At 42.9% G+C, this 127,897-nt stretch overlaps 3 protein-coding genes across 4 annotated transcripts; 2 read left to right on the forward strand and 1 right to left on the reverse strand.

Annotated features, from left to right (window-relative positions):
* Nucleotides 1–6,858: 6,858 nt before the first annotated feature.
* myripa (myosin VIIA and Rab interacting protein a) lies at nt 6,859–63,094 on the reverse strand. Its single transcript, XM_084187982.1, has 16 exons — nt 63,046–63,094; nt 59,916–60,096; nt 46,087–46,308; nt 35,696–35,832; nt 22,760–22,837; nt 15,722–15,819; nt 15,554–15,634; nt 15,315–15,476; nt 14,769–14,916; nt 13,811–14,406; nt 13,356–13,717; nt 11,477–12,599; nt 10,805–10,990; nt 10,498–10,659; nt 10,005–10,100; nt 6,859–9,454 (listed from the first exon to the last, which is right to left on the reverse strand). Exons 2-16 carry the CDS (start codon nt 60,023–60,025, stop codon nt 9,431–9,433), a joined length of 3,585 nt encoding a protein of 1,194 aa, XP_084044108.1. The 5' UTR covers nt 60,026–60,096; nt 63,046–63,094; the 3' UTR covers nt 6,859–9,430.
* An 11,823-nt stretch (nt 63,095–74,917) lies between these two features.
* LOC311150648 (uncharacterized protein) lies at nt 74,918–89,603 on the forward strand. 2 transcript variants are annotated; one of them, XM_084188144.1, is made up of 5 exons: nt 74,918–75,083; nt 75,704–75,742; nt 75,885–76,022; nt 76,492–76,587; nt 89,539–89,603. In XM_084188144.1, the coding sequence occupies exons 1-5, from the start codon at nt 74,967–74,969 to the stop codon at nt 89,557–89,559; spliced, it is 411 nt and encodes a 136-aa protein (XP_084044270.1). In that variant the 5' UTR covers nt 74,918–74,966; the 3' UTR covers nt 89,560–89,603. The 2 variants fall into 2 exon arrangements, with proteins under 2 accessions (XP_084044270.1, XP_084044269.1); XM_084188143.1 differs by lacking the exon at nt 89,539–89,603 and adding an exon at nt 76,721–77,250.
* Nucleotides 89,604–104,224: 14,621 nt separating this feature from the next.
* ackr4a (atypical chemokine receptor 4a) lies at nt 104,225–109,664 on the forward strand. Its single transcript, XM_084188100.1, has 2 exons — nt 104,225–104,399; nt 108,483–109,664. The coding sequence occupies exons 1-2, from the start codon at nt 104,311–104,313 to the stop codon at nt 109,606–109,608; spliced, it is 1,215 nt and encodes a 404-aa protein (XP_084044226.1). The 5' UTR covers nt 104,225–104,310; the 3' UTR covers nt 109,609–109,664.
* The last annotated feature ends 18,233 nt before the right edge of the window (nt 109,665–127,897 follow it).

The raw sequence follows: 127,897 nt of genomic DNA on the forward strand, positions 1-127,897 counted from the left end.
TAAACACCATGGGACCACGCAGCCGTCATACCGCTCAGGAAGGAGATGCGTTCTGTCTCCTAGAGATGAGCATACTTTGGTGCGAAAAGTGCAAATCAATCCCAGAACAACAGCAAAGGACCTTGTGAAGATCCTGGAGGAAACCGGTACATACAGTGGGGAGAACAAGTATTTGATACACTGCCGATTTTGCAGGTTTTCCTACTTACAAAGCATGTAGAGGTCTGTAATTTTTATCATAGGTACACTTCAACTGTGAGAGATGGAATCTAAAACAAAAATCCAGAAAATCACATTTTATGATTTTTAAGTAATTAATTTGCATTGTATTGCATGACATAAGTATTTGATCACCTAGCAACCAGTAAGAATTCCGGCTCTCACAGACCTGTTAGTTTTTCTTTAAGAAGCCCTCCTGTTCTCCACTCATTACCTGTATTAACTGCACCTGTTTGAACTCGTTACCTGTATAAAAGACACCTGTCCACACACTCAATCAAACAGACTCCAACCTCTCCACAATGGCCAAGACCAGAGAGCTGTGTAAGGACATCAGGGATAAAATTGTGGACCTGCACAAGGCTGGGATGGGCTACAGGACAATAGGCAAGCAGCTTGGTGAGAAGGCAACAACTGTTGGCGCAATTATTAGAAAATGGAAGAAGTTCAAGATGACGGTCAATTACCCTCGGTCTGGGGCTCCATGCAAGATCTCACCTCGTGGGGCATCAATGATCATGAGGAAGGTGAGGGATCAGCCCAGAACTACACGGCAGGACCTGGTCAATGACCTGAAGAGAGCTGGGACCACAGTCTCAAAGAAATCATTAGTAACACACTACACCGTCATGGATTAAAATCCTGCAGCGCACGCAAGGTCCCCCTGCTCAAGCCAGCGCATGTCCAGGCCCATCTGAAGTTTGCCAATGACCATCTGGATGATCCAGAGGAGGAATGGGAGAAGGTCATGTGGTCTGATGAGACAAAAATAGAGCTTTTTGGTCTAAACTCCACTCGCCGTGTTTGGAGGAAGAAGAAGGATGAGTACAACCCCAAGAACACCATCCCAACCGTGAAGCATGGAGGTGGAAACATCATTCTTTGGGGATGCTTTTCTGCAAAGGGGACAGGACGACTGCACCGTATTGAGGGGAGGATGGATGGGGCCATGTATCGCTTGATCTTGGCCAACAACCTCCTTCCCTCAGTAAGAGCATTGAAGATGGATCGTGGCTGGGTCTTCCAGCATGACAATGACCCCAAACACACAGCCAGGGCAACTAAGGAGTGGCTCCGTAAGAAGCATCTCAAGGTCCTGGAGTGGCCTAGCCAGTCTCCAGACCTGAACCCAATAGAAAATCTTTGGAGGGAGCTGAAAGTCCATATTGCCCAGCGACAGCCCCGAAACCAGAAGGATCTGGAGAAGGTCTGTATGGAGGAGTGGGCCAAAAACCCTGCTGCCGTGTGTGCAAACCTGGTCAAGACCTACAGGAAACGTATGATCTCTGTAATTGCAAACAAAGGTTTCTGTACCAAATATTAAGTTCTGCTTTTCTGATGTATCAAATACTTATGTCATGCAATAAAATGCAAATTAATTACTTAAAAATCATACAATGTGATTTTCTGGATTTTTGTTTTAGATTCCGTCTCTCACAGTTGAAGTGTACCTATGATAAAAATTACAGACCTCTACCTGCTTTGTAAGTAGGAAAACCTGCAAAATCGGCAGTGTATCAAATACTTGTTCTCCCCACTAAGTATCTACAGTGGGGAAAAAAAGTATTTAGTCAGCCACCAATTGTGCAAGTTCTCCCACTTAAAAATATGAGAGAGGCCTGTAATTTTCATCATATACACGTCAACTATGACAGACAAATAGAGATTTTTTTCTATCCAGAAAATCACATTATAGGATTTTTTATGAATTTATTTTCAAATTATGGTGGAAAATAAGTATTTGGTCACCTACAAACAAGCAAGATTTCTGGCTCTCACAGACCTGTAACTTCTTCTTTAAGAGGCTCCTCTGTCCTCCACTCGTTACCTGTATTAATGGCACCTGTTTGAACTTGTTATCAGTATAAAAGACACCTGTCCACAACCTCAAACAGTCACACTCCAAACTCCACTATGGCCAAGACCAAAGAGCTGTCAAAGGACACCAGAAACAAAATTGTAGACCTGCACCAGGCTGGGAAGACTGAATCTGCAATAGGTAAGTTGCTTGGTTTGAAGAAATCAACTGTGGGAGCAATTATTAGGAAATGGAAGACATACAAGACCACTGATAATCTCCCTCCATCTGGGGCTCCGCGCAAGATCTCACCCCGTGTGGTCAAAATGATCACAAGAACGGTGAGCAAAAATCCCAGAACCACACAGGGGGACCTAGTGAATGACCTGCAGAGAGCTGGGACCAAAGTAACAAAGCCTACCATCAGTAACACACTACGCCGCCAGGGACTCAAATGCTGCAGTGCCAGACGTGTCCCCCTGCTTAAGCCAGTACATGTCCAGGCCCGTCTGAAGTTTGCTAGAGTGCATTTGGATGATCCAGAAGAGGATTGGGAGAATGTCATATGGTCAGATGAAACCAAAATATAACTTTTTGGTAAAAACTCAACTCGTCGTGTTTGGAGGACAAAGAATGCTGAGTTGCATCCAAAGAACACCATACCTACTGTGAAGCATGGGGGTGGAAACATCATGCTTTGGGGCTGTTTTTCTGCAAAGGGACCAGGACGACTGATCCGTGTAAAGGAAAGAATGAATGGGGCCATGTATTGTGAGATTTTGAGTGAAAACCTCCTTCCATCAGCAAGGGCATTGAAGATGAAACGTGGCTGGGTCTTTCAGCATGACAATGATCCCAAACACACCGCCCGGGCAACGAAGGAGTGGCTTCGTAAGAAGCATTTCAAGGTCCTGGAGTGTCCTAGCCAGTCTCCAGATCTCAACCCCATAGAAAATCTTTGGAGGGAGTTGAAAGTCTGTGTTACCCAGCGACAGCCCCAAAACATCACTGCTCTAGAGGAGATCTGCATGGAGGAATGGGCCAAAATACCAGCAACAGTGTGTGAAAACCTTGTGAAGCCTTATAGAAAACGTTTGACCTGTGTCATTGCCAACAAAGGGTATATAACAAAGTATTGAGAAACTTTTGTTATTGACCAAATACTTATTTTCCACCATAATTTGCAAATTAATTCATTAAAAATCCTATAATGTGATTTTCTGGATTTTTTTTCCTCATTTTGTCTGTCATAGTTGACGTGTACCTATGATGAAAATTACAGGCCTCTCTCATCTTTTTAAGTGGGAGAACTTGCACAATTGGTGGCTGACTAAATACTTTTTTTCCCCACTGTATATCCACAGTAAAACGAATCCTATAGCGACATAACCTGAAGGGCCGCTCAGCAAGGAAGAAGCCACTGCTCCAAAACCGCCATAAAAAAAGCCAGACTACGGTTTGCAACTGCACATGGGGAGAAAGATCGTACTTTTTGGAGAAATGTCCTCTGGTCTGATGAAACAAACATAAAACGGTTTGGCCATAATGACCATAGTTATGTTTGGAGGAAAAAGGGGGCTGCTTGCAAGCCGAAGAACACCATCCCAACCGTGAAGCACGGGGGTGGCAGCATCATGCTGTGGGGGTGCTTTGCTGCAGGAGGGACTGGTGCACTTCACAAAATAGATGTCATCATGAGGAAGGAAAATTATGTGGATATATTGAAGCAACATCTCAAGACATCAGTCAGGAAGTTAAAGCTTGGTCACAAATGGGTCTTTCAAATGGACAATGGACAATGACCCCAATATTCCAAAGTTGTGGCAAAATGGCTTAAGGACAACAGTCAAGGTATTGGAGTGGCCATCAATAAGCCCTGACCTCAATCCTATAGAAAATGTGTGGGCAGAACTGAAAAAGCGTGTGCGAGCAAGGAGGCCTACAAACCTGCCTCAGTTACACCAGCTCTGTCAGGAGGAATGGGCCAAAGTCACCCAAGTTATTGTGGGAAGCTTGTGGAAGGCTACCGAAAACGTTTGACCCAAGTTTAACAATTTAAAGGCAATGCTGTATGTAAACTTCTGACCCACTGGGAATGTGATGAAATAAATAAAAGCCGAAATAAATCATTCTCTCTACTATTATTCTGACATTTCACATTCTTAAAATAAAGTGGTGATCCTAACTGATCTATGACAGGGAATTTTTACTAGGATTAAATGTCAGGAATTGTGAAAAACTGAGCTAAATGTATTTGGCTAAGGTGTATGTAAACTTACGACTTCAACTGTATGTACCGTATTTAGCTGCTATTTACAAACTTTGTATAAAAATTACACAGCAAATAATGGGCACCCCTTTTAATGGATCCTTGAATAACCTTTTGAATAACCTTTTGGGGTTAATTTTTTAACTACTTCCCCTATTATTATTATTATTATTATTATTTGTAGTAGTAGTAGTAGTAGTAATACGCTTAACAATAACAACAATAACACAAGATTTTAGTTGTCAGTGTTTATTAGGATTTTAGTGGCAAAGCATAATAAAAATAAAAATATGAGGTAAACTCCCAGCAGAGCCCCAAGTCCAATGGGTATATCCTCTGGCATGTTGATGTTAATGTGTTGATGTTCTCCGTATCCATAGCCAGAATGATTTTGCAGTGCATGGTGATCGAACAGGTTTCCTATTATATTCATCAGAGGTGTAGGGAGGGTGAAGTCTGTGAATCCCAAAAATAGTAATTATACAGATGATTAACAAAACATGCACATGACAGTATTCATACCTTGGTTTTTGATAATGGTTTTCATACACATACCTTGTCCATAATGTAGAGGCCTATGGGATCTTCATTGAAGAGGTAAGGGAGGAGGATGGTACATGTGATCTACATAAAATACCAATACCAAATGACATACCTTTGTATGCCTCCTCATCTGTAAACCTACAGACACAAAAGTGAGCAGTTCAGTCATCTGCACCCAATACAGCTAGTCTTCAAAAAAATGTTTATACCATACATCTTTTTTTGTCATTTAGCAGACGCTCTTATCCAGAGCGACTTACAGTTAGTGAGTGCATACATAATTTTTTATTTTTTAAATGTTTTCATACTGGCACCCCGTGTAAAACGAACCCACAACCCTGGCGTTAAAAAACGCCATGCTCTACCAACTGAGCTACATCCCTACCCTGGACGACGCTGGGCCAATTGTGCGCCGCCCCATGGGTCTCCCGGTCGCGGCCGGCTACGACAGAGCTGTTGATTGATATCCATTGAATTGTATCCATTTTCTGTTTTAGAAAGATTTGCACAAATATGAAAAGATAGATGGTATCATCATGAAACAATATCAATTTAGATCATACAAGGGACAAAACTTACCTTAAATTGAGGAGATCTTGACATTTGTCCGTTAAGTGCCTGCACCTGCTGTCCTTTCAAATTAAAATCCAAATGTTTCAGTTGGGCAGTTAGGTTCCTGCAAGAACCCCCACCAACTGATGAGGTTCCTTGATGAACCCCACCTCCTATGGGGTTCTTGGAATAACCTTTTTGGGGGCCATTTTCAGTGCCAAGAACCCTAAGGTTCTTCGAAGAACTTTGAGGATCTTAGAAGAACCCTTGTTGTAGGTCCAGGTTGCAGGCCCGACTGTTTTCTATACCGAGTATTGCCAACCCAGACTTTCCTGAGACATTGTGCATTATAGTCCTATGTCCATTGTGCTGCACACAATTTAAACTTAGTCTTGAATGATGCATGCCAAGATATACCAGAGATAAAGGACTGCTGATATTTGCAACCACACAACTCAAACGCCGGTTCACCAGTATGAACGAAATCGCAAACCGCTTTTTTTTTGTTGAAGCCCTCAAGAACTGTTGTCCACTAAATATGATAATCTATTTGCGTCTGCCAATTTATTGGCTGTCCAGTATCCAGGCGACCTGTACAGTTCATCTCTTTCCGTAATGTGTAGAGGCCGGCAATTAAGGAGAATGAGAGGCTCAATTAAAGATGTTGCAGAACTGCTGTATTTGAAACACAACTCCGTTCTGCCCAGTTTCCCTGATGTTTCTAAGGTAATCAAGCTGTTTTTACCATCCAGTAACTGTCGCTTCTGCGGAGAGATATCGTTTTCTAAACTAAAACTAACAAAGAACTACCTAAGAAGCATTAGGCTCTCATTCTGATATGCCTTTTGAACACCTGTATAAGCTCCACTCATTGCACTGGCGCTGTCGTAGCCTTGACCACGGCATTTGTTCACCGATATCCCCAATCAGTATTTTGTTTTATTTTTCAAGGCTTGAGGCACTTTTTCAGTCATATTCCTTAAGCCCAAGACACAAACACTTAGCTTCCTAATACATACAGTACCAGTCAAAAGTTAGGACACACCTACTCGTTCAAGGGTTTTTCTTTATTTGTATTATTTTCTATATTGTAAAATGATACTGAAGACATCAAAACTATGAAATAACACATATGGAATCTTGTAGTAACCAAAAATGTGTTAAACAAATCAATTTTATATTTGAGATTCTTCAAATAGCCACCCTTTGCCTTGATGTACAACCATCCGACCTCCAGCGCCAGCTTGTTCTTCAGAGGTGGGTACTGCCCCCTGCTGGCCCGGCTGGCACTCACAAAGATTTATATGTTCATTTACACCTTAATTTGGTTAAGGGAAGTCACTGAGAACACCATTTTATTTTATGTATGCTAAACTCATTGTGGCATTTAGGACAGAACATCAGACATTGTTTATGCCTACATGGAGTAGTTACACATTTTAGGGATGCTCCTCTTACACAGTTGTTTGAGCACAAACCTCCTTTCAGTTCTGTGCTTCCCCGGAGGCGGCCGGTGGGCTGGCCTGCTATGAAGCTGAAGTTCCGTCGCAGCTTGAGGAAGATTGCAGGGCTGGAGAAGGACGCTGTGGTGGTCATTGACCCCAAACAAACGTTCATCATCTCCGGCCGAGACCGCAGGGAGAGCTTCATGGACGGCAAGGACAGTTTCAGTGCTGACAGGAACTAACTGGATCTGACCAGAACTAACCAGACCTGACCATTCAGGGGGCTTTGGGAAGGAACTAGTATTTTATACTGTGGAAGGAGAATGTATGCTTTCGCTACCTCGCAGTCCAACCAAGGTGTAAAAAACTGGTACTTTCTGGTACTTTCCACCGTGGAAAGGAGATTGTGTGCATGAATAGAGGAACAGACTGAATTTGTGAGAGACCATGCATATTCAGACACTTGGAGCACAAATTGAAGTTTGAGAAGAAAAAAAACAAGTTTCGGCCTTCTTCAGTTCTTCCGTGGAAGAACTGTGTCAAGAGGAATTCCTTCAATGACCTTTTATTCAGCATATGGCAACCTCCAGGTTCAGAGCTGCTGAGGAAGAAAACTAGTTGATTTAAAAAGCAATGAATAATATAAGCTAAGAATGTCATCAGCATGATGACCAGGTTTTGTTTTCCTGGTGGACTACATTGCTACAGCTTACTGGAGATGGAAATGGCGGTGCTTCAGGAGAGTCTCATACCTATGCAGAGGGACTGAACTCAACGACAGTGACAGAAAAAGCTGGAACAATGTACTGATGATTCTCTACTGTAAATATGCTTTGCCCATTTCTAATTTGTGTGAGAATGGTGTGATTGCAGAGGACTGTACAAAAATACATTAAAGTGGACACATAATACATTAAAGTGGACAGATGAATTAATCTATTCCTCTCTGGTCATTAAGTGATGTTTATCTCTTATTCGATGAAGGTAGGATGCTGTTGAATGTCTATGGAAAACAAAGGCAGGATCACTGCTTGAGTGAAACAAGTGGATGTTAAAGGGTTTTCTTGGAAGCAGTCATTGGAACATAAACTGTTGAATGTCTGTTTCCATAAGGATGGCTTTTATTTCTCCAGAACCCCTGTGTGCAGATCCCATGGCGCCATCAACACAGGAGGAATGTCAGACACTGGTGCCACTTCCTCCACTCAAAAACCCAAACAAACATATTTTCCCCGTCTCTTTACCCTACAAGGTTAGGCAAACTCTGTGTGTGGATGAATCTCAAGATTGATTGCTTCAAGGCTTTAGTTCATGACTTTGTTCCCACACTTGTAATAGTGGAAGACAAGTAGCTAGCCTTCACGTTGAAATGTCTGTCTGTAGGAGCACAATCATAAGCCATAAGTAATTAAATTATTATTTTATTGTGCGCCATAATTTACAATGTAAAATCAAACATAAAATGTACAAGGTTAGAAAGAACTAACGACCATAGACCTTTATTGTGGGACTTTCTGTCTACATGAAAATACGAAATGATGTATTACCCATATTCAACAGATACTTAATACAGTATTAGACAAATCATTGATGATTAAGGATGTCATTTAGCACTTATTGCAATAAGTGTCTCTAATATGTAATTGTTCCCATAACAATGATAGACTATTAAACATGTTAAAGGCCCAGTGCAGTCAAAAAGTGTTTTTCCTGTGTTTTATATATGTATATCCACACTGAGGTTGGAATAATACTGTGAAATTGTGAAAATAATGATAATGCCCTTTTAGTGTAAGAGCTGTTTGAAAAGACCACCTGAAATGTCAGCCTGTTTTGGTGGGATGGAGTTTTGGCCTGCCTGGTGACATCACCAGGTGGTAAATTAGTTAATAGACCAATAAGAAAGAGTTCCAAACCTCTCTGCCAATAACAGCTAGTTTTCAATGTTCCCCTCCCCACTCAGACCTCTGCCGGACAGTCCTAGCAAAATTCTTGCTTGAAAAATGGTCTTTGCTAAGAAGCAATTTTTGTACATTTTTGTACATTTTAATTTAAAACAATCACAGTAAGGTACTTAATTGTTACCCAGAAAGGATTTTATGTTGAGATAAAAATGGCTGCATTGGACCTTTAACTGTTAAAACATGTTAAAACAATCAGTAGTATTAATCACAGCTTTCAGCCAGGAGCCACACAGCTTGTTAGAGTCCATCATTGTAGCAATGTTCTCTTCATTACCTTATATGGCTATATGGTTACTGATTGGTTAAAATGTCCAATAATAAAGAAATTATTGACATGTCACATGATATTTACGATAAATATTCTAAATGAAACCAGCTTTGTTTTTAACTTCATCCAATTTTATTTTTTACATAAAGTATGTACTATTTTCATCTCATTATTAACAAATCTATAACTCTCGTCTTTGTCCACAGTGCCAAAGGTAGTGGTAATACTGTCAGTCTGTACTCTGCATTGTCCTGATGGTTGGTTAAAGGCAGGTGGCTGACTGGACACGGATGGCACCGTCCTGAATGGACAAGGGGCTCAAGGCACTGGTGTGGGGGGAAGCTAGGGGTCATGACGGGTCAACATGCCTGATCAGTCCGGCTTAGGTTTCTTTATCTGAGAAGAGATAAGGCATGTGGGTCAAAATACAGAACAACATACAGTATAAGACCACACACTACTGAATACAGGAAATAATGTGATTGTAGTACATGTGACTATCTTGGCATACAGTGTGTATATATATATATTTATTTGTATATATAATGACATCAGAGGAGGCTGGTGGGAGGAGCTATAGGAGGACGGGCTTATTGTAATGACTGGCATGGAATTTATGGAACAGAGTCATAGCATGTGGTTTCCAGCCATTACAATGAGCCCGTCCTCCTATAGCTCCTCCCACCAGCCTCCACTGAATGAGATATATGTATATATATCTCTAAACCTTCAAGGTTGGAGCAGGTAGCTGCCGCCTCTTTTGCCTTGACAAGTCCAACATTTGTGGCTGCAGAGACTTGATTAGTTGTTGTTAGAAAATCACAAGATATGTTTAAAATAAATTGTTAGTGAGTGACACGTAGGGCCAGGAGTTTTTCCTGACCACATGACCTGAGCAGGTAAAACTCCTGGTCCTAGTGCTAAGTGACCTGGTCTGGTCCAGTACCTTAGGCTGTTTCTTGGGCTTAGTGAAACGGTTCTGTGGGACCACGTTGAGACCTGCGTTCTTCAGAGCTGTGATCCTGGCTGCAATGTCCGACACCTACAACAAAGTACATAACATGAATATTCTCTCACTCAGATCAACTTAAAAGGACTTAAAAACACAATTGAATTGCATGTTTTAAAGCAAATATCCACATTATGGACATCTGTCTAGTTCTTTCATTCAAACATTTTATTTGCTATTTTCATTATGTGACAATCACCAACATTCAAACATACAATAACATACAATTTTCTAATTCTAATGTCATCATACCCGAGGTAAAACCCGAGGTAAAATCCCCCGCTTTCTCCTTTTTTCCAAAGCAAAAGTCTGCGTCTGAAATGCCACAAAGGGCTCGGGTCAAAGGTCGTGCACTACATAGAGAATATAGGGTGCCATTTTGGACACTAACTAGCTATGAGACACAGAGGGCATCCAGACTTGAACACACCTGGAGGTCAGACTGATGGATCTGGGCAGCAGCCGATGCCACCTGCTCTTCCAGGTAGGACAGCTCCAGGTCAGAGGTGGCATCGCCGATGGCCCGGGCACACTCCTCCAGGTCATCCAGCTCCGCCTCCAGGCCGTACGCTGTGCCCGCCGCCACATACACCTGAAAGGCACAGTTCAGTTGGCACAGACAGACTGACTGACTGTTGGCATTGCAGTTTTATAACATTAGCATCAGTGTTCTTGAACCCACAGGGACAGTGAAATATGTTAAAGGATAGACAGACACAAAGACAGACAGGTCTTACGTTCTCCTCCAGTCTGCTGAGCTGTTCGTCCAGCCTCTTGGTGTCAGTGTTGAGGGGCAGTGAGGGGGTGTAGGGAGGAGAACAAGCGTAGTCACCCTCCTCCACCCCCTGGAGTATGTCCTCTGTCGCATTCAACACCTTCAGCACCTCAGTGGTGATACTGCGCAGTGACATCGCCGAGTACCTCTACACACACACAGACACACACACGATTGGATTTACACAAGTTTTATGCAATCCCTAAAAGCCTTAGGTCTCTGTGTGTAACACATCCATTAATTTGGGAATAACCGTTTTAGACAAGCAGAGAAGAGCCAGATTCAAGAGAAACAAAGTGTTTGATTGGTTGATTGATTGCATATAGCGCTACCCCCCGGTGTCCAAAGCACGGTCAAGTTATCAGTTAGTTTGTGATCTCACCTGCTGTAGCGAAGCAGAAAGGAACTGGAGTGTGTTTTCTAGGTCCTCATCATTAACACAGAGCAATGGAACGAGGGAGGACAGAGGGGGAAAAAGATAGGGAAAGTAGAAGGGTATAGAGTAGCAAGCACAGAGTTAGTGTTACAGCTGTTAGTTGCTTTGAGGTTAGAAATGTCGAAAGGGTAGAGCCACAGAATTACATAGCAATTTTGGTATCTCTATGGGTGAAGCTAGGTCCTTTTCGTTTCTTACGTTCTGGATCTCCTCTGAAGACAGTATCTCCTCCTGAACACAGGGGGAGCTCTCTTCTGGGTCCTTAGTTCGGTTGCCCTCAGTTTCTTTCTCTTTCTCGTCTGTATTCTTCCCAAAATTCTCCCCTTCTCTTTCCCCAAAATCATCCATCTCCTTCTCACTTGTTTGCTCCTCCACCTCCCCACCTTCATCTCCCCCTCTTTCTACTCTCTTGCTTTCTTCTTCCAGGTCTCGGGATGTCTCTTTCTTTGTCTGGTCTGATACTTGTTCCTTTCTCTCATCTAAATTCTGTGGTAGGAGACTTTTATGGGTCTCTGTTTCAGTCTGCTCATCTTTCTCTCCAACCTTCTTTCCACCTCGCTCCACGACACTCTCTACTGTCTTATCCCAAGAGTCTCTTAGTCTTTTCTTCCCTCCAACCTTCTCTTGAGGTTTGACTCCAGTCTTATCTAAAGTGCCAAACCTGTCTGAAAGCTGTTCTAACATTAGCATCTCATTAATTAGATATTCATCTACCTCTTCTTCTTCCTTAAACTCAGTTTCTCTAACTTTTGTTTTGTTCTCATCCTCTTCTCTCTCTTCTCTTTCTGGGTCCGCCACCATCTCTCCATCCATCTCTACCTCCATCCCACCCAGTGTGTTCACTAGGCTGCTGATTATGTTGTCAAACATCACCTCTTCCTCCACAGTGTCCCCACTTTCTGTTCTTTCTCGCTCTCTTCCTCCCACTTCTGCCTCTCCCATTCCTCCTTCCACCTTTCTTTCTGCTTCCCCTGCCCTCTTTCCTTCCCTTACTCCTTCAAACATCCTCTCCATCATCCTCTGTACCTTCATGACTCCCTCTTCCTCTACCTTTGTGTCCGTCTCTTCGCTTTGCAGCTCTCCCTCTTTCTCACTTTCATCCTCAAAGTCAAAGAGTCTGACGTCTAGTTCACCGACGCTATCTCTCCTCTCCTCGTTCCTCATCCTCCCTTCCACCTCCATCATCACCCCCAGGTACCAGGGCTTCTCGCTCACCCTCTCCACCTGTCCCCTCCTCCTCTCTCCCTCCATCTCTCCCCATCTCTCTCCATGCCACTTTCCCTCCATCGATCCTCGTCTCTCTCCGACCCAGTCTGCCACTCTATTGGACGACTTCAGTCTGTCTACTTTGCTCCCCTCTGCTCTCTCCTCCTCCTCCTCCTCCTCCTCCTCTTCCCTCTCTCCCTCGTTCTTTCCCACTCTATCTAGTTCGTCTTCCGTAGAGGAGAACTGGGAGGCGCTAACGAGACTGGCCAGATCTCTCAACTTGGAGGTCAGTTCCTCTTTATCTCCCTCCATCTCCCACAGTGCCTCCGCGTCTATCTCCTCCCTCTCTCCTTCTCTCTCCACTCTCCCTTTCTCCATCTCTTCATCATAGAGACCCACTTTATCCAGCTCGTCCTCGGTTGATGATAACTGCGCGGCATTGACCTGTCTAGCCAGTCTGCACAGTTTGTATGCCAGCTCTTCCTTCTCTCCCTCCCTCTCTCCTTCTCTCTTCTCCTCCATCTCTCCATCACTGACGCCCACTCGGTCAAGCTCTTCCTCTGTTGATGAGAAATGTGTGACTTGGCTAGCCAGCATACGCAACTTGACGGTGAGCTCCTCTCTTCCTTCTCTCTCCCTCTTTTTTGCGCTCTTCTCCTCCCGCTCTCTCTCCCATTCTTCCTCAACCCTACCCACTCTGTCCAACTCATCTTCAGTGGATGAGAATTCTGTGCCTCTGACCTGACTAGCTAGCTTGATTAGTGTCGACTTCAGCTCTCCTCCTCCATCTCCCTCCCTTTCTTTTGTCCTCTTCTCCTCCTCACCCTCTCCCGCTCTCCCTCCTTCCATCTCGACTTCTATATGCCATAACCTCTCCTCCGCCTGGTTTCCTTCTCTCCTTCCCTCCCTTCCTCCCTCGTCCTCTCCCGGTCTGTCCAGTTCGTCCTCAGTTGATGAGAGGTGTGCGAGGCTGATTTGGCTGGCCAGCTCCCTCAGTCTGATGGTCAGTTCCTGCTCAAGATTGATGGTCACTCCCGTGGTCCTTCCTCCCTGGCCCTCAGGGGCTCCACAGCCGGGGGCCTCCCCCTCAGGACCCCATGGTTCAGGGGTCAGCGCCCTGGAGGTCAAGCCACCGTCCAAAGTCAGAGTGTCTGGGGTGACTGCGCCAGACTGGCTGGTCTTTTTCACGCTTAGTTTCTTGGCCAGGTCATCCAGCAGCATGTTGCTATACTCCTGTTAACAGCAGATAGAAGACATAGAAGATATCAGAGAAATAAAATGGAAGTCCAACATGATAAGTGAAAGTGACAGACAGTCTCGCTTTACCTCTCCTCTTCCCTCCCCTTGATCCTTCTTAGTCCTCTTCCTCCTTCGCGTCCTCCTGACTTTGCCCCCCTCCTCCAGCTCATCAGCCCCGCTGCTCTCAGCCTCTATCCCCTCAGGGTTAAAGTTCACGTCGAAGATGCCCGGCCGGGATGACCGACGTGACGAGGGGGTGCACCGGTGCTCCACAGGCACCTTTCTCTTCAGGACGGCGAGCAGAGGCTTCTGGGGCTTCGGCCCTTGACCTTGAATCTGATCTTCTCCTACCTCAGACTCAGAGTTGAGGGTGTCCGTGCTGGCGTGGTAGCCCAGCAAGGGTGAGGGGAGGCTGTGCTGCTGGTCAGAAGAGGCCTGGGCGTCTGGTGCCTCTGACCCCTGGTTGTTGTTGGTCATTTTTCTGCGTATCTCCAGCAGGGCGGCGCCCCAGGCCCCCTCTCCCCCCTCGGCGTCATCTGAGCCCATCTCATCGTAGGCGGAGATCACACCGGACTCCCTCTCCAGTACACTGAATACCAGCGACTTCCTCTTGGTCAGCAGGCTGGGCCGAGACAGCTGGGTGCTCTGCAGGGCCATCCAGTTCCCATCTGGGCTCTTCAGCACTGAGGACGCACCTCCGGACACACACACACACATCAGGGTAGACAGATGCCACACACACACACGCAGTAGACAGAGGCAGACACACAAACACAGGGGAGGATGCCTTTAGCCACCAGTCTTTTACCACAGTACATCAATAATAGGTCATTTTGTTTGTTTGTTTTCCCCCTATTGAACAGTACATATTTGTATGTATCTTGAAACGGTAATTGTCTAGGACATGCAAGTAAAGCAAATAAATAATTGAAAAAAAACAACAACAAAAAAAGTAATTTTGAAAATGACTAAACTAAGTGTGTGGAAAGACCATTGTAATGGCGCGTGTGAATAATGACTAGCAGAGTGGCCAGCAGGGTCTTACTGGAGTTGTCCAGGCGGTCAACACTCTTCCAGTTGGCCAACCCTGCCGCTCCTCCCTCCTTCTTCAGCCCCTGCTGAGAGTCCTGGGAAACTCCAGAGCACTGCATCACAACGTTGTCATCCAGCAGGGAGAAGGCAGAGTGAGACCGCTAAGACAAATACAAGTAATTAAATAGTTGAATATCTAACGAGAGGTAAAGATAATCAATATAGGCCACACTGTATATATATGTTCTGTACTGGTAATATGTGACAGACTGGGTTTTGAACCTGGATCAACTGCATGCCGCAGTTAGCCCTCTGAGCTAAAGCCTGGGCATCAACTAACACAAGACTTTACGTTAGGCAACCCATAGTCTTGAGTTACCATGCTTCCAAGTCTCATTTATCACTCAGCTTTCTGAACAAACATGAAGAAGCCTGGATATCGAGGTTCGGCAACCTGGGTCGTCTGCACAAGACTGTGTTAGCCCTCTGAGCTAAAGCCTAGGCAAGGCTACTGATCATGTAAGGTAGTTCCCTGAACAACCTTACACTCCATACTAACCCATATAGAGGCCTTGGCGCGGGCTGAAGTGGTGCAGGAGATCTGGGGTTGGGAGCTGGGGGAGCTTGAAACCAAGGGCTGATCACCACTCTGGTTGTCGGGGGGCCAGTCCAGGTCATAGTCTGGCTTCATCTCAGCCAGGTTCTTCCTCCGCCGGATGATCTAGTATGAAATTAAATTGAGTTGAATTTAATTTAATAGAAATGAATATAAATTCAATTAAATTAATTTGGACGTACTTTCTGCACAATGGTTGTGGTCAGTTCCTCAATCAGCTCTTCCCTGTGGTCTCGCAGATACCTCGCCTCGCTTTGCTTGTCCTGGTCAGAACAACAACGAAGTCAGATAGACAGTCAATAAGATGATTACTCTTTTTAGACATAACTACCTCCCGCAGAATATGTTACCGGACTGTCGGTGTGTCCCTCTGCCTTGGCGATGGCCTCGTCGATGGCCTCCTCTGCCACCCTCAGTGCCACCGTGAGGGTCTCTGCCATGCTGTGCTCTGAAAAGGGATGGGGACATAATCGAGAGGTTTCTTTAGATTAAAGTAAGTCTTGCTGTACACACACCAGCCAGCAGAGGGCGGTAGTACTTAGTGTTTTGTTCGTCTATTTTTGTTATTTTTTTTTGTGACCAACTTTTTATTTATTTTAGAAATTTATGTTTTTCAGAGCGGGGTTACAGGTACAACAAAAAAAAATCAATAAACGCATATAAAGGTAACCCTGATCCATTATAGAGATCAGTCCTTTCAGGAGCCCAGATAATGTATTTATAAATCCCATCATTAGATGATTAGGTAGCTGACCTAAGTTGTAAATATAGAAAAAATGAATTACCTGGTAATGTGAATGTATCTTTCAAATCTTGGAATGTTCTCAAACCATTACTGTCCATGATATCGGTAAGCGTACGGATTCCACATTTGCACCACTGGGGGAATGCAAAAGGATGCCCTCCAGAACTCAAGGCATTATTGTGAAATATTGGAGTATTGGCATGCCATTTTGATTCCCAGTTACAGTTTATTTTTTCAATTTTGCACCAAATAGAAAGTGTGAGCAAAAGTAGGACCAAATCGTAATTTACATTGTTTAAGGGATATACCAGTGAAGACCGCCTCTTCCAGGGCAATAGGAGACATCATATTTATCTCTATACTCAACCAATTTAGGATGGAGACAAATGCTAGAGCCTGGAAATACTCAACCAATTGTCTGAACCAATTTAGGATGGGGACAAATGCTAGAGCCTGGAAATACTCAACCAATTGTCTGAACCAATTTAGGATGGGGACAAATGCTAGAGCCTGGAAATACAATTGAAAGTTTGGTCAAAGATAGTCCTCCTACGTCTTTCCCTCTTTGTAAATGTATACATTTTATCCGGGATCGTTTACCTTGCCATATACATTTTAAAACCGCACTATGAATTTTATCCCAATTACCAGAAGGGGGAGCCATGGGACGCATTTATTCTGATTCTGAACGGAGCAGAGCAGAGCAGATAATGCCTGTTATAACTGTGGCTGAGGGATTGGAATATAGTGAAGCGCCAAGGGGCTGGGACCAGCCTGTGCGCCAACGATAGGCTGAGTAAGTCTAAACCACGCTCAGTCTCTACTCTGATTGGCCAGCAGGGAGCGGGAACTATCTCTGTCAGAGTATTTGGAGAAGAACTTAGAACAATGGATCAGTTCTCTGAGTGCCCTGCGTAGTATTTCAGTGGACCCGTATATACGAACATCATATTTACCATTGAAGTGTTTTGCATTAATTAAAATACTAGTCTATTTTAGAAGACGTGTATTGACCTCTTTTGTTCCTAATACCAGATTTGAATTGACGCAACTTAACAACGGCTACATTTTCAGATATTATACATTTCAAATTTGGTCAGAAAGTCGTTTTCATTTTTTATTTTTTTTATTTCACCTTTATTTAACCAGGTAAACCAGTTGAGAACAAGTTCTCATTTACAACTGCGACCTGGCCAAGATAAAGCAAAGCAGTGCGATAAAAACAACAACACAGAGTTACATATGGAGTAAAACAAAACAAAGTCAAAAATACAACAGAAATACATATATATACAGTGTGTGCAAATGTAGCAAGTTATGGAGGTAAGGCAATAAATAGGCTATAGTGCAAAATAATTACAATTAGTATTAACACTGGAATGATAGATGTGCAAGAGATGATGTGCAAATAGAGATACTGGGGCACAAATGAGCAAAATAAATAACAATATAGGGATGAGGTAGTTGGGCGGGCTAATTTCAGATGGGCTGTGTACAGGTGCAGTGATCGGTAAGGTGCTCTGACAACTGATGCTTAAAGTTAGTGAGGGAGATAAGTGTCTCCAGCTTCAGAGATTTTTGCAATTTGTTCCAGTCATTGGCAGCAGAGAACTGGAAGGAATTGCGGCCAAAGGAGGTGTTGGTTTTGGGGATGACCAGTGAGATATACCTGCTGGAGCGCAGACTACGGGTGGGTGTTGCTATGGTGACCAATGAGCTAAGATAAGGCAGGGATTTGCCTAGCAGTGATTTATAGATGGCCTGGAGCCAGTGGGTTTGGCGACGAATATGTAGTGAGGACCAGCCAACAAGAGCGTACAGGTCACAGTGGTGGGTATTATATGAGGCTTTGGAGACAAAACGGATGGCACTGTGATAGACTACATCCAATTTGCTGAGTAGAGTGTTGGAGGCTATTTTGTAAATGACATCGCCGAAGTCAAGGATCGGTAGGATAGTCAGTTTTACGAGGGCATGTTTGGCAGCATGAGTGAAGGAGGCTTTGTTGCGAAATAGGAAACAGATTCTAGATTTAACTTTGGATTGGAGATTCTTAATGTGAGTCTGGAAGGAGAGTTTACAGTCTAACATTGCAAGTTCATTGCAAGTTAAAGCGTACTGTTAGCTAGCTAGCAAGCGTTAGCTGGCTGGCTTGCTAGCTAACATTACGTTTATGATCTTTGTAGTAATATTATCACAGAAAACCATTTGCATTGCTAGTTATAGCCTAATGTAGCCTAGCTAACATTTAACCTAGTTGGTTAGCTTTAGCTTCCTGCAGATTAATGCATGGTGGCTAGCTATGACAATCAGTATGGGTTGGGATTATTGCCACGTTCAAAACAACTGGGAACTCTGAAATCTCCAACTTCCGACTTCAGTGCTTTCAAGACAACTGGGAACTCGGAAAGAAACGAGCTCCGACTGGGGAAAATAGTTTTGAACAGTCATCCAACTCGGAATTCCAACTCGGGAACTCAGGCCTCTTTCTAGAGCCCCGACTTTCCGACCTGATGGATGATTTGACCTCGTAATTGTCTTAAAAGCACCATTAGGTTCATTGTTTAGCTAGATAGCCAGCTACATGTCTAAACAAAAAACTTCACTTCACCAGATGATTACATGACCCTTCAAGTTAGCCAGTTGTCTGGGGTTGATTACGTCATCTATTGTATTTCATGTCTAGACACCTAGCTAGATGTGGATGGGGGGTGGTTATAGCATTTTGTAGTGTATTAAGATTATGACTATTCTAGTGGAACCTGAGGGGATGTTTATTTTAGTTCTAAAAGAGCCGTTTTTAGGGTGACGCCCCAGGGGAGACAGGTGATTGGACAGCAGAGGGAGCAACCCATATTTTTGCATACCTTATAAGTATAGGCTAGACAAAGGAGAGGTTAGAACAGACATATTATCTTTGGACACTGTTCTCCAGCCCGGCAGGGTCTGTAAACTTATGCTGACATCTTGTGATATAAATAAAACTTATAATCAAAGTACAGCCTAAGCAGACTCTTTGTTTGACAGCAATAATTACCAGCATTGACGCGATACTACAATTTCTTTCACATGACCCATCAATTTAGACAAGTGTGTCTGAGTAAGAATCATCCAATAATTATAAAATATTTATACAATATTTATCTGGACACTTTCTATTTTTGATATTGCTACTATGATTTATATGCAAGTAACCATTTCACTGTACCGTTTACACTTTCCGTATCCTGTGTATGTGACAAATATACTTAGATTTTATTTTAAATAGTGTGTGTTTACCAGAGACGGTAATGAGAAGAACAGCACGACCTGCACCAAAGTCAGATTAGGATATAGGCCTAGGACTAGATAAAGTGTATTTTTCTACTACTTTCACAATTTTTAGTCTTGAAATCTTTGGTTGTTTACTACACTACCTTACTCACTCTGTTTAGCACATGGCCTCACATGTGACTCCTTAAAGAGATGGGTGGGGCTAAGACTTAAGAGGGTGTGAACAATGCTGAATGGGTGTAGACAAAGAGCTCTCCAGTAGGTGTACCAAAACATTGTAGGTCCATTTTCTCAAAAGTGGGGTTACAAGTTTATCAACTTTCAAAGCAGAATTACTTTCCCATTGGTCCTCAACTGCAGTGTATGATATACACTTTTCTAGCTCTGAGTCTCTACTTTTATCCAATGTAAGAAACACAATTTCAAATTTTGCTACATAGGACTGAGCCGGTCGGTCACAAATGTTTCCTGCAATGTACTGTAGCCCCAAAAGGAAGCAACCCCAGTCTGTATGGCATCTCAATATATTGTCCATTGTTCATTAATTGGCGTGGAGTCATCATTGTCTAAATGTCCTGGAACATAGGCAATATAATAATAATGAAGTTCAGCAATAATAATAATAGTGTTCCTTTTACCCAATTGAGAGGGTTTCCTCATCATTGTCCTATGGCAGCATCAAAGCTGCACATTGAATTTACGGGAATGATTTTCGAGTGATTCTGTTTAGGAAATTGATTTCCCCTTCTAGCTTAGTTCGCGCTGTTTCCAGGTCATGGAGTCGCCCCTCTGTCACATTGGCTGCTGTCTCGAAACCTTCCACTTTAGTTGAGTAGGTATCCACTTTAGAAGTGAGCAGGGCAAGAGATTCATTTATCCGTTTTAATTGCAAGTCGAGGGCACAGGTCATTTTCGCACGAACAATCTCTCGGATAGTAGTGGCCAACTCTTTCTGTTGTCGGGTGTTGAGAGCCACCATGTTCCCACAGGTGAATTGTGAATGTACAGAATATGCCAACTACTGGAGTGAAATAGACCTGCTTTTGTTCCTTGTAATACAGTAAAAGTCCCACACTTTTTTTTTTTTTATTATTATTATGTTTTTTTAATTTTATTTTTAGGGGGTAGATCAGCTTTAAGATTGCAGATAGATTATAACTACCATCAATGTAATTGTCTGCATCACTTCCAATCCCCCATATGTTTTTTTTTTTCTCGCAAATATATATATATATATATATAAATATATATATATATATATACACAGTGGGGAGAACAAGTATTTGATACACTGCCGATTTTGCAGGTTTTCCTACTTACAAAGCATGTAGAGGTCTGTCATTTTTATCATAGGTACACTTCAACTGTGAGAGACGGAATCTAAAAAATCAAAAATCCAGAAAATCACATTGTATGATTTTTCAGTAATTAATTTGCATTTTATTGCATGACATAAGTATTTGATACATCAGAAAAGCAGAACTTAATATTTGGTACAGAAACCTTTGTTTGCAATTACAGAGATCATACGTTTCATGTAGTTCTTGACCAGGTTTGCACACACTACAGCAGGGATTTTGGCCCACTCCTCCATACAGACCTTCTCCAGATCCTTCAGGTTTCGGGGCTGTCGCTGGGCAATACGGACTTTCAGCTCCCTCCAAATATTTTCTATTGGGTTCAGGTCTGGAGACTGGCTAGGCCATTCCGGACCTTGAGATGCTTCTTACGGAGCCACTCCTTAGTTGCCCTGGCTGTGTGTTTCGGGTCGTTGTCTTGCTGCAAGACCCAGCCATGACCCATCTTCAATGCTCTTACTGAGGGAAGGAGGTTGTTGGCGAAGATCTTGCGATACATGTCCCCATCCATCCTCCCCTCAATACGGTGCAGTCATCCTGTCCCCTTTGCAGAAAAGCATCCCCAAAGAATGGTGTTTCCACCTCCTTGCTTCACGGTTGGGATGGTGTTCTTGGGGTTGTACTCATCCTTCTTCTTCCTCCAAACACGGCGAGTGGTTTAGACCAAAAAGCTCTATTTTTGTCTCATCAGACCACATGACCTTCTCCCATTCCTCCTCTGGATCATCCAGATGGTCATTGGCAAACTTCAGACGGGCCTGGACATGCGCTGGCTTGAGCAGGGGGACCTTGCGTGCGCTGCAGGATTTTAATCCATGACGGCGTAGTGTGTTACTAATGGTTTTCTTTGAGACTGTGGTCCCAGCTCTCTTCAGGTCATTGACCAGTTCCTGCCGTGTAGTTCTGGGCTGATCCCTCACCTTCCTCATGATCATTGATGCCCCACGAGGTGAGATCTTGCATGGAGCCCCAGACTGAGGATGATTGACCGTCATCTTGAACTTCTTCAATTTTCTAATAATTGCGCCAACAGTTGTTGCCTTCTCACCAAGCTGCTTGCCTATTGTCCTGTAGCCCATCCCAGCCTTGTGCAGGTCTACAATTTAATCCCTGATGTCCTTACACAGCTCTCTGGTCTTGGCCATTGTGGAGAGGTTGGAGTCTGTTTGATTGAGTGTGTGGACAGGTGTCTTTTATACAGGTAACGAGTTCAAACAGGTGCAGTTAATACAGGTAATGAGTGGAGAACAGGAGGACTTCTTAAAGAAAAACTAACAGGTCTGTGAGAGCCGGAATTCTTACCGGTTGGTAGGTGATCAAATACTTATGTCATGCAATTAAATGCAAATTAATTACTTAAAAATCATACAATGTGATTTTCTGGATTTTTGTTTTAGATTCCGTCTCTCACAATTGAAGTGTACCTATGATAACAATTACAAACCTCTACATGCTTTGTAAGTAGGAAAACCTGCAAAATCAGCAGTGTATCAAATACTTGTTCTCCCCACTGTACATATACTTACATACACATACATATACACATACATACATACATACATACATATAAATACATATACACACCTTAATGTGATGTTATATGTTGACAATCATTTGAAAATAAGTTCATTTATAGTTATTTTGCAAAAGAAAAGCCACAAGATAGCCACCAGTTTCAATGCATGCCACCGGAACCAGAATTTATTTTATGAAAAAATAAATAATAATGGTTGTCAACAAATAAACATAAGTGTGTAGTGGAAATGTTTTTTTTTTGCATATCCCCCTGAGAGTGGGTTCACAGCCAGGGATCAGCCATTATTGACAGCAACCAGGGTTAAGTGCCTTGCTCAAGGGCAGATCGAAAGATTTTTCACTTAGTCGACTCAGCGATTCAAATTAGCATTTTGGTTGCTAAGCCAACACTCTAACCACTAGGCTACCTACCGCCCCCTATCTGCTCTTTCAATAAATGCGTGAAATACTTTAGAATGGGAAAGCCAGAAGCCTACCTTCACTCTGTCTGTAGAAGGCGTTTTCACTACAGATGCTGCCCTCATTGCCGATGCTCTCCTCATACGTGCTACCCTCTGCAAAGAGATACAACACACAGGGCATGGGTCATGTTCAGTAGGTCACAATGTAGCAAAATGGTGTAAACAGGAAAATAAAATGGGTATTGGAAAACTTAAGGCATTGGACAACTTTGTCTGTTTCAAATAATGTTTTCCTGTTTTGTGCTTACTGACTTACTATGCTTACTATGCCACAGCATTCACACATAGAGCATTCAAATAAACAGCTATAGTACACAGGCTATAGCGAGAAATATTGCAGAACAATTTAATTGCAGTCGAATAGGGCGTTTGCCTGTGCAGTGTTAACTATGCCTGAGGTATTTCCTGTACCAAAAGGCTAGTCATAAATAGGGCTGTGGCACTCATGACATTTTGTCAGCCGGTGATTGTCAAGCAAATAACTGCCGTTCTCACGGTAATTGACTGTTAATTAACATAAACACATTTAGCATCTCCTGGCTTCCTCACATTGCCTACAAGCCACTGATACAGACCTTTGGAACATCTACATTTTAAAAAGTCTAATAAATCCATGTAATTTTTATTTATTTTATTTCACCTTTATTTAACCAGGTAAGCCAGTTGAGAACAAGTTCTCATGTACAACTGCGACCTGGCCAAGATAAAGCAAAGCAGTGCGATAAAAACAACAACACAGAGTTACATATGGGGTAAAACAAAACATAAAGTCAAAAATACAACAGAAAATATATACACAGTGTGTGCAAATGTAGCAAGTTATGGAGGTAAGGCAATAAATAGGCTATAGTGCAAAATAATTACAATTAGTATTAACACTGGAATGATAGATGTGCAAGAGATGATGTGCAAATAGAGATATTGGGGTGCAAATGAGCAAAATAAATAACAATATGGGGATGAGGTAGTTGGGTGGGCTAATTTCAGATGGGCTGTGTACAGTTGCAGTGATCGGTAAGGTGCTCTGACAACTGATGCTTAAAGTTAGTGAGGGAGATAAGAGTCTCCAGCTTCAGAGATTTTTGCAATTCGTTCCAGTCATTGGCAGCAGAGAACTGGAAGGAATGGCGGCCAAAGGAGGTGATGGCTTTGGGGATGACCAGTGAGATATACCTGCTGGAGCGCAATACATTCTAAGGCTGCATGATGTGACTCTAATGATGATTTGAAAAAAGACGCATGAAAGGCATGAGCTCTGCTTTGTTTTTGTGCAGGCTGTACACACTTCATCAGTCTCTCATTCACAATTTGACAAGCACTTGATAATGCTAATGTGCCCTTGGGCTGAATATAATAATTATAAGCACCTCTCACTCACATAGCTCTCCATCATGTGATCGGGTCTTTCTCACATGCTACGCAACTGCGTGCGTCCTTATCTAATTCCGAGGCGCATATTGAAGATATTGGAAGAACTGTCCACATTTACTTTTCGTCAGCCAACAAGATGAGTAGGCCTAACAAACAGCAAAGCACTAGCCTATGTCAATCTACTATCCCCCATAGTACAAAAGTTGACCCATTCTATTCTGTGCGAGAAATAAATATTCCAAAAATAGTTTGGGACAGTTGTGGGATGCAATAGATCCCAAATTAATACAACCACTAGCATCAAAAAACCTGTTTTAAGCAATGAGCCTGACGCAACAGATGAGAACGTTTAGCTTAAAATGTTGATAAATGATTAGGCTATTTCTTCACAGTATATGCGCAGCAATGCGCACACGGCAGTAGGCTATAAGCGGAAATGTTCCATTAGCAGGAAAACACAATTCTCAAAAGTGACCACAAATGCAATTATGCATGTAATGCTTTTATTGTAAAAGTGCATTTTTATGGTGAAAATTATCTTCCCCAAACTTGAAACTCACACGCTGCTTTTTGCCACTTTAGTTCTGATACAAACCTTATCAAAACATATATGCCTAAGGGATAGGCTACAGGAGGTGTGTGACTATGATTTGAAAAAGTCGCAAAAAAAGCATGTGCTGTTTCTTGCCTTAAGCTGGGCATCATTCACAAGTGACAAATATAATTGTGATAGGCTAATATTGTCACCCATCACACTATTCTTGATTTAATCTTGTCTTTACATATACTAAATAATATATATGTGAAATTTGATTTGATTTAGAATGGACCATTATCATGCAAAAATTACGTAATCTATGCACTTAAATAGCGAATGGAGGACGCTTTTCCCATGGTTCATTTTCATGCCAGCCAGGTAGGCTATACTCCTATTGTAAAGAGAAGCAATGTGCTTAATATTAGGAAAGTTGAGAAATAAATATAGTAGGCCTAGCCTATAGAAAGCTGACGGGATCCTCCTCTTTTTAATAGAGGCCATCACTCTGTTTTCTCACGCAATTGCATAGCCTATAGAAATGTTGCGCAACATGAGCTCATGGGCTCTCATTAAGTATTTTATTAGATTTTCGATTAGATTTTCATTGATGTCAGAGTGATTAGAGGGACAATAGAGTGCTGAGTACCAGGCAGTTAGCAAGTTTGGTAGGCTACTAATGACCATCAGCAGCATCAGAGCTTGGAGAAGCCTAATTACCATGACTAAACGTCAAGTGGAATTTGACTGCCGTCATGACTGGTATTACAGTCACCATAACAGCCTTAGTCATAAATTCTCATTCTGCTTTGAGCTCTATTCACGCCCTCTAAATATGCACATAAAGCTGAGGTTATTTGTTGTTATATAACTGCATTACTGGGTCTTGTGTGAGGCATTATCAGCCTTATCCCTGGACTGTGTGCGCCCAGTGTTCATGTAGTTCAGAAGTGGATTGGGGAACACTATGGTCATTTCCAGTCCTTTTAAGGAGGAAGGTGGCAGTGAACTTGAGTGACATGAACTAGATTTGTGAACAAATAAGCCTCATTCTGTTTTCTTTGTGACTCTATTGCTAACTGACTGTGTACTGGGGGTCCACACACACACACGTACACGCACACGCACACACACACTCTACATCAGTCAGAGTGCCAGTGACCCCTCGTCCAGTCTGTGAAGTGTGTGTATGTATCAGACACGTCACTATGAGTCTGCCCTCACAATGAGGCCTTAGAAGACAGCAGCTAAAGGTCACATGGTATTTGATGTCACCACAAGCCCCTCAGGGAGGTGGTGGACCCATACTGGGCAACCACACGCACACACACACACAGGAAACAGGAAACACACTCACACTCGCTCACTCTCTCCTTCCCCACTTTCCCATCTCCCAGCGGTAAACAGCTCCATATAAATTATATCCAAAAAAGTGAGGATCCATTGACGGATAGAGAGTGCGTGTGGAAGCTAAGATGTCACCTTTCTTATAACTATAAAATACTTAGTGACAGTACAATATTGGCACACTTTCATATACTGACAACAGATAATTTCCTCCTAAACGTCCACTGAGCGGCGCAGAGACACCATTCAAATGTGTGCACAAACAGTGGCGTGTATTCATGGGTGCCAGGCTTTCACAAAAAATTGAGCAAGAACAAAAAAGAAACATTTTTAACATGTTTCATAATTTTCCTTCGATTCACAAGAGGCTGAATGTATCTCACCGGAGAAAGCATCAGAGCGAGCGAAGCAGCGTCCCTCTGTCTCTGTATGTGTCGGCCATCTTTCTGATGCTGTCTGGGCAAAAAGAGTATGACATTGTTGCCGCCCGTAGCATTGAATGCAAGGGAAGCCAGCAAGCATTTGGCCTCCCTTGATAAAAAAAAGTCTAAAATAATAGCCAATCAGCGTAGAGCTAAACTGAGGGAGCTCATCTGTAAATGGTCCTAGCACACCAAAAAAAAAAAGTGTCAAGGGAAGCCAGTTTGGATTTGGCTTCACACCAATCACATCACATCGAGAGCAATACGCCATTGACAGAAACAACTTGAATTGTTGCATCTCGTTGTGTTGTTGTCCTCCAGTAGCTAGATAGCTAGCTAGCTAAAATTGGCCCTTTCCTAAATTAGCCATGGATGGAGATAGAGATTTTGACTTTTTTTAGCTAACTAGCTAGCCACTGATTTTACTTAATTCTCCATACTGGCCAATGATTATAATGGCGTTTCTGCCCCTGGCCTGAGAGGATGGAAGTTCAATATGTAGCTAGATGTAGAAGGCTATTGTTAACTAGCTAATGTTGGTCATGAAAGGAGGTTAGGCTAGCGAGCAAGCATTTTAGCCAGGTAGCCTAAGACAACAAAAAATAAATGCGTGTACTGTATGACAGAGTCATAGACCGTTTCGTCAACATGAAAGAGAGAAGGATTGCTTTGGCGTTTCTCTAAAAGTAGAGTGAGTCAAAATGTTTTTTTCTACTGGCACGAACGCACACACACACAGAAATCAGAACCATGGATAGCCACATCATATTTAGCTTAAGTTGATTGGACTAAATTGGTTTTTGGTATTTTTTAGTTGTCACTGTATTAGACTAAGCATAGGTGATTTGATGATGTTGAAATGTTGAAGTTGAAATGATGCTGGAATAGTGGAGGCAGCTCCTGTTTTCTTTGCGACTTATGGTAACTTTCCATGGTATTAAATCAATAGTTGTTTAGTAGTCAGAAAATGTCGGAAACATTCATAAATCCTCTTAGATGTAAGGTCCCCTTCTTGTTCCAGTTCCGACCAACATTTTCACTTATAAATTGATCTGTGGACACCGTAGATCGAAATGGCTTGCATTGAGAGATAGTCCTGGTTCCAACTGACACAGTAGTATTTTTCTGAGCCTGTGTGATGTAGGATGTGAAATCTGAAACCACTTGAAGCTGGGATGTCCTTCCTACCATTTCATTCACTCTTCTGACTGTCCATCAACTCCTGGCTGAACCCTACATCACAGCCACGGACAAAGCACATGCCTGCAATCCTTCCGAGCGCAGCAGGAGAGAGTGGTTTGATCACAGTAGCACATTCAGAGATAGATTTATAGCTATTAATCTAAAATAATTCATAGATATTTAACAAAAAAACACTTTCTGTTTGTCATAGACGGACAAGATTAATATGAGATGAAAGTCGAGTTCCTAACGAGTTCAGGAAGCCAAGCTAAAGTTCTGTGAGAAATTCACAGCGATGGCGGCAGATGTTTTGATCAAGAGAGACCTTCAGAAAATATGCACATTTTCTCTAACACTAAACATACAAATATGTATTTTACAGATATAAGGAAGGTGAAATCTTATAGTTAGTCATTTTATAATTTGATTATGCTACAGTGCTATGAAAAAGTATTTGCCCCCTTTCTAATTTTCTCTACTTTTGCATATTTGTGATACTGAATGTTATCAGATCTTCAACCAAAACCTAATATTAGATAAAGGGAACATAAGTGAACAAATAACACAACAATTACATATTAATTTCATTTCTTTCATAAACAAAGTTATGCAACACCCAATTCCCCTGTGTGAAAAAGTAATTGCCCCCTTACACTCAATGGGACCCATCTCGTCCAAAAAGTTGACTCAAGTTTGCCAAAAAGCACCTGGATGATCATCAAGACTCTTGGAAGAACGTTCTATGGACAGGTGATTCAAAAGTATAACTTTTTGGACGACATGGTTCCAGTAATGCCTGGTGAAAACCAAACTCTGCATTCCACAGTAAGAACATCATACCAAAGGTCAAGCATGGTGGTGTTGGTGTGATGGTTTGGGGATGCTTTGCTGCCTCAGGACCTGGACGACTTGCCTTAATAGAAGGAACCATGAATTCTGCTCTGTATCAGAGAATTCTATAGGAGAATGTCAGACCATCCGTCTGTGAGCTGAAGCTGAAGCGCAGCTGGGTCATGCAGCAAGACAATGATCCAAAACACACAATCAAGTCTACATGAAAATAGCTAAAAAGCAACAAATTGGAAGTTTTGGAATGGCCTAGTCAAAGTCCAGACCTAATCCCAATTGAGATGTTGTGGCAGGACTTGAAACGAGCAGTTCATGCTTGAAAACCCACACGTCACTGAGTTAAAGCAGCTCTGCATGGAAGAGTGGGCCAAAATTCCTCCACAGCGACGTGAGAGACTAATCAACAACTATAGGAAGCATTTGGTTGGAGTCATTGCAGCTAAAGGTGGCACAACCAGTTATTGAGTGTAAGGGGGCAATTACTTTTTCACACAGGGGAATTGGGTGTTGCATAACTTTGTTTATGAAATAAATATGTAATTGTTGTGTTATTTGTCCACTTATATTCCCTTTATCTAATATTAGGTTTTGGTTGAAGATCTGATAACATTCAGTATCACAAATATGCAAAAGTAGAGAAAATTAGAAAGGGGGCAAATACTTTTTCATAGCACTGTATATTTAGAAAGCATACAGTACAAGTCATTTCAGAGGGTAGTGCGTACGGCCCAGTACATCACTGGGGCAAAGCTTCCTGCCATCCAGGACCTCTATACCAGGCGGTGTCAGAGGAAGGCCCTCAAAATTGTCAAAGACTCCAGCCACCCTAGTCATAGACTGTTCTCTCTGCTACCGCACGGCAAGCGGTACCGGAGTGCCAAGTCTAGGTCCAAAAGACTTCTCAACAGCTTCTACCCCCAAGCCATAAGACTCCTGAACAGCTAATCATGGCTACCCGGACTATTTGCACTGCCCCCCCACCCCATCCTTTTTACGCTGCTGCTACTCTGTTAAGTATTTATGCATAGTCACTTTAACTCTACCCACATGTACATATTACCTCAACTACCTCAACTAGCCGGTGCCCCCGCACATTGACTCTGCAACGGTACCCCCCTGTATATATAGCCTCCCTACTGTCACTTTATTTTACTTCTGCTCTTTTTTTTCTCAACACTTTTTTTGTTGTTGTTTTATTTTTACTTTTTTTGTTTAAAATAAATGCACTGTTGGTTAAGGGCTGTAAGTAAGCATTTCACTGTAATGTCTGCACCTGTTGTATTCGGCGCATGTGACCAATAAAATTTGATTTGATTTGACTTGATTTGATTTCAAGCCTTATTCATACAGTTTTGTTGAATAGGAAATACATCAAATAAAATATTTCATATTTTCATATTTTAATTATATTTGTAATGTGTACTTGAGCTTTTGTCCTCAAAAGTGACTACACCTCAGCAATTAATAAAAACATTTACCAGAAAGATGAAATGTTAACCTTTCTTTGAGTATGCAGCATTACTAGTTATTGTTTATGGCCCTCTCATGATAAATAATTACTTTTGGGGATTACGTAGATGACATTTTCGATGACATTTAATTAAATGTAACTGGTTTTAACTTGCCTGACCATGCTGTAGGTCATGTAACTGTTTGTTACATGCAATATGCTTTGTGGACTCAATTTTGTGATGAAACAAAGGCGTGGTTGAATTTATTCTGCCACTGTGTCTTCTTATTGTCTCGGCTTTGGGCCTATATATCACGATCGCAAGGTATATGAACTAACAGATTATACAGCAAACAACGCAATTATCACAACACATCAATTTAAATATGCCTTTTTTTTCTGGCTTGGCTTCCTCAGTGATTTTATCCGCTACTGTGCACAAGGTGATTTAGTCCGTGTGACCATGAGAAAGTAGTCTTGTTTCAATTCAAATGATTTAATATTTTCTGTCTGAGAATATCACAGCGAGATGAAACCACAATGGTTGGATTCGATAGACTGTCACCTTTCATATGCGCTATGCCAGGTTGGGCTCCGTCATTCAGAGGAAGAGCAAATTGATTATTTGTCTGGATTGGCTAGAAAAAATGTGACACGTCACTCCCTATGCAAATGTGGGGTCTGAAACATGACACTTCAATTCAGCGCCGCTGAGAGTGTGGAAGCGGAAAGCAGACAGATGGGGCTTTCTGGCACCATAAGGCAGGGACCCTACGGCGCACACACAGCGCTTTCTACACCAAAATGTCAGTCGGAACCGAACCACTCAAAGTCCCGTATATATTGGGGACTTACATCTAAGAGGTTTTCTGCCTGGCTTGACTCGATCAGCAGCCTCCAGTCTGCTTCCCCAGGCTCTCTGTGTGCTCTGCAGAGGTAGTTTGACAAATTCCAGCACACTCGCGTGATGAGTAACCTTCCTTGAGGCAACCTTCCTTCCTAAAGCACAGAGAGCGTGAGTAACCTTGTTAATGTCTAGGCTTTAGCTCAGCCGACTAACAGTTTTGTCTTGTCACACTGATGGATGACCCGGGTTCAAACCCAGTCACTCACGCACTCTGTGCTTTACTAGCAAACCTCAATTCAATCAAATCCGGTCGCCTAACCAGGCTGCCAGCACAAGACTCTTTGTACTGCGAGAAAGCACCTTTTCGATGAATTAACTTTGAACTTTGAAATTACATTCATTGTTGCTCACTGTTACAAATGGGCTATGGAGAGCTATGCTTCTATTCTCCTTCTTGCGGTATTTGGAGAAGTCCCAGAGCATGTTGAGTCACTAGCCGATGGCTCTGTGTTTAACAGGTGAATAATGTTGTGCAGGAGAGCTTACACCAGCAGTGACGCCTAAACCCACTGGGCACACACTGGTTGAATCAACGTTGTTCCATCATAATTTGCCAACATATTGTGAGGAGGAATCAATTTGAGATGAAAACAATTTTGAACGTTTCATGCTGCTCCAGCATGTCTAACACAGAAGATCTACATTCTAAAGCATCCTCCTCTCAGCTTTAACGTGACCTTTCCTTCACAAACATGAAGAATGATCTGAAATCCCTCAACTGGTGAGAGAGAGAGAGAGAGAGAGAGAGAGAGAGAGAGAGAGAGAGAGAGAGAGAGAGAGAGAGAGAGAGAGAGAGAGAGAGAGAGAGAGAGAGAGAGAGAGAGAGAGAGAGAGAGAGAGAGAGAGAGAGAGAGAGAGAGAGAGAGAGAGAGAGAGAGAAGAAAGGAAGAAAGGAAGGAAGGAAGGAGAGGGAGGGAGGGAGAGAGGTGACCCCTACTACTGCAAATATATATGTTGCCAAAGCTGTCCTGCCCTCCCCCTGAAGGTTCTGGAGCATCGTAGGCTTTATGAATATGGCAGAGGGCATTAAGTAGAATGTAATCCACACACTAATAATAGTCACACCTTTGAGGCATTCACATTGCATTCTACTATTACATTAACATAATATACGCACACACAGATTTTTGCTTCCTTTCCTAAAATCAGTGTGGCCTACACATTGCCCGTGAACTTTTTATATAAAATTAAAGCCTGCAGGCGCTTAATCCTGTTTCTTTCTCCCTCAACAGTCCTGCTGCACAACACATACACATACACACACACTCACTCACTCCTCACTCACTCACATGCTCGCACACACACACAAACACACACAGCTTGACCTGAAGGCATCTAGTGTATACCATACAAGGCTGCTAAGGGAGTGAACGTTATTTATAATAAGGGTTACGTGGAGAAAATCGGACCTCTCTGAAATGAAAATGGATGGCCCTGTCTTCAGCAATATATACAGTATTTTACCTAAACCCTCCCTGAACGCTTAAAAAAATTATATGCTAAATTGTTCTTCGTCCTGTAAGCATTACATGACATTGGAGGAATTTTGATAGTGCACATGGTTTTAGGCCAGAAAGTTGTGGGTTCGCAGACCACCGTGGAAAATAGTAGGGGTGTAAAGAGCTCCTTTATAGTAAAATCATTGCATGAATCTATCATCGTATTTGCCTGTCCGAGAAAAAATAGCCTTTTATAAAAATGTCATGCAATTCTACTTCATTTTACATATTAGCAGAATATTTTTTTATACCACACAGATTACCGAAATTACAGGCTAATGGACAGACAGATAGGCGTATGTGCTCATTTTATCATATTTCTCTAATGCCAAATCAGTGTGTTTTCTTTGCAAGGAAACTGTCCCTGTCTGCAAATAATTAAATAGGAGACATCATTAGGAATCTGAGCATGGTACTTTCAAAAGTTAGGCCTACCTTTCGACCCTAGAAAGAGTAGGCCTACCAACGCAGAAAAATGTAAGCTTTAACTGCTGGCTACTCTTCTTCCGTGGCTTAACCCAATGAGAGGTTCCATTTTATTTTCACAAGGGGTAGGCCTGTGCTTTTTGACCATTTTCTTTAATAAAAGGTAGGCTTATGGCGTACCTTTTCATACCCCCTCAATTCTTGGTTTTAATTTAACAGCACATCAATGACAGGGAGGTAGGCTATTTAAAGAGTGCATGGGGGTGGAGGAATTGACTGACAAATCTATGGATATAGCAGCCTATAGCCTAATGTAATCTGTAAAACAGGCAGCCTTCTTGTTATTAGTAAAGTCTAATTAAAATGAAGACGGTTGCCTACTCGAATTTGCCTACTTTCAGCAACATTAGCTGTCCATTTCTGATTGATTGTGCTGCGGCTGCTGCTTCAAGTTTCAGCACCACAAAGTTACTTGAATCTGGCTTATTGAGAGCCCACTGACAAATAAATGATCAGTCTATAATGTTAATGGTAGGTTTATTTCAACAGTGAGAGACAGAATAACAACAAAAAAATCCAGAAAAACGCATGTCAAAAATGTTATAAATTGATTTGCATTTTAATTAGGGAAATAAGTATTTGACCCCCTCTCAATCAGAAAGATGTCTGGCTCCCAGGTGTCTTTTATACAGGTAACGAGCTGAGATTAGGAGCACACTCTTAAAGGGAGTGCTCCTAATCTCAGTTTGTTACCTGTATAAAAGACACCTGTCCACAGAAGCAATCAATCAATCACATTCCAAACTCTCCACCATGGCCAAGACCAAAGAGCTCTCCAAGGATGTCAGGGACAAGATTGTAGACCTACACAAGGCTGGAATGGGCTACAAGACCATCGCCAAGCAGCTTGGTGAGAAGGTGACAACAGTTGGTGCGATTATTCGCAAATGGAAGAAACACAAAATAACTGTCAATCTCCCTCGGCCTGGGGCTCCATGCAATATCTCACCTCGTGGAGTTGCAATGATCATGAGAACGGTGAGGAATCAGCCCAGAACTACACGGGAGGATCTTGTCAATGATATCAAGGCAGCTGGGACCATAGTCACCAAGAAAACAATTGGCAACACACTACACCGTGAAGGACTGAAATCCTGCAGCGCCCGCAAGGTCCCCCTGCTCAAGAAAGCACATATACACACCCGTCTGAAGTTTGCCAATGAACATCTGAATGATTCAGAGGAGAACTGGGTGAAAGTGTTGTGGTCAGATGAGACCAAAATGGAGCTCTTTGGCATCAACTCAACTCGCCGTGTTTGGAGGAGGAGGAATGCTGCCTATGACCCCAAGAACACCATCCCCACTGTCAAACATGGAGGTGGAAACATTATGCTTTGGGGGTGTTTTTCTGCTAAGGGGACAGGACAACTTCACCGCATCAAAGGGACGATGGACGGGGCCATGTACCATCAAATATTGGGTGAGAACCTCCTTCCCTCAGCCAGGGCATTGAAAATGGGTCGTGGATGGGTATTCCAGCATGACAATGACCCAAAACACATGGCCAAGGCAACAAAGGAGTGGCTCAAGAAGAAGCACATTAAGGTCATGGAGTGGCCTAGCCAGTCTCCAGACCTTAATCCCATAGAAAATCTGTGGAGGGAGCTGAAGGTTCGAGTTGCCAAACGTCAGCCTCGAAACCTTAATGACTTGGAGAAGATCTGCAAAGAGGAGTGGGACAAAATCCCTCCTGAGATGTGTGCAAACCTGGTGGCCAACTACAAGAAACGTCTGACCTCTGTGATTGTCAACAAGGGTTTTGCCACCAAGTACTAAGTCATGTTTTGCAGAGGGGTCAAATACTTAATTCCCTCATTAAAATGAAAATCAATTTATAACATTTTTGACGTGTTTTTCTGGATTTTTTTGTTGTTATTCTGTCTCTCACTGTTCAAATAAACCTACCATTAAAATTATAGACTGATCATGCCTTTGTCAGTGGGCAAACGTACAAAATCAGCAGGGGATCAAATACTTTTTTCCTTCACTGTACATAATGGGTAAGAAAAATATTGTTTTTAATCAAATCTATTATAGTAATAGCAAGCTATCAAAGTTGACCTTCTCATCTTTGCGCTCTCCTTCTCAAACTGAACAGAACATAGGGTATAGGTTAGTCCACATTGAATATTTTTTATACTAGGCCTAATTTTAAAAAAACATTCGGAGGAAGCCTTTCACTCCTCCTGAACTGCCACTGTAGGCCTACACAGCACAGCCATTTGATGGACGTTTTTCGTTTTTGATCAGCAAGAGCAGAGCAGGCCGGGTTCAGGGTTGGAATATCCATTGCAGTATGTAATGCAGCATAGTTTTATTTATACCATCCCAGCAGCTATAGAAATATAACTTTGCTCTGTGTTTCTCCCAGCATGCACTTCGTAGCCTATAGCCTATAGGCTGTTGATCATTTGATTGAGACCTCACTAAATAGCCTATAGGTGCACTTGATATTACACCCAGCGAAGAATCAGAGGTGAGGGGCGGCATCAGGCACACATCCATTTATAGCAACTAATTCTAAAACACTGAGAAATATTGAAATTTCATCAATTACAAATTACATGACCCTCCCCTGGACTAGATTATAAAAATACTAAACCCGCCCCTTGACTGAAATTGAAAAAGCATGACCCTCCCCCAATTCAAAATCAAATCAAACCAAATTGTATTTGTCACATGCGCCGAATACAACAGGTGCAGTGCAAATAGTCTGGGTAGCCATTTGATTAGATGTTCAGGAGTCTTATGGCATGTAACCATTCTGTACATTTTTATCCATCTCTAAGATGCTGGAATATTTGACACTAGACACATGCAGAGAGCTTCTGCACTCTTACGGTCGATGCTAATGTCGAGATTAAAGTAGTAGCAGCAGTAAAGAAAACAGTCCAGTCCAGTACCTGTGAGTTCTCCCAGCGTCCCATGCTCTGCCAGGTGTTTCCTGTATAGTGTCTTCAGCACCTTGGCGCTACCAAACCTCTTGAAGCGACACTTCACATTGTTGTAGTACCACTCCAGGGACTGGGTCTTCAGAAGCCTGGCACAATGAGAACAGAGAGAAGAGAGAGAAAGGAGGACTGATGAGATGTGGTATACAGTGCCTTCAGAAAGTATTCACACCCCTTTACTTTTTCCAAATGTTGAATTTTAAATGGATTAAATTGAGATTTATTGTCACTGTGAAATACACCGTAATATCAAAGTGGAATTATGTTTTTTGAAGATTTTACTAATTAATTAAAAATGAAAAGCTGAAATGTCTTGAGTCAATAAGTATTCAACCCCTTTGTTGTGGCAAGCCTCAATTAGTTCAGGAGTATAAATGTGCTTAACAAGTCACGTAATAAGTTATATGAACTCACTCTGTGTGCAATAATAATGTTTAACATGGTTTTTGAATGAAAAACTTATCTCTGTACCCCACACATACAATTATCTGTAAGGTCCCTCAGTCGAGCAGTGAATTTCAATCACAGATTCAACCACAAAGACCAGGGAGGTTTTCTAATGCCTCGCAAAGAAGGGCACCGATTGGTAGATGGGTAAAAATAAAAATCCAGGTGTGCAACGCTCTAGAGACTTACCCAGAAAGACTCAGAGCTGTAATTGCTGCCAAATGTGATTCTAACATGTATTGAATCAGGGGGTTGAATACTTATCTAATCAAGATATATTAGTGTTGTATTTTCCTTTATTTTTTACAAATGCTATAATTTTTCTTCCACTTTGAGTATTTTGTGTAGATCGTTGAAAAAAAAAAGACAATTAAATCAATTTTAATCCCACTGTAATGCAACAAAATGTGGAAAAGGATGTATGTTGTATATAGCAGACCTGTGTTGATAGTATCTGTTTTCTTTCAATTACTTTATATGTTTTGATGGGCTGGATTGGCACTTTTGGGATTATTCCATTGGAGTTGTAACTTTTAGGGCTATTCCATTAGCTCCATTCTGCTGGGTAAGGGTTAAGGCATTCTGTGCACTCTACTATAATCACTTTGTAGGGTTGGGCTTTGCGTGTGTGACCACATATACCTCTGAGTCAAGGGGACCATGGCCCACACACATGCACACACACACACACACACACACACACACACACACACACACACACACACACACACACACACAAATCCCTCGTCCTCATCTCACCTTGTTGAACATCTGCCAACTTATTCTAGGTAGGAGACCTCCCTCCTCTGATTGTATAAATATTTATTTCCCTTGAATCGATTAAGTCTATTTCCTCCCTAAAGGACACTAACCCTAACCCTATTTTCCCTAACCCCAAACCTTAACCCTAAACCTAACCCCATAAGCTTAAAAAGCCTTTGTTTTAGTATCCCTTTGGGGATTTCAGGTCCCCATGAGGATAGAAGACCAAGATCACACACACACACACACACACACACACACACACACACACACACACCTTATCTTCCAGGGAAAGCATCTTGATTCTAGCAGCGTATGTAAGTACAAAGTCCACAGGTCTAAATCCTACAGTGGAACAGCTGGGCAGATCAAGGCTGTCATTAGAAACAGCTGGTCCAGAGTTTACAGGCCTTCTGTCTCCTCCTGTACATTCTCAGTCAATTACCAGCCAATGCCTGCTGATTCCTGTACACTGTCAGCCAATCTGTCAGCCAATGACAGTCTCTTTGTACCCACTCTTATCTCTCCATCCCTCCAGACCTGCCAATGACCTGCTGCTTCCTGAACACTGTCAGCCAATCTGTCAGCCCATGACAGTCTCTTTGTACCCTCTCAGCCAAAGACCTGCCAATGACCTGCTGCTTCCTGAACACTATCAGTCAATCTGTCAGCCAATGACAGTCTCTTTGTACCCTCTCAGCCAATGACCTACTGCTTCCTGAACACTGTCAGCCAATGACACACTGACTGATCTACAAATAATAATTAGTAGTTATTTATGATGCAAGGTTCTTTGTGGATCAGTCAGTCGGCAGTCGCCTGCAGTGTCAACTGCAATGTCGAACAAGCCTATTGTCTCTTGAACACTCTCAGCCAAAGGCCTGCTTTTCCCTGTATACTCTCAGCTAGAGGTCTTCACGGATCCACTTGTACCCGAATACCCGAGAGGGTCCGGATTCAGAATTCTAAATAATGTCACAGGTCTGGATCGGTTCTGATATGATTGTCACAGGTCTCGTTATGTGTAATTTTAACTGACTGCTGCAGTAGAGAGAAAGAGACATTAGATAATTTGTGTTGCTGCTTTTCACCAGAGTGGAGCGTGGCGCGTGTAGCTTGTTGTTGTTGTTGGCCAATCATAAGTCATCAAAGCAGCAATAGGCTACAGTCATAGAGCCTCCGTGTGTGGCAAAAGTTAGGAGATATCTAATCAATGGAAGATGGAATTAAAATGACGGAATTAAAAGTTAAAGGAGAAGGATAGGCTACAATGACCAAGAGCCAACAGGTAGGCTGCTACTTAATATTCTGAATAGAGCTGTTGTTATTTGTCACTATGAGAAAGTGCATGCACTGCAGCCTCAATTAGCCTAGCTAGCTAATGTTAGCTAGCTATAGCTTCTCCCCCCGTTTGATGCAGTCAAGACAGATACTACATAATATATTGGATGATAAATAACCTAGCTATGGCAGCTATTAGTCTACTATAGCACGAGTCGGCTTGGTTGGTTGCTGTCTCTTATCTCTCCCTCCCTCCTCCCCGTTTCACTTGCTCACAGTATGGCTCCTCCCCCGCCTCCTAGAGCAGCACCACCTCTCTCTCCCTTTATCAGCTCTGGTTAATAAAGTACCTTAAAAAATTATTTTCTGCTGCTTCCCTCATTCGGATCGGACTGTGTCTGAATCTGAACAGGTCTACACGGAATGAGTCTAGTGTTCCTCGGGTACTTTTGCAATGGGTCTCTATATTTAAATAAATAATTTATGCATATAGGCTCAAACTTTCGGAACGGGTCAAAAATTTTTGACATGTGAAGACCTCTACTCTCAGCTAATTAGGCTACCCTTCACCTGTTGCTTCCTGAACCCAGTCAGCCAATGACACACTGTCTCTTGAACATGCTCAGCCAATAGGTTGCTTTCCGCTGTACACTCTCAGACAATCAGCCTTCACCTGCTGCCTCCTATAGACTCTTAGTAAATGAACTGCGTTCCCCTGTACACTCTCAGCCAATGTCCTGCTTTCCCCTGTACACTCTCAGACAATCAGCCTTCACATATTGCTCCCAGCCAACCGTTGCCTAAGTTGACTCACTTACAGAAGTCCCGTTTATACCTGATTCTAACATGCAACCTTTGGTCTGATTGTGCCCACATTTTTAAACAGTTGTAGACAATCAAAAGACAGGTTGTGATCAGATTGAGATCAGATCTTCCTGCCCACCTCCGGAAGTAGTCAGATACACATTTCTTCTGGATATCTTACAAGTGTATATGGATCTGGACAGTGAATTCCATAAATCATCTTTAGACTGCCGTTAAGGCGGCGCTAGTGTCAAACGCACGCTCGTTGGTAATTTAGACTTGTAAAAGCCAGCACTCCGCTATTTACCAACCTTTGCACCAGAGTTGGTAATTTATCTGTCTAACATCAGCTCCATTGCGCTGAGGTAGGAGGGGTGGAAGTATTTGAGGTGTAACATGTGCCAATATGCCCAATTCAATCAGCACAACTAGACCGACGAAAAGCTGGTTATAGCGGTAACGCAATTGGTTATGGCATTGATTTAGCCAGCGTAGGTGCACACAGTGGCCTTATCAGTAGCCTTATCAGTAGCCTTATCAGTACATCACCAATGTTTTATTACAATATCACGAGTAGCAAAACAGTCAACAAACATTCACCTTTTTTAATTTAGATTTACACTTGACTTTTTCCACATTTTGTTACATTACAGCCTTATTCTAAAATGGATTATTTTTTTATAATCTCAGCAATCTACACCCAATACCCCATAATGACAAAGCATAAACAGGTTTTTAGAGATTTTAGCAAATGTATTAAAAATGAAAAACAGAAGTACCTTATTTACATAAGTATTCAGACCCTTTGCTATGAGACTCAAAATTTAGCTCAGGTGCATCCTGTTTCCATTGATCATCCTTGAGATGTTTCTATAACTTGATTGGAGTCCACCTGTGGTAAATTCAATTGATTGGACATGATTTGGAAAGGCACACACCTGTCTATATAAGGTCCCACAGTTGACAGCCCATGTCAGAGCAAAGACCAAGCCATGAGGTCGAAGGAATTGTCCATAGAGCTCCGAGACAGGATTGTGTCGAGGCACAGATCTGGGGAAGGGTACCCAAACATTTCTGCAGCATTGAAGGTCCCAAAGAACACAGTGGCCTCCATCATTCTTAAATGGAAGAAGTTTGGAACCACCAAGTCTCTTCCTAGAGCTGGCCGCCCCGCCAAACTGAGCAATCAGGGGAGAAGGGCCTTGGTCAGGGAGGTGTTCATAATAATAAACGCCTATGTACGCATACCACGCTGCACCTTGGTCCGATCCTTTATACAACTAACGTGACAGAAGATCCCACCACTAACGGACCAAGCAGCGTGGCCAGGAGGAGCAGACACCCTGGGCACTGGTGGGGAGGACATTTTGGACATGAGAGGAGATATTAGCCGGTAAAGGACCCTGGGTGAAGGAAGAAGCCCAGGCAAGAGAGGATCAACGGCGACGCCGAAGGTGCCGACCGTGAAGGAAGCCCGAGAGGCAGTCTCAATAAAAAAAAATTGGGGGGGGGCACACGGAGCAGAAGGAGGCCCTGAAAGGGCTGACTGTGGAGGAAGAGGAGGCCGCTATTATAGAGGCCCTCCAAGATATGCAGCTCAGCACTCTGAGAGAGGAGATAACTACCTTATGGGGGCTGTTAGCTAAGAGAGAGCAGGAGAGCTCCCTTCAGAGGGAGGCGCTGCAGGAGGCCCACAGGGAGAAGGAGTCAGTGGATGCACGGAGAGAGGAGCTGGCCAGACAACAGGAGGAGCTGAGAGTGGAGTTAACCCTCCAGCAGCAGAGAACACAGTCCTTAGAGCAGAGGCTGGTGGAGCCAGGTTTCAGAAGAGAGCCAACTCCCCGCACTCGCTTTGAGGAGCGTGTGACCGTGCAGGCACCAGGCTATGCGCCGGCTTTATGCACTGTGCCGCCAGTGTGCCTTCACAGACCGGTACGGCCCGTGCCTGCTCCTCGCACCAAACCAGTGGTGCGTGTCTCCAGTCCTGTACGGCCCGTACCTGCTCCTCGCACCAAACCAGTGGTGCGTATTGCCAGCCCGATACGCCCCGTACCTGCTCCTCGCACCAAACCAGTGGTGCGTGTCGCCAGCCCGGTGCGCCCCATACCTGCTCATTCCCTGACCTTGAGAGCCCTGTTATTTCTCTAGTTAGTTTGGTCAGGGTGTGAATGCTAGTTGATCTAGTGTATCTCATTCTATGTTGGCCGGGTGTGGTTCCCAATCAGAGGCAGCTGTCGATTGTTGTCTCTGATTGGGGATCATACTTAGGCAGCCATTTTGCCTACCTATGTTGTGGGATCTTGTTTCTGTTTGGCTTGTTGGATGTTTAGCCTCTTGAACACGTTCTGTTGGATTTTGTTATTTGGTCGGTGTTTATAATAATAAACGACTATGTACGCATACCACACTGCACCTTGGTCCGATCCTTTATACAACAAATGTTACACAGACAATGAATAACCAAGATTCTCTGGTCTGATGAAACCAAGATTGAACTCTTTGGCCTGAATGCCAAGCGTCACGTCTGGAGGAAACCTGGCACCATCCCTACGGTGAAGCACGGTGGTGGTAGCATCATGCTATGGGGATGTTTTTCAGCGGGAGGGACTGGGAGAGTAGTCAGGATCGAGGATGAACGGAGCAAAGAACAGAGAGATCCTTGATGAAAACCTGTTCAAATGCATTAAGAAGGAATGAAATTCCACAAAATTAACTTTTAAGAAGGCACACCTGTTAATTGAAATGCATTTCAGGTGACTATCTCATGAAGCTGGTTGAGAGAGTGTGCAAAGCTGTCATCAAGGCAAAGGGTGGCTATTTGAAGAATCTCAAATATAAAATATATTTTGATTTGTTTAACACTTTTTTCTTTACTACATGATTCCATATGTTTTATTTCATAGTTTTGATTTCTTCACTATTATTCTACAATGTAAAAAAAAAACTTGAATGAGTAGGTGTGTCTAAACTTTTGACTGGTAGTGTATGTAGAGGCATTGAGTTCTGGAGGAGCACCAACCCACTTCAGACACAGTTGACGCAAATATACAGTTGGTCCACAGAGGATCAGAAATGTTCGACATCTTCAGAGTACAGTAGCCAGTTGTGAGGATGAGATCCTCAACTCTAAAAGACAGAGACATTTTCCCCATATTTACAGTACATTCTGAAGGTATTTACACCCCTTGACTTTTTCCACATTTTGTTATGTTACAGCCTGAATTTAAAATTGATTAAATTGAGATTGTTTGTCACAGGCCTACAATGCCCTGAAAAAGTATTCATCCCCCTTGGCGTTTTTCCTATTTTGTTGCATTACAACCTGTAATTTAAATGGATTTTTATTTGGATTTCATGTAATGGACATACACAAAATAGTCCAAATTGGTGAAGTGAAATGCAAAAAATAACTTGTTTCAAAAAATTCAAAAAAATTAATAACGGAAAAGTGGTGCGTGCATATGTATTCACCCCCTTTGCTATGAAGCCCCTAAATAAGATCTGGTGCAAACAATTACCTTCAGAAGTCACATTATTAGTTAAATAAAGTCCACCTGTGTGCAATCTAAGTGTCACATGATCTGTCACATGATCTCAGTATATATACACCTGTTCTGAAAGGCCCCAGAGTCTGCAACACCACTAAGCAAGGGGCACCACCAAGCAAGTGGCACCATGAAGACCAAGGAGCTCTCCAAACAGGTCAGGGACAAAGTTGTGGAGAAGTACAGATCAGGGTTGGGTTATAAAACAATATCAGAAACTTTGAACATCCCACGGATCACCATTAAATCCATTATTTAAAAATGGAGCCGCAAAGCTCCACAGTGGAGATTGGAGTATCTGTCCATAGCACCACATTAAAGCCGTACACTCCACAGAGCTGGGCTTTACGGAAGAGTGGCCAGAAAAAAAACTATTTTTGGTGTTCGCCAAAGGCATGTGGGAGACTCCCCAAACATATGGAAGAAGGTACTCTGGTCAGATGAGACTTAAATTGAGCTTTTTGGCCATCAAGGAAAACGCTATGTCTGGCGCAAACCCAACACCTCTCATCACCCCCGAGAACACCATCCCCACAGTGAAGCGTGGTGGCAGCATCATGCTGTGGGGATGTTTTTCATCGGCAGGGACTGCGAAACTGGTCAGAATTGAAGGAATGATGGATGGCGCTAAATACAGGGAAATTCTTGAGGGAAACCTGTTTCAGTTTTCCAGAGATTTGAGACTGGGACGGAGGTTCACCTTCCAGCAGGACAATGACCCTAAGCATACTGCTAAAGCAACACTCGAGTGGTTTAAGGGGAAACATTTAAATGTCTTGGAATGGGCTAGTCAAAGCCCAGACCTCAATCCAATTGAGAATCTGTGGTATGACTTAAAGATTGCTGTACACCAGCGTAACCCATCCAACTTGAAGGAGTTGGAGCCTTGAAGAATGGGCAAAAATCCCAGTGGCTAGATGTGCCAAGCTTATAGAGATATACCCCAAGAGACTTGCAGCTGTACTTGCTGCAAAAGGGGGGGGGGGGGTCTTATTTCTTGTTTGTTTCTTATTTCTTGTTTGTTTGGGTTTGTTTCACCCCAAAAAAATATTTTGCATCTTCAAAGTGGTAGGCATGTTGTGTAAATCAAATGATACAAACCCCCAAAAAATCCATTTTAATTCCAGGTTGTAAGGCAACAAAATAGGAAAAATGCCAAGGGGGGTGAATACATTCGCAAGCCACTGTACACACAATACCCCATAATGTTAAAGTGGAATTATATATTTTTTTATTTTGAAAAAGTTATGAAAAATGAAAAGCTTAAATGCCTCGAGTGAATAAGTATTCAACCCCTTTGTTATTGCAAGCCTAAATAAGTTCAGGACTAAAAATGTGCTTAACAAGTCACATAATATGTTGAGGATGGATCAACAACATATTAGTTACTCCACAATACTAACCTAATTGACAGAGTGAAAGAAGGAAGCCTGTACAGAATAAAAATATTCCAAAACATGCGTCCTGTTTGCAACAAGGCGCTAAAGTAATACTGCAGAATATGTGGCAAAGCAATTCACTTTTTGTCTTCAATACAAAGTGTTATGTTTGGGGCAAATCCAATACAACACATTACTGAGTACCACTCTCCATATTTTCAAGCGTGGTCGTGGCTGCATCCCGTTATATGTATGTTTGTAATCATTAAGAACTGGGGAGTTTTTCAGGATAAAAAAGAAACGGAATGGAGCAAAGCACAGGCAAAATTCTAGAGGAAAACCTGGTTCAGTCTGCTTCCACCAGATGCTGGGAGATGAATTCACCTTTTAGCAGGACAATAACCTAAAACACAAGACCAAATCTACACTTGAGTTGCTTATCAAGAAGACAGTGAATGTTCCTGAGTGGCCGAGTTACAGTTTTTACTTGAACATCTATGGCATGACCTGAAAATGGTTGTCTAGCAATGATCAACAACCAATTTTACAAAGCTTGAAGAATTTTGATAAGAGTAATGGACAAATGTTCAAATGTTGCACAATCCAGGTGTGGAAGCTCTTAGAGACTTACCCAGAAAGACTCACTGCCAAAGGTGCTTCTACAAAGTATTGACTCAGAGATGTAAATACTTATGTACTTATGTATTTCATTTTCAATCAATTTGCTAAAATTACTAAAAACATGTTTTCTCTTTGTCATTATGGGATATTGTATGTAGATGGGTGAGAAAAATAATTAATTAATCCATTTTGAATTCAGGCTGTAAAACAACAAAATGTGGATTAAGTTAAGGGGTATGAATACTTTCTGAAGGTATCTATGAGTGTCTGATACACTGTGTGAATACGGGCCTATATCATAAGCTATAACATTACAAAAGCGACCAACATTTGGCTTAGTATTTACAATATCTAGGTGAGCTTGTCTTAGGATATTTACTGTATGCAAAGCAGCATGGATCATGAATAATAAATTAGGTTAATGAGTGCTTCAACACAACACAGAGGTTGTGGTCCCTGTGGACTGATATGATTTAACCTAACCATTACTAGACACCGCAACCCAGGGTAAGCTGCATTAACTGGTCAACATTAGTATGCTCATGGTAGCTTACACATGAACAGTACTGCATGACCACAACATGTCTTGGACAGAACGAAAGATCAAATCAATGGGGAGAAGTGTGGCTTTAGTTAAAACCTTTACCAAAGAGCAGTGTTACCTAAAGCAAACAAACTGCAACAAACACTGGTAGTCAGAGATTCTTATAGGGTCATAACTATATGACCCTATTTTGTGTTTGCTCATAATGTGTGTCTCTAGTTGTGAGATGTCCATAGGCCTACACTGGTGGTAAACTTAGTAAATGTGTGAGTGGCAGTTGCTGTGTTGAGGTGTGACAGTGTGTGTGTGTGTTTGTGTTTGTGTGTATGTGTGTGTGTGTGTGCGTGTGTGTGTGTGTGCATATACAGTACGTGCCATAGTGAATATAAACTAAACTGACACAGTCAGTGTACAGGTGTCACAGACAGGGACATCTGAGAGAGGAGACTGTGGAGATTACGTGTGTTTATGACAGTGTGGCTACCTGACATCGCCATTACTAAATGCATGTTAGTCACTGAGGTCAAAGGCTCAACACAAGCTCACACAGCTGATGAAGACTGTCACTGTCATTCACCATTGGCAAATAGGCTAGCTACAGTATACGGTGTCCAAAATGCACACACAGATAGACACACCCACACACATAGACACACCCACACACATAGACACGCCCACACACATAAACACACCCACACATAGATACACCCACACACATAGACACACCCACACACATAGACACACCCACACATAGACACACCCACACACATAGACACACCCACATAAACACACCCACACACATTGACACACCCACACACATTGACACACCCACACACATAGACAATTCTCTGGCAGTCTTCTCTTCCATCTCCAATCCAACATCCTACTACACCTCATTCCACCCCTCCATCCCCACTTATACCTGTACACAGAAACACACACTCCTCCATCCCCACTGACCTGCCCTTCTGACACGCCGAGCAGACCCAGGCTTTGTCCTTCTTGCTGTACGAGCGGCAGGTCTTGCAGACGTTGTACTGGCAGTCCAGACATGGGCGCTTGGGGTTGACCAGGAAGGTGAAGGGAGAGCAGCAGCGGATGCAGCAACGCTCGTTGAAGCGATGCTGTCGGGAGAGCAGGGAGCAGCGACTGTCCTCCTCATCCAGCTCCTGCTTCAGCTCACTGAGGGAGGATGATGGAGAGGGGGGGTTAGGGGGAAGAGAGGTTGAGGGGGAGAGAGGATGAGTGAGAGGGGGAGGGTGAGAGAGAGAGAGTAAGCGAGGGTGAGAGAGAGAGAGAGAGAGAGAGAGAGAGAGAGAGAGAGAGAGAGACAGAGGGTGAGGGAGAGAGAGAGAGGGGGAATGAACATTTGATGAATGACAGTGAAACTTCTAAATAATCTCCTTAAAAAGCACATTAATTGGGTGAATAGGATGACCGACAACACACCATGATGTCATGTACAGTACACAACCAGCCACAGCCTCTGTTGATGATCCCCTGCTATAACACCATGGGAATCTGGCTTCTCACACTAACAATACATCTACCTACAGTACATGTCTCTACCAATGTAATAAATGAACCACCGTTTTAGGAGGAAAAAGCTTGTGCTCAAGGGTTCTCATTACATAATGGTGTATGCTGAAAATCTAAACATATGAACATCGGAACACTATCAAACACATCACAGAAGCTGAAGTAAAATTGCTTTCACTCATTCCAAAGTTCCATTCACATTTGACATCATCTGAATATTTTCAATAGATTTGGATCCACTCCAAAAAATGATGACCTGTCGTTCATAAATAAATGAATGACTATAATGAATAACTGAACAGACAGGAGATAAGGATAGGGGAGGGAGGGGTGGAGAGTATGTGGAGCTACTGTATATGTAACAGAGTGCATTCTGTTCTGCCTCAAGCCGGCCTTGAACTCACAACCTTCTGCACAACAACAGTCACCCAAAGCGTACGTCTTAGCCAATAGAGCAAGAGACTAGCCTGTCACTCCATGAGTAACAGTTATATCTCAAGGAAGGTGATACAGTACCCAGGCTACTATAGCAATATTGGCAGTTAGAATACTGGACACACAAAGACAGCAGTCCAGTTTCACACACAGGAGGGCTTTCTAGCTCAACGCAGAGAACAAGACTCCTAGTGACCTGAGCTGTGTCAAACAAAAATCCTTAATCTACTGAAAACAACTTCACTTCCACACTCTGCCCATCAGTAGTGTGTGTGTGTGTCTCTGTGTGTGTACATCTTTGTGTGTGTAAGTGTATACGTGGGTGTGCATAGAGGAGAGAGTTGGCACAGACAGTGGCACTACCAACCGGAGGTATTATGTGCCAAGCAGTGTATGTCCACTGGTGCCACTCTAGAGAAGCAGATGCCAGCCATGTCAGCCCTGTTCAGGTAAGGGCATTATTATGCCCAGCTTCACACCAACAATAAAAATACCCTCTTGAATTATGTATAGGGCTAGAGTTTTTTCCCAAGTACATGACCTGACCAGGAAAAATGTTAGGTTACAGCCTACAGCTAGACACCCAGCTAACAAAAAAAGTTCCCACAACATTAGAGAACGTTCCCTTAAGAATCTCATTAGGTCATTACCTAACGTTTTCATAGGAATGTTCCAGTAATGTGCAAGGACTGTTTCCAAGAACCATTCCCTTAATGTCAAACAATATTAGGAAGGTGTTCCTAATATTTGGTATACGGAATTTCAGCCTGTTCAGGTGGGATGGATCTTTTGTCCCGCATCATGACGTCTCTAGCCTCGTTTATACCTGGCGCTAACGTGGGTCCTGTAAACTGATTTTGTCCATATTCTGATTGTACCCACATTTTCAGACATGCATCTACACATGGTACTAAAATGTTTATCTTATCTGTCCACTGTGTCCACATTGAGACCAGATGTCCTAGTCCTACCCTGGGCTCTATTTTAACAAACCTAGTAATAGTAAATGTTAGTGCTGGTGGTATCGCTATAGCTCTGGGGGTGTGTCTGGAATATTTTTGCTCTTTCGCAATGGGTATTATGGGTGCAGTTGCTGGCGGTGTCGCGAAAGGGCTAGGTTTTGATTAATAAATAAATAGTAGGTGTGTCAAGGCTTGATTCTTCACTGGCCAATCAGAACATGCTCAATATACTGTAAGTCTATCTCATATTTGCTAAATATTTTGAAAATGTTTGCAGTCCACATTGTTCTAGGTAATTGCATTGCTTCAATATGGAAATATATTGTTAAACATAGCATTCACACTGATATATGCCTTCTGTAAAATGCATCATGAGCCATGGGTCAAACTTTGCCAATAAGCAAATGATAAGACCTAAAAATACAGTGAATAATTATAATACAATTCTAATAAAATTAAAAAGCAACTTGTAGGCGAAATAAAATAATTAAATAAGCTACACTACATGACCAAAAGTATGTGGACACCTCCTCGTCGAACATTTCATTCCAAAATCATGGCCATTAATATGGAGTTGGTCCCCCCTTTGCTACTATAACAACCTCCACTCCTCTGGGAAGTCTTTCAAGTAGATGTTGGAACATTGCTGCAGGGACTTGCTTCCATTCAGCCACAAGAGCATTAGTGAGGTCAGGCACTGATGTTGGGTGATTAGGCCTGGGTTTGAGGTCAGGGATCTGTGCAGGCCAATCAAGTTATTCCACACCGATATCGACAAACCATTTCTGTATGGATCTCACTTTGTGCACGGGGGCATTGTCATGCTGAAACAAGAAAGGGCCTTCCCCAAACTGTTGCCACAAAATTGGAAACACAGAATCATCTAGAATGTCATTGTATGCTGTAGCATTAAGATTTCCCTTTACTGGAACTAAGGGGCCTAGCCTGAACCATGAAAAACAGCCCCAGACCATTATTCCTCCTCCACCAAACTTTACAGTTGACACTATGCATTGGGGCAGGTAGCGTTCTCCTGGCATCCGCGAAACCAAGATTCGTCGGACTGCCAGATGGTGAGAACGCATTTCCACTGCTCCAGAGTCCAATGGCGGTGAGCTTTACACCACTCCAGCAGACACTTGGCATTGCGCATGGTAATCTTAGGCTTGTGTGCGGCTGCTCGGCCATGGAAACCCATTTCATGAAGCTCCCGACGAACAGTTCTTGTGCTGACGTTGCTTCCAGAGGCAGTTTGGAACTCTGTAGTGAGTGTTGTAACCGAGGATAGACAATTTTTAAGCGCTACGCGCTTCAGCACTCGGCTGTCCCGTTCTGTGAGCTTGTGTGGCCTACCACTTCGCGGCTAAGCCGTTGTTGCTCCTAGACGTGTCCACTTTACAATAATAGCACTTACAGTTGACCTGGCAGCTCTAGCAGGGCAGAAATTTGACGAACTGACATGTTGGAAAGGTGGCATCCTATGACGGTGCCACGTTGAAAGTCACTGAGCTCTTCAGTAAGGCCATTCTATTGACATTCCTCCTATTCCACTCCAGTCATTACCACAAGCCCATTCTCCCCAATTAAGGTGCCACCAACCTCCTGTGGTACAGTTAGGTAACAGGCATCATAATTGCTCCCCGTGGGCATATAACATTAAGACAACGTAGACTATGGAGGGTTTTACGCACATCCAAACACTTCACAGGTCTGAAAAAGAGCCAATATAAAGAGAAAGGGGAATGATCAATTATAATATATTATAAAAAATAAAGCGAATTGGATGGGAAATTGTGAAAAATACACCAAACTCTTTTTTGAATCTTCAACATAGAAATGCTACCAAAAAGAATTGACAGAAACTTGTTACAAATTATGGAGTCCTCCATTATTCACCTAATTAGATTTTGAAAGAGGAAGCAAAGTATTTTAAGCATATGTTCTCTTTTCAGTCTCTCCCATTTCCACTAACTGATGTTAACTGTTAGGATTTCTTTCCTAATAATAGGGTAAAATTAGCTTATAATTTTTTTTTAAAGCAGCTGTACAGAAACACTTGTGTGAAGGCCAAATTATAGCCTTTAGGCCAGGTGAAACTCCAGGGCTGGATGGCATACCAGTTGAGGTAGATGAAACCTTTTATAATCTACTCAAAGATCCATTATTAGCATGTTTTAACCACTCTTATAAAAATGGTAAACTATCAGGTACTCAGCAAAGTCTGATTTTCTATTACTGAAACAGGTGGTAAGTATAAAGATCCAGTCTAAAAAATAACTGGAGGCCCCTTACAGTTCAGTGCTGTGATGCAAAAATCCAAGCAAAATGCATAGCGCATATAATTAAAAAGGTGTTGTCGGATATTATTCATCCTGATTAGACAGGGTTTTTAAATGGACGATACATTGGAGATAATATAAGACAATTACTTGAAACAATAGAACACTATGAAAAATCTAGGAAAGCAGGTCTGGTATTCATAGCAGATTTTGAAAAGGCTTTTGATAAAGTACGACTAGAATTTATATATAAATGCCTGGACTATTTTAATTTTGGAGAATCTCTTTTGCAATGGGTTAAAGTTATGTATAGTAACCCCAGGTGTAAAATAGTAAATAATGGCTACTTCTCAGAAAGTATTAAACTGTCAAAAGGAGTAAAACAAGGTTGTCCACTGTCTGCATATCTATTTATTATGGCCATCAAAATGTTAGCTATTAAAATCAGCTACATAATAATATAGAGGGGCTAGAAATCCAGGGCTTAAAAACAAAGGTGTAACCTTCTACCATGTATGTAAAATGTGTGTAGAAATACATGTAACAACAAAATAAAAAGTTGTAAAAACAAAGTTTATTTTGGTCCTCCAAAGATGGATGGGCCCCCCAAAAAATTTATAATACAAAAAAAAGAGAAAGGGGGATTGTCCACTCACCATTATAGTGCACACAAATGTATATCGATAGCCTACCATCACCATTGATATGTTCAGTAGTGACTTTGCCACGTGAAAGGTAAACAAACAAACAGTGAAATCGCCTACAAGCGGATTCAGAATCATGGACAGCGATCGGAATTCCCTCGATTTGACAGTTAGATCCAACAGAGGAAAGTGGAAGATGCATTTTTTGACAAAATTATAAACGAAGAACAATAAGTATTTTAAATAACTTAATGTTCCTAAACTGGCTTCCTACAGTCACTGACACCCTTCATGCAATGGGCATCACACAAATGAGTCCAAACTTTTCACAGAAGCTGGACAAAAATTCGGATGACTGTTTTGCTGGCTATAATATTTTCATTAAACATTGGTGATGTACTGATAAGGCTACTGTGTGCGCCTCCGCTGGTTAAATCAATGCCATAACCAAATGTGTTACCGCTAAGACCAGCTTTTGGTCTGTCTTAAATACACCCAGTTGTGCTTAATGAAATTGGAATATTGGCACACATTTTTTAGGACACACCAAAAATATTTCCACCCCTCCCACTTCAGCGCAAGCGAGCAGATGTTAGACAGGTAAATTACCAACCCTGGCGCAAAGGTTGGAAAACAGCAGAACGCTGGCTTTTACAAGTCGAAATTGCCAAAGAGCGTGTGTTTGACACTAGTGCCACCTTAACAGCAGTCTAAAATAATGCCCCCTGTATGCAAATTTTTGACAGATAATCTTTAGAAATAATATTTATTTATTTTCATTTACATTTTGATGCCATAAGTCAATGGTGCCACCTGTCAATAATTTAGAGGGCGGGATAATGCTGATTTTAAAAGGTTTCACTGTCCAGATCTGTCTACACTTGTAAGATATCCAGACACAATGTGGATCTGACTACCTCCGGGGGGGGGGCAGGAAGATCTGATCACAATCAGATCACAATGTGTCTTTTGATTGTCTACACCTGTCAAAAAATGTGAGCACAACCAGAATGTGGACAAAATCAGGACAAAGGATGCCTGTTAGAACCAGGTATAAACAGGGCTACAATGTGATCTGATTATAATAGACCATTGACTGTTCATCCTGTTAATGGGGTGGGCTCTAGACCATCCTATCAGCCAATTAGAGCTGTGTATGTAAATATCTTCACATTTGTTTCCTAATGCCAACATTATCAGACTGAGCATTTCAAGGGCCAAAGGATGATTCAAAATATATGTTGGAGATATTTTCATTAAATAAACACACACAGTGATTTATTAGGCAAATAGTGATGATTTAAAGACTGCATGCGGGCTTTAAACATCCTGTGTTGTGTTCTTATTATTTTATGAGGTACTGCCAATGTCTACCAATGGCATGCCCATCTTTTTGTGAGAAATTACGCTGGTCACTAAAAACATTTATACAGTATTTTTAAAGTATAAATAGTGCTCACTTTAGATTAGGGACTCCAAAAAGACTTAACTAATGATTAATAAATGGTGAACACAGAATTTATAAATTCCTTAAAAATGCCTTATAAATGGTTTATTACGGACCCTTATAATGAAGTGTTACCTACAGTTTTTTTGTAATCAGATTACATGTAAAATAGTTTTTCTTGAGTGTACTTTTAACAGTGCTGAGATTTACTTTGAAGTGCATTTCAAGAAGACGATGGAGAGATGCTGAGCTATATAGAACTGATAAATACACTTACATTTGACATTTTAGTCATTTAGCAGACGCTCTTATCCAGAGCGACTTACAGTTAGTGAGTGCATACATTTTTACATACTGGTCCCCCGTGGGAATCGAACCCACAACCCTGCCGTTGCAAGTGCCATGCTCTACCAACTGAGCTACATGGGACTAAAACTGATCATCTATGAGAGGTTGTGGACATGTGGTCATAATTTATGCTCAAGGGTTAATCTTACAGATTCCCATCTTTCAATGAGAAACTGATTTTAATTAGATCAGTTAGGGGTGTTGTAAATGTTGCCAAATAATGACATGAACATATATCGCTAAGAATGTGAGACTCCCTGAGTGGGTCTCAAGCCCAGGTCAATAGCACCAATGACAAACGCCCTAAAACTGTCCCAATAAGGGATATTCCTAGGGCATGTGCTTATTGGGCCAGGATAGTTAGGCCCGGTCCAGAATAATCCATAAACCCTTCTCCCTAGGCACTTGTGTAGATCTGAAACAACTGGATAGGTGTAAGAAATAGGGTGAACGCACTTCGAAGTAAATCTCAGCTCTGTTAAAAGCACACTCAACTATTTTATTGATCATAGTGATTCACGAGTAACATTTAAACAGGGTTATATGCCCCACCAACATTAGACAACTATCCAAAAAGCCCTAAAATTGCTGAAATAAGTAAATCAAATAAATGACTACGTTTATATGCACACTAATAATTTGATATTAAACTGATTATGGCAGTAGGCAGATTACGCAATAGTCATGCAAACACCTTCCTCTGCTTATCTTAATCATCGTAAGGTCAAAATTGAAGTAAGCATATGCCGATTAAAACATCTGGTTTTCTGAGCAATGTTTCAAATTATTAGGACATGTAAACACCTTAATCTGTGTTCCAGCAGTGTATTTGGTCTATGCATGTGCTAGCACCAGCCGAGCGAGCCTCCCTTATTAGTGCGAGTGAAGTGTGTTCCGAACAACTGAATGTACGCGTCTTAGAAGTAGTTTTCACATACAAACTTTAGATGTTTGAACTCAGACTCAAATATGTTTCGCAAAAATAACATGTTCTCTGTGGTAGAATGTTTATTTTGATTGGCGATTTCCTGCATTTATCAGAGTGCCATCAGGTAGCCTGATTTCAGATGTGTCCATGTAAACAGGATTATTAGGGAATCGCTCTTCTTGCAAAGCAGGTAAACATTTTAACCGAACTATTATATTAATCAGACTATCCACAATAATCACATTATTGTGTGCATGTAACCATACTCATTGATGAGGGAATAGTCTGATTACTGATAACTGACACAGACATGGTGGCGTAGCAGGAAGATTGAAATGCTGTGAAGTAAGAGGTCAATTCAAATCCCAGGGAGGACATGTGGAATAATAACGACTTTATAAATTAACATGCACAATGTAATCATGTGTGTCAAATATGTAAGCTGAGAACACTGTAGGTTAAATGCATTGTTTGTGTGTGTATGAGTGTCCCTAACCTTGCCAAAAAACAAAGAGCTGTGAATGGATCAGTGGTTCACCAATCAGAGCCTTGATGGGCTCAGCCACAGTAACAAGGGGTGATGTGTAATGATGAAACAATTTTTTTTTTGTAGAACGTTTCTTTGGGACCATCAGGCGACATCCCGATACACAGGAATGTTCTTGCAACGTTCTCATGAAACGTGTCTAGAACATTCATATCTTATATTTTGAGAATATGACAGCCATGTGTCTTCCAGTGCCTCGGTCTCTCACTCATCCCTATTTGATATTCTGTGATGCTCCTGCGTGTCAGAGGAGAAATTGAAAAGCAGGATGCATGGAGCCAACAGCAATCACTTGGGGACAGATGGGTGGAGAGACAGAGAAAGCCTTAGCCCAGGTACACTAGCTGCATCAAATGACAGTTTAGCCTTTTAATGAGATAACAACTGAAAAGGGTGGGTGTGAGTGGTGTGTACATGCGTGTGTGTGTGTGTGTGTGTGTGTGTGTGTGTGTGTGTGTGTGTGTGTGTGTGTGTGTGTGCGTGTACAGTAAATGAATTAGAGCTCAATGTCCTTAAGCCATTGTGTCATTAATGGACAGTAACTTTATCACCAGCATTTGATAAAGACTCCACCAGGTCTAATCAAAACCTAATGAAATCACAGGATCTGACGCTAACTTAACTATCCAGTGTCTTATCTCTGAAACTACCTCTAAATCAAGTGAGGAAATTATGAGTAGAATCAGTATGATGATGAATACAGCTGAAATTCAATCAAACCACACTTCAGACAACCAGCACTGCTTTATACTGTGTTGAAACTGCACCATCAAGCTCGCCCAATCTCCCCAGCCTGGCTGTACAAATCCAGACATAAACGGAAAACAACAAGATTAGTTGTTGGTAAGCGCCTGGCCTGTTTACTAGAATCAAACAGAGTAGCAGCAGCGACTCATTTCCTAATCACTGGGGAAGTGAAGGGTAAAACGTCTGGTTGGAAGAGAGAGCTATGAAGACTGCCAATAAGAGTCTGCTGGATATGCTAAGGTTGCACAGCTGTGATATAAACTAAGTGAAGTTTGGGTCTTTACAAACTGGTCATCCTCTTGTCAGTTGCCACTATCTTGAGATCAAATCAAATCAAATCGATTCAAATCAAATTGTATTTGTCACATACACGTGTTTAGCAGATGTTATAGCGGGTGTAACAAAATGCTTGTGCTTCTAGCTCCGACAGTGCAGTAATATCTAACAAGTCTAACAAGTAATATCTAGCAATTTCACAACATATACCCAATACACACAAAACTAGTAAGGAATGGGATTTAAGAATATATACATATATGGAAAAGCAATGACAGAGCGGCATGGACTATGATACAGTAGAATATTATAGAATAGAATGCAGTATATACATATACATATGAGATGAGTAGTGCAAGATATGTAAACATTATTAAAGTGACTAGTGTTCCATTTCTTAAAGTGGTCAGTGATGTCAATAGGCAGCAGCAGCCTCTAATGTGCTAGTGATGGCTATTTAACAGTCTGATGGCCTTGAGATAGAAGCTGTTTTTCATTCTCTCGGTCCCAGCTTTGATGCACCTGTACTGACCTCGCCTTCTGGATGATAGCGGGGTGAACAGGCAGTGGCTCGGGTGGTTGATGTCCTTGATGATCTTTTTGGCCTTCCTGTGACATCGGGTGCTGTATGTGTCTTGGAGGGCAGGTAGTTTTCCCCCGGCAATGCGTTCGGCAGACCGCACCACCCTCTGGAGAGCCCTGCGGTTGCGAAAGGTGCAGTTGCCGTACCAGGCGGTGATACAGCCCGACAGGATGCTCTCAATTGTGCATCTGTAAAATGTTGTGAGGGTTTTAGGTGCTAAGCCAAATTTCTTCAGCCTCCTGAGGTTGAAGAGGCTCTGTTGTGCCTTCTTCACCACACTGTCTGCGTGGGTGGACCATTTCAGTTTGTTGGTGATGTGTACGCCAAGGAACTTGAAGCTCAAGGAGGACTGAAAAAAGGTTCAGGATGGCAACTTAAGCTAAGCCTAGTTAGAGTCTCCAAGGACTGAGCACACACCCCTTATGTGGTGTATAAATTCCAGGTTGTAGCGCCAGCACATCTCTACTACTTTCAATCAAGTGGATCAAGCCCCCATTGTAACTACATCTCCATAACGTTGATACATACCTTATTACACTGAATTTTGCAATAGATCTCAAGTGAATGCTGGCCAGACACCAAAGACTCAGGCCAAGACTTTGATCAGTCCAAAACAGTCTGATAATCTTGGCAAAATCCACATATTTCAGTCACCACTGAATCAACACTAGCCTTGTAAACCAGCCTGGTTGCGTGATAGCTCACCATTCTGTTCCTTACAGAATCAACACAACTATCAGACTGGTTATATGAGGTTAGATCAACTCTGAGCCGATTAGGGCAGAATAACTTTCTGTGGTTTTCAGAGGTGTCTGGGTAGCCATTTGATTAGATGTTCAGGACTCTTATGGCTTGGGGGTAGAAGCTGTTTAGAAGCCTCTTGGACCTAGACTTGGCGCTCCGGTACCACTTGCCGTGCGGTAGCAGAGAGAAATGCAATCTCACCCTGTACATAAGCATGCATTAGAGTGAGAAAGAGAGAGAGCGAGAGAGAGAGAGAGAGAGAGAGAGAGCGAGAACGAGAGAGCGAGAGAGAGGGAGAGAGAGAGAGAGAGAGAGAGAGAGAGAGAGAGAGAGAGAGAGAGAGAGAGAGAGAGAGAGAGAGAGAGAGAGAGAGAGAGAGAGAGAGAGAGAGAGAGAGAGAGTTGCCCTCCCCCTGAAGGTTCTGGAGCATAGTAGAGAGAAAGGACTACTGTTGTTTTTACCCTCTGAAGGCTCACTCAGCAGGCTTTATGGTTTCCTACTATTGTGTTCTTGGAGAGGTGAGAATGCTTCTCATTGCTCACTACCTCACCACACATAACTCAGACCATGAATGCATTAACAGATGTGGGTATTCAGAACCATCCAAGGACACCTCTTAGTTTTAATCAGTTAGTATCCAATTATCACATACAGCACAACACACTGCGGTCTTGACGCTTGTATCTAAGGACTTCAATTGCTGTCATTTTAATTCATACACCCAAACCCAAATCTACCACCAACCCATACACCATACATTCTAGCCCCTACCTACTTGTACAGATCTGAAAGGACTGTAAATGACTGTATGGGTGTAAGAAATATGGGACTGTACAGTAATGACTCTACTTTCCCCCCTAATAGGCCATATTGATTACCCCTATCCAATCTGAGAGGATAGGGGTATATACCAGTATCCATGGTGATTTAGGCAGGAAGTGAGTCATAGTCAAACAGGAAAGGGCAGGCTCTTCCTGTCTCTTGTTTTGGAGACACAGTGGGCCAGAGGCAGGATGGGAAATCTCCTGTGATCTCCAATGCCTGGACTCCAGCCACCCAAGTCATAGACTGTTCTCTCTGCTACCGCACGGCAAGTGGTACCGATGAAACAAGTCTGGAACCAACAGGAGCCTAAACAGCTTCTACCCCCAAGCCATAAGACTGCTAAATAGTTAGTTAAATAGTTAACCAATAGCTACCCGGACTATCTGCATTGACCCTTTTTGCACTAACTCTTTTGACTCATCACATATACGCTGCTGTTTCTGTTTATTATCTATCCTGTTTCCTAGTCACTTTATCCCTACCTACAGTGAGGGAAAAAAGTATTTGATCCCCTGCTGAATTTGTACGTTTGCCCACTGACAAAGACATGATCAGTCTATATTTTTTTGTTAGGTTTATTTGAACAGTGAGAGACAGAATAACAAAAACAACATCCAGAAAAACTCATGTCAAAAATGTTATAAATTGATTTGCATTTTAATGAGGGAAATAAGTATTTGACCCCTCTGCAAAACATGACTTAGTACTTGGTGGCAAAACCCTTGTTGGCAATCACAGAGGTCAGACGTTTCTTGTAGTTGGCCACCAGGTTTGCACACATCTCAGGAGGGATTTTGTCCCACTCCTCTTTGCAGATCTTTTCCAAGTCATTAAGGTTTCGAGGCTGACGTTTGGCAACTCTAACCTTCACCTCCCTCCACAGATTTTCTATGGGATTAAGGTCTGGAGACTGGCTAGGCTACTCCAGGACCTTAATGTGCTTCTTCTTGAGCCACTCCTTTGTTGCCTTGGTCGTGTGTTTTGGGTAATTGTCATGCTGGAATACCCATCCACGACCAATTTTCAATGCCCTGGCTGAGGGAAGGAGGTTCTCACCCAAGATTTAACGGTACATGGCCCCGTCCATCGTCCCTTTGATGCGGTTAAGTTGTCCTGTCCCCTTAGCAGAAAAACACCCCCAAAGTATAATGTTTCCACCTCCATGTTTGATGGTGGGGATGGTGTTCTTGGGGTCATAGGCAGCATTCTTCCTCCTCCAAACATGGCGAGTTGAGTTGATGCCAAAGAGCTCGATTCTGGTCTCATCTGACCACAACACGTTCAGCCAGTTCTCCTCTGAATCATTCAGATGTTCATTGGAAAATATCAAACGGGCTGTATATGTGCTTTCTTGAGCAGGGGGACCTTGCGGGCGCTGCAGGATTTCAGTCCTTCACGGCGTAGTGTGTTACCAATTGTTTTCTTGGTGACTATGGTCCCAGCTGCCTTGAGATCATTGACAAGATCCTCCCGTGTAGTTCTGGGCTGATTCCTCACCGTTCTCATGATCATTGCAACTCCACGAGGTGAGATCTTGCATGGAGCCCCAGGCCGAGGGAGATTGACAGTTATTTTGTGTTTCTTCCATTTGCGAATAATCGCACCAACTGTTGTCACCTTCTCACCAAGCTGCTTGGCGATGGTCTTGTAGCCCATTCCAGCCTTGTGTAGGTCTACAATCTTGTCCCTGACATCCTTGGAGAGCTCTTTGGTCTTGGCCATGGTGGAGAGTTTGGAATCTGATTGATTGATTGCTTCTGTGGACAGGTGTCTTTTATACAGGTAACAAACTGAGATTATGAGCACTCTCTTTAAGAGTGTGCTCCTAATCTCAGTTTGTTACCTGTATAAAAGACACCTGGGAGCCAGAAATCTTTCTGATTGTGAGGGGGTCAAATACTTATTTCCCTCATTAAAATGCAAATCAATTTATAACATTTTTGACATGCGTTTTTCTGGATTTTTTTGTTGTTATTCTGTCTCTCAATGTTCAAATAAACCTACCATTAAAATTATAGACTGATCATTTCTTTGTCAGTGGGCAAACGTACAAAATCAGCAGGGGATCAAATACTTTTTTCCCCTCACTGTGTATGTACATACCTACCTCAATTACCTGGTACCGCTGCACATCGACTCGGTACTGGTACCCCGTGTATATAGCTAAGTTATCATTGTGTTTTTATTCCTCGTGTTATTATATTTATATTTTTCTATTTTCTTTCTCTCTGCATTGTTGGGAAGGACCCGTAAGTAAGCATTTCACTGTTAGTCTACACCTGTTATTTACGAAGCATGTGACAAATACATTTTGATTTGATTTGATTGGACCTGGATAGAAATCTGTGATCCTCCTTAACCCATAGCAAGTCCCACTGAGTTGACTACTTTATCATAGTGAAAGCCTTCAATGGCACTACCCATGCTGAAACAGGCTTTGTGGCAAGTGTGCCCTCCATCCTATGGTCCAAAGGTCCAAACTCACCTGAGGCGCTCGTCCTCTTTCTTCCGGAGCCTCATGTCCCTCTGCACCACTTGTAGAACGTGCTCTGCCTCATCGTCCGTCAGTCCCGACATGTCCAGCTTCCGCCTCATGGCTGACTCAGGTACCACTGTCAATCCAACACCCTGGCCCAATCCACTGTCTCCACTGAGCTCAGGACAACCTGTAAAAGGGATGACAGACATTGGGAAAAGGTCAAAGGATGAAGTTGCTCCTAGATTATGATGTAAGGACAGTTTGGGTTGTTTCTTCTGATGGTTAAGGTTTAAGAGGGTTGAGAGGGTTAAGTTGGTCTTAAGTGTCTGCCTAACTTAGATCCACACAACACAACAGAGAACAATGCTCATGTCGTCTCTTCCTTCTGCAAAAGTCATTTTCAGTGAGCACACTCTTAGAAAAAAGGGTTCTAAAAGTGTTATTTGCAGAGGAATAGGGTTCTACCAAGAACTGTTTTCATCTGAAGAACCCTTTTTGATAAACAAGGGTTATTTGTAAGGCAAAGGGTTCTACCTAAAACCTTTAACATTCTGATAACCTTTTTTGGTAGAAGGGTTTTTTATGATTCTTGGGAAGGCAAGATGGGTTCTACATAGAACCCTTCTGAATCTGAATAAGCTTTTTTATTGTAATATGTTTCTTTCTTTTAAATAGTGCCCGAGCATTGGTGTTTACCTAAGTATTTAAACATTAAAATCAGGGAGTTTGAGTAATCTGATACATTTAAAAAGATATGTGTGAGAATGTTTTAAAATGTATATGGAAATATTGTGAATGTATCTGGTATTCCCTAAATAACATTACATTTACAGTACTGATATAATTTATATTTTTTCCATGATTTCTGTCTTTCAAATGAGTATTTTCTGTGATTTTATTGAGCAGAGAGTAGGCGAATAGAAGGGAGTATGAGTGAACCAGCTGTGTCCCTATGGGGACAAACCGAATAATCCTATATGGTTCTACTTTACACCTTTTTTTCGAAGAGTGCATCACACACCTTACTGCTGAATCACAGTAACAACTAGCTACATCAATATTCAACTAAAACAGATATACAAATTAAGCCTTTTTTTACTTCACAGGTCTAATGAAATTCTGCGTCTGTGTTGATTTCACAATATAGAGCAGGCACCAGGAAGGAATACATGGTGGCTCTGCAGTCTTTTGTCAGGGTGGGAGCTTTCTGGCATGCAGGTCAGGCAGAAAGACCTTCCTATCCAATCCTTATGTAGCATAATTTGTCTCTCTGTGTACAGACAATGAGAGCCAGAACCATTCCGAAAAGCATCTTCTTTACAAAATGTTTAAAAAATTATCTCCTTTTACAGAAGACTGAATTGTAATTAGTCCCTTTTCACTTAACAATGAGATGCCTTTACTTGAGTGAATGAATATAACCTAATCATCCACAAATTACATATGACTGTAGGCTCTGACTCTCTCTTAAATCAAGATACCATTGTCTAGATTTGTTTCAAGTCCTTCATTTCCTCCAAGACAAAAGGAAAACAATTATGGTTGGTATTTTGTGTGTGCAGGAAACACAAAACTAAATATTTAAGATGAACAATGGTGAATGAAAAGCTCAACTAACGCTCTGTGCTGAAAAACAAGACTGAACACAAGATTACAAGTGTGACTGATTGAAAGAAAACAAGGGTGGGCTACACTATGCGGATACTTGTACTCTCAGATTGAACAACACATTGAGCTGTCTGACTTTTCAGGAGCAGCCAAACACCCACCAGACCTGGGTTCAGATACTATTCGAAATCCTTCAAATACTTTTAGCATTTGCTTCAGCCTGCCTGAAGTGCCAGATTGGTGGGGTTTGCACTTTTGCAACTGTTCTATTGGTTCCATTGTACCTGGCAAGGTCAATCAAGCCTAGATATAGTATTTTAAATGATTTCATATAGTATTTGAACCCAGGTCTGACACCCATCTCTGGCTTGTTAATAACTCGTGATTAAGGTACTAACTACAGCAGGTGATTAGGACTGCTCTCAGCACAGCAGCACCCTAAACCCCATGGTGAGAGAACACACATTTCAATCTGATAAGCCACAACAATCAAGCCGTTTTGTAAGGAGCATTTAGTACTCATGGCCTGAACCCAGATGGAGCCAAGTTGCCATTCTGGTAAACGAATAGGTTTTTATATGTTGGCTAGGCCTTCTATAAATCAATCAATTCACCTTATTAGCGTAAAATAAATATGCTATAGGCTATGCAGAGCCGTGATCGGGTCCATGCGGGTCTATTAGCTGTAGTTACATTGACTCGAGACCCGATAACAATCAAACAGACCCGCCCAGGACCTGAGGGAAAAGTTAGAATTTTTGGACCCGGACTCGCTCAGGTCCTGGGACGGGTCTTGGGTATCCAGGTTTGGGTGGACCCGTGAAGACCTGTATGTACACAGTCAAAAGTCCCAGAAGAGATTCAACAGTGTGTGTGTGCGTGTGTGTGTGTGTGCGTACGTATATGCGTATGTGCGTGTGCATACGTGCATGTGTGGAGTCAGTCCAAAAGCTCATGTCTCACTCCAACACTGACATAATAGCGTATGATAACTGATCTACAATCTGTTGAGCTGATGTGAGAAACACAGGAGTCCCTTTTCCTAGAGTTAACAGCAAACATTGCCTGCATCTGTACAATCCTGTTAATCCATTCAGTATCTCTGTTTTTGAAAATCTTCCAGGCCTGGAGAAGAAAATATTTAAAGAAAAACTAGGATAAAAGTAAGAGCCTATGTTTAGAACAATACAGTCACATATTCTACAGCCACCCATATCAAATGAAGAATTTAAAACAGCATTGTTTGCCTATGACAGGGGGGGAGAGATAGAGAGAGAGAATGAGAGAGAGATAGAATTTACATTTGTGAATAATTCGTTATTATACCAGTACTACCTTGTGATGATAGTGATGAACAGTGAAATCAAATTCATATTGATGAATGGGCTATTACTATTAGGCTATTCGGCTTCATCAGTCGTATAGTAAATTACTATAACTTTGACGGGGTGTAATAATAACATTTTAATTTGTCACACAAACGTAGCTTATATCAAAACATTAAAATGTAGAGAAATAAGTAACTCACCGGGTCCGTGCCTTAGGCTTCTTCTTCTCAGGTCCACACCGGTACAGTGAGCAAATCCCGGTCTCTGCCCAAATGTTGTGCAAGTCAGCTGTCGTGCGTGCATTAACACGATTTATGAAAGCCAGAAACACTCTAGCCTACATGATCATATCCGTGTAAGTTAAGTCCATTTCATTCTCGTTTCATGTTAGTCTCTTCTCTTCAGAATTTCGACTTACTTTTTAGGCAACACATGCATAAAGCTAATAACCTATGTTTCGGTCTCTGTACAGTATTGAAAGGACGATATCTGGACTACTAAGAAGCGCAATCGAAGTTGCAAACACCTGCGCTGCTGGCGAAAGAGCCTATCAGACCGCTGCATATAAACCGTTATTTTACTGTTTGGAATAAACGCGGCACAGTAGGCTAAACTGTAAATTAATTTGTATAGCCCGGAAGTGATATCACAAAGACTAGACCACTGTAGTTAAATTCATTGACAAAAGTTAATATAATTGAGCAATACATTTTCCATGACATGTTTTTAACTGAATGAGAATGAAGGTATTATATTCTAAGCTTCCATCATCTATTTCTATGGAGCAACTAAAGCTGGATTTTAGGTTTAAACTTTTCATGGAACAATGTTTAACACTCCATAATCACATTGGCCTACTAAACCTGAAATGCGATGAAATAATAATCATGGGCACATTTTATCACATTTTTATGTAAGTCATGATCAACCGAATGCTCATTGAAGTTTTTAACCTGGTATCCCTTCCCCATTCAGATAGCCTTTCTCCTCATAGCCTTACTGAACCCAACAAGAAACAATGCATCAGCCCAGCATGAAAAAGGGAGAAAAACAGGTGCTCAACTGCAAGAGATGGTGAATTAAATAAAACCTCATAACCAGGAATCGTCACAGCCTGTGACTGTCTCCCATAAAAGAAAAGCTCCTGCTAGAACAGTGAACTGTCACACAGTGAGGTTTCCTGGGGTGAGGAGGCTTTTTGTAGACTGGTCCCAGATCTGTTTGTGCTGTCTTGCCAACGTCAATGGTCATTAGTGTGACACAGATCTGGGTCCAGGCTTTTTGAGGGAGCCAGTGAAGTGATTGTTTGGAGGATAAAGCTGGACTAATGATTGCTTCACGTGAAACCCAGTCACATGTGGATCCAGTCAGCTGGGGTGGCTGCTGCCTGGGCTATGGTGTGGTGTGGTGTGGTGTGGTGTGGTGTGGTGTGGTGTGGTGTGGGAGGACAAAGTTCACTGGGTCCCTCTGCTGCTTGTAGTAGACTCGGTATCAGAGTGCAGAATCACACCGTAATCACACTATTCTCCATATAGTGCACAAAGTAGTAGGAGTTGAATTTAATTGAGAGAGAGAGGAAGAGAGGACGAGAGGAAGAGAGGAACAGAGAGGAATAGAAATGAGAAGTAGGTGTGTTGCATGCATGAGTGCATGAGTGTGCGAAATGCGTTTGTGCATTGTGCATGCGCATGTGAGCCTGTGTAATAAAAGTACAAAAGAGAGTTGAGTGTGTAGTCAGGTTCCAGTGCATCAGTATGGAGCAGACTGTGTGGCTGCAGGGTGTCCTGTGTCTGCAGGTCTGTCTGCTCTCCACCACGGCCCTCCCTGGACAAGACAGACGGACAGCAGCCTTTCAAACCAACCAAGCTATGGTGAGACATTCCAATCCTCTGTACTTTACTGGTCAGAATGATCTGTGTTCTTCTACACACAGAATGAAATAGAACACTAATATAAATGTATCTCCATGGGTCTACCAACCTTTATGGTCGGGGAACACTGTGAGTCAGTGAGGGTTTGTCCAATAAGTTCACAAATAAAGTAATCAGTACTGTACATGTTTGAGGCAAATTTGCTCTCATCTTCAGAGCACATCAATGATTTTACAGCCAACAATATAATTGTGTGCACGTGCGGCTTCAACTGTGTGGGGTGACACACATGTGTTTTCACTCAATTATCCAGGACCTCTGCCATCCAGGACCTCTATACCAGGCGGTGTCAGAGGAAGGCCCTAAACATTGTCATAGACTGTTCTCTCTGCTACCGCACGGCAAGCAGTACCGATGCACCAAGTCTGAAACTAACAGGACCTTGAACAGCTTCTACCCCCAAGCCATAAGACTGCTAAATACGGCAACTTCAATTAATAGCCCATGCGTTTATTTGCTGCAATCACTGAACACAACCACCGCTAATTAGAGACAGGCTTCTGTTTGAGACAGGCGTCTATTTTCTTAAATCACACAGCTTTTGCTCAATAACATTTTGAAAAGACTACCACACTGTGTATTGTGACCAGCATGACCAGTACAAACATTATAGTAACAAATCCATCGCAGATCAGACTAGGCTGCCTATCATACACCCCCGATTTCACCCTTCAGCACAATTATGTACCTTGTTGAGCGTTGTATCCCCCGTAGTTGCAATCACACCAGATAGACTTCGGTATTCAACGTTTGTCCAGGTCCCCTGGAAATCGGGAGATGCCTTCAATACCGTCCACTAGGGGCAACTTAACCGTCAAAGTTTATTATGATTAATCGTCACGTTTTTTCTGTTTCAACAACCTTAAGCCTTACCTACTTTCTCTTCACCCCTAGATGTTTCTCTTCCCCTGGAAAAATGTTAAAAACTGAAGTGAGCCCGTGAGATCTTGTTGCTAGTTGAGCTGACCATGTCTTCACATACGCTGCTGCTACTGTTTCTTATCTATCCTGTTGCCCAGTCACTCTATTCCTAGTTATATGTACATATCTACCTCAGTTACCTCATACACCTCGGTACTGGTACCCCGTGTATTTAGCCAAGTTAGCATTACTCATTGTGTATTTATTATTACTTATATTATTATGTGTTATTACTTTTCTGTTATTTCTCTATTTTCTTTCTCTCTGCATTGTTGGGAAGGGCCTGTAAGTAAGCATTTCACTATTAGTTCACACCTGTTGTTTACGAAGTATGTGAAGAATAACATTTTATTTTATTTTAATTATAGCAATAGAGAATGGAAATGTACGAATAGATTAATTGCTATCATATTAATATTTCTGCAAGGGTTCTGTTCAGAATGTTTGCAATAACTCTCTACAGGGAGGCTTACCCCCATTACCGCCTAGACCTTTATCTCAGGTGAGAAACTTACAAATTAACACATTTGATAGAGCCACTGTTGTTTCCAATCACTGATTGTTCTCTCCTGTTGCGTCAGATTTCAAGGATTAAGAGGCAGGAGAAAGTCAGGAGTGAATGCAAGAAAAAGTTGAAAATGTGTCGCTCCTGCCCAAGAGCCATGACAGCCATGATTCCTCCGGCGCCCAGTTGGGTAAGAGACCACCAAACACGAACATGAAGAGGTTGTTCGTATAGCAGACATTGAGAAAAGTGAATAGAGAGATGGCTTGGTGACCTGACAGATTTGATATGCCGCTCTCATAATGCAGCTCTCAAAGAGGTCATTTGAGAAGAACCACTGTTCTTGTTTTTCTGATCCAGTTCTCCTATTGTGGCATAATTAAGCAATAAGGCCTGAGGGGGTATGGTATATGTCCAATGTACCATGGCTAAGGGCTGTTCTTACGAACGACGCAACGCGGAGTGCCTGGATACAGCCCTTAGCCGTGGTATATTGGCAATATACCACAAACATCCGAAGTGCCTTATTGATATTATAAACTGGTTACCAACATAATTAGAGCAGTGAAAATTAAATGTTTCATCATACCCATGGTATACGGTCTGATATACCACGGCTTTCAGCCAATCAGCGTTCAGGGCTCGAACCATCCAGTTTATAACAATATGTAATCACTCTCAACAGGGACACTTACCACCATTCCTGCTTCCTAGACCATGTCGTCCTCCTCCTCCCCCTCCATTTGAGGTGAGAAACAAACAAAATAACACATTTGATAGAGACACTGTTCTTGTTTCCATATGTCTGATCCCTCTCTCCTCTGGCCTCAGAGTTTAAGGATTCAGAGGCAGGAGAAATTCAGGAGTGAATTCAAGAAAAAGCCGGAAATGTATCGCTCCCGCCCAGGAGCCATGACAGCCATGAGTCCTCCGGCGCCCAGTTGGGTAAGAGACCACCAAACACAAACATGAAGAACCAAAGAGGTTGTTAGTAAAGCAGAAGCTGAGAAAGGTGATATTTTGTTACGGTATGACAATATGCAATAACTCTCAACAGGGGGGCTTACCCCCATTACCACCTAGACCTCTATCCCATACCAGTGGTGGAAAAAGTACCCAAATATCAAACTTGAGTAAAAGTAAAGATACCTTAATAGAAAATGACTAAAGTAAAAGTGAGTCACCCAGTAAAATACTACTTGAGTAAAAGTCTAAAAGTATTTGTTTTTAAATATATACTTAAGTATCAAAAGTAAATGTAATTGCTAAAATATACATAAATATCAAAAGTAAAAGTGTAAATCATTTCAAATTACTTATAGTAAGCAAACCAGATGGCACAATTTTCTTGTTTTTTTATTTATTTATCAATAGCCAGGGGCACACTCCGACACTCCGACATAATTTACAAATGAAGCATTTGTGTTTAGTGAGACCGCCAGATCTGAGGTGGTAGGGATGACCAGGGTTGTTCTCTTGATAATGTGTGAATTGGACGATTTTCCTCTCCTGCTAAGAATTTAAATTGTAACAAGTACTTTTGGGTGTCAGGGAAAATGTATGAAGTATAAAGTAAATTATTTTCTTTAGGAATGTAGTGAAGTTAAAGTAAAAGTTGTCAAAAATACAGTATATACAAAAATGTTTACTTAAGTACTTTACACCACTGCCCCTTGACTTTTTCCACATTTTGTAACGTTAAAGCCTTATTCTAAAATTGATTCAATAGTTTCTTTCCCTCATCAATGTACACACAATACCGCATAATGACAAATCTTTGTAGAAATATAACATTTACATAAGTATTCAGACCCTTTACTCAGTACTTTGTTGAAGTACCGTTGGCAGCGATTACAGCCTCGAGTCTTCTTGGGTATGATGCTACAAGCTTGGCACACCTGTATTTGGGGATTTTCTCCTATTCTTCTCTGCAGATCCGCTCAAGCTCTGTCAGGTTGGATGGGGAGCGTTGCTGCACAGCTATTTTCAAGTCTCTCCAAAGATGTTCGATTGGGTTCAAGTCCGGGCTCTGGCTGGGCCACTCAAGTACATTCAGAGACTTGTCCTGAAGCCACTACTGCGTTGTCGCTTAGGGTTGTTGTCCTGTTGGAAGGTGACCCTTCGCGCTAGTCTGAGGTCCTGAGCGCTCTGGAGCAGGTTTTTATCAAGGATCTTTCTGTACTTTGCTCCGTTCATCTTTCCCTCAATCCTGACTAGTCTCCCAGTCCCTGCCGCTGAAAAAAATCCCAATAGCATGATGCTGCCACCACCATGCTTCACCGTAGGGAAAGTTCTTTGCAAATAAAATTGGCTGTTGTTATTACTGTATTACTATTATCATTATTAGTAGTTGTCATGGTGACCTCTGTATATTACAAAATCACATATTAGACCAAACCAACAGCCAGGGAAGCCAAGATCAACTCCCTCTTGTCTGACAAGCTGTTCTAATAAGAAAGTATATTACTCAATCCAATGGAGAATCTTCAGAGGAGGAAGGGGAGGACCATCCTCCTCAGTGAATTTCAGGAAAAAAAATTGTGAAACATTTACAAAGTTATCCTTTTTAGATAAAACTATACTAAATATATTAATGTCACCAAATAATTGATTAAAACACACTGTTTTGCAATGAAGGTCTACAGTAGCCTCAACAGCACTCTGTAGGGTAGAACCATGGTGTAGCTGTTACGCCACTGAAAAAGGGGAGAAATAATAACGAGAGTGATGCAGTTATGTTTCCTCACTGAGAACTTTAATGTAATGAGGAAAATACCGCGATTTCCCCGGGAACTTGGGTGGAGACCAGAGCAATCGATCTCAGGCTCATAGATTAAGAGCATTTAGTAGATCAGATTAACACTTTTACCCTTAAATTAGGCACCACAAAATAAAGTAATCAATATAACGTTTACACATTCCTCTTACAATTTTTACCCTTTGTACGCTTGACAGATTTGAACCTTTTAACACAATTATATGAATTTTTATCAATCTCTATGAACTAGAACTGAATGCATGATCTTTTTAACCTTAGATATTTTAAGATCCTCACATACCATGAACTTACTAATACTTTTTAGCGTATAACAGGCTATGAGTGTTTCCTTCAACCTGTCACATAGCCGGAGGACAGCTAGTTTCCGTCCTCCTCTGGGTACATTGACTTCAATACAAAACCTAGGAGGCTCAAGGTTCTCAACTCCTTCCATAGACTTAAACAGTAATTATGAGAACTTCCGGAGGACATCCTCCAACTCATCAGAGCTCTTGTTGCATGAACTGACATGTTGTCCACCCAATCAAAGGATCAGAGAATTAATCTAGTACTGAAAGCATAAGCTACAGCTAGCTAGCACTGCAGTGCATAAAATGTGTTGAGTAGTTGACTCAAAGAGAGAGAAAGACAATAGTTAGTTTTGAACAAATAATGTTCTTCAAAAATTAAGAAGCAAGAGAGAGAAAGAGATAGAGATATATAGAGAGAGCGAGCTAGCTATATTTCATAGTATTTATCTTTTCACTTACTTAGCTAGCAAATGCAGCTAGCTAATTTAGCCTACTCAAAAACCCAGCTCAACCAGAGAGGGATGCTATGTTAGTGTCACGATCGTTGAGAGACGGGTCAGACCAAGGTGCAGCGTGCGATGTGAACATGTTTATTTAACTCAAATAAACTCACCACAAAACAACGTAACGTGAAGTCCAAGGCTATACACAATACAAGCCTAACACAGGAACAAGATCCCACCAACATAGTAGGCAACTGGGCTACCTAAGTATGAACCCCAATCAAAGACAACGAGCGACAGCTGTCTCTGATTGGGAATCACACCCGGCCAAACATAGAACCACAATACCTAGATCCTAAACATAGAATACATCACATAGATTTCCACACCCTGACTCAACATACAAGAGTTCCATACGTCAGGGCGTGACAGTACCCCCCCCCCCCCCCCCAAAGGTGCGGACTCCGACCGCACAAACCTGACATAACAGGGTAGGGTCCGGGTGGGCATTCCGCCTTGGAGGCGGATCCGGCTCCGGGCGTGACGACCTCTCAGCCTCCCCGTTGCACCCCTGGTCTGGTCTGGACCTCGGCGCGATGCTTCCCCTCTCCTTCCTCCCACGATGCACCAAGCCCTGTCTGGACCCTGGTGTGGGAGACCCCGAACCTGGAGAGGGGCTGATGTCTGGGCCTGGATCGGCAATCCTCCCGCGATGCACCAAGCCCTGTCTGGACCCTGGTGTGGGAGACCCTGAACCTGGAGAGGGGCTGACGTCTGGGTCTGGACTAGAGCCGCTGACCGGAGCTGAACTGGACCCCGGTGGAGCGGACTGCTCTGGCTCCGGAGTGGAACAGCTGACCGGTGCTGGACCAGGCACCGGTGGAACGGGCACGGGCCGTGCCGGACTGTGAACACGCACCACTGGCTTGGTGCGAGGAGCAGGCACGGGCCGGGCTGGACTGGGAACACGTACCACTGGTCTGGTGCGAGGTGCAGGCATGGGCTGGGCCAGACTGGAGACACGCACCACTGGTTTGGTGCAAGGAGCAGGGACGGACCGTACTGGACAGGGAACACGGTGAGCAGGTACGGGGCGTACCGGGCTGGCGACACGCACCACAGGTTTGGTGCGAGGAGCAGGCACGGGCCGTACTGGGCTGGGAACACGCACCACAGGTTTGGTGCGGGGAGCAGGTACGGGGCGCACCGGGCTGGCAACACGCACCACTGGTTTGGTGCGAGGAGCAGGGACGGGCCGTACTGGACTGGGAACACGCACCACTGGTTTGGTGCGAGGTGCAGGGACGGGGCGTACCGGACTGGGAACATGCACCACTGGCTTGGTGCGAGGTGCAGGCACGGGGCATACCGGGCTGACGACACGTACCACTGGTCTGGTGCGAGGAGCAGGCATGGGCCGTACCGGACTGGGAACATGCACCACTGGCTTGGTGCGAGGTGCAGGCACGGGGCATACCGGGCTGACGACACGCACCACTGGTCTGGTGCGAGGAGCAGGCACAGGCCGTACCGGACTGGGAACATGCACCACTGGCTTGGTGCGAGGAGCAGGCACGAGGCGTATCCGACTGGGAACCGGCGCTGGAGGTCCACGACTGTACCAGTCCTTTACTCTCCGCGCCCAGTCTTCCTCCAGTGAGGACTTCTCCTTGAGCCCCCACAAGTGCAGTGGTTGGGGCTCTTCTCTATCGCTCCCCAACCACCCTTTTAGCCCCCACAAAAAAATATATTGGGGCTGTCTCGCGGGCTTCCTCCTCGGCCGACGCCTTCTGTGTCCCTCTCCTGCCTGGGCCTCCTCCTTCGCCCAGGGTCCTTTTCCTGCCAAAATCTCCTCCCATGTCCAAAAACTCTTCCCCACCTGTGTCCAGGGTGTCTGCTGCTCCTGGGCACGCTGCTTGGTCAGTTTTTGGTGGGATCTTCTGTCACAATCGTTGAGAGACGGGTCAGACCAAGGTGCAGCGTGCGATGTGAACATGTTTATTTAACTCAAATAAACTCACGACAAAACCACAAAACAACGTAACGTGAAGTCCAAGGCTATACACAATACAAGCCTAACACAGTAACAAGATCCCACCAACATAGTAGGCAACTGTATGATCCCCAATCAGAAACAACGAGCGACAGCTGTCTCTGATTGGGAATCACACCCGGCCAAACATAGAACCACAATACCTAGATCCTAAACATAGAATACATCACGTAGATTTCCACACCCTGACTCAACATAGAAGAGTTCCATACGTCAGGGCGTGACAGTTAGCTAGCTGGCTATGGCTATCCAACACTGGAACTCTTCCAAGTCATGGTAAGCTTTTGGTTTGATTAATTTATTGCCACTGGGGCCTGCCGGTGTAACTGCTAAACTGCTTGCTGACTGTACACTGTACTGCATGATTGTAGCGGGTTTACTAATGCGTTACTTCTAGTAGCTATGTTTACTATGACGTTGGCTAATATGGTGACAATTATGTAGGCCAGGGTTCCCCAATTTGGCCCGCAGGTGGTTTTATTTGGCCACCAAAGAAAAACGTGAAAAATAATAATAAGAAGAATTGTTGTACATAAGACTGTAAAAACACCAGGAAATCAGCTCCAAGTGATTTTAATTTAAGAAATCTGTTCCCATGTCTTCATATGCATAATAGACAGACACGTGATCGTATCCAAATGTAAGCAAGCTTTGAAATGATTATATTTTAGTCAAACATTATATCTGTTTGGGCTTCTTGTGGTCACTTTGCAGTCTCCACATTTACAGTATTTGTAATTATATGTTCCGGCTCCCCGACCATCCGCTCAAGAAGAAAATTGGCCCGTGGTTGAATCTAGTTGATGATCCCTGATGTAGGCTCTGTATAGCGGTTAACGGACAGACAGATGATGTGTTGTGCACTGAAGTCCACAAGCGAAGGTAAAAGGTGAGAGGAGGCAAGCGCGTAGATAGACGTGAGAAGGAATTATATATACAACGAGCAAAGTGATCATGCTGTTTGTATGTCACTGCAATGAAATGGAACTGTGTTTGCCCGTGATCAGGGGTGTATTCATTCTGCCGATTCTGTTGAAAAACTTTTCTTAAACGGAAGCAAACGGAACAAAACGGGGATAAACATACCTGAATTTATCCAATAGAAACTGTCGTTTGCAACTGTTGGACTAATGATTACACCCTAGGTCACCTAGATGCAGCCAAGAGTGTGCAATGCGGTATTGAATGTGTCACTGTCTGACATATTCAATACTAAAAATTCAAGGTGCACATACGTTGTAAGCTTTCATTCATAGGCTAGGTTGTAGCAACCTCATAATGGGTACAGGGAAAATTAGAGTATCATGTACAGTAGTAGCCTAAACCTATCGATGTTACATTGAACTGGGTGAATGGAATATGAATGACAGTCATCCAATATGCTGTAATGGAAATAAGGCCATGCTCATAAAAAAACTAAAAAACCTCCCTCATCTTAAACGGCATGGACCGCCGCTGACTCAGAGTTTACTGTAACATGGTGTCCTCCCAAAGCCTCTTTCCGTAATACAGTCCATGCCTCCTCCCTATTGTTAACACACAGTTAAAAATGTGTGTGTGTGTGTGTGTGTGTGTTATTGTTTGTATTCCTCAGTGTTCCCTCTCTCCATCTGGCAATCATTAGCCATGTCAGTATAAAGAGGGTTTTGTGCGTAGTCAGGTTCCAGTGCATCAGTATGGAGCAGACTGTGTGGCTGCTGGGTGTCCTGTGTCTGCAGGTCTGTCTGCTCTCCACCACGGCCCTCCCTGGACAAGACAGACAGACAGCAACTGTTGTCACCTTCTCACCAAGCTGCTTGGCGATGGTCTTGTAGCCCATTCTAGCCTTGTGTAGGTCTAAAATCTTGTCCCTGACATCCTTGGAGACCTCTTTGGTCTTGGCCATGGTGGAGAGTTTGGAATCTGATTGATTGATTGCTTCTGTGGACAGATGTCTTTTATACAGGTAACAAACTGAGATTAGGAGCACTCCCTTTAAGAGTGTGCTCCTAATCTCAGCTCGTTACCTGTATAAAAGACACCTGGGAGTCAGAAATCTTTCTGATTGAGAGGGGGTCAAATACTTATTTCCCTCATTAAAATGCAAATCAATTTATAACATTTTTGACATGCGTTTTTCTAGATTTTTTTGTTGTTATTCTGTCTCTCACTGTTCAAATAAACCTACCATTAAAATTATAGACTGATAATTTCTTTGTCAGTGGGCAAACGTACAAAATCAGCAGGGGATCAAATACTTTTTTCCCTCACTGTATTTGTAATTATATGTTCCGGCTCCCCGACCATCCGCTCAAGAAGAAAATTGGCCCGTGGTTGAATCTAGTTGATGATCCCTGATGTAGGCTCTGTATAGCGGTTAACGGACAGACAGATGATGTGTTGTGCACTGAAGTCCACAAGCGAAGGTAAAAGGTGAGAGGAGGCAAGCGCGTAGATAGACGTGAGAAGGAATTATATATACAACGAGCAAAGTGATTATGCTGTTTGTATGTCACTGCAATGAAATGGAACTGTGTTTGCCCGTGATCAGGGGTGTATTCATTCTGCCGATTCTGTTGAAAAACTTTTCTTAAACGGAAGCAAACGGAACAAAACGGGGATAAACATACCTGAATTTATCCAACAGAAACTGTTGTTTGCAACTGTTGGACTAATGATTACACCCTAGGTCACCTAGATGCAGCCAAGAGTGTGCAATGCGGTATTGAATGTGTCACTGTCTGACACATTCAATACTAAAAAATCAAGGTGCACATACGTTGTAAGCTTTCATTCATAGGCTAGGTTGTAGCAACCTCATAATGGGTACAGGGAAAATTAGAGTATCATGTACAGTAGTAGCCTAAACCTATCGATGTTACATTGAACTGGGTGAATGGAATATGAATGACAGTCATCCAATATGCTGTAATGGAAATAAGGCCATGCTCATAAAAAAACTAAAAAACCTCCCTCATCTTAAACGGCATGGACCGCCACTGACTCAGAGTTTACTGTAACATGGTGTCCTCCCAAAGCCTCTTTCCGTAATACAGTCCATGCCTCCTCCCTATTGTTCACACACAGTTAAAAATGTGTGTGTGTGTGTGTGTGTGTGTTATTGTTGGCATTCCTCAGTGTTCCCTCTCTCCATCTGGTAATCATTAGCCATGTCAGTATAAAGAGGGTTTTGTGCGTAGTCAGGTTCCAGTGCATCAGTATGGAGCAGACTGTGTGGCTGCTGGGTGTCCTGTGTCTGCAGGTCTGTCTGCTCTCCACCACGGCCCTCCCTGGACAAGACAGACGGACAGCAGCCTTTCAAACCAACCAAGCCATGGTGAGACATTCCTCTGGATTCTACTAGGTTTCTTCCCTGTCCTATAATCTGTGATTCCAACCCTATTCCTGGAGAGCTACCCTCCTGTAGGTTTTCACTCCAACCTCAGTTGTAACTAGCATGGTCCAGTTTATCAACTAGCTAATTATTAGAATCAAGTAGAGGGGGTGGTTTTCGTGGGGGGACTGTGGGGGGGGGGGGGGGGGGGGTCTTGGATGGTGGAGGGGTGGTTTTCGTGAGGGGACTGTGGGTGGGTCTTGGATGTTTGAGGGTGGCAGGTTGCCTGGCGGTTGGGAGCCTTGGGCCAGTGGCCAAGAGGTCGCTGGTTCGGGTCCCCGTCGACTGGATGAGGGATCTGTCGATGTACCCTTGAGCGGGGCACTTGACCCTGATTGCTCCTGTGGGTCACTCTGGATGGAAGCGTCTTCTAAATGACTAAAATGTAATGTAAATGTTGAGCGGCTTCACGGCAGGTGGATTGTATATTAACCTACAGGACAGTAGCTCTCCAGGAACAGAGTTGGAGAGCCCTGCTCTAGATTGACACACAGTTAGAATGTGCACATGGGTATAGAAACCATGCTGGTACTATCATGTTTATTCTGAACCACTCTCAACAGGGAGGCTCTTCCCCATTCCTCCCTGGACCTCCACCTCAGGTAAGAAACAATATTACCACATATTACCACATTACAACATTTCCACATAATTTCTACATAACAAAACACACAAAGTCAGTAGTCTAGAAAAGATTGCTTTGAGACCTGATAGATTCTAATGGTATCATCATTTGGACATCAGGTAGACATGAAGCCACTGGTTGTGCAGCTCAGAGCAAAGAGACATGAGGAGAGTGTCGCCGACGGAGACAAGAGAAAGGGATGCAGTGGCCACCGTCCAGGGAGTTGTTCAGTGGTTAGACGTCCACCACCACCCAAGGTTAGAGAGAGAGAGAGAAACAGAGAGAGAGAGAGACGCTATAGTGTTGAAACATAAAGGATATGTATGCTTACAACTAATTTTAAGTAAGGTACTACATCTCTGTCAAGGGAATAAGTAACCTTAAATGTATCAAAACTACACTCAGAAAAAAAGGGTTCCAAAAGGGTTCTACCTGCATCCAAAAATAGTTATTCAAAGAGTTCTCCTATGGGGACAGCCAAAGAACCCTTTAAGGTTCTAGATAGCACTTTTTTTCTAAGAGTGTATAACTGACTGATAGAGTGGACAGCCCATGACATAACAATGCTATTGTACTGTCATGCTGCAAGGTTGATATGAAATCTCTTAAATTCATTTAATATTATATGCAGCTCTCAAAGAACTGCACTGACTTTGTGATCAGTTACAGTAACAGATTTGATCGGAATCAATGTCCTAATTTCCACTCGTAATCCTTTCACCTCAGAGTTCCAGGACTAAGAGGCAGGAGAGAACCAAGGACAGACGCAAAAGACCCTATCGTCCTGGAGCCTTGGCTGTAATTTCCGATCCAACTGTTCCTGTAAGTGTGGTGACCGACAATCGTCCATAACTGAATGCTAGAGGTGGTGTGGTTAACATGATGGTATATGTATCTGATTGTATTAATCCTTTGCTGCCATACGTACATTTTTTTTAAAAATCTGTGCATTCAGCCTTACAGATCCTCAGCATAGTAGAAGACGGTACTGAGACACAGGACAGGCCATGGAGAGAAACCCACCGCTGAAACTTACTTTTATTTTGGTCAGAAGTGAAATAAACATGAAATAAATATGTGGTATAGACAGTAAAACACTCGGTCCCGCTTTATTTGAAGTGCATCCTGAGAAGGCTTTAAAAAACATTCATATAGGCTTCATAAGCACTGCATAAATGGGTCACGAATAATCTATAACCATATTTCATGCTCTATAAAAGATTTATAAATGTGATGTATAAATATGAACAAATAAATGTATGGTTATGTCACACAGTTATGCCACATTATGAATCTTTATATAGCAAGATATAAGGTTATAGATGATATGTGAAGCATCTATGTAGTGCTTATGAAGCCTATATGGCTTTATGAAGCCTTCATAAGATGCATTTCAAATAAAGCGGGACTAAACTTTCATTGACTTTGTTTTCAGTTTTCCAGTAATGCAATTAGAAATAAAACTCTCCCGTGCTGTGGACTGGACTATGAAAGCGATTCACTCATTTCTGATTGTTTTGTAAGACAAATCACATTGGGGTTACCAAACTTGTAGGGGGATAGCTATGTTCCTGGAATCGACTCTGTATTTTAATGTTATTCAAAGCCTTAAATCACAGTTAAAACAAAGGAAACAAACATTTCAAGACACGCATTCAATGTATTTGTTTCAGTAGTCAATAATTTCCCAATTTCACTTTATTCTTTGTCAAATGCTCAATGTTGCTGCATATTTTAACAGTTATATGTCTGTTCTACTAAATAGAAATGTTATATCCAGGACAGGAATACAATCCAATGTATTCCTACTGTGGTTATTACGAGAGATTTGAATCAATCAAGAAAGCATTACAACCCCAGATTTTTTTATTTTTGGTAAGGTCATCATGGACGTTTGCAATATATCCACTAGTTCCAATCAACAGTTGAAACTTAGATAGATTTAGGGAGGCAGTGAGATAATATATACAGAGTTAGAAGACCAGCTGTCTGCAACTTTTAACAGAGCAGTGAATCACCTCAGTGCTGTCTCTGGGCGGTGTCGCATTTGCCTGGGATTTTTGCCCATTCTTCAAGGCAAAACTGCTCCAGCTCCTTCAAGTTGGATGGGTTCCGCTGGTGTACAGCAATCTTTAAGTCATACCACAGATTCTCAATTGGATTGAGGTCTGGGCTTTGACTAGGCCATTCCAAGACATTTAAATGTTTCCCCTTAAACCACTCTAGTGTTGCTTTAGCAGTATGCTTAGGGTCATTGTCCTGCTGGAAGGTGAACCTCCGTCCCAGTCTCAAATCTCTGTAAAACTGAAACAGGTTTCCCTCAAGAATTTCCCTGTATTTAGCGCCATCCATCATTCCTTCAATTCTGAACAGTTTCCCAGTCCCTGCCGATGAAAAACATCCCCACAGCATGATGCTGCCACCACCATGCTTCACTGTGGGGATGGGGTTCTCGGGGTGATTAGAGGTGTTGGGTTTGCGCCAGACATAACGTTTTCCTTGATGGCCAAAAAGCTCAATTTTAGTCTCATCCGACCAGAGTACCTTCTTCCATATGTTTGGGAAGTCTCCCACGTGCCTTTTGGCGAACAACAAACGTGTTTGCTTATTTTTTTCTTTAAGCAATGGCTTTTTTCTGGCCACTCTTCCATAAAGCCCAGCTCTGTGGAGTGTACGGCTTAAAGTGGTCCTATGGACAGATACTCCAATCTCCGCTGTGGAGCTTTGCAGCTCCTTCAGGGTTATCTTTGGTCTCTTTGTTGCTTCTCTGATTACTACCCTCCATGCCTGGTCCGTGGGTTTTGGTGGGCGGCCCTCTCTTGGCAGGTCTGTTGTGATGCCATATTCTTTCAATTTTTTAATAATGGATTTAATTTTGCTCTGTGGGATGTTCAAAGTTTTGGATATTTTTTTATAACCCAACCCTGATCTGTACTTCTCCACAACTTTGTCCCTGACCTGTTTGGAGAGCTCCTTGGTCTTCATGGTGCCGCTTGCTTGGTGGTGCCCCTTGCTTAGTGGGGTTGCAGACTCTGCGGCCTTTCAGAACAGGTGTACATGTATATTTACATTTACATAATTTAGCAGACGCTCTTATCCAGAGCGACTTACAGTTAGTGAGTGCATACATCTTTTTTTTGTTTTTGTTTTTTCATACTGGCCCCCCGTGGGAATATACTGAGAGCATGTGACAGATCATGTGACACTTAGATTGCACACAGGTGGACTTTATTTAACTAATTATATGACTAATTATTATGACCTTATATGAAGGTAATTGGTTGCACCAGATCTTATTTAGGGGCTTCATAGCAAAGGGGGTGAATACATATGCACGCACCACTTTTCCGTTACTTATTTTTTAGAATTTTTTCATTTCACTTCACCAATTTGGATTATTTTGTGTATGTCCATTACGTGAAATCCAAATAAAAATCCATTTAAATGACAGGTTGTAATGCAACAAAATAGGAAAAATGCCAAGGGGGATGAATACTTTTGCAAGGAACAGTATGCTCTGTTTCACCAGGGAATTAGTTCAGATCCCAGACTAGTGCAGTGTAGACACCAAAGAACAGAACCTTAGCAGAGAAATGTTTACAGAACAACATGCTTCAGCCAAACCTTGATGGAAATGTACAGAACGATGGTAAATCATTAATTTCCCTCCTAACTCCCACAGATAAATACTTGATCCAATATCAACATTACGTGTGTACTGAATATTGAGTCCTGGACTCAGTGGACCCTCTATATCCATCCTTAAAATTGTGATTCTAGCTCATAGGCTTCAACATACATACACTATATATACAAAAGTATGTGGACACGCCTTCGAATTAGTGTGTTAGGCTATTTCAGCCACACCCGTTGCCAGGGGCGCAACTTTGGTTTTAGAAGTGGGGGAGACATAACTTGGTGGGGGGGTCATCCCCTTTATGGGGGCATCTAAAGTTAATTTCCTGCATTTCTACACAATCTAATATGGCCCATGGCCCTTCTAGCCATCTCTATTTAGAACAGCATAAAGTAAGCAAAAATGCCCAGTCATCAATATAGGTAAGAGATCATAATTAAATATGTTTAAGTGATTGATAAGACTGAACTAGATCAATGATAATTCAACAATCACTATTGTGTTGCACCTTTAACCAATAGCCTAACAAATGAACAACTCTTACAAATAAAGTACAAAGACTTCTGATTGTCTTTATTAAGACATCCTCTATATCAAATTCCAGCCAGACTACCCAGTCAGCCCAAGCCGTCTGCACGCCCAACCCCCACCAATCTAGTCAATAACTCAACTCTCTCCCCAACACAACTTCCTTCCCATCTTTTTTGTTATGTCTCATGGAAAGGTTTGGAAAACTTGTATAAAAACACACATAAACTTACACACTAACACAAAGAAACAGTACACCCTCCACATAATTCATATCATAGGCCTAATAGTACTGTAGAGCATTGTGTTGTGTACTGACTGTGCACCATGACAGTGAAGCCTGTAGAGCTGTTTAAACATTGTATGTGTGAAAAGTAGGGAATTAGCTAGGGAAACTGACAGATCAATAACGTTACATTGCTATACTGACTAATAGAAACTCACATTGCACTGAAAAAATGTCCGAATATCAGTCTTCAATTGTTTGGCCGCTGGTTTCATCATTTAATTCAGGTCTAGTGTGATTGAGGCAAAAATAATAGCTAAAATTAGTGAGCTAGCTAACGTTAGCCAACTTTTGGCTAGCTCTGCTAGCTAATGGTACAATTTTACATCATCAAATGTACTTATGTTGAAACGGGACAAAACAGCTGTTAGATACTGCTACCTGACAGATACTGTAGCTAGAGGCTAGCTAGAGCTGAACTGACTGTTGACGGTAGCTACTAGCTAGCTAACTAGCTGCTAGTAGTTCATTCACTTCAGTCTAGAGGGGATTAAATATTAGCTAACGTAACATGTCAGTTACACTACTAGCTCAGCACTGGGAATATATATATGTATATGTTCTGTCAAACAGCAGTTACCTTGCCAGCTAGATCATTCAACTAAAGAGTAGCCAGTTTCTGCTCTGTTCTTTTTTTTAAACTCTGAGAAAAAGCACAACACAAACAACAGCTGCCTCTGTTCATCTCTCCCGTGCTGGTCCTATACGCCAGCCTTTCAGAAGCTTTGCCTTCACACAGCCTTTCCGCATGCTCTGAGGTGTCTGCATGGTCCTAAAGCACACCGGAGGAACGTTTTGTATCACAGTGCAATGATAAGGGGGGCGGACAAACACGCAATTTCAGAATGTGTGGGGGGGGGGGGGGTCATGTCCCCCCGTCCCCAGTGAAAGTTGCGCCCCATCCGTTGCTGACAGATGTATGAAATCAAGCACACAGCCATGCAATCTCCATAGACAAACATTGGCAGTAGAATGGCCTTACTAAAGAGCTCAGTGACTTTCAACGTGGCAAATTTCTGCCCTGCAAGAGCTGCCCTTGTCAACTGGAAGTGCTGTTATTGTGAAGTGGAAAAATCTATGAGCAACAACGTCTCAGCTTCGAAACAGTAGGCCACACAAGCTCACAGAACGGGACCACCGAGTGCTGAAGCATGTAGCCCGTCAAAGTTGTCTGTCCTCAGTTGCAACACTCACTACCAAGTTCCAAACTGCCTCTGGAAGCAATGTCAGCACAAGAACTGTTCGTCGGGAGCTTCATGACATGGTTTCCATGGCCGAATAGCCTAAGATCACCATGCGCAATGCGAAGCGTTGGCTGTAGTGGTGTAAAGCTCGTCACCATTGGAAACTTGGAGTCCGACTGACAAATCTGGGTTTGGCGGATGCCAGGAGAACGCTACCTGCCAGAATGAATAGTGCCATCTGTAAAGTTTGGTGGTGAAGGAATAATTGTCTGGGGCTGTTTTTCATGGTTCGGGCTAAGCCCCTTAGTTCCAGTGAAGGGAAATCTTAATGCCACAGCATACAATGACATTCTAGACGATTCTGTGCTTTCAACTTTGTGGCAACAGTTTGGGGAAGGCCCTTTCCTGTTTCAGCATGACAATGCCCCCATGCACAAAGTGAGGTCCATCAAGATACTTTTGGTCATGTAGTGTACATCATGTGATGGATTGAGAGGGTGGGTGTGTGATGGCCGGTATATTGCTGCTCGTTGGCTACATCTGCCGGCCAGGAGAGAGCGTGGCCCGGAAGGGTAAGAGCCTAATTATACACACCTGAACCGGTTGGGTGGTGGTTGTTTTAATCTGGCTGTGGCCAGATCTACTTTGTTCTCTGGAGCAGCAACAGCTGACATGTCTGGCAGAAAAACAGTTCATTCAGCCTCATTTACTGCCTTTTTAAAAAACAGCTGATATGGCTGACTTGCTTAAACAAATGTCGTTTCTACTGACAATTGAGATGTACAAATTATGGCATAAGGGAACGATGAGCGGATAAGAGGCAATCTGTAATTTTGATTAAGACATTAATGAGCGAGCTAAGACTGACGTAGTCATAACTATCTGTTCAGCACTTTTGAAATGTACATCGACAGAATTCAGAACATGGGCCGTTCTTACATTATTCTCCCTGTACACCAAGTCAGAACCGTAGGATAAATAAAGGGGGCATATAAGCAGACAATGAAAGCTCTTACAATATTTGATGATGACATTTCTCTAAAACAGGCTACAGGCTACATGTGCACCACTAAGTCAGAACAGTATGCTAAGTTATGAGGGGGAAAGGGACCAAATAATTAGGGTGAGGCACATCGGCTACTAACAGTTTACTACACTTCATACACTTAGTATTACTTTCTTAGCTACAGTATACATATCTCCCTGGCATATTACATCATTTATGCAGCAGCATACAATACTTTTTTGGACTCACTGTTGTGATGTACTGACTTGAACAGGAAGGTTGTATGGCAGTCTGTCTTTTGGGCAAATTTTGTCAAACTTTGTCACCAGTCTGGCATTCTCTGGATTTATGGTGCTTTCAAGACAACTATAGGAACTCTGAAAAAAAACAAGGTTGAATCATACGATGTCGGTGATCTTCAGGTCAGAGCTCTAGAAACGGGCCTGACTTCCCGACTTGGAATTCCGAGTTGGATGACCGTTCAAAACGTATTTTCCCAGTCGGAGCTAGTTTTTTCTGCGTTCCTATTGGTCTTGAACTTACTGAAGTTTGAGATTTCCCAGTTCCGAGTTTCCAGTTGTTTTGAACGCGGCAGAAGTCATGCTGGATTGACAGCATGGCCAATGTATTCAACCTTTTCTGGCCCATGGTGTTGCATGTGAATGTTTATCCTTTTAAGCTTGGAAAAGAGACCCTTAAACCCAGACTTGGACGACACACCCTCTCCACTGAATAGCAGGCTAATGATTTCTTTGCAACGCTTTCAGTTAGCCACTGATTCCTTCCAAACCACTCATTGTTGAATTTGCGATTTCCAACTTGTGTAAAGTTTATGTCCAATGGCCGATGAGCACCAATACGTTTTATCTATAATTTCTCTTCATGTGACAAGGATTACATTTTACATTTTAGTCATTTAGCAGATGCTCTTATCTTATCCAGAGCGACTTACAGTTAGTGCATGCATTTTTCATAGGATTGATAAGGATTTGCCAGTAGATTGTCAACTTGATTCATGATGACTGCTTGTCTAGCTTGCTAGCTAAGATTTTGAAAGTATGATGTTGACATGATCAGTCCAATCAAAGCTACGGTATATATAACGTGATTTGACATTTTATCTGTGGCCAATGACCTTGAGCATTCTTGGATGGGCACTTTTAATGTAAATCCATGGCAGCTCCCAAGGGGCTTGAATTTTCGAGCTCTCCCTGAAGATTTTGCATCCATAGGTGACAGAACACTGAGCCAATCACGGCACAACTAGAAAACATTACCTACCCCTACGCTCTGTATTTTCTGCTGGCTACCCCCACCACCACAGAAAGCACTGAGCTAGGCTGAAACACCTGCATTTTGGAGCTGACTTACTCAAAAAAGCAAAAAAGAGATCATGTTTGTATGTGGCTTTATTAATTCAATGCTTATTTATTTTACATTGTTTGTAAACTGATATGTGACACGTATTAATGCCAAAATAACATGCAAAACAGGAAACAACATAATTATTATATATACAGTGCCTTCGTATTCAGACCTCTTGACTTTTTCTACATTTTGTTAGGTTACAACCTTATTCTAAAAATTGTTTTTTTTTTTTTTATCCCTCAATCTACACACAATATCCCATAACAACAAAGCAAAAACCAGTTGGTAGACATTTTTGCAAAAAAAATTTTTTTTGGGAAATATCACATTTACATAAGTATTCAGACCCTTTACCCAGTACTTTGTTGAAGTACCTTTGGCAGCGATTACAACCTAGAGTCTTCTTGTGTATGACGCTACATGCTTGGCACACCTGTATTTGGGGAGTTTCTCCCATTATTCTCTGCAGATCCTCTTAAGCTCTGTCAGGTTGGATGGGGAGCGTTGCTGCACAGCTATTTTCAGGCCTCTCCAGCGATGTTCGATCGGGTTCAAGTACGGGCTCTGGCTGGGACACTCAAGGACATTCAGAGACTTGGCCCGAAGCCACTCCTGCGTTGTCTTGGCTGTGTGCTTACGGTCGTTGTCCTGTTGAAAGGTTAACCTTCACCCCAGTCTGAGGTTCTGAGCGCTCTCGAGCAGGTTTTCATCAAGGATCACTCTGTACTTTGCTCCGTTCATCTTTGCCTCGATCCTGACTAGTCTCCCAGTCCCTGAAAAACATCCCCACAGCATGATGCTGCCACCACCATGCTTCACCGTAGGGATGGTGCCAGGTTTCCTCCAGACGTGACGCTTAGCATTCAGGCCAAATAGTTCAATCTTGGTTTCATCAGAGCAGAGAATCTTGTTTCCCATGGTCTGAGAGCCTTTAGGTGCCTTTTGGCAAACTCCAAGCGGGCTGTCATGTGCCTTTTACTGAGGAGTGGCTTACGTCTGGCCACTCTTCCATAAAGGCCTGATTGTTGGAGTGCTGCAGAGATGATTGTCCTTCTGGAAAGTTCTCCCATCGCCACAGAGGAACTCCAGAGCTCTGTCAGAGTGACCATCAGGTTCTTGGTCACCTCCCTGATCAAGACCCTTCTCCCCCGATTGCTCAGTTTGGCCGGGGGCGGCCAGCTCTAGGAAGAGTCTTGGTGGTTCCAAAATTCTTCCATTTAAGAATGATGAACGACTCCCGAGTGGCGCAGTGGTCTAAGGCACTGCATCGCATTGCTAGCTGTGCCACTAGAGATCCTGGTTCAAGTCCAGGTTCTGTCGCAGCCGGCCGCGACCAGGAGACCCATGGGCAGTGCACAATTGGTCCAGCATCGTCCAAGGTAGGGGAGGGTTTGGCCGGCAGGGATGTGGGTTCATTTCTCACAGGGGGCCAGTATGAAAAAAATTAAAAAATAAACATGTATGCATTCACTAACTGTAAGTCGCTCTGGATAAGAGCGTCTGCTAAATGACTAAAATGTAATGTAAATGTAAGGCCACTTTGTTCTTGGTGACCTTCAATTCCCCAAATCTGTGCCTTGACACAATCCTGTCTCGGAGCTCTACGGACAATTCCTTTGACATCCATGGCTTGATTTTTGCTCTGACATGCACTGTCAACTGTGGGACCTTATATAGACAGGTGTGTGTGCCTTTCGAAATCATGTAATATCAATTGAATTTACCACAGATGGACTCCAATCAAGTTATAGAAACATCTCAAGGATGATCAATGGAAACAGGATGCACCTGAGCTCAATTTCGAGTCTCATAGCAAAGGGTCTGAATACTTATGTAAATAAGGTATTTCTAAAAACCTGTTTTGTCTTTGTCATTATGGGATATTGTGTGTAGATTGCTGAGGATTTTTATTTATTTAATCCATTTTAGAATGAGGCTGTAACGTAACAAAATGTGGTAAAAGTCAAGGGGTCTGAATACTTTTCCGAAGGCACTGTGTGTGTGTGTGTGTGTGTGTGTGTGTGTGTCCTTTGGTCTGATGAGTCCATATTGGAGATTTTTGGTTCCATCCGCCGTGTCTTTGTGAGACGCGGTGTGGGTGAACGGATGATCTCCGCATGTGTATTTCCCACCGTAAAGCATGGAAGAGGAGGTGTTATGGTGAGGGGATGCTTTGCTGGTGACACTGTCTGTGATTTATTTAGAATTCAAGGTACACTTAACCAGCAGGGCTATCACAGCATTCTGCAGCGATACGCCATCCCATCTGGTTTGGGCTTAGCGGGACTATCATTTGTTTTTCAACAGGTCAATGACCCAACACACCTCCAGACTGTGTAAGGGCTATTTTACCAAGAAGGATAGTGATGGATTGCTGCATCAGATGACCTGGCCTCCACTATCCCCTGACCTCAACCCAATTGAGACGGTTTGGGATGAGTCGGACCACAGGGTGAAGGAAAAGCAGCCAACAAGTGCTCAGCATATGTAGGAACTCCTTCAAGACTGTTGGTGAAGCTGGTTGAGAGAATCCCAAGAGTGTGGCAAGCTGGCTATTTGAAGAATCTCAAATATATATTTTGATTTGTTTAACACTTTTTTGTTTACTACATGATTCCATATGTTTTATTTCAAAGTTTAGATGTCTTCACTATTATTCTACAATGTAAAAATAAAGAAAAACCCTTGAATGAGTAGGTGTGTCCAAACTTTTGACTGGTAAAATATATATATATATATATATATATATATTAGCGAAACATGTGGGGCTCAATGATGGGTCGCCACTGGTCATCACTTCTGTGACGTATACGTAGTGAGTCAGGAAGCAGGTGCAGAAAGACAGTTTCAGACAAGGCAGATGAACAAAATAGGAGAAGCGTACTGAATGTGAAAACAAACCAATACTGATGATTACTGAGGGCTAAATAAAGGGAAGGTAATCAAGGTGATGAAGTCCAGGTGTGTGTAATGATGGGGAGCAGGTGTGCGTAATGATGGTTGCCAGAACCGGTGGTTAGTAGACCGGCGACGTCGAGTGCTGGAGATGGGGAGCAGGCATGACAACTTCATTTATGAAATTACTTTTTGAAAGAGCTCATGCTGTAAAATCAATCAGGTCTTTAATTATGCGGTGTGGTGCACCTTCACTGAACATCTTCTCCAAAGCTGTTCAATATCCCTTTGCTTACCGGTAATATTGTTTTGGTAACAATATTGTATAGATACGATATTAAAGATGCTTGTTCTTGCCGTCTTTTCCTTTATGTGGATGACTCTACACTTCGGGTGTCTCGTAAAAATATGTTGGAGAGCATACTTAGCACAGAGCTTACTAACATTAGCAAATGGTTTGGAGATAATAAGCCATCTCTGCACTAACGTAAAACTTAAGCAATTATTTTTGGGTCCAGACCTAAATTGTGTAGGTCCTCTGAAATCAGAGTGGAGTTAGTGGGTGAGGTGCTGACTACTAAAACCTCTGTTAGTTACCTGGGATGCATCCTTGATGGAAGCTTGGGAGGTATGAGCATGGCCACTAAAGTGCTAGAGAAGGTTAATGCCAGGACTACGTTTTTGTCTAGTCCAAGCTGCTTGATAAGGACTCTATGTGAGTGCTAGCCACTGCCCTCATTCAATGCCATTTTGACTACGCTAGTACTTCCTGGTTTGGGGACCTTATCTAAGCTTATGAAGGGGAAGCTCCAGATAGCCCAGAATAAGATGATCAGGGTAGTATTGAAGGTGAGTCCACGTACTCACATAGGCAGGAGCTGCTTTCAGGAACTCAACTGGCTGCCTGTTGAGGCCAGGGTGTCCCAGATTAGACTGGGTTTGGTTTACAGAAGTATTTATGGCTCTGCGCCCAGATATCTAACTGATTACTTTCCCCATGTTAGCGATGCACACAATCACAGCAACAGATCAGGTGTTGCTAATGTGTGCTTATACAGGTTCAGGAGTAATGCTGGGAAAGGTACTTTCTTTTATACTGGAGCCTCAGAGTGGAATGTGTTGCCTTTGCCCATAAAAATGACATCCTTTCTGGGCAGCTTTATTTTTAAAGTGAAAAACTGATGTGTTCTGTGTCCATTTGAATGTACCTTATGATGCGACTGCAATGATGAGATAATGTTCTTCTTTGTTTTTATGTTTTATTATCTTGCTGTCATACTGTGTGCAACCATGGTCCTCTTGAGCCATCTTGTCTCAAGAGGACCACAATGGAAATAAGTCCCAGACTTTGTGTGTGATCCTCGATGATTTTACTCATGTGCATGCATGGCTTTTCAAGTTTTATGTGTGCTTGTATTTTTAAATGGTTGAATTAATAAACGAAAAACACTAATTTCAAGCCTGTAAGCCCCATATGATTTCTAGACACAGTTATAGTAGTAAGAATGCAGAGGTAAGGCTTATTTATTTGTGAAGGATTTGCTGATTTGTGGAGAGTATTCCTGGCAGTGACATTGTGCAGCTGATTAGGAGTAATATTTTCGTTAGCGAGCAAAAGCATCTGATTATTGTGACGACCCTCCCACTCTGTCTGCCGAATTCTCTCATTGTTTTCCTTAAGAGGATGTCGGTGGGCGGAGTGTCGTCAGAGAAATGGGACACACCTGGGCTCGGGTGTGTCCCAGGGATAAATACACCTTTTCCCCATTCATTGTGGAGACTCTCCATGCAGACACACTGTTATTTTTGGTTGTGGTATTTTGTGGCTTGTTTGTTTGGGCACCGCTCAACACCCCTCATTATCACCATCTATGCACGCAACCACTCACTACACTTCCACTAATGATTAATGACTACAAACACCATTGTTAATTGTATATAGTTACTTTAGTTAATATATTTTTGTTATTCCTTGATCTCCGCGTTGTCTCCCTATTTGTTACGGGCTACGAGCCGGTTCGTGACACTATACAGTGCATTCGGTGAAGCATGGGGGTAGCAGCATCATGCTTGTGGGGATGTTTTTCAGCAACAGGGACTGGGAGACTAGTCAGGATGAAGCAAAGAGCAAAGTACAGAGAGATCCTTGATGAAAACCTGCTCGAGAGCGCTCAGGGCCTCAGACTGGGGTGAAGTTTCACCTTCCAACAGGACAACAACCCTAAGCTCACAGCCAAGACAACGCAGGAGTGGCTTCGTGACAAGTCTCTGAATGTCCTTGAGTGGCCCAGCCAGAGCCCGGACTTGAACCCGATCGAACATCGCTGGAGAGACCTGAAAATAGCTGTGCAGCAACGCTCCCCATCCAACCTGACAGAGCTTAAGAGGATCTGCAGAGAAGAAGGGGAGAAACTCCCCAAATACAGGTGTGCCAAGCTTGTAGCGTCATACCTAAGAAGACTCGAGGCAGTAATCGCTGCCAAAGGTGCTTCAACAAATACTGAGTAAGGGGTCTGAATACTTATGTAAATGTTACATTTCCGTTTTTTTATTTTTAATAAATTAGCAAACATTTCTAAAAACCTGTTTTTGCATTGTCATTATGGGGTATTGTGTGTAGATTGATGAGAAAAAATCATATTTAATACATTTTAGAATAAGGCTGTAACCTAACAATGTGGAAAAAGTCAAGGGGTCTGAATACTTTCCGAAGGCACTGTATGAAAAATGTATGCACTCACTAACTGTGAGTCGCTCTGGACAAGAGCATCTGCTAAATGACTAAAATGTAAAAATGTAAAATGTATCTGATTGTATTAAGCCTTTGCTGCCATATGTATTTTTTTTTTTTTTTAATCTGTGCATTCAGCCTTACAGATCCTCAGCATAGAAGAAGACGGTACTGAGACAGAAGACAGGCCATGGAGAGAAAACCATTACTGAAACTTGTGTTATTTTCTCGACAGCATGGTCAGAAGTGAAATAAACATGAACCTGTGTATAAAATCAAGCACGCCGCCATGCAATCTCCATAGACAAACATTGGCAGGCCTTTCTGGCCTTACTGAAGAGCTCAGTGATTTCAACGTGCCACCGTCATAGGATGCCACCTTTCCAAGAAGTCAGTTGGTCAATTTTCTGCCCTGCTAGAGCTGCCCCGGTCAACTGAAAGTGCTGTTCTTGTGAAGTGGAAACATCTAGGAGCAACAACGGCTCAGCCGCGTAGCACATAAAAATAGTCTCTCCTCGGTTGCAACACTCACTACGAATTCCAAACTGCCTCTGGAAGCAACGTCAGCACAAGAAGTGTTCGTGGGGAGCTTCATGAAATGGGTTTCCATGGCCGAGCAGCCGCAAACGAGCCTAAGATCACCATGTGGAATGCCAAGTGTCAGCTGGATTGGTATATTTAACCATGGCAAGGTGACTGGGAATATGGCCAAATACAAACAGTGTAGTCACCCATGATTCACCAAATGTTTCATTTCAGTCGCCTCCATCTCCTCTAACTGAAGCTAATTGTCCGGGATAACTCCAGGGTTGGATGGCTTACCAGTCAAGAACAGCGCCGGAAGAAGATGGCTGCCGTTTTACAGCCCTCTAACCAATTGTACTATTATGTGTGTTTTTCCGCGTTATTTGTAATTTATTTTGTACATAATGTTTCTGCCATCGTCTCTTATAACCAAAGAGAGCTTCTGGATATCAGGACAGCGATTACTCACCTCGCATTGGACGAATATTTTTTCTTCAACGAGGCGTTCGCGAAGGATATCATACAGACACCCGACAAGGCCCAGATCCCCGTCATTCGCGTGAGGAAGAGACGGAGATATCGCGGACGCAGATCCGGGTGCCTCGTAAGGATCCGACGGCGAACGAGTAAACTGCCTCTCCCATCAATCCTATTAGCCAACGTTCAATCTTTTGAGAATAAAATTGACGATTTAAGATTACGGTTATCCTACCAACGGGACATTAAAAACTGTAATATCTTATGTTTCACGGAGTCGTGGCTGAACGACAACAATGATAACATTCAGCTAGCAGGCTATACGCTACATCGACAGGACAGAACTGCAGACTCTGGTAAGACAAGGGGTGGCGGTCTCTGTATATTTGTAAACAACAGCTGGTGCACAAAATCAAATACCAAGGAAGTCTCGAGGTTTTGCTCGCCTGAGGTATTATTATTATTATTATTATTATTATTATTATTTATTATTATTAGGTAGAGTATCTTATGATAAGCTGTAGACCACACTATTTACCAAGAGAGTTTTTATCTATATTTTTCATAGCTGTCTATTTACCACCACAAACCAATGCTGGCATTAAGATTGCACTGAATGAGTTGTACAAGGCCATTAATCAACAGGAAAACGCTCATCCAGATGCAGCGCTCCTAGTAGCCGGGGACTTTAATGCAGGGAAACTTAAATCCGTTCTACCTAATTTCTACCAGCATGTTAAATGTGCAACCAGAGGGAAAAAAACTCTAGACCACCTTTACTCCACACACAGAGACGCATACAAAGCTCTCCCTCGCCCTCCATTTGGCAAATCTGACCATAACTCTATCCTCCTGATTCCTGCTTATAAGCAAAAACTGAAGCAGGAAGCACCAGTGATTCGGTTAATAAAAAAGTGGTCAGATGACGCAGATGCTAAGCTACAGGACTGTTTTGCTAGCACAGACTGGAACATGTTCCGGGATTCTTCAGACAGCATTGAGGAGTACACCACATCAGTCACTGGCTTCATCAATAAGTGCATCGATGATGTCGTCCCCACAGTGACCGTACGTACATACCCCAACCAGAAGCCATGGATTACAGGAAACATCCGCACTGAGCTAAAGGGTAGAGCTGCCGCTTTCAAGGAACGGGACTCTAACCCGGACGCTTATAAGAAATCCCGCTATGACCTCCGACGAACCATCAAACAGGCAAAGAGTCAATACAGGTCTAAGATTGAATCATACTACACTGGCTCTGACGCTCGTCGGATGTGGCAGGGCTTGAAAACTATTACAGACTACAAAGGGAAGCACAGCCGCGAGCTGCCCAGTGACACAAGCCTACCAGACGAGCTAAACCACTTCTATGCTCGCTTCGAGGCAAGCAACACTGAAGCATGCATGAGAGCACCAGCTGTTCCGGACGACTATGTGATCACGCTCTCCGTAGCCGATGTGAGTAAGACTTTTAAGCAGGTCAACATTCACAAGGCCGCAGGGCCAGACGGATTACCAGGACGTGTACTCCGAGCATGTGCTGACCAACTGGCAAGTGTCTTCACTGACATTTTCAACATGTCCCTGACTGAGTCTGTAATACCAACATGTTTCAAGCAGACCACCATAGTCCCCGTGCCCAAGAACTCTAAGATAACCTGCCTAAATGACTACCGACCCGTAAACTGACGTCTGTAGCCATGAAGTGCTTTGAAAGACTGGTCATGGCTCACATCAACAGCATAATCCCAGAAACCCTAGACCCACTCCAATTTGCATACCGCCCCAACAGATCCACAGATGATGCAATCTCTATCGCACTCCACACTGCCCTTTCCCACCTGGACAAGAGGAACACCTACGTGAGAATGCTATTCATTGACTACAGCTCAGCATTCAACACCATAGTGCCCTCTAAGCTCATCACTAAGCTAAGGATCCTGGGACTAAACACCTCCCTCTGCAACTGGATCCTGGACTTCCTGACGGGCCGCCCCCAGGTGGTAAGGGTAGGTAACAACACATCTGCCACACTGATCCTCAACACGGGGGCCCCTCAGGGGTGCGTGCTCAGTCCCCTCCTGTACTCTCTGTTCACCCATGACTGCATGGCCAGGCACGACTCCAACACCATCATTAAGTTTGCCGACGACACAACAGTGGTAGGCCTGATCACCGACAACGATGAGACAGCCTATAGGGAGGAGGTCAGAGATCTGGCCGTGTGGTGCCAGGACAACAACCTCTCCCTAAACGTGACCAAGACAAAGGAGATGATTGTGGACTACAGGAAAAAAAAGAGGACTGAGCACGCCCCCATTCTCATCGACGGGGCTTTTGTGGAACAGGTTGAGAGCTTCAAGTTCCTTGGTGTCCACATCACCAACAAACTATCATGGTCCAAACACACCAAGACAGTCGTGAAGAGGGCACGACAAAGCCTATTCCCCCTCAGGAGACTAAAAAGATTTGGCATGGGTCCTCAGATCCTCAAAAAATTCTACAGCTGCACCATCGAGAGCATCCTGACTGGTTGCATCACCGCCTGGTATGGCAACTGCTTGGCCTCTGACCGCAAGGCACTACAGAGGGTAGTGCGTACGGCCCAGTACATCACTGGGGCAAAGCTCCCTGCCATCCAGGACCTCTATACCAGGCGGTGTCAGAGGAAGGCCCTCAAAATTGTCAAAGACTCCAGCCACCCTAGTCATAGACTGTTCTCTCTGCTACCGCACGGCAAGCGGTACCGGAGTGCCAAGTCTAGGTCCAAAAGACTTCTCAACAGCTTCTACCCCCAAGCCATAAGACTCCTGAACAGCTAATCATGGCTACCCGGACTATTTGCACTGCCCCCCCCCACCCCATCCTTTTTACGCTGCTGCTACTCTGTTAAGTATTTATGCATAGTCACTTTAACTCTACCCACATGTACATATTACCTCAACTACCTCAACTAGCCGGTGCCCCCGCACATTGACTCTGCAACGGTACCCCTCTGTATATATAGCCTCCCTACTGTCACTTTATTTTACTGTATATATAGCCTCCCTACTGTCACTTTATTTTACTTCTGCTCTTTTTTTCTCAACACTTTTTTGTTGTTGTTGTTTTATTCTTACTTTTTTTGTTTAAAATAAATGCACTGTTGGTTAAGGGCTGTAAGTAAGCATTTCACTGCAATGTCTGCACCTGTTGTATTCGGCGCATGTGACCAATAAAATTTGATTTGATTTGATTTGATACCAAACCTTTTTTGATATACTCAGAGGACCGTTATTAGCATGTTTTAACCACTCCTATGTAAATGGTAGATTATCAGACACTCAAGAAGAAGGTCTGATTTCATTATTACTGAAACAGGATACAAGTGGGAAATATAAAGATCCAGTCCATTTAAAAAATTGGAGGCCCCTTACACTTCAGTGTTGTGATGCAAAAATTCTAGCAAAATGCATAGCACATATAATTAAAAAGGTGTTGTCGGACATTATTCAGTGTGGCACAGCGGTCTAAGGCACTGCATCTCAGTGCTTGAGGTGTCACTACAGACCCCCTGGTTTGATTCTAGACTGTATCATAACCGGCCCAAAGGGCAGCGCATAATTGGTCCAGCGTCATCCGGGTTTGGCCGGTGTAGGCCGTCATTGTAAATAAGAATTTGTTCTTAACTGACTTGCCTAGTTAAATAAAGGTAAAAAAGAAAAGAAAAATGCCTGGAGCATTTCAATTTTGGAGAATCTCTTATAAAATGGGTTAAAATCATGTATAGTAACCCTAGGTGTAAAATAGTAAATAATGGCTATTTCTCCAAAAGTTTTAAACTGTCAAGAGGAGTAAAACAAGGTTGTACACTATCGGCATATCTGTTTATTGTGGCCATCGAAATGTTAACTATTAAAATCAGATCCAACAATAATATCAAAGATTAGAAATCCAGGGTTTAAAAACAAAGGTGTCATTGTATGCTGATGATTCATGTTTTCTTTTAAATCCACAACTTGAATCCCTCCACTTCCTCATAGAGTATCTAGATACATTTTCTAACCTCTCTGGATTACAACCATATTATGATAAATATACTATATTACATATTGGATCACTAAAAAATACAGTTTTTACATTACCATGTAGTTTAGCAATGAAATGGTCTGATGGTGATGTGTATATACTCGGAATACATATCCCAAATGAAATAAATGATCTCACTCCAATTCATTTTAAATGAAAGTTAGCAAAAATATGCTTATGGTCTTGCCTACGCCAGCGAACAGTTTTTTTAATTGTATGAGAAAAAAAGATTCCATTTTATTTGGAACGGCAAGCCAGACAAAATTAAACGGGCCTATTTATATAATGAATATGAATTCTGAGGACAGAAATTATTAAACATGAAAGTACTAGACCTATCACTAAAAGCTTCAGTCATACAAAAGTTATACTTAAATCCGAACTGGTTCTCTAGCAAATTAGTAAGATTGTCTCACCCCATGTTCAAGAATGGCCTTTTCCCCTTTATTCAGATTACAACCTCTCACTTTCAGTTATTTGAAAAGGAAATAATCTCCCAAATATCATTATTTCTAAAACAAGCCATAGAAAGTTGGTTGCAATTTCAATTTAATCCTCCAGAAACGACAGAATGTCATGTTCGTTGTATAAAGGATCAGACCAAGGTGCAGCGTGGTATACGTACATAGTCGTTTATTTTAAGAAACACCAACAAAATAACAAAATCCAACAGAACGTGAAGTTCTAAAGGCTAAAAGCAACAAGCCTAAACAGAAACAAGATCGCACAACATAGGTAGGCAAAATGGCTGCCTAAGTATGATCCCCAATCAGAGACAACGATCGACAGCTGCCTCTGATTGGGAACCACACCCGGCCAACATAGAAATATAATAAACTAGATTCTATCCAAATCACACCTTGACCTAACCAAACAGAGAATACAGGTGATCTCTAAGGTCAGGACGTGACAGTACCCCCCCCCCTCCCCCCAAAGGTGCGGACTCCGGCCGCAAAAACCTGACTCATTAAGGGAGGGTCCGGGTGGGCTTCCAGCCTCGGTGGCAGCTCTGGCTTCAGACGTAACGTAGGCAGTAAACTCCTCTCCCATCCTGCCTCCCCGTTGCACGCCCGGTCCAGTCTGGACCCTGGCGCGATGCTCCCCTTCTCAGTCCTCCCACGATGCACCAAGCCCTGTCTGGACCCTGGTGTGGGAGCCCTCGACCCTGGAGAGGGGCTGACGTCTGGTCCCGGCCCAGCAGTCCTCCCGCGATGCACCAAGTCCTGTCTGGACCCTGGTGTGGGAGCCCTCGACCCTGGAGAGGGGTTGACGTCTGGCTCCGGCATGGGGGAAGAGTAGACGACCGGACCCGGTCTGGGCCCCGGTGAAGCGGACTGCCCCGGCTCTGGTAGGGAGCAGATAACCGGAGCTGGACTAGGCACCGGTGGAGCGGACTGCTCTGGCACCAGAGTGGAGCAGAGGACCCTCGTGGAGGTCTGGTGCGTGGCGCAGGAACAGGCCGTACCGGACTGGAGACACGCACCACTGGTCTGGTGCGAGGAGCAGGCACGGGCCGTACCTGACTGGAAACATGCACCATTGGTCTGGTGCGAGGAGCAGGCACGGGCCGTACCGGACTGGAGACACGCACCACTGGTTTGGTGCGAGGAGCAGGGACGGGGCATACCGGGCTGGCGACACGCACCACTTATTTGGTGCGAGGAGCAGGTTCGGGGCGCACCGGGCTGGCAACACGCACCACTGGTTTAGTGCGAGGAGCAGGAACGGGCTGTACAGGACTGGAGACACGCAACACAGGTTTGGTGCGAGGAGCAGGCACAACCCGTCCTGGCTGAACGCTCACTTTAGCTCGGCAAGAGCGGGGCGCGGGCACCAAGTGCACCGGGCTGTGAATGCACACTGGAGATACAGTGCGTATCACAGCATAACAGGGTGCCTGTATGGTCCCACGCTCCTTAACGCGAGTGCGGGGAGTTGGCTGTACTCTGAAAACTGGCTCCGCCAGCCTCTGCTCTAAGGACTACGTTCTCTTTTGCTGTAGGGTTAACTCCTCTCTCAGCTCCTCCTGTTGCCTAGCCAGCTCCTCTCTCTGTGCATCCACTGACTCCTTATCCCTGTGGGCCTCCTGCAGTGCCTCCTTCTGAAGGGAGAGCTCCTGCTCCCTCTTATCTATCAGCCCCCGTAAGGTGGTGGTCTCCTCTCTCAGAGTGCTGAGCTGCAGGTCTTTCCAGGCCTCCTTCTGCTTCGCCCACCACCCCATGTGCCCCCCCCAAAAAATTATTGGGGCTGCCTCTCGGGCTTCCTTAGTGATCGGGACCTTTTGAGTCGCCGTTTTTTCTCCCTCGCTGTCTCCATCTGCTCCCAAGGAAGGTGATCCATACCTGCCTGGATCTCCTCCCATGTCCATGATCCTTTTCCGTCTAATATCTCCTCCCATGTCCATGATGTCTGCTCCTCCTGTTCACGTTGCTTGGTCTGTTGGTGGTGGGATCTTCTGTCACATTCGTTGTGTAAAGGATCGGACCAAGGTGCAGCGTGGTATGCGTACATAGATGTTTATTTTAAGAAACACAGACAAAATAATAACAAAATCCAACAGACCGTGAAGTTCTAAAGGCTAACAGCAACAAGCAGAAACAGAAACAAGATCCCACAACATAGGTAGGCAAAATGGCTGCCTAAGTATGATCCCTAATCAGAGACAACGATCGACAGCTGCCTCTGATTGGGAACCACACCCGGCCAACATAGAAATAGAATAAACTAGATTCTATCCAAATCACACCTTGACCTAACCAAACAGAGAATACAGGTTATCTCTAAGGTCAGGGCTTGACACAGAACAAATAATGCAACAAATATTGTGGTTAAACTCAAATATACTGTTTGATAAAAACAATTATTTTTTGAATAATTTTTTTTAAAAGGTTGTTATGATAATTATTTAACAAACTATTTCAGTGTCTCTGTGCGTCTCCCAAAAGGATCAAGAAATGGACAGAGTCCCAGTCTGCATAGTCAGAGATGTTTATTCATTGAGAATTCTGCCATCACAATTTCAGAGTCCATCTTTTATACTCACACGTCATACAAAAATCCCTCCCCTCTTTAGGCAGGCTGTAGTTTTCCACTTTAAAACTGCTCTCCTGACCATCAGTTCACATACACACACACACACACATACACACACACACATACATACACACACACACATGCATACACACATACATACACACACACACACATACATACACACACACACACATGCATTCCTTAGTTATCGCCGTCCTCACAATATCCTGCACCATATTTCATACTCCTTAAAAAGCCTAACAGTTTCTCTCCTCCCTAAATTGGGAGGCCTCTTTATGTTGGTTTCTCAGTTGTCTGTAGACAGTTCTCCTTGTCTCACTCTTACTCACATTGCTAAATAGTAGCTCAATGTCATAGTCTTTACTGGTCCTACACTCACACATTCTAACACATTTCACACAGTTTCAGGGTGTAATAATTAGTCATTAATAATTATTCTATCAAAGGTATAATCTTCGTAAATGATATCATAGGTAGGACTGGTGGAGTTATGTCGCACATACAGCTAACAAAAACATATGGAAATGTCTGCTCTACCCAAAATTACAACCAAATAATTGCAGCATTACCGCAAAAATGGAAGAGGAAAGTGGAAGGGGGAAAAGTAAGGAACTTTTCTGTTGGCCCTGCATTAAAATAACATAATTGGTTAAAGAAAATTGTGATAAATAAAAAAGTATACCAGTTTCATTTAAGAACCAAAGGATTGACAGCCATCCCATTTAGACTGCAAAATAGTTTGGAAGACATTTTTGACGTACCGATCCCATGGCACAGTGTTTATGAACTGATACGCAAAACGACGCCGGATTCTAAACTTAAAATTGTTCCATTTAAATTATTATACAAAATTCTTGCTATCAATAGAATGTTATTTATATGGGGGATACAATCTTCCCAGCTCTGCAGATTTTGCTGCGAAAAGACAGAATCATTAGATCATTTGTTTTGGTACTGTCCATTTGTAGCTTGTTTTTGGTCACAGGTAATGGAATGTCTGAAGGATTGCAATATTTACAGTGAGGGGAAAAAGTATTTGATCCCCTGCTGATTTTGTACGTTTGCCCACTGACAAAGACAAGATCAGTCTATAATTTTAATGGTAGGTTTATTTGAACAGTGAGAGACATAATAACAACAGAAAAATCCAGAAAAAAATGCATGTAAAAAATGTTATGAATTGATTTGCATTTTAATGAGGGATATAAGTATTTGACCCCTCTGCAAAAACATGACTTAGTACTTGGTGGCAAAACCCTTGTTGGCAATCACAGAGGTCAGACGTTTCTTGTAGTTGGCCACCAGGTTTACACACATCTCAGGAGGGATTTTGTCCCACTCCTCTTTGCAGATCTTCTCCAAGTCATTAAGGTTTCGAGGCTGACGTTTGGCAACTCGAACCTTCAGCTCCCTCCACAGACTTTCTATGGGATTAAGGTCTGGAGACTGGCTAGGCCACTCCAGGACCTTAATGTGCTTCTTCTTGAGCCACTCCTTTGTTGCCTTGGCCGTGTGTTTTGGGTCATTGTCATGCTGGAATACCCATCTACGACCCATTTTCAATGCCCTGGCTGAGGGAAGGAGGTTCTCACCCAAGATTTGACGGTACATGGTCCCATCCATCGTCCCTTTGATGCGGTGAAGTTGTCCTGTCCCCTTAGCAGAAAAACACCCCCAAAGCATAATGTTTCCACCTCCATGTTTGATGGTGGGGATGGTGTTCTTGGGGTCATAGGCAGCATTCCTCCTCCTCCAAACACGGCAAGTTGAGTTGATACCAAAGAGCTCGATTTTGGTCTCATTTGACCACAACACTTTCACCCAGTTCTCCTCTGAATCATTCAGATGTTCATTGGCAAACTTCAGACGGGCCTGTATATGTGATTTCTTGAGCAGGGGGACCTTGCGGGCGCTGCAGGATTTCAGTCCTTCACGGCGTAGTGTGTTACCAGTTGTTTTCTTGGTGACTATGGTCCCAGCTGCCTTGAGATCATTGACAAGATCCTCCCGTGTAGTTCTGGGCTGATTCCTCACTGTTCTCATGATCATTGCAACTCCACCAGGTGAGATCTTGCATGGAGCCCCAGGCAGAGGGAGATTGACAGTTATTTTGTGTTTCTTCCATTTGCGAATAATCGCACCAACTGTTGTCACTTTCTCACCAAGCTGCTTGGCGATGGTCTTGTAGCCCATTCCAGCCTTGTGTAGGTCTACAATCTTGTCCCTGACATCCTTGGAGAGCTCTTTGGTCTTGGCCATGGTGGAGAGTTTGGAATCTGATTGATTGATTGCTTCTGTGGACAGGTGTCTTTTATACAGGTAACAAACTGAGATTAGGAGCACTCCCTTTAAGAGTGTGCTCCTAATCTCAGCTCGTTACCTGTATAAAAGACACCTGGGAGCCAGAAATCTTTCTGATTGAGAGGGGGTCAAATACTTATTTCCCTCATTAAAATGCAAATCAATTTATAACATTTTTGATATGCGTTTTTCTGGATTTTGTTGTTGTTATTCTGTCTCACACTGTCCAAATAAACCTACCATTAAAATTATAGACTGATCGTTTCTTTGTCAGTGGGCATACGTACAAAATCTGTAGGGGATCAAATACTTTTTTCCCTCACTGTAGAAGCAAACTGGATGGACATCATGAAAATTATCGGAGAGGTTGAGGGTAGAGGAAGTTCAGGAGTAAAAACAAACCAAATATAATTATTGTAAAATTGATTGTGTCCATAAAATGTAGATAGTATGTATAAGCTGCAAGTAGAGGCCTAAGCATTGTTGTTCACTAGTTTACTCCAATTAGGGAAGGGGTGGTGGGGTTGGAAAGTAATAAAGGGAAATATATATATTTTTTTAAGGATATGTGTGTATGTATATGTATTTATATGTATGTATGTGTATGTAAATGTAAATGTATATAAAGGGAAATATATATATATATTTTAAGGATATGTGTGTATGTATATGTATTTATATGTATGTATGTGTATGTAAATGTAAATGTAAATGTGTATATAAACTCAGCAAAAAAAGAAACGTCCTCTCACTGTCAACTGCGTTTATTTCTGTAAACTTAACATGTGTAAATATTTGTATGAACGTAAGATTCAATAACTGAGACATAAACTGAACAAGTTCCACAGACATGTGACTAACAGAAATTGAATAATGTGTCCCTGAACAAAGTGGGAGTCAAAATCAAATGTAACACTCAGTATCTGGTGTGGCCACCAGCTGCAATAAGTACTGCAGTGCATCTCCTCCTCATGGACTGCACCAGATTTGCCAGTTCTTGCTGTGAAATGTTACCCCACTCTTCCACCAAGGCACCTGCAAGTTTCCGGACATTTCTGGAGGGAATGGCCCTAGCCCTCACCCTCTGATCCAACAGGTCCCAGACGTGCTCAATGGAATTGAGATCCGGGCTCTTCGCTGGCCATGGCAGAACACTGACATTCCTGTCTTGCAGGAAATCACACACAGAATGAGCAGTATGGCTGGTGGCATTGTCATGCTGGAGGGACATGGCAGGATGTGCCTGCAGGAGGCTGATGAAATTTGGATTGGCACCTAAAACCCTCACAAACTTTGAAATTGAGAGCATCCTTTCAGGCTGTATCACCGCCTGGTATGGCAACTGCACCGCCCGCAACTGCAGGGCTCTCCAGAGGGTGGTGCGGTCTTCCCAAAGCATCACCGGGGGCAAACTACCTGCCCTCCAGGACACCTACAGCACCCGATGTCACAGGAAGGCCAAAAAGATCATCAAGGACAACAACCACCCGAGCCACTGCCTGTTCACCCCGCTATCATCCAGAAGGCAAGGTCAGTACAGGTGCATCAAAGCTGGGACCGAGAGAATGAAACACAGCTTCTATCTCAAGGCCATCAGACTGTTAAATAGCCATCAGTAGTCGGCTTCCACCTGGTTACATAACCCTGCACCTTAGAGGCTGCTGCCCTATATACATGGACATGGAATCACTGGCCACTTTAATAATGGAACACTAGTCACTCTAGTAAAGCAGTATGTAAACATTATTAATCTCATATGTATATACTGTATTCTATTCTACTGTATTTTAGTCTATGCCACTCCGACATTGCTCATCCTAATATTTATAATATTTATATATTCCTTAATTCCATTATTTTACTTTTAGGTTGTGTGTATTGTTATGCATTGTGAAATATACAGCACTGTTGGAGCTAGAAACACAAGCATTTCGCTACACCCGCAATAACATCTGCTAAACATGTATGTGACAAATACAATTTGATTTGTAAAGATTGCCGCCATTGGACTCTGGAGTAGTGGAAACACATTCTCTGTTGTGATGAATCACGCTTCACCATCTGGCAGTCCGACAGATGAATCTGGGTTTGGCGGATGCCAGGAGAATGCTACCTGCCCGACTGCATAGTGCCAACTGTAAAGTTTGGTGGAGATGGAATGATGGTCTGGGGCTGTTTTTCATTGTTCGGGCTAGGCCCCTTAGTTCCAGTGAAGGGAAATCTTAATGCTACAGCATACAATGACATTCTAGACGATTCTGTGCTTCCAACTTTGTGGCAATAGTTTGGGGAAGGCCCTTTCCTGTTTCAGCATGACAATGCCCCCGTGCACAAAGCAAGGTCCATACAGAAATGTTTTGTCTATCGGTGTGGAAGTACTTGACTGGCCTGCACAGAGCCCTGACCTCAACTCCATCAAACAACTTTGGGATGAAATGGAACGCCGACTGAGAGCCATGCCTAATCACCCAACATCAGTGCCCAACCTCACTAATGCTCTTGTGGCTGAATGGAAGCAAGTCCCTGCAGCAATGTTCCAATATCTATTGGAAAGCCTTCCCAGAAGAGTGGAGGCTGTTATAGCCGCAAAGGGGGAACCAACTCCATATTAATGGCCATGATTTTTAAAATTAGATGTTCAATGAGCAGGCGTCCACATACTTTTGGTCATGTAGTTTATGTGGTATAGACAGTAAAACCTTCATTGACTTTGTTTTCAGTTTTCCAGTAACGCAATTATAAATAAAACTCTCCCACGGTGCTGACTGGGCTATGAAAGCAATTCTTTATTGTTCTGTAAGACAAATCACATTGGGGTCACCAAACTTGAAGGGGGATCGCTATGTTCCTGGAATCGACTCTATATTTTAATGTTATTCAACACCTTAAATCACAGTTAAAACAATGGAAACAAACATTTCAAGACACGCATTCAATGTATTTGTTTCAGTAGTCAGTAATTTCACAATTTCACTTTATTCTTTGTAAAATGCTCAATGTTACTGCATATTTTACCATAGCAAACCTTTTAACAGTTTTATATGTCTGTTCTACTAAATAGAAATGTTATATCCAGGACAGGAACACAATCCAATTTATTCCTACTGTGGTTATTACGAGAGATTTGACTCAATCAAGAAAGCATCACAACCCCAGATTTTTTGTAAGGTCATCATGGACGTTTGCAATATCTCCACTAGTTCCAATCAACAGTTGAAACTTAGGTAGATTTAGGGAGGCAGTGAGAGAATATATACAGAGTTAGAAGACCAGCTGTCTGCAACTTTTAACAGAGCAGTGAATCACCTCAGTGCTGTCTATGGGCGGTGTCGCATTAGCCTGGAAGCCAAGCTGATATGCTTTGGCAAGTGACACTTGGCCAAAGAACAGAACTTTAGCAGAGAAATGTTTCCAGAATTCATACTTCAGTCAAACCATGATGGAAATGTACCTAAAGATGGTAAATCATTAATTTCCCTCCTAACTCCCACAGATAAAGACTTGATCCAATGTCAACATTACGTGTGTACTGAATCTTGAGTCCTGGACTCAGTGGACCCTCTATATCCATCCTTAAAATTGTGATTCTAGCTCATAGGCCTCAACATACATACAGCAATAATGAAAAGATTGTAATATTATGGTATTACACTGCTTGACTCTATTCCTTTATTATTCCATTGAACTTTATATTGATATGTAATTCATAAAGTCACAGAAACTGTGGTGTATTTTCTGTGAATTGTCTCTCTGTGTCCTTTCTTACAGGAGAGAGGAAAATTCTGTTTTCTCCAAACAAGACAAAAACTTTGACAACTTTTCACAAGTAATAAATTGCACTTGTGTAGCCTACAACTTAGTGTGAAAGCTTTGACATCCCTGTCAGCTAGCATGAATATTTATACACGCATTCATTCACACTTTGGTTTGTTGTAATGCAACATGTTGGTTATTTCTCATGTTGGGTCTTTCACTGCACTAACATCTGATTGCATTTTCGCTGTCATCGCTAAATTTATTAAATTACTTTTTGAAAGAGCTCATGCTGTAGTATCAAATGAAATCAATCAGATCTTTACTTTTGCGGTGTGGTTCACCATCACTGAACATCATCTTCTCCAGAGCTGTTCAATTATCCGACCACAAATATATGACAGAAGATGTTGAGAGAGTTTGTGGCAGCAAAATAGGTTATGACATTACTTACCGGCACTTTTGTTTTGGTAACACTAATTACAAGCCTGTAAGCCCCATATGATTTCTAAACAGTTATAGTATTAAGAATGCTGTACTCTGTTATGATTGAGCAAATTAGGTGTGTTACTCTCTCCCTTTCGCTCTCTCGCTCTCTCCCTCCCCTCTCGCTCTCTCCCTCCCCTCTCGCTCTCTCATTCTCTCACGCTCTCATTCTCTCGCTCTCTCATTCTCTCACGCTCTCATTCTCTCACTCACTCAATCTAAGAAAATAACACCCTCCTTATCATGTGCTATGAGTCAGAGTTCCCAAAAGCACAGAGGAGGACCGGACCAGTAGCTATAGCTCACTGCAGGAGAGGAGACAAGCAGAGGCGGTAAGGCTTAATTATTTGTGGAGAAAGTATTCCTAGCAGTGACATTGTAAAGCTGGTTAGTAGTTCATATGTGCCTTAGCGAGCAAAAACATCTGACTATAGATTGGCTGAAGATATGGTTGGATGTGGAGAGACAGGGTGTCTTTGTTTCTTTATACTGTATACCTACAGTGAGGGGAAAAGGTATTTGATCCCCTGCTGATTTTGTACGTTTGCCCACTGACAAAGAAATGATCAGTCTATAATTTTAATGGTATGTTTATTTGAACAGTGAGAGACAGAATAACAACAAAAAAGTCCAGAAAAACGCATGTCAAAAATGTTATAAATTGATTTGCATTTTAATGAGGGAAATAAGTATTTGACCCCCTCTCAATCAGAAAGATTTCCGGCTCCAAGGTGTCTTTTATACAGGTTTTGCCACCAAGTACTAAGTCATGTTTTGCAGAGGGGTCAAATACTTATTTCCCTCATTAAAATGCAAATCAATTTATAACATTTTTGACATGCGTTTTTCTGGATTTTTTGTTGTTATTGTTATTCTGTCTCTCACTGTTCAAATAAACCTACCATTAAAATTATAGACTGATCATGTCTTTGTCAGTGGGCCAACGTACAAAATCAGCAGGGGATCAAATACTTTTTTCCCTCACTGTATGTATGTCATATACTTTCCCCAAATGTGTAGAGTAAATCCAGGTGAATGTACAAGCTTTTATTTATTTATTTGAAGTTTCTTTCCGAAACACTATATCCACCAATTTTTCACATTTATGTTTGTTCATCAAAAATGATGACTTATGAGTACCTTCATGTGTGTGAAATATGACTGTTCACAGATTTATTTATTTATAGATTTTAGATTTTTTGCAAAAACGCTATATACCCATTGTTTAGCTGGAATGGAATGTTCGTATCCTGTATATTTGTACTGTGATATGTGTTTGTCTCACCTAGCTATCTTAAGATGAATGCACTTACTGTAAGTCGCTCTCGACAAAAGCCTACATACAGATCTGTGTTGAATTCTTTAAAAAATATATATATATATACTTATATTGATGTCACAAATTTAGCATTTGCTAATTTATTTATTCAACATGTAGTTATTTGTTACATTTGACTGTGTAAAACCTAGCAGTACTACTTATTTATCTGACTGTGAGGCAGATTTATAGCATTTTGCAAAGAAACATGATTATTTGTCTCTCTGAAATGAAACCATTTAAGTGATAGATTTTAAACAAATACATGTCTGTCTTTTAACAGCCTCATGCCATGATTAGATAGAGGAAAAAACACACCAATCTCTTTCATAATTTCTTTAAACAATAAAAGCTAATTTACCAACATTTCTGAAAATTGATATATAGCGTTTTGGAATGAAACTCTTTATTTTTAGTGTCTGTTATTATTGGTCCAGCACTGGTGAGAACGTCTGGGATGGGCATAACACTCACATACCCTACTGGATGATACACATATTAGAGGTTTCCTATAACATTACATTTTATTTGTTGTTCTTTTAACTCCTCTATGGTACTTATGCTGCTAATGCATTTAGATAGCCATGAGACACAGGAGTTCAACCCCACCTTTCTGCCTGTATGAGTAAGTAGGTAGATTCCACTCACACGATTTACAGTCCGCAATGATTTTGCAACCTCACGAGGTAAAAGACACAACGGAAAGAGCTGGGATGGATTGAGCAAATGGCATTCCAATAGCAGTTGACTGGGTCAGAGTGAGATCCCATAGAGATCACACAGTGTTCAAAGCAAGCAGAGGAAAGAGCAAGGTGATAGTGAAGTGCCTGTGGCCCAACACTTTTTATGTCTCTGGTTTCCATATAATCACTCTCTGCTTGTTGTAATTCTTGCTTTTTATGTCTTGCATTTTATTTTACTGTATCTGTTTTGCTGTAATGCACATTGAGATGTTAAAATGTAAATGCACTTTCATTAAAAAAATTATAATAAGTGCACTATTGAGACAAGCTAACTAGGAGAACCATCCCAGTTATCAGAAAGAATCGAGTATGAAAAGGCTAGTAGATTCATGCTCTACTCTGCATCTCAAAACCACATTTTGTTTTGGGTGTGACAAACCGTTGTCCCCACACATGTTTCACAATGACTCTGGGAAATTGAGGTGTTTACATTCCTTTCTCCTTTCACTTTCAATATATACTGAACAAAAATATAAACGCAACATGTAAAGTGTTGGTCCCATGTGTCATGAGCTGAAATAAAAGATCCCAGAAACACGCACAAAAAGCGTATTTCTCAGAAATGTGCACAAATTTGTTTACGTTCCTGTTAGTGAGCATTTCTCCTTTGCCAAGATAATCCAGCCACCTGAAAGGTGTGGCATATCAAGAAGTTGATTAAACAGCATGATCATTACACAGGTGCACCTTGTGCTGGGGACAATAAAAGACCACACTAAAATGTGCAGTTTTGTCACAACACAATGCCACATATGTCTCAAGTTTTGAGGGAGCGTGCACTTGGCATGCTGACTGCAGGAATGTCCACCAGAGCTGTTGCCAGATAATTGAATGTTCATTTCTCTACCATAAGCTGCCTCAAATGTTGTTTTAGAGAATTTGGCAGTACGTCCAACCGGCCTCACAACCACAGACCACGTGTAACCACGCCAGCCCAGGACCTCCATATTCGGCTTCTTCACCTGCAGAATCATCTGAGACCAGTCACTTGGACAGCTGATGAAACTGTGGGTTTGGACAACCGAAGAATTTCTGCACAAACTGTCAGAAACCGTCTCAGGGAAACTCATCTGCTTTCTCGTCGTCCTCACCAGGGTCTTGACCTTACTGCAGTTAGGTGTCATAACCGATTTCAGTGGGCAAATGCTCACCTTCGATGGCCACTGGCACACTGGAGAAGTGTGCTCTTCACAGATGAATCTCGGTTTCAACTGTACCGGAAAGATGGCAGACAGCATCTATGGCGTCGTGTTGGTGAACAGTTTGCTGATGTCAACGTTGTGAACAGAGTGCCCCATGGTGGCGGTGGGGTTATACATTTACATTTTAGTCATTTAGCAGACGCTCTTATCCAGAGCGACTTACAGTTAGTGCATACATTATTTTTTTTCATACCCCCTGTGGGAATCGAACCCACAACTCTATCAACTGAGCTACATCCCTGCCGGCCATTCCCTCCCCTACCCTGGACGACGCTGGGCCAATTGCACGCCGCCCCATGGGTCTCCCGGTCGCGGCCGGTTACGACAGAGCCTGGATTCGAACCAGGATCTCTAGTGGCACAGCTAGCACTGCGATGCAGTGCCTTAGACCACTGCGCCACTCGGGAGACCTATGGGTTATGGTATGGGCAGGCATAAACTACGGACAACGAACACAATTGCATTTTATCGATGGGCACAAAGACGTGCCGAGATCCTGAGGCCCAATGTCGTGCCATTCATCCGCCGCCATCACCTCATGTTTCAGCATGATAATGCACGGCCCCATGTCACAAGGATTGGAATACAATTCCTGGAAGCTGAAAATGTCCCAGTTCTTCCATGGCCTGCATACTCACCAGACATGTCACCCATTGAGCATGTTTGGGATGCTCTGGATGGACGTGTACAACAGCGTCTTCCAGTTCCAGTTCCCGCCAATATCCAGCAACTTTGCACAGCCGTTGAAGAGGAGTGGGACAACATTCCACAGGCCAAAATCAGCCTGATCAACTCAATGGCTGCATGAGGCAAATGGTGGTCACACCAGATACTGACTGGTTTTCTGATCCACGCCGCTACTTTTTAAAAAAAAAGGTATCTGTGACCAACAGATGCGTATCTGTATTCCCAGTAATGTGAAATCCATAGATTAGGGCCTAATGAATATATTTCAATCGACTGATTTCCTTATATGAACTGTAACTCAGTAAAATCTTTGAAATTGTTGCATGTTGCGTTTATATTTTTGTTCAATGTATTTTGATTTCAATTTGCTGCACAGACCGGGTTGAACATGGTGAATTCCATTAAACACCCTCTGTACTACTGACTCCCAGTGCTCCATCGTAATCTTCCTGCTTTGTCCTACAGATACAGATATCCCTCCACTATGGATCTGACCGAGGAGGATGACTACGATTACCATGACAACCTCACCCTGAACTACAGCTACGAGGACTACCACACTGTGTGTGAGAAGGCTGACGTGCGCTCCTTCGCTGGCCTCTTCCTCCCTGTGGTGTACGCAGCCTGTGTGGTGGTAGGGCTAGCCGGGAACTCCCTGGTGCTAGCCATGTACGCCTACCACAAACGTCTGAGAAGAACCATGACGGAAGTCTTCCTAGCCCACTTGGCCGTAGCCGACCTCCTCCTCCTCCTCACCCTGCCCTTCTGGGCTGCGGACGCGGTGCTGGGCTGGGAGCTGGGCCTGCCTCTCTGTAAGCTGGTCTCGGCCTGCTACGCCATCAACTTCACCTGTTGCATGCTGCTGCTAGCCTGTGTTAGCATAGACCGCTACCTAGCATCTGTTAGAGCGGAGGGCAGGAACCAGGGAAGGCTGGGCAGGGTCTTCACCCGGGCCCACTGTGGAAAGGTCTGCCTAGGAGTGTGGGCTGTGGCTTTCCTCCTGGGTCTTCCAGACCTGCTCTTCTCCACAGTAAGGGAGACCTCTGAGAGGAGGGTCTGCATGGCCGTCTACCCAGCCAGTCTGGCCCTGGAGGTCAAGGCCTGCCTGGAGGTGGTTGAGGTCTTACTGGGGTTCCTGGTTCCTCTCCTGGTTATGATGTGGTGCTACGCCGGCGTGGGGCGTGTGCTGAGGCGGCTGCCCGAGGAGAGCAGGGGCAGGAGGCAGAGAGCTATCCGGGTGTTGCTGGTCGTGGTGGGGGTGTTCGTGGTCACCCAGTTGCCCTATAACGCGGTGAAGATGTGTCGGGCGATAAACTCGGTCTACACACTGGTGACCCACTGTGGTGTGAGTAAGGCCCTTGACCGGGCGGCGCAGGTCACTGAGAGCCTAGCTCTGACTCACTGCTGTCTCAACCCACTACTCTACGTCTTCCTAGGGTCCTCCTTCAGACAGTATGTGTTGAAAGCAGCCAAGGCGTTTGGAGAAAGGACGAGGAGGAGAAGAGGGGTGCAAAGAGAGGATGAAGGAATGGAGATTTCCTTCAACTCTCACAACGCTACCTCTCAGGAAACCAGTACCTTCTCCATATGAGAGAGAAGAGAGAGAGAGAGAGAGAGAGAGAGAGAGAGAGAGAGAGAGAGAGAGAGAGAGAGAGAGAGAGAGAGAGAGAGAGAGGAGAGAGGATCTCTTTGCCTAACACCTTTGTATCACATGAGATTCTAGCACTTCTATAACATGAGCAGTGGTGGAAAAAGTACCCAACTGTCATACTTGAGTAAAAGTATAGATACCTTTTTTAATAGAAAGTTACTCAAGTAAAAGTGAAAGTCAGCCAGTAAAATACTACTTAAGTGAAAGTCTACAAGTATTTGGTTTTAAATATGCTTAAGTATAAAAAGTAACTGTAATTGCTCAAATATACTTAAGTATCAAAAGTAAAGGTATAAATCATTTAAAATTCCTTATCGAGCAAAGTAGACGGGACCATTTTCTTGTTTTTAAAATGTATGGATAGCCAGGGGCACACTCCAACACTCAGACATTATTTACAAAAGATGCATTTGTGGTAAGTGAGTCCGCCAGGCCAGATGCAGTAGGGATGACCACGTGTTCTCTTAATAATTGCTTGAATTTGACAATTTTCCTGTCCTGCTAAGCATTCAAAATTGAACGAGTACTTTTGGTTGTCAGGGGGAAAGTATGGAGTAAAAAGTATGATATTTTCTTTAGGAATGTAGTGAAGTAAAAGTTCTCAAAAATATAACTAGTAAAGTCAAGTACAAATACCCCAAAAAACGATTTCAGTAGTACTTTAAAGTATTTTTACTTAAGTACTTTACACCACTGAGCATGAGGACCTACTCAACCCACCAAAGACACGCCTCCCCTCAAGAAAGCCAATCTGGAAAGACCCACCCAATGACAACTTCAACACAAATCTGACCTGGACACAATGGGAGTTACTGGACCTGACAAATAAGCACCTCCTCCCCACCCCCACACAACAGCCCACTGGTTTCAGCCTCCCCAGGAAGGAGTGATTCACCCTCAATAGGTTCAGGACTGGCCACGGCCCATGCCTCGCCAACCTCCACCAATGGGGCATTAAAGCAAGCCCACTATGTGCATGTGGGGTGGAGCAAACCCTGCACCACATTCTTGAAGTCTGTCCAATTTACAAACTCAGCAGAGGCCTACTCACCCTCAACACAGCAGGACTGGAAGCAATCTCTTGGCTAAGAGATCTGATTCATAGTCTTGCATCAGTGTATTAAGAAGCTATCAGTGCTTTATAACCAGATGCTTTAGTATTGTTAATACTATATATCTGCTGCTATATAATTATTGAGTCCAACCAGGGGAAGGCTAGGGTAAGGGCTAGCCTGGTCCCAGATCAGTTTGTGAATGTGCTGTCATGCCAGCTCCTATTATTATTGTCAAGGGGAAGTGACAAAACCACACAAACAGATGGGATCAGGCTAAGGAGAAGCATTCCAGTTATCAGAAAGGATATAGCATAAAAAACTAGTAGATTCATGCTCTACCCTGCATCTTGAAACCACATTTTGTTTAGACACCAACCCTTGTCGCCAGACATGTGGTTGACAATGACCGCAGGGATAGCGAAGTGTTTACATTCCTGTCTTTTTCTATCAAAACAACAGCAAGTTCCAGACATTAATTCAAGGTAAATTATAGGGGATTATGACCTTGTGTTGCACAGAACACACACACAACCTCAATTGGCCAAGCATGTCAGGGAGGACGCTTGTCAGTGGGGCCAGGGTACATTGTAATCTTATGAGACAAGAAAATGTTTTTTTTTTTTTTTTTGGGGGGGGGACATATCAAATGTAAGCCGGCTACTTGTGCCAATTGCAGTCCTCTGGGATGGGTGGTGCCACTGATTTCAATCTCATTAACTCATTCCTCTACATTTCTGCCAAGACTTAACAAAACAGGTCAATCTTCTCCACTCTCTAATAAAACAGCTGCATATGCTGGGTGGGGCAGCCTGGCCTCAGAGCCATACGAAACATGTTATATGTATTTTTGAGCACCTCCAAGACGTATGATACCTACCAATGGTCTAGTTACTTTAGACAGAAACAAAACTAGGGAGGTTGGTCGGGGAGGATGGGTGGGAGTAATCTGCGACAGTCTAGCAATCCAAAGGTTGCATGTTTTTGAGTCGCTTCAGTGACAAAAGTAGCATCTTAGCTAACCCTTCCCCTAACCCTTATTCTAAACTTAACCCATTTCACCTAACCTGCTACAGAAATATAAAATTTACATAAGTATTCAGCCACCACTATGCTTGAAAATATGGAGAGTAGTACTTAGTAATGTGTTGCACTGGACTTGCCCCAAACATAACACTGTATTCAGGACAAAAAGTGAAGTACTTTGCCAATCTTTTTTGCAGTATTTCTTAAAAATATATTTTTTAATAACACTCTTCGGAGGACAAAAATTGCTTTTTTGTTTTTACAGCTTTTTTGTTACATATACAGACATTTTACATACACATTTTACATACTACATACATGGTACTGTTATATACATCATTCACATTGTGATGGACGTTTTTATGTTTGTGCTTTTCTATTTACCAATTTCTATGTTCTATGTTTGGAACCTCTCCAGCGCGCTGACAATAAACAATGATTCTTTTAAGATTTACTTTGAGTGTCCCTCTGTAAGAATTTCCACGACAACATGACAAAGATATTATATATATATATATATATATATATATATATATTTATATATATATACAGTGGGGAAAAAAAGTATTTAGTCAGCCACAAATTGTGCAAGTTCTCCCACTTAAAAAGATGAGAGAGGCCTGTAATTTTCATCATAGGTACACGTCAAATATGACAGACAAAATGAGAAAAAAAAATCCAGAAAATCACATTCTAGGATTTTTTATGAATTTATTTGCAAATTATGGTGGAAAATAAGTATTTGGTCAATAACAAAAGTTTCTCAATACTTTGTTATATACCCTTTGTTGGCAATGACACAGGTCAAACGTTTTCTGTAAGTCTTCACAAGGTTTTCACACACTGTTGCTGGTATTTCGGCCCATTCCTCCATGCAGATCTCCTCTAGAGCAGTGATGTTTTGGGGCTGTCGCTGGGCAACACAGACTTTCAACTCCCTCCAAAGATTTTCTATAGGGTTGAGATCTGGAGACTGGCTAGGCCACTCCAGGACCTTGAAATGCTTCTTACGAAGTCACTCCTTCGTTGCCCGGGCGGTGTGTTTGGGATCATTGTTATGCTGAGAGACCCAGCCACGTTTCATCTTCAATGCCCTTGCTGATGGAAGGAGGTTTTCACTCAAAATCTCACGATACATGGCCCCATTCATTCTTTCCTTTACATGGATCAGTCGTCCTGGTCCCATTGCAGAAAAACAGCCCCAAAGCATGATGTTTCCACCCCCATGCTTCACAGTAGTTATGGTGATCTTTGGATGCAACTCAGCATTCTTTGTCCTCCAAACACGACGAGTTGAGTTTTTACCAAAAAGTTCTATTTTGGTTTCATCTGACCATATGAGATTCTCCCAATCCTCTTCTGGATCATCTAAATGCACTCTAGCAAACTTCAGACGGGCCTGGACATGTACTGGCTTAAGCAGGATTTGAGTCTCTGGCGGCGTAGTGTGTTACTGATGGTAGGCTTTGTTACTTTGGTCCCAGCTCTCTGCAGGTCATTCACTAGGTCCCCCCGTGTGGTTCTGGGATTTTTGCACACCGTTCTTGTGATAATTTTGACCCCACGGGGTGAGATCTTGCGTGGAGCCCCAGATCGAGGGAGATTATCAGTGGTCTTGTATGTCTTCCATTTCCTAATAATTGCTCCCACAGTTGATTTCTTCAAACCAAGCTGCTTACCTATTGCAGATTCAGTCTTCCCAGCCTGGTGCAGGTCTACAATTTTGTTTCTGGTGTCCTTTGACAGATCTTTGGTCTTGGCCATAGTGGAGTTTGGAGTGTGACTGTTTGAGGTTGTGGACAGGTGTCTTTTATACTGATAACAAGTTCAAACAGGTGCCATTAATACAGGTAACGAGTGGAGGACAGAGGAGCCTCTTAAAGAAGAAGTTACAGGTCTGTGAGAGCCAGAAATCTTGCTTGTTTGTAGGTGACCAAATACTTATTTTCCACCATAATTTGCAAATAAATTCATAAAAAATCCTACAATGTGATTTTCAGGATTTTTTTTTCTCAATTTGTCTGTCATAGTTGACGTGTACCTATGATGAAAATTACAGGCCTCTCTCATTTTTTTTAAGTGGGAGAACTTGCACAATTGGTGGCTGACTAAATACTTTTTTTCCCCACTGTATATATATATATATATATATATATATATATATATATGCTGTATATATACGCAATTAGGCCAGAGGGGGTGTGGTATATGGCCAATATAACACGGCTAAGGGCTGTTCTTATGCACGACGCAACGTGAAGTGCCTGGATACAGCCCTTAGCCGTGGTCGATTGGCCATATACCACAAACACCCGAGGTGCCTTATTGGTATTATAAACTGGTTACCAACGTAATTAGAGCAGTAAAAATAAATGTTATGTCATACCCGTGATATACCACGGGTGTCAGCCAATCAGCATTCATATATATATATATATATATATATATATATATATATATATATATATATAAACATACACACAGTACCAGTCAAAAGTTAGGACACACCTATTAATTCTACATTGTAGTATAATAGTGAAGACATCAAAACTATGAAATAACACATATGGAATCCTGTAGTAACCCAAAAAGTGTTAAACAAATCAAAATATACTTTATATTTGAGATTCTTCAAATAGCCACCCTTTGCCTTGATGACAGCTTTGCGCACGCTTGGCATTCTCTCAACCAGCTTCACCTGGAATGCTTTTCCAACAGTCTTTAAGGAGTTCCCACATATGCTGAGCACTTGTTGGCTGCTTTTCCTTCACTCTGCCATCCGACTCATCCCAAACCATCTCAATTGGGTTTGATTGTGGAGGCCAGGTCATCTGATGCAGCAATCCATCACTCTCCTTCTTGGTAAAATAGCATTTACACAGCCTGGAGGTGTGTTGGGTCATTGTCCTGTTGAAAAACAAATTATAGTCCCACTAAGCCCAAACCAGATGAGATGGCGTATCACTGCAGAATACTGTGGTAGTCATGCTGGTTAAGCAAAGCACCCCCTCACCATAACACCTCCTCCTCCATGCTTTACGGTGGGAAATACACATGCGGAGATCATCTGTTCACCCACACCGCGTCTCACAAAGCCACGGCGGTTGGAACCAAAAATCTCCAATTTGGACTCCAGACCAAAGGACACATTTCCACCGCTCTAATGTCCATCGCTCGTGTTTCATGGCCCAAGCAATTCTCTTCTTCTTATTGGTGTCCTTTCGTAGTGGTTCTTTGCAGCAATTTGACCATGAAGGCCTGATTCACACAGTCTCCTCTGAACAGTTGATGTTGAGATGTGTCTGTTACTTGAACTCTGTGAAGCATTTATTTGGGCTGCAATTTCTGAGGCAGGTAACTCTAATGAACTTATCCTCTGCATCAGAGGTAACTCTGGGTCTTCCATTCCCGTGGCGGTCCTCATGAGAGCCAGTTCCATCATAGTGCTTGATCGTTTTTGCGACTGCACTTGAAGAAACATTCAAAGTTCTTGACATTTTCCACATTGACTGACCTTCATGTCTTAAAGTAATGATGGACTGACGTTTCTCTTTGCTTATTTGAGCTGTTCTTGTCATAATATACAGTGCTATGAAAAAGTATTTGCCCCCTTTCTAATTTTCTCTACTTTTGCATATTCATGGTTCTTTCTATTAAGGCAAGTCGTCCAGGTCCTGAGTCAGCAAAGCATCCCCAAACCATCACACCACCACCACCATGCTTGACCTTTGGTATGATGTTCTTACTGTGGAATGCAGTGTTTGGTTTTCGCCAGGCACAATGGGACCCATCTCGTCCAAAAAGTTGACTCAAGTTTGCCAAAAAGCACCTGGATGATCATCAAGACTCTTGGAAGAACGTTCTATGGACAGATGATTCAAAAGTATAACTTTTTGGATGACATGGTTCCAGTAATGCCTGGCGAAAACCAAACTCTGCATTCCACAGTAAGAACATCATACCAAAGGTCAAGCATGGTGGTGGTGGTGTGATGGTTTGGGGCTGCTTTGCTGCCTCAGGACCTGGACGACTTGCCTTAATAGAAGGAACCATGAATTCTGCTCTGTATCAGAGAATTCTACAGGAGCATGTCAGACCATCCGTCTGTGAGCTGAAGCTGAAGCACAGCTGGGTCATGCAGCAAGACAATGATCCAAAACACACAATCAAGTCTACATGAAAAGTGCTAAAAAGCAACAAATTTGAAGTTTTGGAATGGCCTAGTCAAAGTCCAGTCCTAATCCCAATTGAGATGTTGTGGCAGAACTTGAAACGAGCAGTTCATGCTTGAAAACCCACACGTCACTGAGTTAAAGCAGTTCTGCATGGAAGAGTGGGCCAACATTCCTCCACAGCGACATGAGAGACTGATCAACAACTACAGGAAGCATTTGGTTGGAGTCATTGCAGCTAAAGGTGGCACAAACAGTTATTGAGTGTAAGGGGGCAATTACTTTTTCACACAGGGAAATTGGGTGTTGCATAACTTTGTTTATGAAATAAATGAAATAAATATGTAATTGTTGTGTTATTTGTTCACTTATGTTCCCTTTATCTAATATTAGGTTTTGGTTGAAGATCTGATAACATTCAGTATCACAAATATGCAAAAGTAGAGAAAATTAGGAAAAAAAATCATAGCACTGTAGACTTGGTCTTTTACCAAATAGGGCTATCTTCTGTGTACCCCCCCCCTACCTTGTCACAACACAACTGATTGGTTCAAACGCATTAAGAAGGAAATAAATTATAGGCACACCTGTTAATTGAAATGCATTCCAGGTGACTATCTCATGAAGCTGGTTGAGAGAATGCCAAGAGTGTGCAAAGCTATCATTAAGGCAAAGGGTGGCTATTTGAAGAATCTCAAATATAAAATATATTTTGATTTGTTTAACACTTTTTTGGATACTACATGATTCCATATGTGTTATTTCATAGTTTTGATGTCTTCACTATTATTCTAAAATGTAAAAAATAGTAAAACTTGAATGAGTAGGTGTGTCCAATCTTTTGACTGGTAGTTTATATATATATATATATATATGTATGTATGTATGTATGTATGTATGTATGTATGTATGTATGTATGTATGTATGTATATATATATATGTATTATGTCTACTTCATCATCAGCCCATTTTATTGGTAAACTACAAGGTAGTGTAAACATTGTCTTTTAACGATCCAATACGTAATATGTTACACGTATCATAATTGGGTTTTAGTCCAGAGAGGCTCGAAAAGTGATCTAGATCTTCAATGAGACTGTGCAGGGATCCAGATTGTGGATTTAAGAAGAAACTTGAGTCATCAGCTACATTTACACTTTTGTTTTTAACCCCTGGATTTCTAACCCCTTGAGGTTCTTGTTGGATCAAATTTTAATAGCTAGCATTTTGATGGCCATAATAAATGGATATGGAGACAACGGACATCCTTGTTTTACTCCTCTTGACAGCTCAATATTTTCTGAGAAGTAACCATTATTTACTATTTTACACCTGAGGTTGCTATACATAACTTTATCCCATTGTATAAGAGATTCACCTAAATTAAAATATACACTGCCGATTTTGCAGGTTTTCCTACTTACAAAGCATGTAGAGGTCTGTAATTTTTATCATAGGTACACTTCAACTGTGAGAGACGGAATCTAAAACAAAAATCCAGAAAATCACATTGTATGATTTTTAAGTAATTAATTTGCATTTTATTGCATGACAAAAGTATTTGATACATCAGAAAAGCAGAACTTAATATTTGGTACAGAAACCTTTGTTTGCAATTACAGAGATCATACGTTTCCTGTAGGTCTTGACCAGGTTTGCACACACTGCAGCAGGGATTTTGGCCCACTCCTCCATACAGACCTTCTCCAGATCCTTCAGGTTTCGGGGCTGTCGCTGGGCAATACGGACTTTCAGCTCCCTCCAAAGATTTTCTATTGGGTTCAGGTCTGGAGACTGGCTAAGCCACTCCAGGACCTTGAGATGCTCTTACGGAGCCACTCCTTAGTTGCCCTGGATGTGTGTTTCGGGTCGTTGTCATGCTGGAAGATCCAGCCACGACCCATCTTCAATGCTCTTACTGAGGGAAGGAGGTTGTTGGCCAAGATCTCGCGATACATGGCCCCATCCATCCTCTCATCAATATGGTGCAGTCGTCCTGTCCCCTTTGCAGAACAGCATCCCCAAAGAATGATGTTTCCACCTCCATGCTTCACGGTTGGGATGGTGTTCTTGGGGTTGTACTCATCCTTCTTCTTCCTCCAAACACGGCTAGTGGAGTTTAGACCAAAAAGCTATATTTTTGTCTCATCAGACCACATGACCTTCTCCCATTCCTCCTCTGGATCATCCTGATGGTCATTGGCAAACTTCAGACGGGCCTGGACATGCGCTGGCTTGAGCAGGGGGACCTTGCGTGCGCTGCAGGATTTTAATCCATGACGGCGTAGTGTGTTACTAATGGTTTTCTTTGAGACTGTGGTCCCAGCTCTCTTCAGGTCATTGACCAGGTCCTGCCGTGTAGTTCTGGGCTGATCACTCACCTTCCTCATGATCATTGATGCCCCACGAGGTGAGATCTTGCATGGAGCCCCAGACCGAGGGTGATTGACCGTCATCTTGAACTTCTTCCATTTTCTAATAATTGCGGCAACAGTTGTTGCCTTCTCACCCAGCTGCTTGCCTATTGTCCTGTAGCCCATCCCAGCCTTGTGCAGGTCTACAATTTTATCCCTGATGTCCTTACACAGCTCTCTGGTCTTGGCCATTGTGGAGAGGTTGGAGTCTGTTTGATTGAGTGTGTGGACAGGTGTCTTTTAAACAGGTAACGAGTTCAAACAGGTGCAGTTAATATAGGTAATGAGTGGAGAACAGGAGGGCTTCTTAAAGAAAAACTCACAGGTCTGTGAGAGCCGGAATTCTTACTGGTTGGTAGGTGATCAAATACTTATGTCATGCAATAAAATGCAAATTAATTACTTAAAAATCATACAATGTGATTTTCTGGATTTTTGTTTTAGATTCCGTCTCTCACAGTTGAAGTGTACATATGATAAAAATTACAGACCTCTACATGCTTTGTAAGTAGGAAAACCTGCAAAATCGGCAGTGTATCAAATACTTGTTCTCCCCACTGTATATAAATTCAATTCGTACTTTATCAAAAGCCTTTTCAAAATCTGCTATGAAGACCAGGCCTGGTATCTTTTATGTGTCATAATGCTCTATTGTTTCAAGTAATTGTCAAATATTATTTCCAATACAGTGGAGGAAAAAAGTATTTAGTCAGCCACCAATTGTGCAAGTTCTCCCACTTAAAAAGATGAGAGAGGCCTGTAATTTTCATCATAGGTACACGTCAACTATGACAGACAAAATGAGAAAAAAAAATCCAGAAAATCACATTGTAGGATTTTTTATGAATTTATTTGCAGATTATGGTGGAAAATAAGTATTTGGTCAATAACAAAAGTTTCTCAATACTTTGTTATATACCCTTTGTTGGCAATGACACAGGTCAAATGTTTTCTGTAAGTCTTCACAAGGTTTTCACACACTGTTGCTGGTATTTTGGCCCATTCCTCCATGCAGATCTCCTCTAGAGCAGTGATGTTTTGGGGCTGTCGCTGGGCAACACGGACTTTCAACTCCCTCCAAAGATTTTCTATGGGGTTGAGATCTGGAGACTGGCTAGGCCACTCCAGGACCTTGAAATGCTTCTTACGAAGCCACTCCTTCGTTGCCCGGGCGGTGTGTTTGGGATCATTGTCATGCTGAAAGACCCAGCCACGTTTCATCTTCAATGCCCGTGCTGATGGAAGGAGGTTTTCACTCAAAATCTCACGATACATGGCCCCATTCATTCTTTCCTTTACACGGATCAGTCGTCCTGGTCCCTTTGCAGAAAAACAGCCCCAAAGCATGATGTTTCCACCCCCATGCTTCACAGTAGGTATGGTGTTCTTTGGATGCAACTCAGCATTCTTTGTCCTCCAAACACGACGAATTGAGTTTTTACCAAAAAGTTCTATTTTGGTTTCATCTGACCATATGACATTCTCCCAATCCTCTTCTGGATCATCCAAATGCACTCTAGCAAACTTCAGACGGGCCTGGACATGTACTGGCTTAAGCAGGGGGACACGTCTGGCACTGCAGGATTTGAGTCCCTGGCGGCGTAGTGTGTTACTGATGGTAGGCTTTGTTACTTTGGTCCCAGCTCTCTGCAGGTCATTCACTAGATCCCCCCGTGTGGTTCTGGGATTTTTGCTCACTGTTCTTGTGATCATTTTGACCCCACGGGGTGAGATCTTGCGTGGAGCCCCAGATCGAGGGAGATTATCAGTGGTCTTGTATGTCTTCCATTTCCTAATAATTGCTCCCACAGTTGATTTCTTCAAACCAAGCTGCTTACCTATTGCAGATTCAGTCTTCCCAGCCTGGTGCAGGTCTACAATTTTGTTTCTGGTGTCCTTTGACAGCTCTTTGGTCTTGGCCATAGTGGAGTTTGGAGTGTGACTGTTTGAGGTTGTGGACAGGTGTCTTTTATACTGATAACAAGTTCAAACAGGTGCCATTAATACAGGTAACGAGTGGAGGATAGAGGAGCCTCTTTAGAAGTTACAGGTCTGTGAGAGCCAGAAATCTTGCTTGTTTGTAGGTGACCAAATACTTATTTTCCACCATAATTTGCAAATAAATTCATAAAAAATCCTACAATGTGATTTTCTGGATTTTTTTTCCTCAATTTGACTGTCATAGTTGACGTGTACCTATGATGAAAATTACAGGCCTCTCTCATCTTTTTAAGTGGGAGAACTTGCACAATTGGTGGCTGACTAAATCCTTTTTTTCCCCACTGTATGCTGTGCAGAAAAAAGTCAATTATGAATTATTTTGTCTTAGTTAAGAACAAATTATCATCCAGTAGGTTTTGATTACATTTCTAAAGTCCCCGTTCATGTGGAAATTCTGTAACAGTTATGTGGAGGCCAATTAGATGATGATCCGATCGCATTCAGTCTCCTATCTGTCACGACCGTCTTGAAAGGGAGCAGACCAATACGCAGCGCGTTGAGTGAACATGATGACTTTAATGAGTACAGCACGTAAATACAAAACAAAAGACGATAGTGAAGTCCAACAGTGACAATGACTGAACTTGGAACAAAAACCCACAACCCCCACAGGAAAACATACAGATAAATATGGCTCCCAATCAGAGATAACGAGCCGACAGCTGACACTCGTTACCTCCGATTGGGAGTCATTGACCAAACCTAGACACGAACCCAACAGAAATGCAAACATAGAAATACACCCAAAACCCTACATAACCAAACCAAAACCCAACAAAACAAATACACCCTGGCTCAAATATAAAAGTCCCGGAGCCAGAGTGTCACAGTACCCCCCCCTAAAGGTGCGAACTCCGGGCGCACCAGCATACAGTCTATGGGAGGGTCTGGGTGGGCGTCTGTCCACGGTGGCGGCTCTGGCCCTGGTCGTGGTCCCCACCCCACCTTAGTCACTATCCGCTTCCGTAGCCTCCTCCACATGACCACCCCCCAACTAAACCCCACTGGATTAAGGGGCGGCACCGGACTAAGGGGCAGCACCGGACTAAGGGGCAGCACCGGACTAAGGGGCAGCACCGGACTAAGGGGCAGCACCAGGATAAGGGGCAGCACCGGGCTAAGGGACAGCACCGGACTCAATGGCGGATCCTGGCTGGCTGGCTCTGGCGGATCCTGGCTGGACGGCTCTGGCGGATCCTGGCTGGACGGCTCATGGCTGGCCGACGGATCTGGCTGCTCATGGCTGGCTGACGGATCTGGCTGCTCATGGCTGGCCGACGGATCTGGCTGCTCATGGCTGGCGGAAGGCTCTGGCTGATCCAGTCTGGCGGAAGGCTCTGGCTGATCCTGTCTGGCGGAAGGCTCTGGCTGATCCTGTCTGGCGGACGGCTCTAGCGGCTCCGGTCTGGCGGACGGCTCTGAAGGCTCATGGCAGACGGGCGGCCTTGCAGGCTCAGTACAGACGGCCAGTTCAAGCGCCTTTGGGCAGACGGGCAGTTCAGACCCCGTTGGGCAGACGGCAGACTCTGGCCGTCTGAGGCGCATCGTAGGCCTGGAGCGTGGTGCCGGAACTGGAGGTACCGGGCTGAGGACACGCATCTCAGGGCTAGTGCGGGGAGAAGCAACAGGGCAAGCTGGACCCTGGGGACGCACATAAGGCCTAGTGCGGAGAGAAGGAACAGGGCATGCTGGACCCTGGGGACGCACATAAGGCCTAGTGCGGAGAGCAGGAACAGGGCATGCTGGACCCTGGGGACGCACATAAGGCCTAGTGCGTGGTGCCGGAACTGGTGGTCCCGGGCTGAGGACACGCATCTCAGGACTAGTGCGGGGAGCAGGAACAGGCCGGGCTGGGCTGGCGACGCACACCATGAGCCTGGTGCGTGGAGCAGGAACCGGCCGGGCTGGGCTGGCGACGCACCCCGTAGGCTTCGTGCGTGGAGCAGGAACCGGCCGGGCTGGACTGGCGACGCACCCCGTAGGCTTCGTGCGTGGAGCAGGAACCGGCCGGGCTGGGCTGGTGACGCACACCACAGGCGTAGTGTGTAGAGCAGGAACCGGCCGGGCTGGGCTGGTGACGCACACCACAGGCGTAATGCGTAGAGCAGGAACCGGCCGGGCTGGGCTGGCGACGCACATCGTGGACCTGGTGCGTGGAGTAGGAACAGGCCGAGCTGGGCTGGCGACGCACATCGTGGACCTGGTGCGTGGAGTAGGAACAGGCCGGTCCGTACCGGGAACACACACCACTGGCCTTAACTGGGGATCAGGAACGGGCCGGACCGGACTGGTAACACATCTCAGTCTCTCACGCCGTGCCACAACAACTTCCCTCCCTCTACTCGCCAATGGCTCCCGTAATCCAAAAGCCTTCTCTCCACATCTCCCTGTGGCAGCCTCCTGCTGCCCAGCCGCCCAAGCCATGTGCCCCCCCAAAAAAATTTTTTGGGGTTGCCTCTCATCCTTCCGACGATGGCCCTGCCGACGCCGTTGCTCCTCTCTCCGTCGCCTCTCCACTGTCTCGCTCCATGGACGGCGATCCATCCCATCCAGGATTTCCTCCCAAGTCCATGACCCTTTTCCGTCCAATATCTCCTCCCATGTCCAGACCCTTTGCTCCTGGATACGCTGCTTGGTCCTTTGATGGTGGGTTTTTCTGTCACGACCGTCTTGAAAGGGAGCAGACCAATACGCAGCGCGTTGAGTGAACATGATGACTTTAATGAGTACAGCACGTAAATACAAAACAAAAGACGATAGTGAAGTCCAACAGTGACAATGACTGAACTTGGAACAAAAACCCACAACCCCCACAGGAAAACATACAGATAAATATGGCTCCCAATCAGAGATAACGAGCCGACAGCTGACACTCGTTACCTCCGATTGGGAGTCATTGACCAAACCTAGACACGAACCCAACAGAAATGCAAACATAGAAATACACCCAAAACCCTACATAACCAAACCAAAACCCAACAAAACAAATACACCCTGGCTCAAATATAAAAGTCCCGGAGCCAGAGTGTCACACTATCAATACTTTTTAAACTTTTGATGCCAGCAAGAATGACAAGGAAGTAGTCAAGACGGCTAGCTTGATTAAGCCTCCTCCATGTATATCTCACTAGGTCAGGGGTTTTCAGCCTCCATATATCCACTAGTTCTAATGTATCCATGATATTCGTGATCTCCTTCAGTTTGTAGTGTGATTTCCTTTACGATCCATTGAGGTACTTAAAACCGTATTATAATCTCCCACCATAATAATAGATTAATTTGTTACTTGTGAGTGCAATAGATTATTATATATATTTTCGAAGAAGTGGATCATCATTATTTGGACCATATACAGTTGAAGTCGGAAGTTTACATACACCTTAGCCAAATACATTTAAACTCAGTTTTTCACAATTCCTGACATTTAATCCTAGTAAAAATTCCCTGTCTTAGGTCAGTTAGGATCACCACTTTATTTTAAGAATGTGAAATGTCAGAATAATAGCAGAGAGAATGATTTATTTAAGCTTTTATTTCTTTCATCACATTCCCAGTGGGTCAAAAGTTTACAAACACTCAATTAGTATTTGGTAGCATTGCCTTTAAATTGTTTAACTTGGGTCAAACGTTTCGGGTAGCCTTCCACAAGCTTCCCACAATAAGTTGGGTGAATTTTGGCCCATTCCTCCTGACAGAGCTGGTGTAACTGAATCAGGTTTGTAGGCCTCCTTGCTCGCACACGCTTTTTCAGTTCTGCCCACATTTTCTATAGGATTGAGGTCAGGGCTTTGTGATGGCCACTCCAATACTTTGACTTTGTTGTCCTTAAGCCATTTTGCCACAACTTTGGAAGTATGCTTGGGGTCATTTTCCATTTGGAAGACCCATTTGTGACCAAGCTTTAACTTCCTGACTGATGTCAATATATCCACATCATTTTCCTTCCTTATGATGCCATCTATTTTGTGAAGTGCACCAGTCCCTCCCGCAGCAAAGCACCCCCACAGCATGATGCTGCCACCCCCGTGCTTCACGGTTGGGATGGTTTTCTTCGGCTTGCAAGGGCCCCCCTTTTTCCTCCAAACATAACGATGGTCATCACGGCCAAACAGTTCTATTTTTGTTTCATCAGACCAGAGGACATTTCTCCAAAAAGTACGATCTTTGTCCCCATGTGCAGTTGCAAACCGTAGTCTGGCTTTTTTATGGCGGTTTTGGAGCAGTGGCTTCTTCCTTGTTTTGTATCTTCACAAGGTCCTTTGCTGTTGTTCTTGGATTGATTTGCACTTTTTGCACCAAAGCACGTTCATCTCTAGGAGACAGAACGCGTCTCCTTCCTGAGCGGTATGACAGCTTCGTGGTCCCATGGTGTTTATACTTGTGTACTATTGTTTGTACAGATGAACATGGTACCTTCAGGCGTTTGGAAATTGCTCCCAAGGATGAACTAGACTTGTGGAGGTCTACCATTTTTTTTCTGAGGTCTTGGCTGATTTCTTTTGATTTTCCCATGATGTCAAGCAAAGAGGCACTGAGTTTGAAGGTAGGCCTTGAAATACATCCACAGGTACACCTCCAATTGACTAAAATGATGTCAATTAGCCTATCAGAAGCTTCTAAAGCCATTACATCATGCTGTTTAAAGGCACAGTCAACTTAGTGTAAGCCAGAGGGAAATATGGGCAGTCCCATGATAACCTAATTCGCTACTTTTTTTGCATTACCTGTTGCAAACAGGATGCATGTTTTGGAATATTTGTATTATGTACAGTGTGGGGATTTATTTTCTCATAATTGGATCTGTATGTGATGAATAGCTTAGAAGGAATGCATTAATGATAAGCATAGAAGGTTTGTACTATACTGATATAAATTGTTTCACATAACAAGCTGTGATTCATGTAAGGAACGTTAGGGGGTAGGACAGATAAGACTTGTATTTCTTACAGATACGAACACTGCCTCTTTGTTGTCTGTGAACCGTCCTTGAACGTAGGTACAGAGTACAGACTGGAAGGGTGTCTATGGGCGCTAACTCTACAGGTTATTATGATAGAAACTTATGCCTGGGAACGGTGGAGCGCCAAGGGGTTGGGACCAGCCCGTGCGCCAACGGATTGGCTGAGTAAGTCTAAACCACGCTCAGTCTCTACTCTGATTGGGCAGCAGAGAGTGGGAACTATCTCAGATAAGACTTGTATTTCTTACAGATACGAACACTGCCTCTTTGTTGTCTGTGAACCGTCCTTGAACGTAGGTACATAGAGTACAGACTGGAAGGGTGTCTATGGGCGCTAACTCTACAGGTTATTATGATAGCAACTTATGCCTGGGAACGGTGGAGCGCCAAGGGGTTGGGACCAGCCCGTGCGCCAACGGATTGGCTGAGTAAGTCTAAACCACGCTCAGTCTCTACTCTGATTGGGCAGCAGAGAGTGGGAACTATCTCTGTCAGAGTATTTGAAGAAGAACCTGTAACAATGGATTAGTTCTCTGTCTGCCCTGCGTGGTATTTCAATGAGCCCGTATACGAACCATCATACTTATCATACATACATTTTGCATATAATAAATTTAGCTTGGATTGAATATCTCTTGATTATGTTTTCTCTTATTCCAATACCAGATTTGAATTACGCAATTTCTAACAACAGGCTTCCTTCTTTTCACTCTGTCAATAAGGTTAGTATTGTGGAGTAACTACAATGTTACTGATCCATCCTCAGTTTTCTCCTATCACAGACATTAAACTCTGTAACTGTTTTAATGCTACCTTTGGCCTCATGCTGAAATCCCTGAGCAGTTTCCTTCCGCTCCAGCAACTGAATTAGGAAAGACCTGTATCTTTGTAGTGACTGGGTGTATTGATACACCATCCAAAGTGTAATTAATAACTTTGCCATGCTCAAAGGGATATTCAATGTCTGTATAATGTATTTTACCCATCTACCAATAGGTGCCCTTCTTTGCGAGGCATTGGAAAACCTCCCTGGTCTTTGTGGTTGAATCTGCAAAACTGAGGGACCTTACAGATAATTGTATGTGTGGGGTACAGAGATGAGGTAGTCATTCAAAAATCATGTTAAACACTATTATTGCACACAGAGTCAAAAAACATGATTCCACTTAGACATTATGGGGTATTGTGTGTTGGCCAGTGACAAAAAATCTTAATTTACTCAATTTCAAATTCAAGCTAACACAATAACATTTGGAAAAAGTCATGGGGTGTCAATATTTTCTGAAAGCAATGTATATATGGAACTAGTTTAGTGCCAAAAAAAAAGGGGGTAAATATGGGTTAAAAAATTCAGTTCTAAACTGACATGTGGAATTGTTTTAAGAACATCATACCATGGATTATTTAGATATTTGATTTAGCATTTTAGGACCCCTTTGGGTATCCCAAAAATATATATTTTCAATTTGGCCTTTACTACTATGGCCCATAGAAATGCATTTAATAACACATTCATAAATGGCAAAAAAGACAAGTCAAAAAATAAATCACAAGGAATAAGGTTTTGAAGTGTCTGTCCTAAAGTGCAGGAAATATATACACTACTGTTCAAAAGTTTGGGGTCACTTAGAAATATCCTTGTTTTCCATGAAAACATACATGAAATGAGTTTGAATAGGAAATATAGCAAAATGAATAGGAAATGTAGTCATTGGCAAGGTTAGAAATAATGATTTTTAATTGAAATAACAATTGTGTCCTTCAAACTTTGCTTTCGTCAAAGAATCCTCCATTTGCAGAAATTACAGCCTTGCAGACCTTTGGCATTCTAGTTGTCAATTTGTTGAGGTAATCTGAAGAGATTTCACCCCATGCTTCCTGATGCACCTCCCACAAATTGGATTGGCTTGATGGGCACTTCTTACGTACCATACGGTCAAGCTGCTCCCACAACAGCTCAATAGGGTTGAGATCCGGTGACTGTGCTGGCCACTCCATTATAGACAGAATACCAGCTGACTGCTTCTTCCCTAAATAGTTATTGCATAGTTTGGAGCTGTGCTTTGGGTCATTGTCCTGTTGTAGGAGTAAATTGGCTCCAATCAAGCGCCATCCACAGGGTATGGCATGGCATTGCAAAATGGAGTGATAGCCTTCCTTCTTCAAGATCCCTTTTACCCTGTACAAATCTCCCACTTTACCACCACCAAAGCACCCCCAGACCATCACATTGCCTCCACCATGCTTGACAGATGGCATCAAGTACTCCTCCAGCATCTTTTCATTCGGTCTGCGTCTCACAAATGTTCTTCTTTGTGATCCGAACACCTCAAACTTCGATTTGCCTGTCCATAACACTTTTTTCCAATCTTCCTCTGTCCAGTCTTTGTGTTCTTTTGCCCATCTTAATATTTTCTTTTTATTGGCCAGTCTGAGATATGGCTTTTTCTTTGCAACTCTGCCTAGAAGGTCAGCATCCCGGAGTCGCCTCTACACTGTTGACGTTGAGACTGGTGTTTTGCGGGTACTATTTAATGAAGCTGCCAGTTGAGGACCTGTGAGGCATCTGTTTCTCAAACTAGACACTCTAATTTATTTGTCCT

This window comes from Coregonus lavaretus (assembly GCF_964263955.1).
Source record: "Coregonus lavaretus genome assembly, chromosome: 23".
Lineage (NCBI taxonomy): Eukaryota > Metazoa > Chordata > Actinopteri > Salmoniformes > Salmonidae > Coregonus > Coregonus lavaretus.

Excerpts from the sequence above, each read along its gene's own strand:
- myripa (XM_084187982.1), bottom strand. The coding sequence starts at position 60,025 with ATGAGGCGGAAGCTGGACATGTCGGGACTGACGGACGATGAGGCAGAG. Across the intron at positions 46,309-59,915 it reads AAAGAGGACGAGCGCCTCAG|TGAGCTGAAGCAGGAGCTGG; the intron begins GTGAGTTTGGAC and ends ATCCTCCCTCAG. Across the intron at positions 10,660-10,804 it reads TCAGCAGACTGGAGGAGAAC|GTGTATGTGGCGGCGGGCAC; the intron begins GTAAGACCTGTC and ends TGTGCCTTTCAG.
- LOC311150648 (XM_084188144.1), top strand. The coding sequence starts at position 74,967 with ATGGAGCAGACTGTGTGGCTGCTGGGTGTCCTGTGTCTGCAGGTCTGT. Across the intron at positions 75,084-75,703 it reads TTCAAACCAACCAAGCCATG|GGAGGCTCTTCCCCATTCCT; the intron begins GTGAGACATTCC and ends CACTCTCAACAG. Across the intron at positions 75,743-75,884 it reads TCCCTGGACCTCCACCTCAG|GTAGACATGAAGCCACTGGT; the intron begins GTAAGAAACAAT and ends TTTGGACATCAG.
- ackr4a (XM_084188100.1), top strand. The coding sequence starts at position 104,311 with ATGTGCTATGAGTCAGAGTTCCCAAAAGCACAGAGGAGGACCGGACCA. Across the intron at positions 104,400-108,482 it reads AGAGGAGACAAGCAGAGGCG|ATACAGATATCCCTCCACTA; the intron begins GTAAGGCTTAAT and ends TTTGTCCTACAG.